The sequence below is a fragment of the Phalangium opilio genome, unplaced genomic scaffold (genome assembly GCF_054372755.1).
Source record: "Phalangium opilio isolate 3A_F unplaced genomic scaffold, DU_Popi_V2 ptg000092l_1, whole genome shotgun sequence".
Classification (NCBI taxonomy): Eukaryota; Metazoa; Arthropoda; class Arachnida; order Opiliones; family Phalangiidae; genus Phalangium; species Phalangium opilio.
This window is the reverse complement of record NW_028324197.1, coordinates 114,354-258,532: the sequence shown is the minus strand read 5'-3', so window position 1 is coordinate 258,532 and position 144,179 is coordinate 114,354. Positions and strand designations below refer to the sequence as shown.

Below are 144,179 nucleotides of genomic sequence, written 5' to 3'. Positions count from 1 at the left end.
TTTCACCTACGTATGTTTTTCCACAATTACACCCAATTTCATAGACAACACAACGGTTGTCTAGTAGGGGTTTATTTTCTTTTGGTTTATTATTTACTAGTGTGTTCTTTAGTTTATTTCTTCCCTTGTGAATTAAGGTTATTCCTAACGGTTTCAAAAGCCTGTTGGCTTTCTCACTGCTCCCTTTTAGATAGGGTAAAGCCAAGCACATACTGGGGTCGAATTTTGGTACATTGTTGCGTACATTATTATTTTTAAATATATTGTCAATGATATGTGTGGGGTAATCACAATTTTGAAGTTGTTTTTTAACCAATTCTTTATCCAGATCCGGTACGTCAGATATATTTTCTATGCGAAACTTGAGACTTTTTAATATCCCGATTTTAATTTTTTCATGGTGGTACGAGTTAAAATTTAGGTATTTATTACAATGGGTGGGTTTCTGATAGAGTGATGTCTCTAGGGTATTATTTTCCGCGGTGCGTTTAACTAATACATCTAAGAATGGTAACTTATTTTTCTGTTCTAGTTCAAAGGTGAATTTTATTGAGTTGTCCAAGGTATTAACTTGCTCTAAAAAATAGTCTTAAGTTATTTCGCTTATCGTTGTAGATTAAAAATATATCATCGACGTAACGGTTCCAAAAAGTTATATGTCGCGAGAACCTCTCATTTGTGAAGACTTTAGATTCTAAGTATTCCATATACATGTTGGCCAGTACACTTGAAAGGGGGTTTCCCATAGCTAACCCACGTTTTTGTGTGTAAAAATGGTCCAAAAATTTAAAATGTGTTTTTTATGCAAATACGGCTCAGGTCTACTATCGAGTTTATTTTTAAGTCTGTCCGTTTTTTTTAACTTTTATCGTTATATAGTCTATCCTCTAATACCTTTAAGACCCCCTCTATGGGGACATTTGTATATAAATTTGTTACATCTAAGCTTAAAATTTTATCATTTTGTTCTAAATAAATGTTTTTAATTCTTTCAACAAACTCATACGAATTTTGTACCGTATAGTCCGTTTTGTTTACTAAGGGGGCAATTACCCGCGTTAATGATTTAGCCAAATGGTATGTTGGGCTGTCGATGCATGCAACAATCAACCGCATAGGGATATTTTCTTTGTGGATCTTTGGTAGCCCATATACATGTGGGGGCTTTAGGTTGTTTGAAATGTAACGGAAGAAACCTTTTTTGGGAATTTCATTCTGTTCTATACAGAGTCTGATGTGCTGTCTTATCACGCGATCGAGCTCCGTCTTTGGTCTTTTTGTAACTGTTCATAGTCACCACTATTTTCTAGTACACATAAAACCTTTTTGTTGTAATCGTCCAGATCTAAAACTACAATTTTTCCCCCCTTATCAGCGTTTATAATTTTAATACTCGTGTTATTTTTTATGGATTTTAGTGCAAATCTTTCATTTCTCGTTAAGTTATCTTTTATATTTAAATTGTTCGGTTGACTAAAACTATTCTTAACGATATTACGGATATCTTGCTTTTGATTATCATGTAGTGTGTTATTGAATCGTAGGAATTCCTCTGTACTCGCGATGGTGTCAATGAAGGGTACCTTCTTGTCTGAAGGAGCGAATCCTAATCCCTTGCTTAGTAATTTTAATTCAGCATCGGATAATACGTGAGTGGATAAGTTTATAACATTTGAAGTGTCTAATTTAGGGGAGTGTTCTTGCATATCTTTGACCGCACATAGATTAAGCCCTTTGAATTTTTTAATGTGGATAATTTTATTTTTATTGAACTCGCGCATGTAGTCCTCGGTAATGATGTCCAAAAGGTAACATACCGTAGTAACATACTTGAAATGTTTTCCTTCCAGTTGTTTAGTTTCATCGCATACTTCTTTCTTGCGATGATGTAATTCGGTGATGGCTTGTGTGAGTATATCCCTCTCGAGGTTTATTTTGTGTCGGTTGACCTTGGGTGATGTCCGGAAGTTTGTCGAAATCTTGCATTTTAAACCAGGTGGTATCAAGGAAAAACACTTGCACTTAGCTAAGAACGTAAGCTGGCTAATTGTTTTCGCGTATTTTTGTTTTACATAGCGTAGGCGGTAAAAAACTGACACGTCTCTTTTATCGTGCAGATGATCATAAATATTAAAACTTTTTATGTCCATGGTACTTTAAACAATAAGACTAATTTTAAAAATAAAGAGAATCAACATGGATATAAATCAAAACTATTTATTTGGGTGTAAATAATCGCAGAACAAATACAGAGAGCTTTCGGCTCGTGAGCCTTTATCAATCTGAGGAGTTAACCTCAATAACGGTTTAGCCAAGCACATGCTGGAAGAGAAAACTCATAGCATTAACCTTGACAGTGTAAAAATCTTACACAAAGAAGGGGGGTATTACAAACGGAAGTTTGTCGAAGGACTGTTCATAAAAAACAGGGTGTTTTAAACCTAGACGAAGGATGTGAAGAACATTTTGCGCCTAAAAAATAACTTACTTTGGTAAAATTAAAATTTAGAAATTAACTCCTCAGATTGATAAAGGCTCACGAGCCGAAAGCTCTCTGTATTTGTTCTGGGATTATTTACACCCAAATAAATAGTTTTGATTTATATCCATGTTGATTCTCTTTATTTTTAAAATTAGTCTTATTGTAGAAATATGAAGGTGGAATTCGGTCAGGTTTCCGATAAACTTAAATCGAAATTGAGAGAAATCGGTGTAAATAAAACATAGACAAAATTGCTGCAGAAATATGCTATAATTCCATAACCTACAAAATTGGTTACATATACAACTTAGAATCATCAGACGATTTTAAGTTTTTAAAGATTTACTATCTTTTTCAGTGTGATCAAAACTGGCACGTTTGCGGCAGAGTTGTTTATTGGTCTGAGTACTTAGAACATTAAAATTCTTATATTGTTAAAGAATCAAATATTCAATATGTTATATTTTGAATCCTGAGGATGAAAACGATAATTGGGCATTAAAAATTTATAATCTGAATAATATTTTAAATGTTGTAACATTGTATCATAAATTCATAACTGAATTATGTGTTTAGAATGGCTGATTTTATCTACCATGTCGCCTGCCGAAAAATAAAAAAAAAATTTAATTGCAAGGATTCAGTTGGAGAAATTGAAAAATCTCTTTCAAACATCTTCCATCAAAACAGTCCAAATATTTGAAAGCGAAATCTTTAATGAAAGGGTTGACTGTGATTTCTATCAAGGCCTTCCGCCCAAAAAATCCAAGTTAAACAGGAATATGCCAGTTTTTTTACTCTTTTCTAGGATGAGGGAAAATGACCGGGGTGTTTTGTCTAGAGAATGGGATATTTTGTCTAGAGAATGGGATATTTTGTCTAGAGAATGGGTGATTTTTTATTGTTCTATTGAACTTATACCATACGGGTCATATTTAAATTAAAGGACCATGAGTAAACCGAGCGTCCTGATAATTCGAGGGCTAGGAAAAATATCGTGTGGCTCAGTGATTAACAGCAGCTTAAATTACGAGATTTAATCCCCGTATGGTAAACTCTACAAAACCACTGTGAAGTAGTCAAAAATATTTCCTGATGAATTTTACAAGGGTGAAGTAATGTTTTTAGTGAAAGACCAAATATATAAAATCCAGAAAAATTATGTATCCCTTTAAACTTAATGAAAAGTTAGCGGGAGTTAACTTACTCGTCATATTAACAAAAAGATAGGAAGAAACACCGTATGTTAGAGGTTTTATGTATCTGGGTAAAACTTTTCATTTTCACTTTTTAGTGGGAATTAGAAGGTTCTCAATTTTATAAATTTAAACAAATTGAAATATCTTGCGAAATATTAAAGATACAAAGAAACTAGCGACACTTTCTGATATGAATCGACCCCGCTGATAACGAAAATCGCATTAATTTTCTCTAAAAGCTAATATGTAAAAAGTTGAATATTTTCAGATTTTGGAAAAATTCGAGTTTTTTAGCGCGTGCTTGGACATACGCCTTCAAATGGTGTCGCATTTGAAGGGAAACTAAAGTATGTATCTTAGTGCCAACTATCAATTCTCTGTGATCAACGGTTTTTGAATAATTGAAAATTTTCTGGAAAAAATCAACGGACAAAGACTTGAAAAAGAGTGTACATTACCTGATTTTTTTCCTTCAAATTAAGTATTTTCCGATTACTTCACTAGTTTGGTGGGTATGCGTAAACTTTTAACGGAACATTACCTCCATGGGAATGGCTGTGAGGCCTGCAGCGCGATTGGGTGGTATTGAGTCGATGGTGTTCGTAATTTCAGCAAGGGTGAAAGAGACGTCATTTGAGGTGGATGGCGGCTGTTGGACACTGGCACGCACCTGAGAGTGGTACGGAAGGTCATGGGTATCATCATCTGGCAGGAATAAATTTTTTACTATTTCGGTTACTGTATCAGATATGTTAGTAGTGAGAATTCCTTGAACATTGCGAACTGCACAGAGCGTCAAAAGAACCTAGAGTTTGCGAGTGCATATTATTATGACCAGACACACCGAATATGCTGGAGAAAGTGGCGCGACAAAAACGACAACAGTACAATAAAGCCGCGGGAGCAAGACCGTGGGAGAGCACATGAGTGCGCCACGACTTATGGTCAATAAATTCTGTAGAACACGAAGGATACGACACGACCCCTAAGGCTAAGCACATAGTGGAGCGCTGAGCACAGCAGCGATTAGAGCGAAGAGCATAGCGGCGAATGAAAGTGGCGGTGATGAAAGAGTTCGAAACACATAGTAGAGCAGAGAGCATAGCAGAGATGATAGCGGAATAATATTTTGACGGGAAAACAAATATGCAACAATTTAAGTAAAAAACATGGATTCCTTTCTATTAGCCGAGAATTCTTCACTTAAAACTTAGTATTTTCTTCAACCATTCACACCGGCGATAAACATAGTCAAGTTTCCCTTGATATACCAAGGCTTAGCAATACACTAAGGGCACACCTATTCAGCTTCGACGCTAATTGGAAATTGTTCAAACAAAGGTTCGCCTTATATGAAGAAGCTACTTCTGTTACTTCCCGGACTGACGGTAAGAAGCTGGCCTTGTTTTCGCATGTAGCATGACAAGAGGCTATTAATGTATACAACACATTCATATTTGATACAACGACGCCGGAAAACTATGCCCAGATCGAGAAGGAGAGTTTAGGTCTCGTGTTTGGATGCACGAAGTTCCTTAACTATATATATGGCAAAGAAGAACTGCTAGAAACGGACCATAAACCTCTGTTAACAATGGCTAAGCGACCATTAGCGGAAGTTCCCCCACGATTGCAGAGGTTGTTTCTAAAATTGGCTAAATACCAATACCAGATGGAGTTTACACCGGGTAAAGAACTGATAGTTGCAGATGCACTATCCAGAGCCACTTTGCCGTGTACGTTAGCTGATCAGGAGTGGCACGAGGCAACACAGGTTCATGTAAGCTATATAGTGAAGCACTTACCAGTTACCACGACCAACAGCCAAAGACCCAATATTGACGGAGCTCAAGGTCTTAATGCGTACGGGTTGGAAGTGGGAGGCAAAACAGCGGCTACTTATGGTTCCCTCCAGGCCGAGCTCACAGAGGCCGACGGCTTAATCCTAAATGGTAATCGCATCATAGTACCCACGGTTTTGCGTCCGGCCATACTAAACTACATACACGATGGACACCTGGGGATTGAGAAATGCCGTCGACGCGCGAGGCAAGCAGTTTAATTACCAAATATGAATGCCGATATAGACATCAATTGCAAGTCATGCGCTGCTTATACAAGTTACAATACACGCCAACACACGAACCGTTGTTGATGCGAGACGTACCAAAGGCCGCCTGGGAAAGAGTTGGAAAAGATCTATTCCAGGTCAATGGCAAAGACTATCTTGTTGTCCATGATGCGTTTTCAAACTACATAGAAGTGGAAGCGCTAAGCTCAGCCACGGCTTCCGTCGTGATTAACGCGCTAAAAAAGATATTCACCCGGCATGGCATTCCTCAAGAGTTGTTGTCGGACAATATGCCGTTTGATTCTCAGGAATTCAGACGATTCGTTGTAGAGTATGGGTTTAAGTCGACAAAGTCTAGCCCTAACTACCCCAGGTCAAACGGGCTAGCGGAAAAGGGAGTGCAGATAGCAAAACGGTTGTTAAGAAAAGCGCAGGAGTCGGGATCAGATTTCGAACTCGGTCTCTTGAGTTATCGAAACACGCCTTTGGACCAAGGAAAGCCAGGTGCACAGCTACTCATGGGTCGTACTCTACGTACGCGGTTGCCGATGTTAGGCATACAGCCTACATCTACTTCGTCTACGCTTGCAAAACACCCTCAACGGTCAACCGGGAAACATCTCCGACCACTGAAACAGGGCGACATAATCAGAATCAAGAGCCAAAACACCACCACTTGGGACCGTAAAGGATGCGTCGTTAAACAAGTGGCCCCTCGATCCTAGTAACTACAACTCGACGATGGCGCGATACTACGACGCAACAGACATCAGATACAACGGACAGAAGAAGACAGCGCCTCAAGGCCTTCCGTAAAAAGTGAGGAAAGTCCTTCGGGTTTGGCGGATACACCATCCCCGCAAGTCAAAAACAACGACCAATCGGTCAACATACATATGGGACCTCTAGCTCCGCCAACGCCATCGAGGGCAAACGCTACGCAAGAAGCAGTCGCGCCGGTCACGGTGCGTCGTTCGGAAAGAGTCACGAAAGCCCCCGAAAGTCTGGATCTTTAAGACTTTACTTTTAATTATTGTTATTGTAACTCTTGTGTTGTGTGTGGTTTAAAAAAAGGAAAGATGTATCGATAAGGTTACTCAAATTTCGCGGGTTCTCCTAAAGAGCCCATAACACGTAGATGGCGTAACTGCCTACGGTAGTATTTATTATTTCGGGATTCCTAAATGTTGTGATAAACACGTGTGGGGTAGTCACGCATGTACCGGCCAGCCACCAAGAAAGTTATGATTAAAGTATACTCTCACCACAAACTGGACTAGTTATTATAGACACGGTAAAACTTATCAACCGTTAAAGACATAACGATACAATGGCTACGAGCACGTTTATTCCTTTCGACCAGTGGGGTAGTGAAGCCACTCAAGCGGCAAATTTAAATCGTTCAATGGCATTTTTCTATGTAATAGACTTGAAATGACAGCACACCTATTTTTTAATTTTCACACCATTCTCCAATTCTCGCACACCGCAACCTTAAAGTATGACAGCACACCTATTATTTAGTTTTCACACCATTCATCAATCCGAACATAAATCTATTTTATAATCTAACAGCACACCAATATTTATGTTTTTCACACTTTTTTTTCAAGCCTTCATATCTCCATCTTACACTATCCAAGCACGGTCGGTATAATTCCATGCCAATGCAGACCACCATTCACACCGGCGAATTTCACACCTTTCCCTTCAGCCGAAACCCGTTCCACGTAAGCGAAAGTGCGACACTCTTGTTATAAATCCATGCCGTAGCACACCTAGGGTTCGAAAATTACGGTAATTTTGGAAAATGGTAAATTACGGCGTAATTTACCGCGTAAATTACCGTTCATGGTAATTTACGAAAATTCAAAAATTAAATTATATTGATCGTTTTTAAGCTAAATAATCAAAAATATCACTTGAACACAGCTAGTCTTTTTATAGCATAGTGTCTTACATTATTTAAACACCGAGTTTTGATGTTTGCAGCTCAAAATACTTTTGAACAGCAACATCCACTTTCTTCTTCTTACCAATTTTGCGAATTATTGCTATTTCACGTTTTTGGAACAAAATTCAAGAAAGGGCCGATAACAGTTTAAACCGATACCGATATATCGGTTTAGTCAAATTTCGGTGCCGATATTGGTATCGGTATGGGCCCATCTCTAGAAATTTCTAACAACTACAGTTTTCCAGCTAAAGAAAACGAACTGGACAACAAGAATAGACGAGAAAATCAAATTTCATTTCCATAATCAAATTTTTCCCACGCTTGCCGTTCGACCTTTTATAACTTACTCATATCTTATGGGAAGAAATAAGTGTGCATGCACGGGTAGAGCAGAATATGGAGCTTTTAGACTTTTTTCCGATTGAAGGTAATGAAAATTCGGTGGTAAATTACCAACGTGGAAATTTACCAGCATAAATTACCACGGTAATTACGAGGGTAATTACCGTTTTCGTAATTTACCCGAGAAAATCGTAAATTACTGTTACCCTGGTAAATTACCATGGTAATTTACCGATTTAGAACCCTAAGCACACCCCTTTCTCACCGGCGATAATGACCGGCAGTTTTCCCTTGGAATACCAGTGCTTAGCAAAACAGTAAAAGGCACACCTTTTCAGCTTTGAGAATCTACCGCCAGGAGCGCTTTTAAATACCATCTACCAATGGGGTTATCAAGCTACTCGAGCGCCAAATTTAAATCGATTAAATCCTATTTTCTACGTATTTGAGTTTGAAATGAAACAATCAGCACACCTATCTTTGTGTTTTTACATCAATTTTGAATCCAAACAAACCTCGAGATTATAATTTGACATCAAACCTAAATTTTTTTATTTGTCACTCCTTTTATAAATCCTCGCACACCTCAACCTTATAGTATGAGAGCACACCTATTTTTTAATTAATCACACCATTCTTCACCTCCATATTATAGTATGACGGCACACCTATTATCACACCATTCTTCACCTACATATTATAGTTTGACAGCACCCTTATGCCCCCACCCTTTAGCCGTTGAAAAAATAAACCCACAGTTTAGGAGGGAACCACTTTTTCACAGCCTCAACCAGACCTACGCTGCCCTTTTATGTTTTATGATTAATAAAAAAGTAATTTTACTTTTTTACAAGAACTTTATTTACTTAAATAGAAAATAATGAAAATTGGTATCACAAAAATATGGTTCCGACTTTGGCACCATTATTGCCTACCCGTGTTTATTTTTTATTTTATCTTAGTTTAGATCTATCCTATATCACTTATTATCACACCTTAATTTTATTTTTTTTTTCTTCTTTTTCTTAAATTTAAATAATGAAAAGGATTTTTTATATAAATTTTTAAATATTTTTCACGGCACAGTTGTGGCCTACCCGTGTAATTTTTTTTCTACGTTTAAATTAGGAAGAGAATTTTTTTTTGATACTTTAAAATTATTTTACAAGGTACAAACGTGGCCTACTAGTGTTATTTTTATTCTTTTATTGATACTTCCTCCTCCTGGGAAGTCATGCCCCCTTTACTAGAAATTTCTTCATCACTTTTTATCTCCTCTTCACCGCTTAGTTCTTGGGTTGTTACATTTTCTACGGGCGTCTTCGGGTTAATTGCGCATTTCTAGAGTGAAATTAGAAAATTAGTATCTAATATTAATTATAATGGATATTTAATTCACTTGCATTTTAGAGACCCTTCACAATTACAATTATTACACTAGTTTTTTAAAAACGCGTCAATGACGAGTTATCATCATAAACAAAATAACAATGCTTACCGATATCATGTCACCAAGTTCTTTTAAGATATTATATGGCTTTCTTGTTTCATTTAGTTGAGGCTCATTTCCTAATTCATCATCTATTTTTTGTAAGGGAAGTTAAGAAAATCTTTCTGATAATTTCATTTCAGTTTGGTCCTGAATGAAATTTTTTAAAACAACAACGTTACAAGATGTTCTTGGAATTGCAGGCCAAAAATACGTGACCAAAATGAACATAAGGAAAACCAAGCCAAAGCAGAGATAAGACAAGAAAGATATTTACTTTCGCCCATCGCCAATTAGACTGTCTTGGACATGTGCAAAGACCTTTAAAGTAAGACTATACAAAAACTTCTTATAATTATAAAATTTTCACTCACTACAAAAGGACATTTGAAAGTTTTTTCAAACGTTGGTAGTTCTTGAAAGATTTTTCTAAAGCATTGGTAAGTTCTTCCCAACCTTCTTCGGTCACGCAATAATCCGCGGAAAACGGAAGATGGAATCTTCTATAGAAGAGAAAAATCATTGATGATTTAGAAGATCTAGATTTTCATTAAATTGAACACTCACTTCTCAAAAAGATTTTTAATTAGAATCTCATTCAATTTAAGAAATGTTACTGAACCTAATGCAAACTTTGAAGTATTCTTTTAAAGAAAAAAATTAAAAAATGAAAGGTAAAGATTCTGCATCCCACATATAACACACTGTTTCTACTGAAAAGGTCTGCGACATCGTTGTCAAGATTCATGAACTCGTTTTTTTTACTTAGGTCCTTTCATATAGTATAGTTTCATATTACCTTAAGAGTAATTCATGACTAGGTAAAATTATCGGCCCTCGAGAAAGTTTAAGGTTTACGTTGGTTCAAGGTTCATTTCGGAGTTGTCTTGGCAAATAGCTGTTAAAAGGGAGCGGAGGGAGGGTTGTAGGGCCTAGCTATTGCTAAGAGAGATAAAAAACCACGAATCTTGCTTTAATTATAGAATTTCCAAGAGGTAAAAAAAACTAAAAGTGTAACCCCTGTTAGTAAAGCGTTGCAATGAAATTTAATTTCTTAATAAGCTCGTAAAAAGGCTACTTCAAACTGAATAGACTTGTTGAACTGAAATTTGGACACTACACACTAGTATCCAAATTTTAAACCAATATCAATTCCAATTATTTTTTTAAATGGTTCACTAAATATCAGTTTCACAACTTCATTACCAACGCTCTACATTTTTTAACCTTAAGACACTCTTTAAATTTATACATTACTCATTTTAAAAAGTTAAAAAAATCTAAACTAATTTTAAGTAATTTCAACTAGAACACTCAAATAGCTTTAATTTTATATTTAAATAATATCTTTTATTATATCCTTTACTTTGTATAATTTTTGTATAATATAACAGTAATAGTATTTTGGCTAAGAAATATATGAACTAATTTAATTGTCTGATTAACTAACACTCTACACTTTGTGTAGAAATTGATTTTAAAGCGTAATGGAACTTTTTACTTATTGTCGTCACCAAAATAATTCTAGGAGAGCGATAGCTCTCTTAGATAAGACTTCATACTGCTCTAATGTATAAGGAGGGTTTTTTGTTTGGATGTAACTTTTTTTTGTATTGTTTCAACTGTTTTGAAAATATTCCACAGAACTACAATTCGGGCCCTCAACATGTGGCTCAAATTTCAAAAAGAGCCACGCATTAGTTTTTTTTATAAAAAATAAAGTTGCTAAGGGTGGTTTTCATTTTAATAAAATTTGTCAGTGTTTTTGGTGAAAACGTTCAAATTTTCCCATAGAAATAACATGGGAGTTTTTCTCCATTTTACCCATTTTGCCGCAACCGTTTTGAAATGAAATATTCGTTTGTTACGTTTGGGAACGGTTTTATATAAAAATATAAACCTTTTTCTAGTACCATTTTTAAGGTTTTTGAGAAAAATAAGGTTTAAGTGCTCAATTTCATGTTTTTACCTCTCCGAGTGACGTATGTCACGGAGAGGTTCTAATTTCGACGTGTCTGGGTGTGGGTGTGTGGGGGTGTGTCTGTCTGTTGTTACACCCACGTGACCGCGTTCGCAGTTTGCAAATCGGAGCAAACGTGTTCTCAATTTCCGGAAATTTCGAAAATTGTATTACACTTACAGGCTATTACTCCATTGCCTGTCTAACATCACCAGCCTCTGGTCTTTGTCCATCCCACATGGACACCAGTCTGTACACACTGGCTTCTAATCCCCACCCTCTTGTGGTCTTTGTCCATCCCACATGGACACCAGTCTGTACACACTGGGAGGCTATTCTCTAAAAATCGAAAATCATTCGGATCACTCCGAATCCTTATGATTCGGATCGGGCTCATTCGGAGTGGACCGAACAAACCGTATTCTCTTACCCCAATCCTTATCGTCATTCGGATACTTCGAAAATTTTCTCTCAATCCAAATGGACGTCACTTCCTCTTAAGCCACGTGGTACTTTTTGACGCCCACTTTTTCTTTATTGGACAATTTTATTTGGCGCGCTTTCAAATTGAAGGGATGGAAACTTTGGTTTTTTCCAAGGAGTGGAAATTTTGGGAAATGGTCTTTGTATTGGGAACACATTCAATACAAAGCAAATTTCGATTTCTTTTCTTAAGATAGAAACAAGTGCTTTTTTTCCTTTTTTATTTATTTATTTATTTTTGATAAAAAATTATTCCTAAATTGCTTCATAATATTCTTTTAAAATGGTATTAAAGAACACGCTAAACAACAGTTAATATACGTCGAATTTTGAATGAAACTTAGCGCAAGTTTTGGTAGGGTTAAATATGAGGCAATGAGAACCTAGAATAACAACGTTAATTAATCGCAAATTATAATCCAATTGTGTGAATCTCGTGAGATAATGATAAATTCATTAATGTAGATCATTAGCCCTCCATCAATGGTTACACACCTACCAAAATTTAATAATTTAAATAGATGCTAAACGAAATAACCAAATTTAATCTAGCAATTATTATTAATAATTGATGCAATTGGTCAAAAATAGGTGGCTCTAACTTACAAGCCCCGGTAGAAAAAATATTAAAATGAACAATTAAATCTGTGTTAAGTAATTGGATCTCGCGAAATTATCCCTTAGATGTAGGATAAATTCAACGACGTTTTTTACCTTTAATCTACCAAAAAAGCCGTCGATCTACCTAGTACGGTACCTTGTAGATTTCGCCAAGGCCCGCCAAGGCTTAAAGCCATTTCCCGCTTTAACCTAAAATTTTGCCCACGCTTGATTTTAAGTCTCGAAAAACCCTTTGAACTCGTAAATCGCGACGGGCAATGCGATTACCATATTCAAATCGCAAACGATGAAGCTTGAGTTGAAAAAACAAAGCAGCCATACTAAATAAAAATATGAACCGCAGCTAAAACTTCGGCGAAAGTTGCGCGATTGATGGAGGGAAGAGAGGCGGTAAAAACTCCGAATGCCCGATTCGGCCGTCTCTTACGGCCGCCGAATGATTCGGAGAGGTTATCACCGTATGATTAGGATAAGGTGCTTACAGAATACGTTTTATTTTCATTCGGAGAAATTGACTCCGAATGAAAAGATTCGGATCGAAATTCCTCCAAAAGGACCTTAGAGAATAGCCTCCCTGGCTTCTAATCACCACCGTCATCTGCTCTTTGTCCATCCCACATGGACACCAGTCTGTACACCTGGCTTCTAACACCACCATCTTCTGGTCTTTGTTTTTGTCCATCCCACATGGACACCAGTCTGTACACCTGGTTTCTACACACCACCATCTACTGGTCATTGTTTTTGTCCATCCCACATGGACACCAGTCTGCACACCTGGCTTCTACTCCATCATCATCGTTAAGGTTAAGACATACGCGGCGATCGGCCAGGGTTACGAGAAACGTCCGGCCTCCCTAAGGTGGGGCTTCCACCAAAGGTTCACGCAATTGCGCTGTTCTTATCCATAGCTGCGATTCGAAACCCTTATATACTACCTATTTTAGTAAGGCGAAGCAACCGGCGTATGCTTCATTTCATACGCATATATTAGTCAAGTCTCTCAAGAAGGTTTATTGTTCTTTTTTAAAACGATGTAACGTTCAATAAGGCGAATAACTAACGAAGAAAATATTAAATATTAATTATATTTATTTTAATATTTAAGATAATCTTGTTTTTATATTTAAGATAATCTCTTTTCTCAATTCAAAATTAATACAGAAAGAGTTATAAAGCAGTCTATTTTTTTGTCTGTGTGTGTCTGTCCGTTGTCACACTAGTGCGCCGAGTTAGCAGTTCGCTTTGTTTTGATGTGTTAAGAAATCCTACAGAACCTTAATATTCACTTTTTCTATAATATAAAGTGAATATGTGGAAATCCTTTTCGTAATTACGATGCATTTAGTACTTTTGTAGCTTTAAAGCTCTGTTTCATTTTGATATTCCAAGGATGTTTTTTAATATTATTATTTGAAATGGCTGTTTATATATTACTTAAGCTATACTACATCTGTATATAGAATAATCCTTGTTTAGTTATTTCAAGAAGAAAGCTAAGGCCTGGATTCTGTCGGGTAAATCAAGTTTGATCCGCAATAGGCTTAGTGAACCATAGAGTAAATAATTGAGACCTGAGGTGGAGTAAACTTTGGGTTTTTATTATCGTGTCTGTAATGAAGGGACATTAACGGTTAAGAGTGAGCCGAAAGTTAAATACACGTTTAAATAATCAGATATAGATTTTATAATAGAAGAAAGCATCATGGTAGCATTAGATCAGTGAAAGGGCTAATCGTTATCGGGTTAGTGGTATGCATCAGAGAATAAAATTTAATATAGAACTTATACAGGGTGTTTCTGAAAAGTCCATCACAAATTAAGGGGCGTGTTTATGGGACCAAACTGAGCGGAAAGTACCAAAGAACATGGGGTGTACAACATTTTGTTACGGAGATATGGCCTTCCAAACATTCGCCCCTAAAACAAGGAAATATCCAAAAATGAGGAGTAACACTTAAGACCGACTAACCAGCTTGTTTAAAATTACTAGACAATTTCAATAGCCTTTAATCGAACAATTGATTTCTACCTTTACTAATCAGAAGCGTATAAATGAGTAGAAGTATGCCTACGGTGGTAATGTAAAATTAATCCCAAGTGACATGATGTTTCAAGATCTTCCCAGCACCAAGTAAAATGGTTCTGATTGAAGGGACTTTTATTAGCACAGCGTAAACAACGTTATTTTCAGGAATTAGTCCAAATGTCCACGGGCGGCATTACAAAAACGAGGCAGTCTTTCGAATGATACTTGGACATGTTGGAAGATCCCTGGCTTGTTCCTGTTATCTCAAACCGTAAAAAGCTACGCAAATCTTCATCATCACGGACAACACTCTTGTACGTTAGGTATGACCTTGAGAAAACCTAAAAGGACATCTCGAATGTATTTGAAAAACCCATCTCCAATTAAGGGGCGTGTTGTTTGTTTCCAACAGAGTAAACTCGCCCAGAGAACAATTACAATGCAGAGCCACGTTTCGGCGTTAATGGCCCACAAAGGTGGTCCCAAACAAAAGAACAAACTTTAATTTGTTTCGTTCAGTAAGTGTTTCATGTGTCATAGATAAAACGCCATGATTAATGCACAAAGAAAATGTTATTGACAAGTTTTCGGACCGCGATGCTGAAATGTGGTGGTGCACCATCGTGCATGAACCACATTCTGTTTATTAAACCTAAGGGTACGTCTTCGAGTAGTTCTGGTAAATCGTCCCGTAAGAACTACAAGTAAGCCACACCGTTTAACCTGGGCTCTAGGAAATATGGCCCAATTAAATTGTCACCCACAATACTACACCACACGTTTAAGCTGAATTGTACTTTGTGAATTCTAACGCAAGTTGCGTGTGGTTTTTTCTTAATCAGCAAACCAATTGGCGGCTGCTTGTTTTTGGATCGTCCTCGAAAATAGTGAGAACTTCGCCTATTCTTAAAAAACAGAGCACTAAAACAGAGCACTATGTTTTTTAAGAAAGGAATAAAAGAGGTTTCACGTACATGTGTTTGTTTTATTAAACTCATAATTCAACGAAGTCTGTTACAATGCCTTTCTTCACAAATGCCGAATATGCGGATATGCACCTAATGTATGGACTAGCCGAGGGGAATGCCGCTGCAGCTGTACGCTTGTATCAGGAAAGATTTCCGCAGAGGCGACTACCAAATCGACTGACGTTCGAGGCTGTGGACAGACGTTTGAGGCAAGATGGACGAATCCAACCGGCTGGACCTCAACCTAGAGCGAGAGCCATCCCAGAGGCCGTAGAAGACGAAGTTCTCACCATTTTCGAGGACGAGCCTGAATCAAGTACCCGCCAAGTTGGTCGCCGATTAGGCGTAAACCACACGCTCGTGTGGAAAATCCTCAGAAGCCACCGGTTTCATCCTTTCCATGTTCAAAAAGTTCAAGGTTTGAATCCAGCGGACTACCCACGACGCACGGCGTTTTGTCAGTGGTTTCTGGCTAAAGTAAACGATATCGATTTCCCACGGGATTTGTTGGTTACTGACGAAGCTAACTTTTCACGGGATGGTATTATTAACTTACATAATAAACATCAATTGTCCCAGCTAAACCCCCACGCAACTTGCGTTAGAAGTCACCAAGTACAATTCAGTTTAAACGTGTGGTGTGGTATTGTGGGTGACAATTTAATTGGGCCATATTTCCTAGAGCCCAGGTTAAACGGTGTGGCTTACTTGCAGTTCTTACGGGACGATTTACCGGAACTACTCGAAGACGTACCCTTAGGTTTGGTAAACAGAATGTGGTTCATGCACGATGGTGCACCACCACATTTCAGCATCGCGGTCCGAAATTATCTTAACGCGACCTTCCCTTTGCGGTGGTTAGGTCGAGGTGGACCTGTGGAGTGGCCTGCTCGATCACCCGATCTGAACCCTTGTGATTTCTTTCTTTGGGGCCACCTGAAAGACTTAGTTTATCAGACTGAAGTGCCCGATGTTGAAGAGCTACGTCGACGAATAATTCACGGCTGTCAAACAATTCGCGAAACTCCAGGCATTTTTCAACGTGTAAGGGAATCATTTGTAAGACGTGCTAATGTGTGCCTTAACGCGGGTGGTGAACACTTTGAACAATTTTTGTAACTAGTTGCAATTAAATGTTAAAACTTGTCAATAAATTCATTTTCTTCGTGCATTAATCATGGCGTTTTATCTATGACACATGAAACACTTACTGAACGAAACAAATTAAAGTTTGTTCTTGTTTTTGGGACCACCTTTGTGGGCCATTAACGCCGAAACGTGGCTCTGCATTGTAATTGTTCTCTGGGCGAGTTTACTCTGTTGGAAACAAACAACACGCCCCTTAATTGGAGATGGGTTTTTCAAATACATTCGAGATGTCCTTTTAGGTTTTCTCAAGGTCATACCTAACGTACAAGAGTGTTGTCCGTGATGATGAAGATTTGCGTAGCTTTTTACGGTTTGAGATAACAGGAACAAGCCAGGGATCTTCCAACATGTCCAAGTATCATTCGAAAGACTGCCTCGTTTTTGTAATGCCGCCCGTGGACATTTGGACTAATTCCTGAAAATAACGTTGTTTACGCTGTGCTAATAAAAGTCCCTTCAATCAGAACCATTTTACTTGGTGCTGGGAAGATCTTGAAACATCATGTCACTTGGGATTAATTTTACATTACCACCGTAGGCATACTTCTACTCATTTATACGCTTCTGATTAGTAAAGGTAGAAATCAATTGTTCGATTAAAGGCTATTGAAATTGTCTAGTAATTTTAAACAAGCTGGTTAGTCGGTCTTAAGTGTTACTCCTCATTTTTGGATATTTCCTTGTTTTAGGGGCGAATGTTTGGAAGGCCATATCTCCGTAACAAAATGTTGTACACCCCATGTTCTTTGGTACTTTCCGCTCAGTTTGGTCCCATAAACACGCCCCTTAATTTGTGATGGACTTTTCAGAAACACCCTGTATATTCTTTGTAAATAATGATTTGAAACCTAGGATTAGCGGATGATTATATATTTTGACAATGTAGAGAAAACTATTCAATGACTTAAGCCTCGTTAGACAAAACAAAGGGAAAAAATGTTGCTCTAGTATTTCGATATTGAGTCGTATACTAGTCTTTTCCCCGACTCGGAGAGGTAATATTTTGGTTTTCCCAACTTGTTATAGTCTAATACACTCTTAAGAATGACAAAGGTTAGAAGGATATATTTACAAATGGCATCGTCAATTAAACTTAGAATAGGGTTTTTAATAACTTCCTCTTTTATCAAAATATTTTCAATGCTCATTTTTTACTGCAAAGTGTTTTTATTTTTGCACTTAAAAAATAATCATTAATTTGATAAATACCTGTTTAGTTGATATTGAGAGTAAATTATATTTTGTGTTTCATTTGACTTATTACATCTATAATACTTTTGTACCAACAATTTTTCACTTTCTTTGAAGAATTTATGATTCATCTTGAGTTTAAAGGGGAACTCTGCTCGGTTGGCGCCCCTTTAGTGAAACTTTGCTGTGTAGCTCTAAACGCCGAGAAAATGTGCTGCCGCCTAGGCGAAAAAGCTTGCAACTCAGTTTATTTCTAACGAATTTTCTCCTCCCTCCTTTCCCCCATCCGTTACCGCACCAACGACGAAGCCACGCTTCCTTTAGGTTCGCCGAACCCCCCCTCCCCCATGGATGATGCCCGCGCCACGTGACCGTTGATGGGAGGGATAGCTTAAGAATGTTAAACGGGGGGACGAAAAACGCCAGACTGGGTTTTCTTTTTGCCCCTATATAGAGTAGTGGCACTCCATGTTAATTTCTCATAGAGCGTAACGTAGCCAAAGGCAGGGAGGTGCCATTACTCTATAGTCTTACTGCCATGATTATCCTGGGGACTGCGGTACCAAGAAGGGGTTCGGAGTTTTAAGAGGGCAAAGGTTTAAACTGAAACCCCCTAACATTGCAATACTATTAAGTTTTTTCTCTGTAAGAAGGAGGTACCTCCCCCCCTTTTTCAAATAAGGGCAGGGTAGCTTCGACCACCTGAATAGTTTGACAACCAATCACCTATAGTTGATTCCTTTATTCCCTTTTCCCAATGCCATACACACGCCTTTCAATCCATTTTCTCACTCTCTATGTGCTAACGGCTAGTAGCTTTGAATAGAAAGGTCTTTTATAAAGGTATGTTATCGATTGGGCGTGTTATCAAAACAGCATTGTCCAAAACGGCTTTTTCATAAACGCGTTTGCCATTGTAGCCATTTCTCGTTTCAGCGCATTTTGATTACAGCGTTTATATCTTGAGCGTTGTTTCGTATTGTTGAAGGTTTAAGTATTAGAGCTCGGCATTATCTATCCATTATCCACGTTATTTTATCCATAATCCAGAATTATCAACAGAAGTTGTATATTGAATCGAATTATGTCCACAACATTTATCTATAAATAATCGATTATTCACTAATTTACGGATAACGGATGGATAATGCCGAGCTCTAATTAGTATTGATTTCAGCTCTAGGTTTGAATTTTAATGGTTGTCAAACAAACAGTTTCGTGGTCTAGTGTGTTAATGCGTTTTAATGTTTGGTTGGGATGGGTTTTTTGAACTCCTATAAATTACCTTCCACCTTATCCAAAATATCCTCCTATTAATTAGCTGCCACCTTTTCCAAAATATTCTGATATTGATTAGCTGCCACCTTTTCCAAAATATATTCTCCTATTAGCTGCCACCTTTTCCAAAATATTCTCCTATTAATTAGCTGCCACCTTTTCCAAAATATTCTCCAATTAATTAGCTGCCACCTTTTCCAAAATATTCTCCTATTAATTAGCTGCCACATTTTCCAAAATATTCTCCTTTTAATTACCTACCACCTTTTCCAAAATATTTTCCTATTAATTAGCTTCCACCTTTTCCAAAATATCCTCCTAATAATTAGCTGCTACCTTTTCCAAAATATTCTCCTATTAATTAGCTACCACCTTTTCCAAAATATTTTCCTATTAATTAGCTGCCACCTTTTCCAAAATATTTTCCTATTCATTAGCTGCCACCTTTCCCAAAATATTTTCCTATTAATTAGCTGCCACCTTTTCCAAAATATACTCTTATTAATTTGCTGCCACCTTAACCAAAATATATTCCGCGAACCAGTCCATAACCTGAGGATCACAAACGGTTATGTAACGCTGTAGTGCTAAACCGCTGGTTGGGAAAATAGCGCTAAATTGAGAAACGCAGAAACAGCAACCGCTGTTTTGGGAAATAGCGCTGTATTGAGAAACGCGGAAACAGCAACCGCGGTTTTGCTTCCACGCCGTTTTGCAAACCGCTGTTTTGGACACCGCTATATTCCAAAACGCTCTTTTGAAAACCGCTCAACTACCCGTGAACCTTTTATAAAGATTCACTATTTTTTTCGATTCGATATTTTTAACTTAAAATGAAACTATGGAGACAAATATCTATACTCCTGTTTATCCGCACTTGAGAAACCGTACTTGCCATTATATATTGGCTAATGCTCCTCAACTTTTACAATACTGTCAAGTGAGGTTGAACAAGAGTATATAATGAGCATTTTTATTTATTTCTTGGAAAAACTGAAAAAGTACATTGGTTTGAACGTTCTTCAAACGAAAGGGACGTGATCCTTCTTTATATCCTGTGAACACCTGACGTGAAATGATTTGGTTATCCCGATCTAATTCCTTATATCGTGTGATAATTGCGAAGTGTTTCGAACATACTTCTTTCTGAAATGAAATGACTCGTTAATCGCTTTACAATTACCTTTGCCATGTGTAATTGGCGAGTTGTTCTGGGTACAAGTGGCGATTAAATAATGTTATAATCACTGCAGTAACCATAATAGTGAGTAGCCCCTCGACGAGACTGAATTATATCTCCATTTCTTCGGTGACCACATTCCAATGCTCCTAAACATTTCTTTTATCTCCTTTTAAAATAATGAACGAATGAACTTGTATTAAAGGTAGAAATGTCAGAACCGGCCGATATTATGGGTGTGTTTGGGAAGCACTAGCCACCCGGAATTTCACTTTAACGCAGAGTTGATACTAAGAAAAGGGTAGGAAAACCTCAATTACCCTCCCGAAATTAACACCATCCGCCAAGACTGAGAAATGGTATACATTCATGGATCTGGAGGGAATTCTTAGAACCCAAACAAAAATAAAACTACATTTCTGGTTTACAGACCCCCTTTACCTACAAACTATAGAAAATTTCGGAATATAAATACTGAGTAACCAACCCACAAGGGAGAGGCGGCCATTGGGGTATTCTCCCTCGCGCCAATAAGAGACGCCAGAATGAGCCCGAGTTCACTGCTCGCGGGAGGCTAGCCAACTCGCACTGAATCTAGCGGGGTACCTTGGCGCCAAGGAGGATACCGCAATGGTACCGTATTTAATTTCCGAAATGGTCTATACGGTAGGTAGCAAGGCGGATTTATAAGGGAGGAGGTTCAGAGTCAGACAAAATGCACGTAGTCCGCAGTTCATAAAATTACACTGTGGCGTTCCCCAGTTACCATGATTACCACGACCCCCTCACGGCAAGAGAGCGTACGTTCTCGCCCATGCGTTCAAGCCCCCTTTTTCTAGCCTCATCAGCTTGTTTATAATTTTGAATATTCCTCGTTTGCAAGAACGATCACGTGACGTGCGCTTTTACCAACGGCTTTCGCGCCGATGCATGTTTTTATTTCCACATTTCCAAAACGAGTCTTCTCTCTTATTCATCCTCCTTGCTTTTAGCGAGCCGGCACAAAAATTTTCCAACACCATCACACCCTTACCCCACTCAAAGTAACGAAGCAAGTACCAGTCCATACTACCCCTTAATGCCAATAAGGATGAATACATACATCTCCTTTGCTAATTACCACCTGGTATTATCTATCATTCGATGTTGCTAACAAAGACCAAAATTATTTTGCAATGTGCTAAGGTTGTACAATACCCAACAAAAACGTTAGAGTCGTCTGCTCCAAAGCCGCGTTTAGCTCGCGCTCCTGCTTTATTTGCCTTTCTCGGGTTTAAATTTTGTGTTCCTTATGCGTGAACGTTCTTTTTCAAGAATTCTTTAACTCAGTATTCCGTATATTTGCCCTAAAGTGGTTTAGGACCAGACTTTGACTGTTTTTTTAGATCCCCTTTCGGTCAGCCTTGCTAAGCCTCGGCCGCCTTGTGGGCTTGTTAACAGCGGTATGTAGCCTAGAGTCAAGTTTAGTGCCGCTCTTCTGCGTGTTTCCCTGCCTCGAAATGTTTTCCACGTGCTACCAGTGCTTCTGAGTTTCTTATGTTCTACAACCATGCCTAATTTACCACGTACCCCCACCAAGTGTAAAACGAGTGTGCCTTCACAGCCACAATCAAAGTCCTCACCGAACTCTCTCAATGTCACTCTTACTCCCTCACGTTCCCCATCGGTCTCCGACTCACTGACCTATCAGGTCTTTGTCTGTCCTACTTGTCAGAACTGTCATCTCGCACTCTCAACTGTCACCTCGCCGCCTTGCTCTCACTGTGATCAGTCTCGCGAACTGCGCACATTGCGTTCTTTGATCTCAACTCTCCAAGCAACAGTTCAACAACTCTCGGACAATGCGGCGACATTGGGTATTGACGTAATGACCCTCACTACTGACTTTAAACGGATTGATGCCTCACTTACCACTCTCTCAAGCAATTTTACCTCTCAAACCGATACCATCACTAAATCGGTTCTTACTACCATCACGCCAGATCTCAAAACTCAACAAGATTCCCTAGCTTCTCTATCTACCCAATTTTCTGAACATGTTGCCACCTCCCCTGCCGTGCTATCCAGCCTTGTAAATCAAGTACAGGAGGAAACTGTCTCTGTGGTCAACAGCCACTGCAGTGTTCTTATATTTGGGCTACCTGAAGTCGATCCGGAAGATGACTCAAGCCAAGTTTTTTCCCTCATGGCCGATTGCAACATCAACTCCTTCGTTCGGTTCTTTCGTTTGGGCCGTACACCTCCCCCTGATGGAGCCCGCCCCAGGCCCGTCAAGGTCATCTTGTTCTCCCCAGGTCACAAGGGGCAGATTTTTCATCACTTTTGTATCCGGCGGACTGAAGACCCCACTTTTCCCCTTGAAGCCCGTCCAGACTATACCCCTTCGCAGCGTACTAAACTGGCTGCCGCCCGGACTGAACTTGCGCGCCGTACTGCGAGTGGCGAGAATGATCTCATTATCAGAAACTGCAAAGTGGTCAAAAAGCCTTTCCGTCCCTCCACCTCGTCCCCTTCGCGGCCCACACCAACGTCGCAATCGCGTCGTCCCATTACTACTGTACCGAAAGTACCGACCTTCAGCGGTCCTCCGTTATCTCACCCGAATAACATTCCTGTGACAACGCCTAGCCCCTCCATGGCACCTCTTGCCCCAACGCACTCTTCAGCCGCTTCATGGCCTCATCACATGCCACTTCAACGTCCGCATATGCCATTTCCGCGCCCGCCCATGCCATTTCCTCCTCCCCTCGGGCATACTCCGTCACTGGCATTTCCCGTCATGTCGCCCTTTACGACTCAGTAACCTCAATGCGAGTGCGTCTCCCTTTAGGCCAGCCTTACATACTTATCTCCAGTGCTATGACTCCTCGATATCACCAGGTGCCCCCTTGCCCGCTCTTTCTACCGTGCCTTTACACCTCTCAACAAGTTCAATCGCTCTGCTGGCCAACGTTCGCAGTCTCAAGGTCCGTCCACACTATGGCTTTTTTTCGCGTCGCAAGCTACGTAACGCTCGCGCGCGCGGTACGTCGCTTCGCTCGGATCGTTTACACTACTGAAATTCGCGCCAAAGCCATGCTCGCAAGGTCTTGCAAACCTCGCGAAAATCTTTGGCATGTCAAAGATTTTCGCAAGGATTGCAGCCTCGCAGCCAATCAGAGGTCTCCTGGTTGGCGCAGACGCCGTGTATTCGAGATATTTTCACGAAAACAAATATGTCTCCGGTTAATAGGCCTAGTGTTTCTCGTAAACAACTATTTTCGTTTTTATTAATAAATCACCTTAATAGAAATTGCACGAGAAGAAGGATATGGGTTCGCGAAGTTTTTGCAGAGAGAAAGAGTTGGTAATTACCATCATTTAATTCCAAAACTTCAGTTATATAAAGAGCTTTATGATGATTCCCTATATGTTCAATATTGTTGACTAACCCCCTTCTCAGTTTGATTATTTATTAAGGTCTAAAGTTAAGCCGGATATAATATTCAGCCAATGAAGCTCTCGGATATGCTGCGAAGTTTGTCAACGAGGGCGTATACCTTGGCGAATTTCTATAGTGTAAATGATCCGAGCGAAGCGACGTACCGCGCGCGCGAGCGTTACGTAGCTTGCGACGCGAAAAAAAGCCATAGTGTGGACTAACCTTCACACGATACAAACTAGCAGAACTTGTCACACTCGCCTCTACACACAAACTCTCTCTTGTCGCCATCACTGAAACCTGGTGGTCACCAGATGTCCTCGACAGTGAATACTCAATACCCGGTTTCACTATCTACCGGCAGGATCGACTAACACGTCCTTACGGCGGTGTCGCTCTGTATCTCCTCTCTACCCTTACTGTTACGGTTTTAACCCACTGTGATCTAGGCCTGGACAACTTTCCCCCGAACATTCAAGGTCTTGACATACTGTCGGTGCTCTTAACCCAACCGAATTATAAACTAGTCATCTGCCTAGTCTACCGTTCGCTTATAATAATCACGATTCCCTGGTTATGTTCCTCACAAAATTAACCGCGTTCTGTGATAACCATAAGTATTATTTACTGTTCCTCGGTGACTTTAACTACCCACGCGTTGACTGGACTACCTTTGTTACTACGCCCGGTGCGTGTCGGGCCAGCAAACTATTCTGTGATACCGCCCTGCAATCGTCTTTGACGCAAATAGTTGATTTTCCTACGCGTGATGGTGGTGCCCACTGTACTGACAATTCCCTTGATCTTATTTTTGTTACTGACCCTAATGTAGCACACACCCCCACATTACTACCCCCAATAGGTACGAGTGACCACGGTACCCTTTTGTTTAACGTTGCTCTCTCGGGCCTCCGAGGCTATACACGTCCCAAAGCCAAATTTTTTTAAAACTGATTATGCCTCGTTCAATAGCTTTCTTTCCACTGTTGATTGGTCTTTAGTGCTCTGCCAAGGTGACCCTGATACAAATTATTCGGCCTTCCTCGCTCTACTGCGCTCGGGCGTGCGCCAATTTTCCCCCCTTACCAAACCTCGTCCTACATTGCCACTTGCGGACCGGACTCAGGCAAGTCTACTTTTTAAAACTAAAGCCTGGCACCGGTACTGCAAAGCGAAATCCCGGGCCGTGTCGACAACTACCTTAGCTCGCCTTCGTCTTAACTATAATAAAGCCAGAAACGCTCACACAACTCACTACAGGAATAGTCAGCGTCGTCACGAGCGTTCACTGGTCTCTCTAATACGTACTAACCCCAGGGCCTTCTACTCCACCATAAACGGTTTTCGCAAATGCCGCTACAAAGTTATTCAACTCAAACATCCCGATGGTTCACTTACATCCACAATCGCTGAGAGCGCCTCACTGCTCAATGACTCTTTAGCGGCCACAGTTAGACTCACCTCTCCAACCCCTCCTATCTCTGCTACCACCATCCCCGCTGTTATACCGCCACTAACTATAAGCCAATTCACTTGCGACCCTGCTGATATTCAACGCCTTTTGTCCCATTTGAATGTTAATAAATCCCCAGGTTCTGATGGTCTCCACCCCTACCTCTTAAAATCCCTTGCCCCAATTCTAGCCCTGCCGATATATCTCCTCATTTCACACTCCTTTACATTGTGCACTGTCCCTTCCATGTGGAAGGAGGCTAACTTAACACGAATTCACAAAAAGGGCTCGCGCGCTGACCCGTCTAACTATCGTCCCATTAGCACCCTCAATCAGGTATCTAAACTATGCGAGAGTCTCGTCCACGAACAGCTCCGTTCCTACCTCGTAGGAAAAGATTTCTTCTCACACGCCCAGCATGGTTTCCTTCCTCATCGCTCGTGCTTAACGAACCTGCTCCACGCCACTAACGACTGGACGCAATGGCTCGATGCGGGCCACTCAGTCGACGTTCTTTACTTAGACTTCAGTAAAGCCTTTGATTCTATTCCCCATAGCGCCCTCCTATCAGCCCTCTATGATGCTGGTGTCGTGGGCGGTGCTCTCGAGTGGCTTTCCCAATACCTCACCGGCCGCAAGCAGCGCGTAGTTCTCCACGGATTCACAACTGATTGGCAGTGCATTGAAAAAGGGGTCCCACAGGGCTCCATTTTAGGACCATTACTTTTCAATGTGCTTATTAACTCAATGCCCTCAGTTGTTGCTAGCTCTTCCTTAGTCCTATTTGCTGACGATGCCAAACTCTACCATCTCATCGATAATTCAGCAGACTGCGCAGCCCTCCAAAGCGACCTCGACGCGGTTGTCCATTGGGGTAGGGTTCAAAGGCTAACATTTAACATTGCGAAATGCAAGATTCTCCACCTTGGCCGTAAAAATCCACTATTTGATTACACGATAAATAATGAGGCTCTATCTATGTCCACCTGCGAACGCGATCTGGGCGTCCTAATAGACCCCCTGCTTAAAATGTCAGCCCACTGCTCAAAGGTAGCTAAACGGGTGCGGAGCATCACGGGCATGATACGACGCAATCTTCATTTCCGCTCCTTACCCCTAATACAAACGCTTTATTCTTCCCTTGTTCTCCCTATATTTGACTTTTGCTCCCCAATTTGGTCACCCCACCTCTCTACTGACCTTCACACACTACAATTGGCTCAAAATGCGTACTCGAAGCTTCCCAATCAAATCTGCAATCGCCCAGCCCCGCTCAGGCTCTCATTACTACACCTTGACCCTGTCGCCACCCGCCTCAAAATTAATAATCTCTGCCTCGTTCACGACTTTATTCATGGTCACCTTGCCTCCGCCTTCTCCGACTATTTTACCCGTAATTCAAGCACTCGCACCCGTGGTCACTCTCACAAATTATTTAAGCCTAGGGCTCTAACTACCTATCGTCAAACTCATTTTACTACTGCCGTCATTGATGACTGGAACTCTTTACCCCCTGATCTCGTTACTATTACCAATAAGTCCCAATTTCGCCGTAAATTATCCGAGTATTTTAAGTCTTTACCTTAGCTTAGTTTCTTGATCGTTTGTTTCGCCATACTTGCCTCCCCCTATAGCAGGCCCCTCCATTCCAATAGTATCTTAACTTAATTGTTCTCTTTAAAAATGTATATATATATATTCTATTATTTCTCATAGGAAACGCATGTTATTATCGCTGCTCACGCTTAAGCCACTCAGCTGGCTCTGTGGGCAATTGTCTTGTATAAATAAATAAATAAATAAATAAATGGTCTAAGGCTGTGCAGTGCATGACGCATAAGTTTTTTCTCCTTTCCTAAATCGTAGAAAATGTCTTTAGCCTACCTATTCTCCCCCAAACCTGTCTCGATTTATAGATACAATAGTTTGAAGCGCTACACCCTTTCCCTCTTGAAGCTTCCAGTTTAACAGCTCTATGATTAGACACGGTTATACGAGAAAGAATCACAACATTGTATAGAAAACCCTAGTTGCTAAAGGCTTGTCTATATACATGTACAGGTACACAAACTGGTTCTGAACTTGTAAGACTGAAGTCAGGCCCGATATAGAGTAATGGCAGTACTACCTATGCAAACGGCATACCTCCTATCTCTTAGCTCAGTGTCATGCCCCTACTGGGCGCGTACAGTATCCTCTCTTACAAAAGCGCGCCCAGAGGGAGGGATACACGGTTTTCACCCCTCTCTACCACCATTAGTCTATACACTGTATCCTCAAAAAGTTTTTATAAATACGAAGTTTGAAAAAATATTCTAACTATTGCGACTGTCCACTTAAATATCGCGAGTGTCCACTTAAAATAACGCGAGTGTCCACTTAAAATAACGCGAGTGTCCATTTAAAATATCGCGAGTGTCCACTTAAAATATCGCGAGCGTCCATTTAAAATATCGGGAGCGTCCATTTAAAATATCGCGAGCGTCCATTTAAAATATCGCGAGCGTCCATTTAAAATATCGCGAGCGTCCATTTAAAATATCGCGAGCGTCCATTTAAAATATCGCGAGCGTCCATTTAAAATATCGCGAGCGTCCATTTAAAATATCGCGAGCGTCCATTTAAAATATCGCGAGCGTCCATTTAAAATATCGCGAGCGTCCATTTAAAATATCGCGAGCGTCCATTTAAAATATCGCGAGTGTCCATTTAAAATATCGCGAGCGTCCATTTAAATTTTGCCAAGCGTCCATTTAAATTTTGCCAAGCGTCCAGTAACCCAGTTCAATTTCATTTTGCTTCTCCCAGTGTTACTAAGCCAAGAGGCTGCAGGGAGAAAGGCTACAGTTCAGTTTGACCATCTTGGCTGATGTAGAAGGCCTCACAATCAAAACGTGGCACTGAAGATAAAGCTGAGAGAGGGAGCAACTTCTCCCACCTCAATAATTTCAAACATTATTCACACGTCCTGTTAAATTATCAGTAACGTCCTGGTGTATACGTACTATATAAAAGTCACAAAATGTTTAGTCACTAATCTTTTAGATTGGTCAAACTTAACATTCGATTTTTACCTCATTTTATTTTTGATGTTCATTACCAAACACCACTAAAATAATTATCCTGATAAAACAAAGCATGAATTAAAACCAGGCATGGATATAGTTTTGATGCTTTTATTAATAGTTACCTATCATCTTCATATAAAACAGTTCCGAACACAATTGACTTCATGCGATATGAAGAAAGCTCAATTCGTTTCTTACTAACCGTCTTTCTGAAATCCCGTCCCTAAGAAAGATACCTAACCGATCGCTAAACGCGCCCGGCCCCAAGCCCCCAACCAAACCAAGTCGAATGATTTCTCAATTCCGCGAATTTCCCCTCTCCTATGACTATAACAGCATAGTACAAAAAAAAAAAAGAAAAATTCCAAGAATAAAAGAAGTTCCCAGGTGCGAAAAAGGAAAACCGCTCCTCGCTGTCACGAAAGAATGAGGAAAAGGGGTGCAAAATGGACTGCAAGGTTTTGCGCTCTAGGCGAGCTTCATTTATATTGATACGTGGAGTCCAGGTTGAGGGGCAAATAGAGTCTTTGTAACCCACGTGACGCGATTCATCCACTCGTAGGGTATGGTCCTTTTTTCAAATTTTAGGCCACCGCCCCCAACGCGAGCGCCATCTAGCGTTCTAGATCGGTAATAAACCTCGCCGACGCTACCTTTAACTGTGAAATTTTCATACCCGAGATGGCGATTTTTCGTCTTTTTCCTTTTAATGAATATTAAAAAACTTCCTCAACCAAACGCACGAAAAATGATTACAATTTTTTTTTGTTTAAATGAAATGTTAATAAAATCCCGTATTGTGTCTAATTGTGACTATTTACACCTGTTATATGGACCCTTCTTCCAATGGGTTTTATGTTTTTGCTTTAGATAAAAACTGAATAATTTCCGAAGGTATCGTATAACACATTAAAAGTGCCTCGAATATTTGATATCTACCTGTCCTGTTTCATTGAAATGTTAATACATCTCATTTTTGTTCAATTTTGAACTCTTATATCCACTTTGGGGAGCCTTTTTCAAGCGGTATTTCATAATGTTTCTAGTTAGTAGTCTTAAACATTATATCTAAATTATGATTCTAATTTACTGCATGATTCAGAATCTTAAGAAATTATCTAGTTTCATCCAAATTCTAAAATAGATTTCATATGGAATTATTTAAAATTTCAATTTAATATGTTTATATATTAAATTCGAGGCTATTTTCAGTGCATTGTACCTTAGGAGATTTAATAATTTTCAACAAAAAAGATTTAAAAATCATGAAGAAAAGGGTCCCAAAATCGAATGTAAACCTCAACACCAAAAACATTTTCGATTGATTTTTAAGTCTAATGAATTTTGGAAGATAGAAGAAATACCTGGCTTGATTAAGTGTGATATTCATCTAAAGCAAGAGCACGAAAACATGGAGGAAAAGAGGTCCCCATATCAAATGTAAAAACTAAAATAAAACACAAAGTGTGATTTATTCTCAATTTAGAAAAACAGATGTATATCTGGATTACGATTCTTACGTAGTGCATTACTTGATAACTTAAGAAATTATCTAGATTAAAAGAAACTAAAAAAACATGAAAAATCTTTGGAACTAGGGTTGCCACTGCGGATTTAAAAAGCCAAAATTGAATTTTGTATTTATTTCAAAGAAAATTGTATATATCAAAAATGATAGGTAAATTTTAGTGCGTTGTACGACACCTTAATAAGAAATATAATGAAAAACCGTTAGAAAAGAGGTCCTAATACCGGATGAAGAAAGTCATAATGAAACAAAAAATTGTATGTATTGTAAATTTTAATTAAATAGGTAGATACCAAAAATTCAACGTACTTGCGATACCCTAAACCTTACGAAGCTCACGTGTTTTAATCGAAAAAAATTATGGAAAAACGTTAGAACGAGGGGCCACATAGCAGATGTAAAAATTGAAAATTACATACAATATGGGATGAATTATACATTTCAATTATAAAGGTATATATCGAAAACTCAAGTCTATAGATAATTCTTTTAAATCGAACTTATTGTTTAGGTTTAAGTTGAACCTGGTCCTTGGTCACCCTCAAAACATCCCTCATTTTTATAATGGGCACCCTAGTGTCAGCCTATTATCCAATTCTGAGATTGCCTATACCTTTGAAGGCTCGTTTGACGTGCGTTTGTAAGTTTCGATAGAAATGTATCCCTTAACATCTTCGGCTGGGACTACACTCTTAATTTGAAGCGGTTCCTCGGAATCCACATAAGCAATAAACTTCCTCATTGATAGTAATATTGTAAATTTTTCTTTCCCAATTTTGCATAATTTCGATCATTGACTCCAGAAAGTAATGTTTGTTGAGTAATTTCTTCAGAAAGCTCAACATCTCCATTTGGAATTTTAAGAATTTTGATCAAACGCAAAAAAACTTCCTAAGTCATTAAGAAAAAGGGTCCCAAAATCGAATTTAAAAACTCACACCAGAAACATATTGGATTGATTTTTAAGTCTAATGAATTAGGAAGATGCGAAAAAAATACGTATTTTGTATGTATATGTATTATTATGTATAATTTTCATCTAAAGCAAAGACCACAAAAAGTTGTAAAAAGTGAAATCCCCATATCGAACGTAAAAATTCAAATAAAACACAAAACGTGATATATTCTCTATTACAAATAAATGAATCTCTGATTACGATTATAATTTATAATTATTTAATACGTTAAGAAATTATCAAGACTCATCGAAACTAGAAAAACATGAAAAACCAGGTATATATCATAAGTATGAGCATGAGTTAATAATATGTTAGCTCCCTATAAGTTACTCAGGCAATTCATTTTTATACTCCAGCGTTTTCTCCCGCGCCGCCGGCTTCCCAATTATATGCGACGCTCTGCGGCCGCCACGTGAACGAAAATCTTATTTACTCTTCTTTCCGGGTTTTGCCCGGAAGCGCGTGAAGTGGAAGCTAGCCAATGATATCGGAGCTATTTAAGCAGCCGAATATTTCGCTCAGTAGCCTCGGTTAAGAAAACAATTAAGTGGATTTGATTTAGCTCAATTGTATAATTTTCTGGTTTCAAGTCACAATAAAAACTCTTATCTTTAGAATTATTTATCAATATCGGTAAAATACATTGAGTTCCTGCATTTTTTTCTCTCAGTACTGACACAAACGCCATGATTTAATGTTAAATTGTTAAAACATAAACATTCAAGACTAAAACACTCCCTTGATGAAAAAGCAGCCGATGACTCGAGGTCGAGGAGCCGTACGAGCGGGATTTGTTTTTTCGACAAGAGAGAGCGCAACATTCGGATTTTTTCCCGCGCGGGCGAAATGAGAAGAAATCGCTGGATACATTACGCCTATGGAGCCTGAGTAACTTATAGATAGGGAGCTAGCATATTATTCACTCATGGTATGAGGTTAATTTTTGTGCTTTATGTGATACCTTAGGAATATGACTAATTTGAATCAAAAACAAAGGTTATGGAAAACCGTTCCCGAACATGAATTTGGGGCTGTTAATAAGGTGTAAACTATAGCTGTTTTTAGAATAGTTGGCTGAACCTTCTCTGAAAATAGACTACATTTGACTGCAGACTCATCCCGCAAATTATTTAGCTAAAAAATCGATCTGAATTTTTCTGCTAAAGTTGATAAAGAGCTGCACTACAGCTGCTAGTTCAGCTTAACTGACTTAAATCTAGCTGCAAAAGTTTTAAGTAGCCTTATAGCTGCAGGTATTAAAATACTGTAAATTGAATGTTTCTTTGGACCATTTTCATGTTATCGCTGTTAGATGGTTGGAAAAGCTTTGCAAATAAGTCAAATTGATGATACTACAACATGACTGAAATCAAACTGTAATGGTAGCCCATGTGATATGCCTTAATATAGATGCACTCAAGCTTAGTAAGAAGGAGTTTGCAAATCTCATTGACTGGAATACAACATCAAATACATCTGTAAGCAGCCCTTAAAATAAGATGCTGTATCTTAAAAACGGACTTTATGAAGCTGTGCTAAAATTCTGCACGTAATATCTGTCAGCCAATTAAAATTATCGGTATAGGGGCAAAAATAGGTTAAATTACATAAAAGTTTTATAATTACAGCTTATCATTATAAACACACTTCTATGTGATCTTGCGTCTTTTCGTTTACATGAGGGCCCTGAAAGGGATAGAACAACTATAACGGTGCTTCCAATGGGGCTTCAGTGGTCTGTAAGTAGACTGCAGTTTGGGTGGAGATACCTGTCAGTGGTCTTTAGCCACTTTGGTTTATTGCATGTTTAAGTGCACTTGTACCAACGTGTATTACTTAATGTAATTCATTGTTACAAGGAATACTGCAGTGCCCTAAGAATCCTGCAGAACAGACAAGTTTTCATTACATTCATCCATCCCATCTTAACCGGGCACTGGGTTTATAGCAAAGGTGGGCAAATTCGAGATTTGTTTCTTCTTGTGACTTTCCATTGTAAATAGAAACACAAATAATGCAAAAAGTTAAATACAATTATTGAATCTGATCTAACGACTGGCTTAAGTAATAATCGACTTCTCAATCAGTAAGCAAGTCGAGTCTAAAACACCAGCTTGAAATCAAAAGTTCGAAGCAGAGTATTTTGAAAGTATAAATCGTTATCATGAAAGTCATCGTACTCAAGCAAACCAGTTTATGATTACGATTGGCTCTGTTTGCGCAGTGCGGTTTGTACTCGCGAGCCTCGCTTTCTCTATTCAATCAAGGCTTCAAAAGTCTTGAAAGAAAGCTCAACCTCAAGGGGTTTTTAAATCACGCTCGAGATGCAAGATAGGATTAACAAGAGTGAGGAATTCATATTCGCTACACTGATTCAATTAAGCCTGGTTTTGGTGAACCTTTAAAGAACAAAATGTTTAGATGTCAAGCGAGTGATGCAATTCATGATGGTCAGTAACTGTTACATCTCTTCTCAATTGTGATGGTTCTAGTAGTGAACTGACAATGTCCCTTTAAATAGAAAATCCCGATCTCCAATAATAGGTTATGATAGTTTTTAAATTTATTTCGAATCCACTCAAAATATACCTAAACAATTATAAACAGACCATGTTCTAATTAAGTAAAGGGCTGAAACCATTTTTTAATTTCTAACGTACAAAAATATATCATTTAGTGTAATTTAATTTGCCTTTTCTACTGGTGCTGTAGTTGCTTGTTTAAATTATGTTTGAGTCATCCTTCATTACATGGATTGCCGCCTAACAAAATATTATGCTCTATTCCTTAGATTTGACTACTATATTTAAAGTCCTTTAACCATATTCATATTGATGCACATTTATTCGTTAGTATTTATGTATACATTCTTGGTTTCACATATACAATCATTTTATAATATGTTTTGAAAGAATCTTTTAATATTCATAGAAAATAATTGTACGCAAAAACACATTTTTAAATGCTCCTTTATTTTTTCAGACAAAGATATTGTCAATATATACATTTGATTTGCATGGGCGTCCTTAGACATGCAGACTGCTCCCCGTTACACTGTAATCGATCAACACACTGTTATGAAACCATGTATTATTAATATATTTACAATATTTCTCCATACCTCTCACAAATTTGAATTTTTCTGTATTCCCTGTACAACAAAACATCGTTAAGATGTTGGAGTGAAAGTTTAGCTCTTCGAGCTCGTTTCAGACTACCAGCAATTGAAAACATGCGTTCTACATCGCAGCTAGTTGCTGGTATTCCTAAGAATCGTTTGGCTATTTTCGCCAATTTAGGAAACGATTTGTGGTGGGAACGCCAATAATCCAAAGCAGTCATCGTCGTGTCTTCTTCTTCCATTTGCGATGGAACTGCAGCTCCTAGATACGAATCTAATTCGCTTTTCAATCGGTTACTAATCAAAGGTGAGCCTGAGGTAGAGGCTTCGTTTGACAACTTCGATTTTAAATACGTAAAACGCCCTTTAGGAGTAGATTTGTCGACATTCGTCGAAGGAACATCATCAGGAAGATATGACTTTATAATTCTAAGGGCTTCTTCTTCAGTTGGCGTACGAAATTCAGGATATTTATATTTCCAACTGGGTTCAGAAAATAGTTCTGAAAGAAAGGGACTAACCATTTAAACAGATATGGAAGTAGTACAACAAGTTACTTTTAGTCGATCAAGGGTGTTAAAATATGCATACAAATATACCTCACCAAAACATTCTCCATAATTAGTAATTAAATTTCAAAGTTGTGATTTCAGCTCGCTAAGCCTAATGCCATTTTGCATACAAAGTTACATATGTATAATTTGATGAGACAAGGCATTTTCCACGACCCATAAGTGGCATAATAATTGTGCTTGCCTTTATTAAAATGTCACCGATTTCTCGTGGGAAACTCCTATGTCTCGTGAAATTAAACTTATTCAAACTTACTCGCAAAATGGACATGGGCTTAGCTAGCTAGAATAACAACTTTGAAAATAAATTATAAATTAATGAGGAAGTTTTGGTGAGTCATCCTAACATTGTTATGTATATTTTAACTGATCGATTATGTTCCTTCTTAATTTTCAAGTGTGAAACACCGCAATTAATGACAAACTTTGAAACATCAGAAGCTTCTGCGAAGGGTCCAGAAATGCGGCAACCAGAAAACTCCTATGTCTCGTGAAATTAAACTTATTCAAACTTACTCGCAAAATGGACATGGGCTTAGCTAGCTAGAATAACAACTTTGAAAATAAATTATAAATTAATGAGGAAGTTTTGGTGAGTCATCCTAACATTGTTATGTATATTTTAACTGATCGATTATGTTCCTTCTTAATTTTCAAGTGTGAAACACCGCAATTAATGACAAACTTTGAAACATCAGAAGCTTCTGCGAAGGGTCCAGAAATGCGGCAACCAGAAAACTGTCTGAATTCAACGTCCCACTGAATCTTGCAGCCATTTCGAGGAGCAGTTTCTCCTTCTCTTCTACAAACATCTCCGTTTCGCAGTCCCTTACTTCCATAAAAGCTTCCATTAACACTGAAATAGCATCACATGCAGTTGGACCATCTCCTTGAATTTTTTGTGTAGCGTCTTTCATTGGTTTAAACAGGGCTAAAAACTCTAAAGAATATGATTCTACGCTGTATGGAAGACACAAAAGGGTGGCGTCAATTCCAGCTTTATTACTTAATTTCGCTTCGATAAGAACTTTTCTTATTGCGTCAAGCATCCCCTCCTAGGAAAAACATGTAGTGTTAGAAATATGCGACAAGTCTCTCCTGCACTCACATAACCAACCTCGTTCAATCGTTCAATTGCATAATATAAACTATTCCACCGAGTTGTACCAGGCAAAAGTACATCACGACCCATTGTCAGTGTTCTAAGCTTAGCAGTCCACTTTGGTGATTTCCGGAAGAACTTTATAATCTTGTTTGCGAGCGATATGAACTTAATCATTTCACTACTGTTGCCACCAACTTTCATCGCGGCGTTAGTACATAACTGGATCGAGTGTGCTATACAACGCCCTCTTATCCAGTTCCATGGAGTACGATCTCGTAAAGAAGTGTTATCAGAATCTTCAACCAAAAACGGCCAATCAGAGCTGGGAGTTGATGACGTATTTGATTTTTGGTTCTTTGATTGCTCTGGTTGTAATGAATCTATGATCGACTTTTCAGGGTTTGACTGCTCATAAGTGGACTGTGTGTTTAACGTTGGGGTCACGTTTTGTCCTCGCTTTGGTAAATTGTGGAAGCGATCTTTTTGACTTGAAGTTAATTTCAGTCTTTTGTGTTCAATAATTGCTTCTGATTTCCCATTTCGAGAAACTTCACCTTCTGGTCCACATTTTTTCTTTCGTTCGATCGTTCTCTTAGTCTTCAAGGCATTCGATGGCTCTCTACTTTGTGATGTCTCACTCTCAGCTAATTCTGCGTGTTTGCTCTCGGAAGACGGTGTTGGAATGACACTTTCATGGGCATCGGACATATCGGGAGCTACTGGGACATGAGGCTTTTGGAAGATTAAGTCCCACGGACCCCAGGCTGTTCATTTTACATATAAATCACATACGAAATACATGTTTAAGGAAATGCACGGCTAAGTAATTATGAGGTAGACATTACCTTCATCAAGATGAACTTCTCGTAAATTAACATCTATATCACACGGTTCGATCTCATTTACTTCCGCTTCAGAGTCACTAACGTCTTCGTCATTAGCGGTTATTTCTTCATTTATCTTCTCATCTTCCGGGGTCCACAAAAGCCACTCGTCTTGAAAAATATCAGCAAGACTCAAAGCTTTCTCAATATTTGTTGCATTATCCGCGCATACTGAATACACCTGAATATACGTTGAAGTTTTAACAGTGATACTGTATTAGACCTTTGGTTAGAAATGTGGTAAAGATTTCTCCCCTATACTTGGCGCGACAGCGCTGAAGGTATCTAAAGAGTGAATCCACTTCGAAATTTCTAATTTAAAAACACGCGTCTCATGGCTATTTCAAATACGCTAGATACATCTAACTCGATTAAGTATAGTTGAAGAAACCTTAGCTAGGACTGGACTATTCTTACATCTGCTGGTTCAATTCCAACTCTGGCAAGAGTATCCAACAAACGTTGCAGAATAAATTCTCCCGTATGTGCCTCAGGAAAGTGCTCAAACGCAATAAGGACATTTCTTTTCAACCATTCCTTGTCTATAAATTGAGCTCTAATACCTATAAAGACGGAAACGTTATTAGATATCTAACTCACAATGTTCATACCTTGACTCAATAATAAACTAGCTCCTTATGAGTTACTGGGACCAGATAAAATAACGTATCCAGCGATTTCGACTTTCCACTTCCTTGAGGACTGACTTTTTTACTAGGTTTTATTAGCCGTGTCAATTGCTTTCAACCTCTGTACGCTTTTGTCTCCCCTTTCCCACACGATGTTGTAAGAAACGTAATCGCTAGCTAAGTTACTCATATTTATGTGAGTAACGCATAGGGAGCTTCTATATTATTAACAAATGCTTATACCTAAAGTAGGCTCCCTTAAGCGACTGCTCCAGATGTCTATTGTCAAATTAATGCTATTGGGATCTGCCTCGTGAAACAATTCTCGTAACTTAGGTTTAACCGCTTCTGATTTCTTCTCAAGCGCACGTGTCAATTCGCGTCTACTTATCAGATTCAGATGTGGTCCAAGATGTGAAATCATTTGTTTGAACGCCCATCCTTCCACGACAGAAAACGGCAAACCATCAATGGATATCAGATCTAGTAACAAGTCCTTAAATATATTTTGCTCCTCCGATGTATCTTCCACCTTCTTTGCTTTTTTGCTGGGAGGAATCTTAACTGCTAAGAACTTCTCTTCCGCTATCCTTTTTTTCGGCGCAGTTTCTCGAACTAATTGATTGGACGAGTGACTTGTCTGTGATGTAATATTTTTGTGTCATTAATGTGCAAGAGACTAGTGATTAGTTACGCATTCTAACGATGAACAACTTACAACTGAATTGAATTTGTTATATAGTCCGTCCAACGGAAGAAGAGACCTGAGAAATACGTTCACACGTATTACTCGTGTTTCTTCTTTCGTTGGACGGACTATAGTTACACTATATAATTATACACTAAAGAGGACACGCTAAATTTCCAAAACAAATTACCTCAACATGTCGGCGAAAATTATAAGCAACTGAAGAATGATAGGTTTTATTGCAGTGCTTGCATTGCATAAACACTTTCTTTGTTATTTGTCCATTTTCCACAATGTTTCCATTGTATATGAAATGTTCTTGAAGATTACCAGTTCCAAATTTGCCTCTCTTAAATCGTTCCAAGAAGGTTCTATCAATTCTTAGTACAACTTCAGACGACAACGCCTGAATAATGTCGCCAGACGTCTCAGAACTAGATTCAGTTCTATTTTCCATTCTTAACTACGTTCCAACGTCTGCACAGCTCAAGTAGTCATCCTGTGTTTGCGTATGTTAAATATGAAATCGCATCTCTGTTAATTGAGAGCATTTGAATTTAAGCAGCAGAGACATAGGCTAATAGAATCGCGCAGAATCTAGAATTTTCAGCCCAAATATAAAATTATGCCTAATCCTAAAAGAATCCATCTTTAGACAAGGAGGCTATTTGCGTAGTCCTTAACCCGACGCACTTTGCACACTAATAGTCTGACCTCCTTGTCAAAAACGGTACTAATACTTCAAGCATAAGTTTATACGATACTAATTTACTTCTAGCATAAGTTTATACGATACTAATATACTTCTAGCATAAGTTTATACGATACTAATATACTTCTAGCATAAGTTTATACGATACTAATATACTTCTAGCATAGGTTTATACGATACTAATATACTTCTAGCATAAGTTTATACGATACTAATATACTTCTAGCATAAGTTTATACGATACTACTATACTTCTAGCATAAGTTTATACGATACTACTATACTTCTAGCATAAGTTTATACGATACTAATATACTTCTAGCATAAGTTTATACGATACTAATATACTTCTAGCATAAGTTTATACGATACTAATATACTTCTAGCATAAGTTTATACGATATGTTCCATAAGTATTGGTAATTCTAGAGACTCACTAAGAGTTAGGTCGAGAACGACAAGCGAGAATTCACTACACTCGGTTTTGCAGTCCATCACCCTATTTAGTCTCTACAAAGCCTTTGGCAGCGTCTCACCGGGCGTCGCTTTACGAGAATCTATACGTCAATTCATGACCATCTCTCAGTAACCAGTGACTGAGTTATGGAGCATATCATATGAACTTATGCTTCTAGTCTGTAAACTTCGTATTTCAGCTTAACGATTTCCACACATGCTATTACCATGGATAAAGAATGCGCGTTAGGAAATTTGTTTTCACTCTACAGGATAGGCAACTCCCTATCTCCGACGACAGCTTATTCTGTTTATACTCTGTTACAACATCGGTTGTCAGCACGCGCAAAGCTAGGTCTCTATGTAACGTAGCTTTGTATGTGCTGACAAGAGACAAAAAACTTCAGGATCTTCAGGATTTAAAATGCCCACGAGTTTTTTAGCTCGAGTGCACGGACCTCTAGGCCTTAGTTTCAAATACGTGTGAAATTGCCTACAGCCTACTACACGTATTTGAAACTAAGGCCTAGAGGTTCGTGCACTCGAGCTAAAAAACTCGCGGATACTTTAAATCCTGAAGATCCTGAAGTTTTTTGTCTCTTGACAGCACGTACAAAGCTACGTTAAATAGAGACCTAGCTTTACGCGTGCTGACAACCGATGTTGTAACAGAGTATATACAGAATAAGCTGTCGTTCGAGATAGGGAGTTGCCGATCCTATAGCGTGAAAACAAATTTCCGCACGCGCATTCTTTATCCATGCTATTACATATTTACCGTGTAATCACGAAACACAAGTTGTAGGGTATTGATTAAATACAGTAGTACTGAAACTGTCTCTTCATTAAAGGATTAAATACCAGTAATAAACGTTTAAATTTCTGTATTAATATGTAGAAAATGTTCATTCGTTAGCCCAATTGGACAAGGTATTTCTAGAAAGCCTGGCAAAAATTAATAGGCTTGTTCTTTGGGTTAAAAGGGGTCCAAATAGTCTTGTAACCTTTAGGGCTAAAGCGGTCCGTTTCCTCTTATGGCCTCTCAAATTCATACCACCAAAAAAAAGGTTGATCATAATTGTGAAATTAGTATTGTGTCTATAACGGAATTGTTTTTGATTATTTACCATAAGTAAATATTAGACATACGTTAGACAATAGTGAATGACATAGAAGGTCCGGTAATGTTAATTACTTTCTATTAATGGTTTTTTCTAATCTCAAGTAGCTCAAACGTCAGTTACGTTTTCTTCAGATTAATTGGTAACTTCCATATTGTAATTACAAGATATCGTAAGACCATACTTATATAAACTTTAACTGTTACAAAAATGTGCCATCAACATTTAAGCAAACCTGCACGGCTTTGGAAAACACTATCGAAGATGCCTTGCCTCTCGCCTGAGCTACACACATTAACTTCTGATTAGTTTAAACTATTAACACAGAAACGGATTGAGTTTAGCGAACCTATAAAGACGTTCACGGTTTGCTACTAGATGTTAACGTTATTAGGTCATTAACCCATGCTAAACAATCGAAACCACTTTTATAAAAAATCCACGAAAATTTGTTTCACAATTCTGACAACTGTCATTGTTACGCGCCCATAACTAAGGAACAGTTTAGTCCAAAAGGTCATAGTCCTTTTTTACGCATTTTTACCCAAAGAACACGCCTGTTAGTTTGTGTCAGATTTGCCAGAAACAGTGACAGTATAGTATTAGTATAATAGGAGCAAGCACACTTAAGAAGTCAACCGTTGAACAGAAAACCGACCAATACCGACAGTTCACCGGAACTAGGTATTGTATCTTTGCACACTTTGTATGTTAGTAAGCCTTCCAGGCTGAAACTTATAGCATACATATCCTATTCTTAGTATAGTAAAAATAACGTATTATATTTGGAAATGAAATATTGCGGCTTACCAAGAAATCACTAACTTCTCGAATGTAAAGACCACATATCAAATGTCGTCTAACACGTTTAATAACAAGAGATAAGACAGCAAAGTGTATCAAATAAACTAAATCTAAAAACGCGTAGGTGCCACCTAAGATATAATAAATAAAAAACATACCTCAAGTGAGGGCAAAACTCTCCGGAGTCCGGTTAGCAATTACGCTTGTGGTAGTTCGGCAAACTCTGATTTAAATTCGCGAATCCGATTACACGCTAATCCGAAACCCGAAAATACTGCTAGAAAATCCTCCCCCCCCAAAAACACGTGAACCGTGCCCCATGACAAAAAACACCGAACTTATTAGGTGTATGCGTGGTAGGCCAACAAGTTGGCCAACCACGATCATACGCTTTAGCGGAAAGCCCAATTGTCATGTTTTGTAATAGACCCTTCCATTAATTACCAACGCACAGGGGAATGGCGGCCATATTATGAGAGTTCCCTCGCGCGAAGAGTTAACGCCAGGTGGAGGCTAGTAAACTCGCACTACCGCTTGTGGTACTTCTTGGCCCGAGGGAACTAGCCTAATATGGCGGTCAATCCCCTGTGCTGTTTGATTTTCCTGTGGAATTAAAGGAATGGTCTATTGGTTCGACTTTCGAACGAGGATTTGTACGCAAACGACTATGCTGAGCTGCACTTAAACGCATTAGTTAGTTCATTTACTACCAACAGCTAAAAAAATGAGTTTTCGTTTCAATATATATATTTGTCAATGTCAACCTAACTGTTGAGTAAAACCGATCATAACTATATAAAATCGTTCACAAATGTGTTTCATGTGTGCTACATTTAGCGACTAACTGTTAATCGTGACCATGATTCAATTAGTTGTGCTGGTAGAAACAGAATCACCAAGTAGAGTTCCCAGTCTATAAAGTAAAATCAGACATCAAGTTTGAACCCCACCGTACTATTTTATTCAGTCCGCATCGCGAGGTCGAATGTAAACCCCTGGAAGTTTAGCTACCCCGTATAGAATTCGAAACTATTCCGAATTGCATCGAGAAGTCAAAGTATGACGATTAGTTTTTTAAACGAAGGTGCCTAACTCGTCTGATTTATCTTCAAAAAAACTAATTACTCCCCCCCTAACAACGCTATACCAGATCTCTAAAGCCAACATCGCATCAACGAATTAGCGACAACGTACGCATAAGTGGGCGTTTCTAATAATCGAGCGTAATAGGGAAGGTTCTAACATCTTCAATTGCATTCTTTGAAATTAAAGGAATAAAACCAAGGGGTGCAGTTGAAGCCCAGGAGATTCGCAAATTTGCCCACCTTTGGTTTATAGTAAGGATTATTCTCCTTAAGTGAACTGGCAGTAGAAAGAGCTTCGGGGTGTGACACCTTATTAGAAAGTTATCATAGGTGGTGTTTGAACGTTTAGACTTTAATTCTGATATCAGAATAGTAAATTTTTCATTCTCATTCTAGAACATTTAAACTTTACCTCTATTATTAGAACATTAACAGAATATGGTTTAAAGACGGAAAATTAACGAGATATAGTTTAAAATCGGTACATTTCTGAATCATATTCTGAAAGCAGAACGTTAGTTAAAGGGTCTGATAGTAGAACATAACGGTTCCATGTCTAAATCCAGAACATTGTTGGTTTAATCTAGCTTTATGGACAAACCATTTATGGTTTATTTTAACTGAATCAATTTTCAAACCATAATACACCGAAATTTAAACTATTACTGGTATGATGTTTTAGTTTAAACAATGAAGAGACCATGTTTAGACCTCTAGTTTCTACAGTGTGTAGCGAACTGAAAGTGGGCTGGAGCGATCATTAAGTAGAAAAGTAAATCATATTATAAATTTATGTTTAGAAACTGTATAAATTGTACAATATACAGGGGGTTTCTGGAAAGTCTGGCACAAATTAACAGGCACGTTCCTTGGGTCAAAAGGAGTCCGAAAGGTCCTATGACGTTTTGGGGTAAAGCGCTCCGTTGCGACGTTATGGGCTCTCAAAAGTAGGCCGTAAAACAAGGAGATTTTGCAGAATTATAGCACTAGTATTGTGGTTTTGACCCAATTGTTTTCGATTATTGAGCATAAGGCAATGATCGAAATGAGTTCAAACCTAGTGGAAGACCGTGAACGTGTTAAACGGCCAAAAGCGTTAATCCCTTTGTTTTTATTAATGATTGTAATTAAAGGTAAGGAAAGTAGCTCAGATATCGGTTACTTGTTTGTTCAGATGTACTGGTAACTGACCAGTCTTTTATTCTTTATTTCAATTAGACACATTACTTTTACAATAATTCGAATGAACCCCTTAAATTTTACAATAAATCGAATCGATTCTATTAATTTTACAATAATTCGAATCGAACCCCATTACTTTTACAATAATTCGAATCGAACCCCATTTCTTGTACAATAATTCGAATGAAACCCAATTACATTGTTCTACAAAAATTGTTGAAAATGGGCATCATCAACGTTTAAGCAAAGTTGCGCGCGTCGTTTGAAAGATTTACCAACAAGTGTTACGGATGCTATCACATCCATCAATTATGCTTTGTCGCAAGTCTTCGACATCGCGAACTTCACTTCGGTATACCAAGTCCTTGAGATGGCCCCAAAGAAAAAAATCGCATGGGTTAAGATCGGGAGATCTTGCTGGCCACGCAACAGTTCCGCCTCGACCTATCCACCTCCGTTTAAAACAAATTATGCTGTGTTGGTCTAAACATTAGGGTAGTTTTCAACGTCAGCAGTTGCTGGTTTTTTACAGACGGCTTAAATGTGTGTACCTTAACATGCTTCATGGCGTACGCGCACATTTGGAAGCTTATCTGGAACTAATCATGGTCTACTTCACGAATGCAAAGTACTCAGATATCTATCTTATAAATGGACTGGCTCGGGGAAATGCGGTGGAAGCTCGGCGCTTGTGCCAGGAGCACTTTCCTCAACGACAAGTTCCCAATCGACAAACTTTTACGGCAGTCGACAGACGCTTGAGAGAAACTGGGAAACTTTAACCGTCGGAACATGAACCTCGTGCTGTGATTGTTCCCGAGGATGTAGAGGACAGCGTTTTGACAATTTTCGAAGATGATCCAACAACCAGTACCAGGAACGTCGGGCGGCAATTGTGCGTTAACCATGTACTCGTCTGGAAAATCCTTCGAGGACATCAGTTCCACCCATACCATTTGCTAAAGGTACAAGCTTTAAACGAAGCTGATTATCCGAGACGGGTCGATTTCAGTGGTTTGTGGCACGGGTAAATGACTTAGACTTTCCGCGTACTTTGCTAGTTTCCAACGAGGCCAACTTCTCGCGTGACGGGATACTAAATTTACATAACTATCACGAGTGGAAGCAACAAAACCCGCACGCGACCACTGTCATGAAACATCAAGTTCAGTTTAGTTTGAACGTCTGGTGCGGAATTGTAGGAGATCATTTAATTGGGCCTTACTTTTTGCAACCGAGGCTAAATGGGGAGGCGTACTTGACCTTTCTGCGTGACAATTTACCGGAGCCCTTAGAAGACGTACCTTTACGACTGCGACAAATAATGCGGTTCATGCAAGATGGCGCACCGCCCCATTTTAGTCTTCAAGTTAGAGCATATCTTGATGTCGCGTTGTTGCGTTTTCCCCGCAGGTGGATAAGTCGAGGCGGAACTGTTACGTGGCCAACAAGATCTCCCGATCTCAACCCATGCGATTTTTTTTTCTTTGGGGCCATCTCAAGGACTTGGTATACCGAAGTGAAGTTCGTGATGTCAAAGACTTACGACAAAGGATAATTGATGGATGTGATAGCATCCGTAACACGCCAGGAATCTTCGAACGTGTTCGTGAATCTTTCAAACGAAGCGCGCAAGTTTGCTTAAACGTTGATGGTGCCCATTTTGAACAATTTTTGTAGAACAATGTAATTGGGTTTCGTTCGAATTATTGTACAAGTAATGGGGTTCAATTCGAATTATTGTACAAGTAATGGGGTTCGATTCGAATTATTGTACAAGTAATGGGGTTCGATTCGAATTATTGTACAAGTAATGGGGTTCGATTCGAATTATTGTAAAAGTAATGTGTCTAATTGAAATAAAGACTAAAAGACTGGTCAGTTACCAGTACATCTTAACAAACAAGTAACCGATATCTACTTTCCTTACCTTTAATTACAATCATTAATAAAAACAAAGGGATTAACGCTTTTGGCCGTTTAACTCGTACACGGTCTTCCACTAGGTTTGAACTTATTTCGATCATTGCCTTATGCTCAATAATCGAAAACAATTGGGTCAAAACCACAATACTAGTGCTATAATTCTGCAAAATCTTGTTTTTCGGCCTACTTTTGAGAGCCCATAACGTCGCAACGGAGCGCTTTACCCCAAAACGTCATAGGACCTTTCGAACTCCTTTTGACCCAAGGAACGTGCCTGTTAATTTGTGCCAGACTTTCCAGAAACACCCTGTATATATATTCTATAGACTTTCCATTAAGGTATTGTAGAAAACAGTAGAATCACAATTCAAACGCCTTTACAAGATTTTCTGAAAACTTTAATAGAAAATTAGCAAAACTCGTATAGAAAGTTGTGGAAAGTTGGAAGTTAAAATAATTTATAAAATTTCTATAAAATATGCTTAGAGAATATTAACATAACACTTACAGAAAAACGCATGGTTTCTGTTTTATATAAAATCTATAAAATGAAGATATAGAAAGTTTATAGATAAGTCAATAGAAATATCAATTGGAATAGAGCCCCTTACGCACTACACTCTATTGAATTTTATATATTTTTATGGAAATTTCATAGAACATTTTCGTACGGGCAATAGTCAGTGAGAGGGCTTCAACTGGACTTCAATTAGCAGAGGCAGCGCTGACCCCGATTCTGCTATATTTTAGCCAGCTGGTTACCGAGTTGCAGTTTTTTTAGCCATATCGTAGTATACGATAGGCTCTTAGTTTGAGTAGTAGTAGTAGTGCCCGGGGTTGTCGCTTCGTTATCGTCAGATTTTAGCTTAAAAGGAACTTTATATTACCACAACCCACCCATAGGGGTTACTGGGCTCGGTTAGAGATTTAATTATAATTAAAATTTTTTCAGGTCAGACCCGGGAATCGAACCCGGGTCGATGGCGTAGTAGACAAACGTTCTAACCACTAAACCATAGAGACTTGATAGAAACTCCGAGTTTTTTATTATTTATTTTTATCTCTAAAATGTCGGGGTGATATGGGGTGGGGTACCTCTTAATCTGAGGGGTCGGAAACTTTTGAATTTTTATCTGTGGGGTCGGATACTTATGGAATTGTATGTTTGGGGTTTTTATATTTATTTTCTTTTTATGTATGTGCTAATTAAATAGATAACGATTTTTCTACCGCGCTCCTCATGTGTTTCGTTCTCGTTCGGTAGCTATCGTCATCTATGTTATATTTGACTGGAACGTTTTGGCGGTTAATTCAAATGTGGGTTTAGATAGAGCTAACATAGTGTTAAATGAGCGCTATGCGTTTGATCATTTTAGCATTGCTAAAGGTAATTCGAGGGGATAATCACTAAAATGCGTGATCACTATAACTAAACTTTCTCTTTCAAAAGTTTCTGGGCATAAGTCCTTGTTAGAAATTTATAAGATGCGATAAGTGTGCATCGGCATAAGTCTATGTTGTAAACTCATCGAGGGGATTATCACTAAAAATTATCTGTTCTTCGATTCGCCGGAATGTTAGAATTACAGCATAAGTATATTTATACGGTTATAATTTAATCACTGTTTAGAGTGGGGAATCGAGGGGCTATTCACTCTGATTTTATGCACGGTAAATCATTTAAGCATAGTAAAAGATAGCGCTATTCACTCATTAGGGTAAGGTATAGAGGGGGTTATCCACTCATTAGGGTAGGGTATAGAGGGGCTATTCACTCGAACGATATGGCTACTATTACGAGCCCTTGGGCCGTCTTGTTATATATATATTGGATTCATTGCTGCACTATTACTGCCTGATAGCCCAAGCGTAGCGAAGAAGAAAATTATTCTGGTTTTTTTGGTAAGGCTCGTATCCTTTTTGCAAGCCCACATTTGACTGGTGTAAATAGTACTTCCACTTTTGTGCATAGAAAAAAATATAAAATAATTGGAGTTTTATTTTTACTTTTACTTTTGGCCCGTTTTGGGTATAGAAAAATACGATTGAATTGAATTATCAATGCGATTGTCTGTTCACGTAAGTACTTTTAATAAGTGATATTAGGATTCAAGTGTATTTATAGTCTAAAAAGTCTATCTGTTATATTTACGACTTAATAGTGTTCTTTTCTAAGGAAAGTAATTGAATGTATAAAACTGTAGCATTGAAAATTAAGAGCTAAAATTGAAAGTCGTTAAGGCTCGCCATAGAAACTTAAGGCGCGATAAAAGCCCGAAACCAGCATTTGAACATGTAGCTCGAAAACCAAAAAATTAAGGCTCGCACTGCCCTTATATATAATGCATTATATATCAAAAATCTTAGTTACGACAACTAACCAAGTTTACTATTATTCAACCAAAAGAAAAATAATGAAAAAGCGTTAAAAAAGGTCCTCATAGCGGATGTAGTAAGTCAAATTTAAACAGAAAATTTTATTTATCACAAATATTAATTAAACGGGAAGATATCAAAAGAACGAAGCTATTTCAACTTCGTTATACGATATCTCTAAAAATCGCATTATTTTCACCTAAAGCAAAAAACATGAAAAATCGTTGGGTCAAAGGTCACCGTAAAGGATTTAGAAATCCAAAATTAGACACAAAATGGTGTAAATTATAATATTCAATTAAAAAGGTATATATCAAAACTTTTAGACACCATACCTTACGAAGTTTACTATTATTCATCCACAAGGACAATAATAAAGGGGAAAAAGGGTCCCCACAGCGGATGTAGTAAGTCAAATTTGAACTCCAATTTTATTTATCACAAATTTCAATTAAACAGGTAGACATCAAAAATACAAAGCTATTGCTACTGCGTTATACGAAACCTTAAGGAATGGTATTATTTCCAACTAAAGCAAAAAAAACATGAAAAACCGTATGTTCAAGGGTCCCCACAAAGGATGTGAAAATCCAAAATTAGACACAAAATGGTGTAAATTATAATTTTCAATTAAAAAAGTATATATTAGAAATTTTAGATACGACACCATACGAAGTTTACAATTCACCTGAAAAATAGTGTAAAATGGGTGATATTAAAATTACAATTCGACAGGGATATATCGAAAATTGATTTTATTTACTTACAATGACTACTAAAAGGGCCGGATTAAGCAATTTTGCACCCGGGGCCGAGATAGTGTGCGCCCCTTTAAGTCGGTATAAACGGAACAGCAAATGTCCCTAAGGGGGAATAGTTAAACTCAATGCGCCCCAACAAGCCTTGCGCCCGGGGGCCAGTGCTCCCTTGCCCCCCCCCCTTAATCCGGCCCTAACTACTAATATTCATCAGTAAGTAAATAATGAAAAACCATTTGAAAACGGAAATAAAAGTTTAAAGTTAAAGAAAAATGAGATGTATTATGCATTTCAATAAAAGAGATAGATAATAATAATAGTAATCTAAGCTTTGTCTACGAAAGGATTTCCACACTAAGCCTTTGGCTTATTTACAGGTGGGTCCCTTTACAACGCATAGAGGGGTGATGGCTAGCCCCTTTGCCACAGCTAACCTACAGCGCCCTATACTAACTATTACCGTTAACCTCTGCAAGTTTTGATATTCGAGGCTCTTTTAATGTGTTATACGATACCACCGGAAATTATCCAATTTTTATCTAAAGCAAAAATATAAAAATCTATTGGAAGAAGGGTCTGCAAAACGGTATCGTTCCTTTCAACAGAAATCCCAATGGACCGAAATCCCATTCGACCGAATATCCCGCAAGGATTTTAGATTTCCAGCCCAATGGCCAGGGCCGGATTAAGGGGGGGGTCAGAGGGGGCACCTGCCCCCGGGCGCCAGCAAAATAGGGGCGCCCAAGATGTCTGGTGATACCCAAATCTGAGCGATTGTTTTATTAAATTTTCGAAAAACTCAAAAACATGACGTTAGTTTTGAATGATTACGGGACTGTTTTTCGTTTTTAAATAGGTATATTAGATATCGAGACCAATTTATTACACCAAATTAGTTGGGAGGAGACGATAAATAGATTTTCCGAGTCTAAATCTAGAAAAGCCTATTCAAAGACATAGGCAGGGCTGATACTAAGTCACTTTTTTCAAATTCGGGTACTTAAAGTCACTTTTCCAAAAATTAGTTACTATTTGTCACTTTTTTTGGATTTTTGAGTCTTTCGGTGTTATTTATCTTCTCGACCACAAGGTTAAACGTAATATATTTGACTGTATGACGGTTTAAACGCAAAAACAGCGAGATTACAGTTGATCAAACCCAAATATTTAGCTTAATATTTATAATCAATCCAATTCAAATGAATGTTTTAGTTTTGATTTAAAACGACATCAATTACTTTGCATTCTGAGCTGTGCTCCAAAATGGTTTAATTCAATTTCGCCGTAGAAATTTTATGATTGGACCTTTCCTTTGACTGGAAATATCTAAGCCCATAGATTGGGCTTAATTACGGCACCGACATTTAAAATATCTTTAACTACTGAAAATAATTATGAAAATCGGTCATGTCTGAAAACATTTCATTTAAAGTGCCCTTATTTTATAGCTTAATTTGCCCTTATTTAGTCACTTTTTGCTTAATATTTTTAAATTTATTAGTCACTTATTCAACTAAAATTGATCGTATGAGTGAGTATCAACCATGCATAGGGATACTTTTCACTTAACAAAATTACAATAGGGAGCTAACAGCTGGCTAGGGGGAAGAGATAACCTGACGTCACGCAGCCGCCCTCTGGTTGGCATTTTTGCGCGTAGAATACTGTTTCCAACCGTTAGGGGGGATGAAAGTCCAGTAAGAGATAGAAGGGTGTGACGTTTCAGGGTCAGAACTGTTAGCTCCCTATATTTCTAATAAAAACAAAATTGTTAAAATTTCTAGCTGGTTTTTATAAATTATGAGGCCAAGGGAGGGGGCGCCCATCGAGCCACTGCCCCCGGGCGAAAATCTTCTTAATCCGGCCCTGAAAATGGCTATATTCCCGATGGACCGAAATCCCAATCGTCCGAATATCCCGCAATGATTTTAGATTTCCAGCCCAATGGCTATATTCCCGATGGACCGAAATCCCAATCGTCCGAATATTCCCCTAAAAAATACATGAATATAACTTGAAACACTGAAGCCGTCAGCGATTCGGTGGTGTATTGGATACGATGTTGGACTGCGAAGCGATAGGTTGTTGGTTCGAATCTCCGAAAGGTATGTTAATAATATTAAAAGTGAATGTTTCGTGATACTAATTAAATCGCTCGCTTTCTTTCCTTTCAAGGCAAGAGATATATAGAATTAGTAAACAAATTGTGCTTAAAATGAAGTACAGTCTTAATGGTAGTTCCATCAATGTCTTTAAGTTTTAAATTAAAATTTTAATATTTTGGTTTCGGGTGGGTTAGGTTAGGTTAGCTTAGGTTGGGTTGGGTTGGGTTAGGTCAGGTCAGGTCAGGTTAGGTCATGTTAGGTTAGGTCGGGTTAGGTTAGGTTAGGTTAGGTCAGGTCAGGTCAGGTCAGGTTAGGTTAGGTTAGGTCAGGTTCCAATAATTCGTTGACACCTTTTCCAAAATATGCTCCTTTTAATTAGCTACCACCTTTTCCAAAACATTCTCCTATTAATTAGCTGCCACCTTTTCCAAAAGATTTTCCTATTAATTAGCTGCCACCTTTTCCAAAATCTTCTACTATTAATTTTGCTGCAATCTTTTCCAAAACATTCTCCTCCTAATTAGCTGCCACATTTTCCAAAATATTCTCCTTTTAATTAGCTACCGCCTTTTCCAAAATATTCTCTTTTTAATTAGCTACCACCTTTTCCAAAACATTCTCCTATTAATTAGCTGCCACCTTTTCCAAAACATTCTCCTGCTAATTAGCTGCCACATTTTCCAAGATATTCTCCTTTTAATTATTTACCACCTTTTCCAAAATATTCTCTTTTTAATTAGCTACCACCTTTTTCAAAAGATTTTCCTATTAATTAAAAATATATTTAATGCAAAGCCACACAGTATGTCTTCTTCCAGTTCAATAGAATTTCGGTCCAATGGGACTATAATAAAATCGCACCTTTTGGCTAAGTTCGGTCGAATGGGACACCACAAAAAAGCCGTTCTGTCGAATGGGAATTCGGTTCAATGGGACCAAAGCTGTAAAACAGGTGTAAATATTCACAATTGGACAAAATATGGGATTTTTATTAAACAGGTATATATCAAAAATTCTAATCATTTTTTTGCGTTTAGTTGCGGAAGGTTTTTAATATTCATTAAAAGAAAAAAGACGAACAATGCCCATCTCGGGTATAAAAATTTGGATTTATTTTTAATTCTAATAAATTAAGGAGATGCAAAAAGTGTAAGTCACGATAAGTCAAAAATTGTTGGAATTAAAATATTGTAGATGTAATAAATCAAAGAAACACAAAATAGAATTTACTCTAAATATAAATTAAACAGGTATTTATCAAATTTATGATTTTTTAAGTGCAATATATAATATCTAGCTACATCCTAAATAAAAAAATATGAATAACAAACCATTGGAACACTTTGCACTTTCTTAAGGAAGTAAAAAATTAGCATTGAAATGGGCTCTTTGAATAATTTAATATAAGAGGAAGTTGTTAAAAACCCTATTTTAAGTTTAATTAACGATGCCTTTCGTAAATATATCCTTCTAACCTTTGTCATTCTTTAGAGTGTATTATATTATAAATATTGAAATATATTATACAAAAACGAGGTTTTCTTCGTAGTCCTTAAAAAAAACTGTACATATAGAAAATCCTTGGCGACACTTTTTCAAACCCACAAAGGCACAGAATATAGAAATTATTACTGTATTACAATTAGAATATAAGTTTAATCAATTCGAGAAATTTGGTTTTAATTGCGTAGTTCAAGCATTCACTATGATTCGAAATTTTACAACAAAAACGTCTAACTCGCAAAAAACTATCCACCTCGTAATGTTAAGCTTCAAAGTGATTAAAATTACGATTTCGGATTCAGCATAAATAGAAAATCCCTGTGCTCTAACCTATTTAATTGTGGAAATGCATAAAAAACCTTTCTTTTAAAAAATAGTTCTGTACAAATTTAATTCTTGATTCGAATATCAATCCGTTAAGCTATATTATATAATATAGACAAAAATTCTATTTTTGGCTATATTATATAATATAGACAAAAATTCTATTTTTGGCTATAAAAAAATTCTAAATATTAATGCGGGAGTGAAAAGGGATTCAAGCTGGATTGATATTTCTCTTTGCATGAGAAAACTCCCAATTTTTAGCTTCCACAATTCATTTTTTCTCTGGCGCGCGTTACGGTGAGCAAACGAGACGAGTTTATAGCCCTTCTGCCTCCCCCCGTCCCGACCTTCTGAGTTGAGACTGAAGCTAGTTTATTAGCGATTTCCACTGACTGCTCCAAAGAGTGCTCTCAGTGTCAGGATGACGTAACTGCCCTCAGCGAGTTTTGGAGAGAATAGTTTCGTCAGTGGAACACGATCGAGAGGTCAGAGCGCGCTCTGAATAATCAAAATTGGCGCCGGAGACGAAATTGCAATAAAGTGTGTATATCTTGACGCAAATGGGCCGAAACCAATTAATAAAATTAACATTTCAATTAATTTTCAAAAAATCTATTTTGAATAATGATCGACAACGTCTCTGATATAATTATTGATTTTAGGAAGAGGCGTAATATCTTTAAAGTAATGATAAAACCTCGTATTCTTCATCTTCAGAACTTTAAGAAGATGATTCCAGAAATAAATAAGCATAAGCGAGAGCCTGTCTTCTATGAGATACCCCATGGTCCGCCATTTTAATTTTATTACGTCATACTCGAGCACCGTCGCTCCGTCGAATTTTTCAGAGCACGAAAGAGCAATTCTCGGGCAGTTTTTGGGGTCAGTGGAAAACGCGATTCTGGGCGAGTGTTGCACTCGTGTTCCCAGTGGCGGACGAAAACGCGCCGAGAGTGCACTTAGAGTGCTCTAGTGCAGTCAGTGGAAATCGCTATATGTTTCTCTCGGCGCAAGCGCGACGTTTTAAACTTATGTTCCACAGACCGATTTAAAAAGGGGGTTTAAGCAGACAGAGTGTACCCTCTTTCTCACCGGATCTATCTCTCTATCATTCTACTGAGGACTGCGGTCCCCTTTGACGCCCCTTTTGATATCGGTCTATATTCGTTAAGTACCGTAGCATTGGCTTTATGCAATTTTCGATTGTCATTAAATTATCTGAAACTTATTATAATATACAGTACACTGATCTTCACCATAAAATAGTGGGTGTCTGCTATTTGTCCCGCATCTTTTCGTTAAGCAAAATCCAGCACTGTGAATCTGGAGCTTTATGTTTTTAGTATATCTATAATGGCAAATATTTCCCACGATGTGTAGTACGTAGTTTCCAACCAAAGAAGTTAAAAGAAAGGAATGGAGTCGGTAGGTCAGGGTTTGGTTTGGATAACAACTTCCAGTAAGAAAACGTGGCGCTAACAAGGCGGTAGGAATGTAGCAACCACAGTTTATTGGAAGGCAGTTTCCAAAAATCCTTAATTCTTGAATCCTTTTGGGTCTTCAGGTGTTTTTGTTATACTGCGGAAGGCAGGGATCAGGAAAAGTTTCCATTCCTTACTTTTATATTATTTCTTCCAACAGACCATAAGCATGAGCATAGCCCACGCGCTTGCTTTTATAGCGGCAGCAGCTTGCGTCGTGATGCGCGTGATCGACTGGGCTATGGCATGATAGAGGAAAAAAGGGAAAATGCCCATTCAATTCGTGTGTATATTAAATTGTCGTGTATATTATTATTCAAAAAAACCTTTTATTTGAAATTTAAAATTTACACCATTTTGTGTCTAATTTTGGATTTTTAAACCCTTTACGGGGACCTTTGAGCCAATGGTTTTTCATGTTTTTTGCTTTTAGTGAAAATAATGCGATTTATCTAGATATCGTATAAAGAAGTAGAAATATTTTCGTGTTCTTGATGTCTTTCTGTTAAATTGAAATCTGTAGTAAATCACATTTTGGTTTAAAGGGAGACTCTCAGCTGAAAATCTTAGTGCCATGTTTTATTTTTTCCTGGTTCGTTTCAATTAAATGTGAAGTCTCAAATTTGTTTCGGATTTTTAAAACAACATTTTCAATTATTAATTAATTAATTAATTTATCTCTGTTACCACCATCCCCGCTGTTATACCGCCACTAACTATTAGCCAATTCACTTGCGACCCTGCCGATATTCAACGCCTTTTGTCCCATTTAAATGTTAATAAATCCCCAGGTTCTGATGGCCTCCACCCCTAACTCTTAAAATCCCTTGCCCCAATTTTAGCCCTGCCGATATATCTCCTCATTTCACAATCCTTTACATTGTGCACTGTCCCTTCCATGTGGAAGGAGGCTAACTTAACACCAATTCACAAAAAGGGCTCGCGCGCTGACCCGTCTAACTATCGTCGCATTAGCACCCTCAATCAGGTATCTAAACTATGTGAGAGTCTCGTCCACGAACAGTTCCGTTCCTACCTAGTAGGAAAAGATTTCTTCTCACACGCCCAGCATGGTTTCCTACCTCATCGCTCGTGCTTAACGAACCTGCTCCATGTCACTAACGACTGGACGCAATGGCTCGATGCGGGCCGCTCAGTCGACGTTCTTTACTTAGACTTCAGTAAAGCCTTCGATTCTATTCCCTATAGCGCCCTCCTATCGGCCCTCTACGATGCTGGTGTCGTGGGCGAGCTCTCAAGTGGCTTTCCCAATACCTCACTGGCCGCAAGCAGCGCGTAGTTCTCCACGGATTCACGACTGATTGGCAGTGCATTGAAAAAGGGGTCCCACAGGGCTCCATTTTAGGACCATTACTTTTCAATGTGCTTATTAACTCAATGCCTTCAGTTGTTGCTAGCTCTTCCTTAGTCCTATTTGCTGATGATGCCAAACTCTACCATCTCATCGATAATTCAGCAGACAGCGCAGCCCTCCAACGCGACCTCGATGCGGTTGTCCATTGGGGTAGGGTTCAAGGGCTAACATTTAACACTGCGAAATGCAAGATTCTCCACCTTGGCCGTAAAAATCCACTATTTGATTACACGATAAATAATGAGGCTATATCTATGTCCACCTGCGAAAGCGATCTGGGCGTCCTTATAGACCCCCTGCTTAAAATGTCAGCCCACTGCTCAAAGGTAGCTAAACGGGTGCGGAGCATCACGGGCCTGATGCGACGCAATCTTCATTTCCGCTCCTTACCCCTAATACAAACGCTTTATTCTTCCCTTGTTCTCCCTATATTTGACTTTTGCTCCCCAATTTGGTCACCCCACCTCTCTACTGACCTTCGCACACTACAATTGGCTCAAAATGCGTACTCGAAGCTCCCCAATCAAATCTGCAATCGCCCAGCCCCGCTCAGGCTCTCATTACTACACCTTGACCCTGTCGCCACCCGCCTCAAAATTAATAATCTCTGCCTCGTTCACGACTTTATTCATGGTCACCTTGCCTCCGCCTTCTCCGACTATTTTACCCGTAATTCAAGCACTCGCACCCGTGGTCACTCTCACAAATTATTTAAGCCTAGGGCTCTAACTACCTATCGTCAAACTCATTTTACTACTGCCGTCATTGATGACTGGAACTCTTTACCCCCTGATCTCGTTACTATTACCAATAAGTCCCAATTTCGCCGTAAATTATCCGAGTATTTTAAGTCTTTACCTCAGCTTAGTTTCTTGATCGTTTGTTTCGCCATACTTGCCTCCCCCTATAGCAGGCCCTCCATTCCAATTGTATCTTAACTTAATTGTTCTCTTTAAAAATGTATATATATATTCTATTATCTCTCATTGGAAACGCATGTTATTATCACTGCTCACGCTTAAGCCACTCAGCTGGCTCTGTGGGCAATTGTCTTGTATAATAAATAAATAAATAAATAAATAAATCGTTGCCGGTTTTAAAATAATCGAAGGGATATTCACTAAATCGTTTATGGTCGAGGGACCTGCGCTTGCCAAGTCACGATAATTTTGATACGAACAAAGATGTATAATAATGATAGAGTCAAAGAATATTATAAAAAAACGTCTTGGTTTGGACCAAGGCCGAAAAAACAAACGATATGTGTGAGGTTTATCATTTGACTGAAGTTTCAGATATTGCAATTGTTTTAGTTATTTTTATCCATTTAATCCTTAATCAGTATTAAATTCAATCAACTGATTTTACTGTTAATCGATCCATTCCCTCTAAATTAATTTAAAAAATTACATATCTACGCTTTTTCAAGAACAATTACATTTTCCGAAAACATTTTATCATGAAATTAATTATTTTGAAGGGAGGACGTATTGAGGTGTCAATATAGAATATTTGAAATATTCTACTGACTTTCTTAAAAGAGCAGGTGAACTTTGACATAATTCGAAAGGAAAATGTAAATATTTAATAGTGGATTCCAAACAAGGGTGTTGCACTAATTTATACATTTAATTTCGTATAACGAAATGCTACATTTCTATTGTCGCCTCTATAAAGAAAATATTGCACTGCAATTTCCCTCTCCGTGCTTTAGAATTTCTTGGTCATAATTCAGTCTTCATTTGAAACGTCACCACCCCTTTCTACATTGTTGGCGCTACTTGTACACCGGTTACGTATTACGTTGTAACGAGCCAAATCCTACAATCCGTACTTTTAAGCTATTTCGCGAGGTAGAGCATACATCGTGCTATTAAGGCCAATAGATAATAATTAAAGAATACTTTACGTAAATTAGTATATCCTTTATTCATAACATAAAACTCCCTTATCCGTATGGGGATGTGTTGTCCTGATCCGTGACCCGGACCCCGCTAACTGCTCCTAATCCATGCCGCCGCTTAACTGCCCTTAACTAAAGGTTGACCGGGCTTTATATACTAAATACTAGTGTACGTGCGGGGTCAAAGTTCGGGTCACAACGGTACCTAGCGCCATCTGGCGGTGGCCGTTACATATTCCCCCCAACACATTCCCATAGGATAAGTATACATAAATACTTTTAAGGTTAATGATAATATATATAACAAAATATAATTGCATTAAGTAACAAAACTAGTTTAGAATTTAAAATTTAGTATAGTATTTGAGTTAAAAATTGGTTGACATCCATATTCGTATTGACTCCAACGTCTCTCCTCGAGCCTGTAACGCTTGGGATACTATGCGACTCGTCGTAATCGTATTTCGGGCTTGCGTATAACGCGTCGGTTTCTTGGTCGGCGCTAGAGAAACACACCGCCGTTGTCGACTCCGCTTACAAGGCGCTTGACTCGGTCCCCCTTCGAAGGAGGGTAACGGACCCCTGGAATACAAGTCCTTCCGTGGTTCTGCATTCCGGAGCCTGCGATGTCGGTAACTCCTCCGGCGGTTCAGGTTGTGGTAAGGTATTCGGTCTCGATGATGCTGACGAAATCCTCCAATGTCGGAAAAAGCTGACTTTCCCAGGAGTTCCGATGCATTAGACACCATTGATGAGAGGGACCGGTGATACTCCTCCAAAACGACCCGGAGTTGTTTGCGCAGGAAACTTGCTGCTTGTTTAGGTGCGGAAGGTGCATGTAAAACACTAGGTTTCGTACTCACGTCCTTTTTCGGAGACTCGATCGGCTTCCTTGAGGCTAAACTTCCATTGTCTGGCACCGTCGTTAGAAGTGGCTGGTCTGTCGGTTGAGCCGTTGGTTCACTGGCTAAGGCAGTGGGGCTCAATATTCCTGTAGACACGGCGCCCACTGTTGAAGGATTGAGGACATGGTGACAGTACGGGCATTCCCCCGGACCTGAGATCGATCCTACGGCTTCCGTTGGAATCGGGACGGGGGCATAGCTTTCCCACAGTTTCCTCAATTCTTCCAGTACGTTGAGGGATTGACACGTAAGGACCTGACGTATCGCAAGGACGAACATCATGAGAATACTTAATCCCATAACGTTATAGGATTCCTCGCCCAATAATGCAGGTTCCGTCGTCATAGTCATTCTTCGCCCAGTATGAGGAGGTGTGTACTGCGTTGCATCCCGCAAGTGAAACGTCAATAGCTAGTGGATGAACACGGGCCACGCGGGAATCGGCCCTCGAACGTAAGGGGAGTAGGCGAGTTAGACCCAAACTAGGCTTAGCTAGACGGACGGCAATTACGGTAGAGTACGGTACGGTAAAACGAAGAAAGATTAAAGCTACAATTGAGAGAGGTAATTACGTTCGCCGAGGCTTAGTGACGTTCCCCCCATGGGCCACCAAATGTAACGAGCCAAATCCTACAATCCGTACTTTTAAGCTATTTCGCGAGGTAGAGCATACATCGTGCTATTAAGGCCAATAGATAATAATTAAAGAATACTTTATGTAAATTAGTATATCCTTTATTCATAACATAAAACTCCCTTATCCGTATGGGGATGTGTTGTCCTGATCCGTGACCCGGACCCCGCTAACTGCTCCTAATCCATGCCGCCGCTTAACTGCCCTTAACTAAAGGTTGACCGGGCTTTATATACTAAATACTAGTGTACGTGCGGGGTCAAAGTTCGGGTCACAACGGTACCTAGCGCCATCTGGCGGTGGCCGTTACAACGTGTAATCCTTTTAGTACGCATAAAGACCATTTCGGAAAACACACAGGGGCGAGGCCACCATTGGGGTATTCTCCCTCACACCAAGGGTCACCGCCAGACTGTGCCAAAGTTCACTACAGGCAAGAGGCTAGTCAAATCTCACTGCCTATAGCGGTGCTTCTAGGCAAGAGAGAGAGAAGACCTCAATGGTGGTATCACCCCTGTGTTTTAATTATCTGTATGTAATTTCCAAAATGGTCCACTCACTTACAAATGTACACCGATTACACTGAGTTATCGGTCCTTCAGGCGCTAGCGAGTGTCAGGCCACAACCGTAATCATTCATGTACACGAATGTTTTATAGTTTTAGGTTATTAATGTTGGCGGGCAAGTCCGGAGAGTCATGTACCGTTCACTAATGTGAAAAGGTCTCGAACTATATGATAATATTGGCTGAGTGTGTTGCGACGGCTCAGATGACCCATACACTGGAACCACTGGTGATTGTAAAACTGTATATATTGGGAATATGAAGGAATGGGGGGGGAGAGTTACATCAAAAGCGCATACATTAAAATAAAATAATAAATTTTTTGTGTGCTACAGAGTGCCACCTACTCAAAGAAACCACACACGATAAACGTTGATGCTTTGTCTTATGAGGACGACATTAGTTTATAAATAAGTTTGAGCAAAATAAGTTATTTATCATAATTTCTTGAACATCAGTCTTCTCAGAAACTTACTACAGATTTAAACTTTTTTGCTGCAAACTTCAAAATTTGTCAAGCCAGCCTTAATTAAAACTATGACCGTCAATGTGCTTTCAAGTTAGTAATCATCGACACGAAATCCCTTCAAAATAATTAATTTCATGATAAAATGTTTTCGGAAAATGTAATTGTTCTTGAAAAAGCGTAGATATGTAATTTTTTCAATTAATTTAGAGGGAATGGATCGATTAACAGTAAAATCAGTTGATTGAATTTAATACTGATTAAGGATTAAATGGATAAAAATAACTAAAACAATTGCAATATCTGAAACTTCAGTCAAATGATAAACCTCACACATATCGTTTGTTTTTTCGGCCTTGGTCCAAACCAAGACGTTTTTTTATAATATCTGTCACTTCAGTCTTAATGTAATTAAAATTTGAATAATTTTATTTTTGCTTTACCGTCAAACATTTGGGGTTGATCTATTTCTAATTGCTTAAAGAAGTACTTAATTATCGTTAATTACATTTAACTTATATCCAATAACATTGATTTTGATATCCATATAATGTTGTACCATAAGTCTATTATGGGGACCTTACATAATAGACTTATGGTTGTACTTTATTTATGAAAGAAGTTTAAAAACGACGGTATTTGAAATATTGAAGAAAAATATTTGTTTCGTAACACTGTATACACATACAGTATTGTCGAGATCAGACCAACAGCATTGAATGTTGCCAGATTAAATTGTTGCTGGTGATTTTACGAACTATGTTAATGATATATTAAAATTTAAATGGAAAAGTTACATTTTGACACATTCCTAACCCTAAAATTTTGTATTTGGAGCCTATTAAATGCATTATAGTGATAATGTAATTAATTTTAGTGTTAAATAGGAAAACGTTTAGGCTGAAAGAACTCGCGTAGTTTAATCTTATTTTCTTATTTCAGTTAAAGCATAAGTTTATAATATATGTTATATAATATAATATAATATAATATATTATAAACTTATGGTTAAAGGTTATCTATAGTTACCCAAAAAACCTGTTGTTTTCGATTAATTTCACGTTAAATATGGTTATTAAGTTGAAATTAACGGCTTATCTTCTTTTATTAGTGTTATTGCAGTTTATTATACGAGTTTGAATAAGATATTCTCCTAAATTGCAAACTTTAGAGGAGTGCCTGTTTGACTCTTGCGGAACAATCACTATTTTGCCCCAAAACTTTTAAATATCGCGCCTTTTCAATGGCTCTCTTTTAAAAATGGGAAAAATGCTTTTAAATGACAATTTAATTAATCGTAAGAATTCAACAGGAAAATGGAGGCTGGGTGAAAGATAAGTGTAGTTTTAATTTTAATTTGTTAGTTTAATTATAAGGTATCCATGAATTTACCCAAAACATTCGTGTTTTGGGCTAATTTCACATTAATTATACTTAAGTTTAATTTAACGGCTTATCTTGTTTATCTAGCGTGGATTTCGTTTATAAAACAAGTTTCAATAAAATATTAACTTTAATTGCAATCACCCTAAAATTTTAATGTATGCGCTTCTGATGTATTTTAACGATCATTTAAATTAATTTGAAAGTGAAATAGGAAACTACTGTGGCTGTACGAAAAACTTGTGATGTTTTAATCTTAATTTGAGCGTGGTTCGTGAGAGTGGATTAAGCTTAAAATTTATTTGAATTTTTTACCCTAATTGCAATGTTTAGTGCAGTTTAATATTTTTTCCGCAAATTCATTTTTTAACCCAAAACTTTTGAATTTCGCGGCAATTATTGTACTTTAAAATAGTTTAAATTAACTTAAGTGTCAAATAGAAAATATTCGACTTTAATGGCTTGGGTAGTTTTAATCAAAATTAAAGAGTTTATTTAAAAGTTATTTGAGCCTTTATCCAAAAAATGTATATTTTGGTTTAATTTCACGTTAATTATGTTTAATTAACGTAGGACTGTGTTTTGGCACTATACATTTAGTGTTATAAAATGAGTTTAAATGTATACTTCACCTTAATTGCAATTTTTAGTGGAGTTTTAGATTCTCATTTTACGCTAAAGTTTTGAATTTCGCGCCTATTAAGGTACTTTGGAGATAATTTAAATTAGCTTATGTGTGGGGCTTTACCAACCGCTTGGGTAGATACAATCTTAATCAAGAACATCATTTAAGAGTTATCTGAGTTTTCATCCAAAAAAATGTATATTTTAGTTTAATTTTACCTTAATTACAGTTAATTACGTTGAAATTAACTTGTCGTCAGTGCTCATTAAGCTTATAAAATGTCTTTTAAAAAATAATTCACCTTAACTCTAATGTTTAGAGGAGTTTTTGATTATTTCCAACAAATTGCGTTAAATTTTTATCATATCCTGAGCTAGGTTTGTGGTAACATAAAGATTATCTATACAATATGTTAATGAATGATGTTATTCTATAGTTTAGCTTTAATACCAGTAATTAAATCAAATACCTTTACAATTCATAGCAATTTAAACCAATAAACAAACGGCAATGTGGACTGTGGAAATAGAAAACAACGTAACCCTCCGTTTCTAACGTGGTTAGGTTGAGAGAATCTGGGTTGTAAACATGAAAATTATTTGACTAATTAAATTATATAACGACACTGTCCTCCTGGATTAGCCAGCACAACTGTTTCTTATGAATTAAACAATCCACTGTTAGTAACAAGTAGTTTATAAAATGATAACGTAACATCACTGTATGACTGATTCAATAGGATCAAAATTGTTTTAACGAATAATCTGGTCCTCTACATTGGTTTAGTTTCAGGAATTATACCACACACATTGACAATTAGTAGCATTTTAGTGAGATTAACAAATAATGAAACCGTTTATACCAGTCCTCAAATGAGAATGTTGACTTAACAGCGCTAACATTAACACCACTCTTTTAACTGCCGAAGGGAAAACAAATTGGAAATTTTGTCATCTTTCCTGTAATATTTTGAAGTCGAATTCTTCACAGGGTGAAAACACTACCGTTGATTTCTAAACCATAATAATTTGGATATATATGCCATTTTTTACTGTCATAGATACAGTATTAAGTTACAAGAAGCGTAAAACCTTGGCCCTAGGGTTGGGATTTGTAGCATGAATCGAAGCAGACTACGTATTTTGTAATTCCAAACAGAGCTGGAAATTAGCTTTCTTATAATCTTTAAAAGGAAAGACACTATAAACACTATAAACACTATATAACATAGAGTAACTAAAATACAACTTAAGCCTTGGCCGTAAAGAACGTCGAAAAGCTTACTTTAAATGATATAAAAACCTCTATTAACTGTAATTATTTACCTGAATTACTTTTCTAGACGAAAATTCGACCTGATAACGACGTATTTCTTATTAAGGGTGCTACAGTTAATTAGAAAATACATATAAAGGTGCTCAAGCTCGGACGAAATACAAAAGTAATTTGCTGGAGTCTACTGCTAAGAAATTTGGAAAATCAGCAAGAAAGCCAACATTTACAATTAGTCAACGTAACTTGTTAGCACCCACAAACCTAGGACCTTCTAGTTGTCAACGAGAACGAAATGAAGAAAATAGGTTTAAGCGCGCTATAAGGTTAGGCTGACATCTGACCCAAAAGTAATTTTTTGACTTACTATCTTAATTAGTTAAATTACAAAAATTAGAATTCATTAATTAAAAATCGAAACCCGTAAGTTTCCCGTTTAATAAATGCTTGTTAATTTAGAAGTATTCCGAAAACTAACTTCGCTATACTTTTTCCGTATGGCCTATGACCATTTCGTTAAAAAAACGAAAATTTTTTAATGCTTTTTCTATGGGACGCTAACCCTAAAAACTGTGAATTTTCCTTTAACATTACGGAAGGGTGTCATGTCATATCTACAAGGGCCTACCGGCCCTGTAGAATTGGTTATTAATTAGGAAAAAGTCTTAATTTATAACATAATTGTTCAATTGGCGATTGAATGAGAACAAAAGGCAGCCTTGGCTCTTCATGGGACCTCAGAACGTTTTACGGCGGAAAGGGCACGAGGCGAGGCTTGGCCCATTTTTGTACATGTTAATGTTTTTCATAGGATCTCACTTCTTTTTGTAGACCCTCTCGTTATACTTCGGTAGTTATATTAAAAAAAGACCCTCTCGCGGTACTTCGTTTGCCAATATAATCGCTAACGTTTGTCCATATTTACGCTGACATACCTCTTTCGACCCGCAGAGAATATGCAATAACGACTGTACGCGATATCCTAATATAAGAATGTAGCATCAGTTACGACACATTTATTTTAAACTACTACTCCTATTAGCTTTAATATATATTTAACTTTCGGTTAACTTTGGACCATTACGTCCTTTCATCAAGAACACACACTATTTTTGTTGAAAAGACGGCAGCGCCATCTAGTTTTAAAATAAAGAACTAAAGAACAATTTTATAAAAATTTCGGGATGTTTTAATTTTTCTGTGCTTTATAAAATAAATGAAAACTAAATCATGAATTTTAAGTTTCTATCTCCCCTAGAAGTACCTTAGAATTTTGATGATCGGTGAGTGAGTGAGAGAGTGACAAAATAAGGTAAATTTCACCTGCGATATTTCGAAAAGTAAATAGGGTAGGAACTTGAAATTTGGAAACCATAGCTAGGATTGACAGTCCTCGCGGCAAACAAAATTTCAGACTTTTACCTGTACCCATCACGAAGTTACAGTGGGCTTAAAAGTGCCACGAGTTGCTTCTAGAAAAGGATGAAGTGCTCGACTTGGCTGGGAGCACTGCCCCCAGAAACCGTTGCCACTGGAGATACCAAAATTATCTTCAAAACACACGAATCATTAGCTGCGATTTTGGGTTACAGAAACCCTCTCAATATACAAGGGTTGAGCAATAATTAAGCGGGAGAGAGAGAGAGAGAGAAAACATACCTGCACGAAGCTTTTTTCGCCTCCCATTTTTCTAACGAGACGGTCCAGATTTGGGTGATACGACACGGAGACATCTATGGACGATATCTCCGGTCTGAGATCAAACCGGATGACGAATCCAATGTGTATGGATCGCACCAAAACCTTAAACAAATGAATAAAAACGTTGTCGTGATATTTAATTTTTAATATAAAAATGAATCAATTTGTTAAATTCTTACCTCCAAATCTCTGAATGTGAATTCTGGGAGCTCATCTCGTCCAGGTATTGGCCCTAGGACGGCCGTGTATCGCAAGATCGCATTAAGTTCTTCACCAACAGCAAGAAGACCCACAGACATTTTCTATTCTCAAATGTGGTTGATTCGCCGAAATTTTCTGTTTCCTAAATGTGGCTTTATCTCTGAAAATAGTATTCGAGAATGATGGTTCTAGAAGGAAGGACCGATACTTTTATACACTATCGCTGGAACGAATAAATTAGTATAGTATAATACATATACAATCTGAAAGAATTCAAACTCACCTATGACAATACCTATAATCCTTATTGATGTATTTTAGTTACGATGGAAGGCGGTAACTTTTTTATCACTAGATAATCCCACCTCGAACTAGTTTCGTATGTGGGTCAAATATGATATTTAAAAATACCATAAACTCATAATCGGTGTTTTCTACGATAAATCACGTAGGACTTATTTTCGTAAAATATCCGATATACATTAAAAACTGAAGAAATGACTATCCACTATTAATTCACCCGCAACGATTAATCCGATACCTATAATCCTTATTGAAGTATTTTAGTTACGATGGAAAGCGGTAACTTTTTATCACTAGCTAATCCCACCTCGAACTAGTTTCGTATGTGGGTCAAATAGGATATTTAGTTTCTATGGTGGATATTTAGTTTCTATGGTAGATCATGTAGGACTTGTCTTCATAAAATATCCGATATACATTAAAAACCGAAGAAATGACTATCCATTATTAATTCACCCGCAACGATTAATCCGAAAACACGTCCTCGCATGTAGTTTTGACGTTTATTAAAATGAAAAAAGTTCGTTTCGACAATATATCCGTAATATATTATATTGAACAGGAAAATAGAATAAACTATTTCTTATACAATATCGTAAGATTTAAGCGTCTTATTTCCGTCATGAATTCGAAATTGGGTCCGATTTAAAAAAAAAGTTTGAGAGTCCAGGAAATCGGAACTAAAATCACATAAGAGGAAAGGTTGTGGTTAGAAGCTTTCATTCTTCTTCAATTAGTCAACGCGTGAACAACGCTAAAAATGGCTCAAGACTCTCTAATTTGGTAATTGGATGTTTTTTTTATTTTACCTAATAATCTGTTATATTTATTTAGCTTTTTATAGTGTTAATGATTTAACGTCCAATTACAGCCCCGATTTTTACAACATGGACGTAGCCGATCCCGTGTTTCATGACAATAAAAGTGGCTTTGACATATTGTTTAAAGCGCCATTAGGATCAACATATAGAAAGAAAGATGGAACTTTGGTCAAATACGCTACTATTTCCAGACAAAACAGCAATGGAAATATGTTCTTAAACATACGCTCTTTCCGTTATTCGTCCGAAATCGGAAGATGGTTACCAACACATGATGGTGTAGTTTTGACCGACGCACACATCGCGAAATTTAATGAAGCGAAAGAAAATATCAGACTTTCTAAATCATTTAGAGGTCATAACAATTTACTTTTGACACCCGCTCAATTAATATACCCACTGTCGGACCATAATAACGATGGAGCGTGGTTAACTGTTTTAAATGCGGGTGTTGAACATAATGTCGCTATAACGCGTCAGAAAAAAAAATCGTGTTATATAACCGGGATAATGATGACCCCTGACGAATGGAATTATTTAAAATATTTAATTCCAACTATACAATTCATATTTTTCCCACCTAAATTGACGGAGGACTTTGAAGCCCAACAAACGTTGGCGTATCTCCTCTTAAGGGAAAGAAATAAAATAGCGGAGACGTCATGTGTTGGTTGTCAAAACTCTTACGAAAACCAACTGGGCCATCTGTGTGTGACCCTAGATTGGAGTGATAGGGTTTCTTCGTTCTATGATCAGGCCGTTCAAAATTTACAGATGAGCGAAGTATTAAATTATATCAACTTTTACCAAAGAGTTTTAAGACGCGCTCCCGGAAACGCTCAAGAAACTATCGACATTATTAATAGTTTGTTAAAGTTAGAAGACTTTAAAACCGACCTCCTGAATCAAAAAAATAAACAAGTTAAAATTTCTTCTCGCTTCTTCACTAGTTATGAAACTGAAATTAAGTATTAATTACCATTTTAAATTTTTAATTGTTTTGTAAGTTTGTTGGTTTTACAACAACGTAATTATATTTTTGATATTACATTTGCAATTCGGGGAAAAATATCCGTTTTTATTTAGGTTTTTTAATCATGATTCCCCTTGTGGAAAAATATTGGTGTGTCTGTTTTATATCAATAAACATATTGAAATATATATATGACGACTCTTTTTATTTATCCTGATCATAAGATGATACGACTCTCATCATAATGGACGCGTTTTATATTCATTGTGTATCAACCGCGTCTTTGGATGTTTTCAATGACAATTCTAGTAGTAAGTTTAAGATTTTATTACCAAAAGAAATACATTTACACGGGAACTATGAATGTGGGTTGAAAGAGTTGATAATGCCTTTGCAATATGAAAATGTCCCGGATGACTGTACCCATTTTCACTTAGTTTCATCTGAAAAAGTTATTGAAAATTCCTCAACACACGTCATGGACTGGGAAAAATTTGGGAAAGGTAAACGGTCCGCGGGGGGTTTGAATTATACAGACTTTTAGAGGAATGGCTTCACAATCTCGGCTACAGTAATTCCGATGGACGATTAAATTTTAGACTTTTTGAAAGTAAAAGATTTACTACAGATTCGAATTCTAAAGAGATTAAAACTATAATGAAAATGTACGCTGAAATTTCAGTTTCAAATGGGGTATAATAGAAATTATTTTTTCGTTATAAACAGAGTGTAAACCATGTTTAGCCAACATGTTTGTAGAAACGCAATAAAACATTAACAAGGACTGTTTGTAACATAACAAACACCAGGGAGTACATAAATGTACAACTGTATGATATAAGGGACTTTCCGACGTAATGGTTTTACCATTTTTCTACTGTGCATTTTGTATCAATATCTAATTACGTACGTTTCAGGCAATGGCTGGTATTGAGGAGCCGAGGATGGTCCAGGCGCGGACTCTTCAAAGTGGTAATCGTCCAACTCAAAACCGCCTGCAATTCCTTTCATTGAAGACGTCGGAATTAATGCAGCTAGCCGGGACTCAGTAGGTGTGAGTTCCCCTGTTTTGCTACTTCCTCCACCAGTTTTGCTTTGCTCCTTGTGTATAGTTGCAACTTTGTTGCGAACAGTACTTTTTAAGGCCTGCCACTTTCTTTTTACTTCTTCGCCCGTTCTATCATGCCCACTAACTTCATTGACCCTGTCCGCTATAGTTTGCCACATCTTACGCCTTTCCTCTTGGGACTTGCCATACTGATATATTAAAAGTAAGGGCACAGCCTCCAGTTGGGTTATTAGGCATTCCATCTCGTCATTAGAATAAGCAACCTTTCTTAATTTAGGTGCCATTGCTCGTACATATAAATAATAACGCTAGAATATATCAGAAATGTATTGGCTAACGAATAAACAGATTATCAATTTATGTATATTTTATTTATTCATTTCACAATTTGGTCGGTAAGCCTACGACATGAACATCCATAAAGAAGATGAAATTAAGATTAGCATTTTAAATATTAGTATAGTACATGGTTACATTGATTTAACCATTTGGTCGGAAGACTACGACGTGAACATAAAGAAGATGATATTAAGATTAACATTTTCATTATTTTTGTAGTACATGGTTACATTTATTTAACAATTTGGTCGGTAAGCCTACGATGTGAACATAAAGAAGATGATATTAAGATTAACATTTTCATTATTACATTAGTACATGGTTACAATAAACATTACCTTGGTTGTCAAACGTTGTCTGCAGTCACGTGCAATGATCAAAAACAAATTCCAAGTCCGAGATTATCGGGGGTTCAGGCACTAGATGGCGCAGAATACCTTAAAAGCTAGGTCAAAGGTTATTGCACTGACCTTTCACAGTAAATTACACTTTTGACTGACCTTGCACGGAAATATAGTTCCGATTGCGTGGGAAACTGAACTGAACCAGAATCAGGTTTTTCTTCCTCTTCTCAAAATCCAACCACAACCGTTATGTGAAAACGGGTCATAACCGCCATCGCCAATTAAAAGGCTCAAGTTTGATTTGGATTGACCAATGAGCGAGCTTAGGAGAGGTAGGAGGAGATTTCTTTGGCAGCTGAATTCAGCTGCTGGTTCGGTGGCTTTTGGTCCTTCAATTTCTTTTACAGTGTTATGAAAATCGCTCCAACCTTCGGGTATTTCTTTAAGGGGGGCAATGTAATGGTATAATAACTGCGCTATATCAGAATTTTTGATCTCTCGTCCGTTTACAAAAACTCTTCCTTCTTTCGACCACCTTAGAGTTTCGCCAACTGAGTAAAAACCTTCTTTGCTCTCCCCTTATATTTAAGGGGGAACATGTCAATCCATTTATCGGTCGGATCCGGCACGATTTCTCGAGAAACTTTATTGTACCTTTGGACTAGCTGTTGGTACATAATCCATTTGAAGCGATCGTCTAACGAATTGTTGTTTAAAACCGATTGATCTCCCTATTCAATTCTTGTATAACGTCTGTCTTTAGAGTATCAACGTGTTGAATATCGGGTTGAAACGGTATTTTCCGTTCATTCAAGGGTACCAACGTCATTTTATGGTACATTACGAACTAAAGGCTCCGATAACCGATGAAAGAAGGAGTACGAGCAAAGAAAGAAGACCTTCCCCTTTTTGGTTCGATAAAATAGCCCTTTTCTTTTTCCAAGCTATTCTTTTACTAGCTATTTTGCGTAAGTTATTCTTATACCTGTACAGCCCACCTTTTTGACTCAAATTCAATTTCACGTTTCCGTGTAGCGTATTTAAAACCAATTCTGATATAGCGTCTATTAAACCTTTAGACGGCCGTCCCCATCCCCTACAGGCACGTCAAACGGTGTCTGCATGACAGGTTGACTGTCATACAAAACCAGCTCTGGCACAGCATGGAGGGCCAGAGACAGACAAAGCTGTTTGTCGATGATCCCTGCAGGTCTCGTGCTAGGGACCTAATTTCGCTCGGCAGATGGGATATTAGGCTGGCCACCGGTCTTTTGACCGGGCATTGTCGGCTTAATAGGCACCTCCATCTGATGGGTTTTGCCGACGACCCTCTCTGTAGGTCGTGTCAGGAGAAGGAAGAAACATCCGCTCACGTACTTTGCGAGTGCGACTACTTCGCCTCGCTTAGATTAGAATATTTTGATTCACACACCCTGGAACCCTCGAGGGTCTCCTCTCTCACGGTGGAGCGAATTCTTCGCTACGCTGCAGCTACAGGCCTATTCAAGGCCTGATTACGAGGATGCACAATATGCCTTTGGCATCGGTGCTAGGGGCGTACCCTCCTCAACAACAATAATAATAATAAACCTTTATCCACGGATCTTATAAAAGCGTGTCTAGGTCCTTTTTTAAGTTTACTCAAGAGTGCGAGAACGTCTCGCTGTGATGTAATCGCACGGCGTTTCATAATTCAAATGAATGCTCTTGTATGATACGAGTCTTATTTATCTCTTCTTGGGCACGTAAACTTCCATGGTCTCATCGGGTAATATTTTTGTTCTAACCCAATAATCTTCGGGGTAGTTTTGTTTAAAGTCCAATAGCAAATACGAATGAGGTTGTTCAGTAGCGTCCAAGTAACTTTCCATTAAAAATTTCGGGTTACGCGGGTACATTTGTCTAGCTAGATAATTTATTTGTAATTTATCTCTAACCTGTTAGAACATTTGTGTTTAAACTTATGTCCCTAGCGTCGCTGGATTTATGATAAAGATTTTGAGTTAAATATAGCACGCTCAAATTACGATGATGACTAAACTTGGTAGAAATTGAACCTATCAAACCTGATTTGTTCTGATCCATTAAATCGTCTATTACTAGAAGACAATTTCGAGAACCGTCGTACTCGTTCATATCCGGCAAAACTTCCTTAAAAACAACCAAACCTTTCAACCTGTCGTAAAATGGTTGATATTCTGAATAATAGAAAATAATTTCAGCGATATTGGGTTCAAACATTTCCCGATGATTTGTAATGATTCTTTCGCAAAGAAACGTTTTTCCAGCCCTGCTAGGCCCATTTACCGTTATGGTACACGGATGATAAAAGGGAATCATTGTTCTTCGAGTTCTCGAGCTAAAATAAATTAAACTTTAAGCGGCCAAGCGTTAATATAGGGGGGCGCGCGCGCATCTTCTTCTCACGTGTCGCGGAAAATAACGCGTCGTGCATAGCAGGAAAACGCGCCGCGTATAAACGCGTATGACAGGAAGCGCGCGAAAAAAGAACAAAATCAGTTTAAAATTTTTTTTATTTTTAAAACTTTTAAATATACAATATACACTTTTAAATAAATTAATAAATTAGTTTTAAATTAGTCAATAAAATTTTAAAATGGTAAATAAATTTTTAAAATGGTAAATAAATTTTTAAAATGGTAAATAAATTTTTAAAATGGTAAATAAATTTTTAAATAAATTTGTTTTAATTAAGTCAATAATTTAGTCAATAAATTAATAAATTAGTCAATAAGCTTTAAATAAATAAATAAATAAATTAATTAGTTAATAAATTAAGTTGGGCGTTGGTAACCATAGGGGATTGTTTTGAAATTGTCTAGTATACGGATTTTATCGACCGTGTCTCTATAAACTTTGTGAGTATCTATAGAGACAAGCGTGTGGTTGGGAAGCCTCGTAACGTGTCTCTGAATTGGAACCGTTATGGGGAAAAGGGGTTTATCTAAATCAACGCCTAGTAGTCCTTTTAAAGTTTCGTGATAGACTAGTTTCTCGTTAGAGACATTAAGACGAAACCCTTTGACTTTGGTTATATTGAACCTTTTGCCAGAGTCGGGATCTGTTACCCAATAACTGTAGTTTTTGCATCCTCCACTGACAAAGGTATCAATGTAGGCGTTTTTACCATAACCTTCCAATTCGTTGGTCATTTCACCCAGAAAGTTACCAGTTTCTATTAGTGGTATTCCAAGGGGGGACATGTACACCAACGAGTCTGTATCGTGGTAATAGCATTTATCCCCGACAATTTCCAGATATTCTAATAAACATAGTCTGGCCATACCCGTTGTATAGCAAGCTATGGAGACGTTGGTATGCTTCAAAGCAACGTCGGCCTCAGTTGTAGGAACCCATTTGACTAGCAGCGTTTCTTGATTGATGGTTTAAACGCTTTTTACTTCAACATCCGGGTTACTTAAGAGTTCGTAAAGTCTACGGGGTTCTTTGATAATTTCCGTTTTGGTTGGTTTGACTCTTTCCCCGAATTTACCCCAAAGACTATTCAAGGCAAGTTTTGCTACGCTACGCAACCCTTCGTTTCTTTTAATCTTGGCTGGGTCTAAAAGTACACCCTCTCTAATTTTAAATTTTTTATATAATTGTCACGTTCCTCGGGGGTAACGCAATTGGAGGGGTAACCACCAGCCGTCTGTTTATGAAGAAGGAACGAATCAACGCATTTTTGAAACAAGCCTGCCTCGCCAGTTTCGGGGTTATATTGTCGCACCTTGTATTTCCAGGCCTCTATCTTTTTTAGGATAACATAACCCCGATTTACAGCGGCACGAAGTTCATCAATCACCCAGGTGCCGACTAGTTTTCGCTCTTCGTCGGAATGGTGGCAGTCTCCTTGGAAACGTTTCAAGGCGCACTCCCGGCAAAGAGTGAAAACTAATTTTATGTTTAACCTCGTTGGTAAAACTGAATGAAAGAGTCTAATTGGTGGTAGAACTTCGCATTTCAGGAAACCGTCGAATGCGAAAACGTCAGGAATATTATCCAGTAAAATTTCTGGGTGCCCGACTGGCAGCTTCTTTCTCTTGTTGACGAAAGGATAGAGACTAGTTACGTCAACGTAATGCATCTTGTCGCTGCCTGAAACTTTATGGTATAGTTTAAGTACCGACGTTCTTCCACCAAAAAAGGCATCGCGAGGATTTAAAGGCTCGCGTACTTTTTCTTTAATGTTTTCTCTTTCCAGAAAAACGCCAATAGCCGGATTATCGGTTTTATCTTTACCCCAATCGCATTCCCACTTCATTATTACTTTAAAGCCCGCTTTCTCGATTCGTTCCTTCTTTTTTAAAGTTCTGACGTACAAGGTGTTCAAGGTGTGACCAGGATCATCTTGTAAAGATTGGCTGCGGTTGACTTTATAGCATTTAGGGCAACCATGGAAATAACACCCGTTAAACTCTAGAACATCTTTATCACAAAGACCGTCCACTTTCATTTTCAAAACTTTGGCTTCCGATCCATTAAATGCCGACTGCACGTTTACGGCGTTCTCGTGAGCATACCAGGATAACCATTCTATAGCCACCAGTGACTGATTATCAATCATTCTATAGAGGTTATGAGGAATAATGCCTATAGAATCTTTATTCATAAAGTGTCTCCTGTATACCCAGCTAGACAAACCGGCTATAGTACACGAGACCTGGAAAGGTTCCACCTGGGCAATATCCAAGAAAATTTTTCTAAAAGCTAGGCAACCTAACTTTAATATCACAACATCCTTGACGCAATAAAACTTTAATTCCTCCAGAAAATTAAAGCCTTTTTCTCCTCAATTTGTTTATCGTACCACTCCATAAACTCTTTGAGATTTTTGGAGGTTAAATTTTCCGACCCGTAAGCTTCTGGAGGAGGCATTTGGTCTTCTAAGACATAATTTGTTGCTAATTGATTATTAAGGTCGAAGACGTGATTCTTAACAACGTTACATAAAAAATGAGGAAAATAACCCTTTGTAGCATCTTCTAAGCCGAAAGGGGCGGCGAATTTAGAGAGTGGCACGGAGATAAAATTGAAAGAGTCAAGGAAATTTAAATTAAAGACAGTTAAATTTATAATTTTAGTGCCGTTAATTATACAGTTAGGTTTAAATTCTTCGCCTAGAGCCATAATCTCTCGCAATAGAAACTAATTATCGTATCCGCTAGCATTATAGGCCAATAAAGTTACCTTTTTGACAGCGGCCAACGTTCTTAGAAAGGCTAAAAAATTTGAAACAGGGTTTGCCCCTTCAAAAACTCTCTGCCTCGGACCTAGTGACCCACATTTCCCGCAGACGAAAGCTGCCTCGGGTACATCAATACAATCTTCACAAACCATCTCTGATACGCAAAGGAGAGGCTGGTGGACTAACGCCCCCTTTTTTTCCTCGGATTCTAATATCTGAATCGCTTCGAAATCGCAAAAGATATATAGCATGTTAGGGGCAACTTTCTGTTTCTTCGCTTGACGAACTTTAGGAGGTTCTTCTTTAATTACCTAAACGTAACAATAGTGTGGACTGGGAGTGTATCTTCTGCAGACAGAACAATAGGTCTCGCCACACGTATGAGGTTGATTTTTACGCTTAAATAAATTTATTTGCCTGAAACATTGTTTGCAGTGAAATAGTTGTTCGCAAATACTCTTCCCGTCTAAACCATTTTGTTTATGATAATTAAAGCATTCATCTCCTTTGAAAACCTTGAGACTTTTGTCACACGCTCGGTCAGGGCCGTACAAGTTTGATCTCGTAAACAATTGTAACAATAAAGATTGCAACTATGATCTCGCTTGTTTCTAAATCCTACCAGACAATTTTCACAGTAATGGTCCATCCCGAACAAAGGTCTTAAAGACGTGACGACGTTGTAATGTCTGTTTTGATTAATTAATATCAAACGAGGTCTATTGTCGTCAATGTCGATTTACCCCATAATCAATTCGGGCAAATTATTTTTAAAAATATATATTAATATATTATATTGCGCTAATTCGGCTTTAAATTGTTGTATAGATTCTACTTTGCCACAGTCTTTTGGATTAACTTTAGCTTTACGGCAAAGCTCTATAGCGGCATCTCGTTGAGAGGCCGTATCACCTCAATCCGCTCGCATGTACGAAATCGACTTAAATTTGTTTTTAATCGCGATATTAGTCGGATTTCTCTTATGTTCCGAATGCGAAATAGAAACCACCAGATCTCTCGCTAAACACAAATTATCATTGTTCACGATCCTGATAATTCCTCGGGAGTCGCGAGAAAAGATATCAAAGGACCGCACTCCTTTGGGAGCAGCACGACCAAACCCCTCCACCGGGACTCTTACCACGTGAAATTTTAAGACTATTGGTCCCAAAAAGAATCTTTCAAACTCATCGTCGTATAAAACTGATTCTATCTCATCTAAAACAGATTTAGAGTCCATTTGATCGGCTCTACGAAACGAAAGTGATATCTCGCCCCGGTTTGGCAAGGTTAAACTTTCGGCCGTTATCTGTATCATATTATACCTATTAAGAACGGCTTGGACAATATTGGCTAAGCCTTCAACCAAATTATTAGTTATTCTTACAGTGATTTCTAGACCAGAAAGGTTGAACCTAGGGTACATTTGCACTCTTTGGCTCGTAATTTCACAGTGGGATTGAGAATCTATTGGCGTCATAACTGCTCCCATCGCCCCGCCTCCTGATTGATCAGGGAAATTACTAAGACCAGAAAAATCTATAGATGCGAAATCGTTTTGAGAGGCGAAACCCAGCTCTGGATTATTGTTTAAAAAGTCGCAAACTATACGGTCATTCTGGGTAGATTCAAATTCCCGCACAATTGATTCTTCCGTTTCAAAAATGTTTAAAGCTTTAATCATGTTTTCATCTTGCTCATCAATGAGTAGATTTTCAGCTTGCCTATCGTCTATATCGCGTTGACCTATGTCAAACGCCCTTTTTTCGAAACGAGCCATATATTGCTCACTACAACCTAAAGGCAGATTATTATAGAATGTTTCCAACTCTTTAATGTCGCGGCATTGTTCGGGCTCACGTGGTACGCTTAACATATATTTAAATATGTCGGTAAATGTTTCGAGAATAGCGTATCCTCTATTAGACAAAAAAGTCGGTAATATTTCCCCGGCTGTAGCTGGGTTAAGTTTGAGTACTGTACATTAAAGATAAAAGCGTAAATTTTCTCAATGGGCCAAGGTCGTGAAACAACGAACGACTCGATCTCTAATAAAATAGATTCTTGAGCGTCTATATCGCGTTGATTTATTTCTAACGCTCTTTGTTCGAAACGGGCCCTATACAGATCACGACACGCTAAAGGCACATTATTATAGAATGTTTCCAGCTCTTCCGCGTTGGGGCATTGTTCGGGTTCACGCGGTACGCTTAACATATATTTAAATATATTCTAGGAGAGCGATAGCTCTCTTAGATAAGACTTCGTACTGACTTTAATGTATAAGGATGGTTTTTTGATTGGTTATAACATTTTTTGTATCGTATTAACTGTTTTGAAAAAATTCCACAGAACTACAATTCGGACCCTGAATATGTGGGTGAAATTTCAAAGAGATACATTTAATAGTTTATTTTATAAAAAATAAAGTTGCTAAGGGTGGTTTTCATTTCCATAAAAATAATCAGACATTTTGACGAAAACCTCGAAATTTTCCCATAGAAATAACATGGGAAAATATTTTACAGATGACCATTTTGTGGTAGCCGTAATGCAATAACTATTCGTTTGATTGACTTGAAAACGGTTTTAAACGAAAGCCTGGTATTTAGATTTTCCGCTTTCCAATTTTCATTAATTAGATTTAAGTTGAAGTATGTTTAATTTCATATTTTCAAAACCATTCCAATCTGCGATATTGTAGCATGAATAATAATCAGTTTATGATGTTAGCACGGTTAAGGCTATTTGGTCCAATTTTCGTAGTGGTAAAAAAACAAGAGAACCTAAGCTTGTGTTAGCTAACAAGTTAAGTTGGAAAAGTACCCCACACATATATATTAAGTTAACAAGATTACCTACGACTGGTAGTTAAGCAAGAAAAACATGGCGTTTGAGCTCTTGTAGGTGCTTTGTCCGGGTGCTGTTAGGTGCTTGTGGGTGCTTGTGGATACTTGTAGGTGCTTGTGGATACTTGTAGGTGCTTGTGGATACTTGTAGGTGCTTGTGGGTACTTGTGGGTTCTTGTAGGTGCTTGTGGATACTTTTGGGTACTTGTAGGTGCTTGTGGGTGCTTGTAGGTACTTGTGGGTACTAGTGGGTGCTTGTAGGTACTTGTGGGTGCTTGTAGGTACTTGAGGGTGCTTGTAGGTACTTGTGGGTGCTTGTAGGTACTTGTGGGTGCTTGTAGGTACTTGTGGGTACTTGTAGGTACTTGTGGGTACTTGTTGGTACTTGTGGGTACTTGTTGGTACTTGTGGGTGTTTGTGGGTGTTTGTAGGTACTTGTGGGTGTTTGTAGGTACTTGTGGGTGTTTGTAGGTACTTGTGGGTGCTTGTAGGTACTTGTGGGTACTTGTATGTACTTGTGGGTACTTGTAGGTACTTGTGGGTACTTGTATATACTTGTGGTTACTTGTATATACTTGTGGTTACTTGTGGGTACTTGTAGGTACTTGTGGGTGCTTGTGGGTACTTTAAGGTACTTGCGGTTACTTGTAGGTACTTGTGGGTACTTGTGGGTGCTTGTAGGTACTTGTGTTTTCTTGTGGGTGCTTGTAGGTACTTGTGGTTACTTGTAGGTACTTGTGGGTGCTAGTAGGTACTTGTGGGTGCTAGTAGGTACTTGTGGGTGCTTGTAGGTACTTGTGGGTGCTTGTAGGTACTTGTGGGTGCTTGTAGGTACTTGTGGGTGCTTGTAGGTACTTGTGGGTGCTTGTAGGTACTTGTAGGCACTTGTGGGTACTTGTAGGTGCTTGTGGTTACTTGTGGGTACTTGTAGGTACTTGTGGGTACTTGTAGGTACTTGTAGGTACTTGTGGGTACTTGTAGGTACTTGTGGGTACTTGTGGGTACTTGTAGGTACTTGTGGGTACTTGTAGGTACTTGTGGGTGCTAGTAGGTACTTGTGGGTGCTTGTGGGTGCTTGTAGGTACTTGTGGGTGCTTGTAGGTGCTAGTAGGTACTTGTGGGTGCTAGTAGGTACTTGTGAGTGCTTGTAGGTACTTGTGAGTGCTTGTAGGTACTTGTGGGTGCTTGTGGTTACTTGTGGGTGCTTGTAGGTACTTGTAGGTACTTGTGGGTACTTGTGGGTGCTTGCGGGTACTTTAAGGTACTTGCGGTTACTTGTAGGTACTTGTGGGTACTTGTGGGTGCTTGTAGGTACTTGCGTTTTCTTGTGGGTGCTTGTAGGTACTTGTGGTTACTTGTAGGTACTTGTGGGTGCTAGTAGGTACTTGTGGGTGCTAGTAGGTACTTGTGGGTGCTAGTAGGTACTTGTGGGTGCTTGTAGGTACTTGTGGGTGCTTGTAGGTACTTGTAGGCACTTGTGGGTACTTGTAGGTGCTTGTGGTTACTTGTGGGTACTTGTAGGTACTTGTGGGTACTTAGAGGTACTTGTAGGTAATTGTGGGTACTTGTAGGTACTTGTGGGTACTTGTGGGTACTTGTAGGTACTTGTGGGTGCTAGTAGGTACTTGTGGGTACTTGTAGGTGCTAGTAGGTACTTGTGGGTGCTAGTAGGTACTTGTGAGTGCTTGTAGGTACTTGTGAGTGCTTGTAGGTACTTGTGGGTGCTTGTGGTTACTTGTGGGTGCTTGTAGGTACTTGTAGGTACTTGTGGGTACTTGTGGGTGCTTGTAGGTACTTGTGTTTTCTTGTGGGTGCTTGTAGGTACTTGTGGTTACTTGTAGGTACTTGTGGGTGCTAGTAGGTACTTGTGGGTGCTAGTAGGTACTTGTGGGTGCTTGTAGGTACTTGTGGGTGCTTGTAGGTACTTGTGGGTGCTTGTAGGTACTTGTGGGTGCTTGTAGGTACTTGTGGGTGCTTGTAGGTACTTGTAGGCACTTGTGGGTACTTGTAGGTGCTTGTGGTTACTTGTGGGTACTTGTAGGTACTTGTGGGTACTTGTAGGTACTTGTGGGTACTTGTAGGTACCTGTAGGTACTTGTGGGTACTTGTAGGTACTTGTGGGTACTTGTGGGTACTTGTAGGTACTTGTGGGTACTTGTAGGTACTTGTGGGTGCTAGTAGGTACTTGTGGGTGCTTGTGGGTGCTTGTAGGTACTTGTGGGTGCTTGTAGGTGCTAGTAGGTACTTGTGGGTGCTAGTAGGTACTTGTGAGTGCTTGTAGGTACTTGTGAGTGCTTGTAGGTACTTGTGGGTGCTTGTGGTTACTTGTGGGTGCTTGTAGGTACTTGTAGGTACTTGTGGGTACTTGTGGGTGCTTGCGGGTACTTTAAGGTACTTGCGGTTACTTGTAGGTACTTGTGGGTACTTGTGGGTGCTTGTAGGTACTTGTGTTTTCTTGTGGGTGCTTGTAGGTACTTGTGGTTACTTGTAGGTACTTGTGGGTGCTAGTAGGTACTTGTGGGTGCTAGTAGGTACTTGTGGGTGCTTGTAGGTACTTGTGGGTGCTTGTAGGTACTTGTAGGCACTTGTGGGTACTTGTAGGTGCTTGTGGTTACTTGTGGGTACTTGTAGGTGCTTGTGGTTACTTGTGGGTACTTGTAGGTACTTGTGGGTACTTGTAGGTACTTGTAGGTACTTGTAGGTACTTGTGGGTACTTGTAGGTACTTGTGGGTACTTGTGGGTACTTGTAGGTACTTGTGGGTGCTAGTAGGTACTTGTGGGTACTTGTAGGTGCTAGTAGGTACTTGTGGGTGCTAGTAGGTACTTGTGAGTGCTTGTAGGTACTTGTGAGTGCTTGTAGGTACTTGTGGGTGCTTGTGGTTACTTGTGGGTGCTTGTAGGTACTTGTAGGTACTTGTGGGTACTTGTGGGTGCTTGTAGGTACTTGAGGGTACTTCTGGGTGCTTGTAGGTACTTGTAGGTACTTGTGGTTACTTGTAGGTACTTGTAGGTACTTGTGGGTGCTTGTAGGTACTTGTGGGTACTTGTAGGTACTTGTGGGTGCTTGTAGGTACTTTTAGGTGCTTGTAGGTACTTTGCCTCCTCCATAGGATTAACATTACACTAAGTTTTGGAAGCTCGTAACTCTGGTTATATTCTAGGAGAGCGGTACTTCTCTTAGATAAGACTTCATACTGCTCTTAATGTATAAGGAGGGTTTTTGTTTGGATGTAGTCTTTTTGTATTGTATTAATTGATTCGAAAAACTTCCACAGAACTATAAATCGGGCCCTCAAAATGTGGTTAAAATTTCAAAAAGATCCACCCATTAGTTTATTTTATAAAAAATAAAGTTGCTAAGGGTGGTTTTCATTTGCATAAAATTAGTCAGTGTTTTTGGTGAAAAAGTTAAATTTTCTCATAGAAATAACATGGAGTTTTTCTCAAATTTTGAAATGAAATATTCGTTTTTTACATTTGGGAACGGTTTTATATCAAAATATAAACCTTTTTCTAGGACCATTTTTAAGCTTTTTGAGAAAAATTAAGTTTAAGTGCTAAATTTCATGTTTTTTAGTCTGGCTTTGACTTAAGTTGTTGCAGCCTATATGTACTGTTGGACTTACGTCGTTTTACCGGGGATAAAGCCGAGAAGAAAGCCACTCTTGCACTTACGCTGTTTTACCAAGGACTTTTATCTGATTTTATTCTCTTTCGTTGCAAAAACTGAATGATTTTTTCGTAACTAAACTAGATTAACGATTACAGGTAATTAAGCTAGATTAATGATTACAGATAATTAAGCTAGATTAACGATTACAGGTAATTAAGCTAGATTAACGAATACAGGTAATTAAGCTAGATTGACGATTACAGGTAATTAAGCTAGATTGACGATTACAGCTAATTAAGCTAGATTGACGATTACAGCTAATTAAGCTAGATTGACGATTACAGCTAATTAAGCTAGATTAGCGATTACAGCTCAAGCAGTGAGGATTGAAGTTATGTAATAGATGCTTGGTCAGTTCAAAAGCTTTAACTAATGAAAGTACAACGCGCTAAAACGTTTTCTCTCCTAAGGTTTTTAAACAATTTTAATTAATATTAAGACTGAAGTAACAGATATTAATCAAAACGCGTCTTGGATTTAATCAAGACCTAAAAAGTATCGATAAGAACAAGGTTAATCACTTGACTGAATGCGCAGATATTGAAACTTTTTTTTAATAAAACTTACATGTTTAAGAAAGTAATGTTCCATCACCCTATTCCATTGAATAAACTTACTTTACTGGTAGTAAATTTTTTCCCTCTCAATAATTTGAAAAATTTACTTATCTCGGGTTTTCGAGCACAATTCCATTCCCCGAAAACATTTTATAACTACATTTATTATCACTTTTAAGAGTTTTCGTGTGGAAAATACATACACGAGTACACGTAACAATGACAAAACCATTTAGGGTAGTCTGCTTTAGCCTCTGCTGCGCCAAATACGAAGAAGGAGGATGTATAGTTGAATACCCCCTTGATAGAAGTACGCCTTGTCGCCTTGTGCTATTCTCATGCCTTGTCTCTCGCTGGCCTCGTCACCAAGGCAAGAGCCCACTCAATTACGCGTTAAGCTGCTCGAGAATTCTGTGTGAATTACTTTTTAAGGTATTCGTCAGCAAATAGTAATTGTTTTTGTGAGCATTCCTCGCCTTGAAAACTTTTCTACCAAATGCTACCAGAGGTCTCTGGGGATACTAAAAATACTACATTTACTATAGGAAGATTCGCAGCGACAAGTTTAAAATCCCATATTCCTTTAAAAACCGTTACAGATATAGATACAGATATACAGACTAAGTAGCAGAGTCGAGCCACAGCGTCGTGGATCACGCGACTCGGTGAACGTAGGCTATTTTGCAAAATAACCAAGTCAGAATTTTCAGGCTACGACCGCGCTTAAGTTAATAATTACAACAAAGAAAATCAAAAAATTACGAATATCATGCACGCCCCTACTGCTTGCGCACCATAGAAACTTCATGGCATAGAACCGTGTAAATAGAATGTTTCTTAGTGATTGTTCCAGTAAATAAAGCCTTAATTATTATTATTATTATTACCATTGTCCGTCGTACAACTGCTATAGACCCTTTCTACGTAAAAAAAAAGAGATGTCAATCCTCAGTATCGGGACATACAGGGGTTGACCCCTCGCCGTCTCTGCTCCATTTATGATCTTTCCATCGAGCGAGATGGAAGGCAAAGTTTTACCCCCGTGTCTTTCCCTCTAAGATATGTCGAAGTGATCTATTACACAATTCAGTTTAACCAAGTGTAAAAATCATAACGTCCCTATTGAATGTGCTGCCATTGTTGAAATTTGCACTAAAATTAACAAAAGGTTTCACTATGGAGCGTACAGGGCATGAACGGGAGGATATGTTAGCAACTTATTAACGACACAATGTCATACACGTACTCTCTTAAAAGTGATAATAAATGTAGTTATAAAATGTTTTCGGGGAATGGAATTGTGCTCGAAAACCCGAGATAAGTAAATTTTTCAAATTATTGAGAGGGAAAAAATTTACTACCAGTAAAGTAAGTTTATTCAATGGAATAGGGTGATGGAACATTACTTTCTTAAACATGTAAGTTTTATTAAAAAAAAGTTTCAATATCTGCGCATTCAGTCAAGTGATTAACCTTGTTCTTATCGATACTTTTTAGGTCTTGATTAAATCCAAGACGCGTTTTGATTAATCGGTAAATGTTTCGACAATAGGGTATCCTCTATTAGACAAAAAAGTCGGTAAAATTTCCCCGACTGTAGCTGCGTTAAGTTTGAGTAATGCGCATAAATTAAAGAAAAAAGCGTAAATTTTCTTAATTGGCCATGGTCGTAAAGCAGCCAATTCCTCGATCTCGAATAAAATAGATTCTTGATCCATCTTGACGCGTTTTTACAGTAAAAAAAACTTACGTTAAATGCTGTCCCCATGAAAAACAAAAAAGAACATAAAAATACGTTACCTTTCAAATCAAGACGTGTCCGGACAGGTTTTGTAAAACTTTTCTAAAAGCGAGACTATGCTATTCGTCTTTACTTAATAACTCTGAAGTAGAGAATGAGTTTTGCATGCTCGACATATTGCCTTATATAGGCCATAACACTCACCTTACCCCCATCTCCCCCCACATGTTGTACGTAACGGATTTTTACGAAGCAAAAATATAATCTTTTTTAGATGCATCCTCCCTCTAAAGAGACCATAGAACCGACCAACTCAGTTTCGTCCAGACCTGTGGTGAACAGGTCTGGACGAAACTATATGAAAGAAGCCAGCCCATAACTAGAACTGCCACCCCCCCCTTCCTCTCCCCCCAAACTAAACTATAACTAGAACTGAACAAAACACATCTTCGCCCAGTCTTTGCCCAGACATGTTTACCCTATATGAAAGAAACCAGATGCTAGCTTTAAATAGAACTGACCCCCCTTCTCCCCCCACACCCCTCTAAAGAATGAAGGCATAAGCCATGGGTGGTTGTTAGGGCTCACTTTGAGTTTGACATTCGAATAAGAAGGTCGCTTGAATTGTAAGTAGAATTTTTACGTAACAGTTTTGGGCGCTCGCTTGGTATAGTATAATAACGGCGGATGTTTTTTTAGATAAGAATGGAAGTTGATAATTTTCGTAAACGGAAACTTCCGTCCAAACCTCGTAAAATCAATTCGAGATTCCATTTGGGAGAAGTATTTCTATCTTTCGGATTCACGTCTGATCTCAACATCGAGATTAGAATATGCCAGAAAGAACCAGATTTGTCTACGTTTCGTTTTGATGTTGACACTTGGCAAGCTTATGCATCCAAAATTGGTCCGCTTAGTGGTTGGACCAGTTGCGATGAACCCACATCATACGATGCTATTTTAGCCGATACTCCATTATCTTCGACATAAGCACACGCAACCTTTAACAATCTAAAGCTGGAAACGAATATCAGGGGTGGAGAGAGTATCGACTTCACATTGAACGCTTCAGAAGCAAGCGAGTTAAATCGATTAATGCCATATATCAATGAACATGTGAAAAAGCTTGTATCGAACGAACAGGTTTATTTATTGCTGGGTGATTTGATTTGCGCTGAACTTATTACCATATATAAAATATTGCACATAGATTACGGTGAATTCTTTTCTTTCGAAGAAATTGAAGATCATATTAATTTTGACCGTGTACTATCATATTTTAGCTCGTACGTTTCACCGTATAAAATATTAATGGCTTTTGAGAGTAGATTAATGGAACGCGGAATAAGTTTTGATTTTCAAACGAACAGGTTTATTTATTGCTGGGTGATTTGATTTGCGCTGAACTTATTACCATATATAAAATATTGCACATAGATTACGGTGAATTCTTTTCTTTCGAAGAAATTGAAGATCATATTAATTTTGACCGTGTACTATCATATTTTAGCTCGTACGTTTCACCGTATAAAATATTAATGGCTTTAGAGAGTAGATTAATGGAACGCGGAATAAGTTTTGATTTTCAATCGTATAATATATTTAATATATTAATGTCTCAAACTTCTTATTTAAAGAAACGTATTAGCGTTGTCAATCTTTTTGGCTTGGTGTAAATTTGTATTGAAATAAATTTTTTAAAACGTATTTATTTTGTCATTTGATCTGGATAGGCAAATATTTATAGGACCATAACAAGACGCTTCTAAAGCATTGGGGACAACAATAACTAGGCTACAAAGAAATCGGCTAGGAATGTGTTATTGTCGTTAGGACTCATTTGCAGTCGGGGTCAAATTCTGTTTTTTTAAGGAATGTGACAGGGTCTAGACTTGAATTATTTATTAATGTATCGCAAACCATGCGGACAACAATAACTAGGGTACATAGAAATCGGCTAGGAATGTGTTATTGTCGTTAGGACTCATTTGCAGTCGGGGTAAAATTCGGTTTTTTTAGGAATGTGACAGGGTCTAGACTTGAATTATTTATTAATGTTTTGAAAGACATGCGGACAACAATAACCAGGGTACATAGAAATCGGCAAGGAGTGTGTTATTGTCGTTAGGAATCATTTGAAGTCGGGGTTAAATTCTGTTTTTTTAGGAATGTGACAGGGTCTAGACTTGAATTATTTATTAATGTATTGAAAGACATGCGGACAACAATAACCAGGGTACATAGAAATCGGCAAGGAGTGTGTTATTGTCGTTAGGAATCATTTGAAGTCGGGGTTAAATTCTGTTTTTTAGGAATGTGACAGGGTCTAGACTTTTATTATTTTGGGGTCTCGTTTGCTTCAATAACAACTTTTGAATATTGGAAAGATCATAAGGTTTTGTATTGGGGTATATAGAAAGAACGTCGGAGACTTAAAGACCCCCCCCCAGTTTCTCCATGGGTACTATAAATACGGCAATTTACCCAATACAAAAATCACTCTCAGCCTAAACACTGACGAACTACTACTACTAAGACTAAATCCTGACTACACCATACTTTCAACATGTGAGTATGTTTTTTCTCCTGAAATCATAGAATAAGTTTTTGGTATTTAGGACGCCCAATCCTTTACCGTTTGGTAATGAGGTCTTTGAATTTCTCAACCAACCTGCTCCCGATGAACCTTTAGAAGAAGAGCCTTTTCCCTTAGCGGAACTAGAGGAGGTGGTGGAGGGGAGGGGAGGAGGAATCCAATTCTGATGTGGAGGATGAAGATCCTACACCATTGGATTGTAACATCCAGCGGTAAACATTCCATGTTTTCTCCAATTTTTTAGTAGCTATATTTCCTCCGTAAAATTTGAACAGGATCTTAGCCCAGATCCACCTGGCGGCCGAGGGAGATCAACCTGCCGTCAACGAAGAACGCACGGCCATCGAACAACTGTTCGCGGTCGAAACAAATTATGTTATCGAAGCCCTAGGTCAGACACTGTTGGGTTTGGTGGTATTTCCCGTAGAGCCTATTGGAGAGGAACAGCCCTTAAATACAGCTAACTGTTATTCGGGCTCGTAAGTTATATAGTTTTTTCATTTTTAAGACCATTTCTAATTTCATTTTTCTTTACAGTCTCAATACAGCCATCGTAAACATTTTTAAAAGGAGAGCCCGGATATACAGGGAAGCCGAAGGGGACGTCGATGTCGTGGTCGATGCCGCGTCCATTCGGACGGCAACCTTGCACGACATACGGCGGGCGAAACTGTTCCTAGACAAACTCGCCGGGGGGGGGGTGCTGGCCCAGCAGATGGTAGACCTTGGGCTTTTTCGCTAACATAAATATCCGCGCCTCGGGGGACTATTCAATTTTCACGCCCCTAACTGCCAAATGTAAGAAACCGTTTTTGTATATTGTAAGAGGGGGGAGGGTAATTAGTGTCTGGGTTTCAACGGACCCCCTCCATACTATATATACGGAAAGTTTTCCAATGCTAAAATCATTCTCGCTTTAGCCTCGGAAAGAACAACGCGCACAATCATCATGTGAGCATACTGTTTTTTTCTGAAATCGTGGAAAGACTACTGTCGAAATAAAGAGTTAATTTTTTTAAAAAATTAAGTCGCATGATAACTTGACCGTCAGATCCCTTGTGTCGAGGAGATTAGTAAAAAAATTGAACTCTTTATTTTGGCGCTATATTGTTCGCCAGTGACAATTGAACTTCCGATTTGGTTCCAAATTCATGAAAGCGATCGCAAGTTGCGTTAAATTGCGGAAATTTTGCGTCTGAAAAAAAATTTGCGTTTGGTTCGTATTTACGAAGAGAAACTAGAGTTTCGCAACTATTTATGTAACGCAAACTGCGCAACTTCATTTCGACCTATTGAAAGCAAGCGCGCCTTTTTTAAGTTAAGCCTACTTTTCCAAAACGAGAATGGCGTCGGTCGAAGTTTCTTTAATCCAGGGGCACGAAAGATCAAGTTATCTTATTTTTAAAGATCTTTCCGAGAGTCAAGGAAGTCAAATGTAATCGTGAAAAAAAACGTAAAAAGTGAGAACCTATGCTAGGTTTCAAAATAAATAAACTTTTTCTTTATTAAACAAGCAATGAAAGTGTCTATTTCTTTTTTACAATATTTTATTTTTAAAAATCTTCATCGTCCCAATCAATTATAATCGGAGGTGAAGATATTACAACTTTTTTTTCCGGTTTTCTTATTAACCAAAGTCGAGGGTTTCTTCTATTTTTCCAATAACTCAGTCTGGCTTCTAGTTTTAATTGGTTCTTGACGGGTATTTAGTTATGTTTGCAAGGCAAAACGGGGAGAAGAAACTATTTGTCGTTTTGGGATTATCTGGTCTCCAACGCCGAGAACATATGTTCACGATCCTGTTTTAAGAAATTGGACAAAGGAGTACGGTGAACATATCGCATTGGAATATAAGAAAGTGGAAAAAGCCATAGCGGCTCTGACATCTGAAAATTCTCCTAAAACATTGGAAGAGTTTTTGCGGCCACTTCAAATGACCGAACGGGTCTATATTGATTGCGTTACAATAAATCTTAAGTGAAAAACCATTCTCTTGAAGAGATCTTCTCTGGAAGTAAGCGCGAATGCCTACAACCAAGACATTCTTAGATTATGGAGAGCCAATATGGACATTCAATTTGTTCTGGATGCTTACGCGAGCATTATGTACGGCATCGCTTACATTGGAAAATCACAGCGTGGTATATCCCAATTACTTATGGAAGCTATGAGAGCCGCTAGTCAGGCGGGTTCTACTGTTAAAGAGAGGCTAAAAGTTATCGACAACAAGTTTCTCAGTGGTCATAAAATTTCCGCCCAAGAAGCGGCATATCTATGCCTGCAGATAACCGTGGCTAAGTCTAGTAGAGCTACCATCTATATCAACACAAATATGCCAGAGTAAAGAGTTCATATTCTCAAGCCAAAGAGTCAGCTTGATTATTAACCAGAAGATAGTACAGATATTTTTTTTGGAAGGCCTAATCGGTTGTTACCGTTTAAGGCCAGATGATAAGGAATCAGCCTGTTTGGCTGAAGTTTCAGCTTGGAATGAATTCAATAAGGAAAAAGGCCGAGGTCGGCAAGTTTCAAGTCTAAACGAAGATGGACGACTTAATAGCGAACCCGAATCTAATGTAGCTTCGGTTTGGATCGCTTTGAACCATGGCCATGGGTTTGTACGCAAACGTACACAAGCTAAAGTCCTCCGATACAGGAATTACAGTATCGAGAAATCGAGAAAGATACCTTCTTTCTACAGAGAGCAAATTCTCTTGTTCTATCCTTGGCGGGACGAGATCACAGATGTTTTGGAAAAAGATTTCAAAGTAGTCTACGAAGCGAATCTGGAACTGATTTCGCAGAAAAGAAAATAATTTGTAAATGAAACTTGCGAAGCAAGGGTAGAATTCCTCGAAAGTGAACCCCTAGTAGAAGTGGCTAATGTGCAACCAATACTGGAACACCAAGATGAAAGAGATCGCCAATACACGATGGATGAGCCAGAATTCGCCGTTCTGGCTTGCGTACGAGATCCTACGGCAGACATCGGACGAGAAAACCCCGATTTCCGTGTACCAGATTACACAGTCGTGCAAACTGTTCGTATAGTAGAGGACAGAGAGTATGTCAAAATGGTACAGGGTCTAAACGGATAGCAGGGAGAAGAATTTGGTTACATTTTTTGGCATTTCAAAATTAACCCCGACCAGTTTCTCCGCCTATTTGTCACTGGGGTAAAAGCGTCCTCATTAACGCCGTTTGCGAGAGCGTCACTAGGTACTTTCACAATCAACCTGGGGCTGACAACTCCAACATTATTGTCTTGAAACTAATTTGTAATTGTCATTCATAATTAAACATATTCAATTAATACGCGAACGCATGCGCGCCCAGGGTCGTCAATCCAAAAACTTGGGGGAGTCACCAAACGGCACGCGGGTGTGGAGGGGAAGTGCGGTAGGCCACCATGAACGCGTTGAAATCATTTTGAAAACTAAGGACATCATCCTGCCTTTCACTGTAGTAGCATCTTTAAGCTTTTAACAAGGACTGTCACTATTCGAGATGGTAAGATTTCTACTGTTAAACCAAAGACTCGTGTACGGACAACCAAAGAAATGTTGGGGGGGGGTTTCTAAATGTCTCCAAAAAGAAAGACACCTGAAAATCTTTAAACCAATGACAAGGTTTCTGATAATTTTGTCCGCAAAAAGTTTTACCCTTGTACGTGCTAAATACATAGAAGTCACGTGATTGATCTTGAACACGCCTTGACTCTAGTAAAAAGTATAAAATGATGGGGTTGAGACCACAAAAGGTACCATTTTCTCTCGAATTGCACCAAAGGACCACCCCCACCAACAAGAAGAAGATCAAGCCATGGATCTCTCTTCAACAAGGTTAGAAATCCTTTTTCTAAAAAAAAACTTTTTACAGAAGACTTCGAAAATCTTTCTCTCTAGGACGCGCTTCATTTGGAAAGCACCCAATAAATCTTTCGGTGGCTGGACGTTCACCGGATGAGTAGAGTAATTATCGTTCAGATCATTGGCTTCGCCTTCTTAAAGTTTTTGCAACAAAGCCTCGGGCTGTGTTAAAATTGCGTAATTGTCATCTGCAAGGTTTGACTGATCCTCACTTGGCACGCCAATATTCGACGTGTTTTGGTCACCTTGCATGTCTTGACTGCTATCCACCACATTGTTTGTAAGCGCATACGAAGCATGTGGCACCGCATCACAACTATCGATGATCAGCGCTACTGGATCTATTACGCTCAGTAATTCATCGGGAATCAATGAATTTTCCCCTCCATCAATATTTTGCGTCCCACAAATATAATCCTGATTTATTGCCGAAATATGCAGCCATCGCCTAAGAATTTCCGTAAAACAATGCACACATGTTTTTTCGTGGCCTTGGCAGATAGTGGGTCTCATGCAACTAAAACAAAAGTCATTACATTTATACGGTTGTATTCGCCCATAAGGGATGAGGCACTTTTCGCAGAATCGGTCCCGGCCAAAAAGTGGCCTTAATTTTGTAATGACGTTATAATGGTTATTTTCATCGGGGTTGTTTTCACCTAAAATCAAGATAGTGTAACATGGCTGCCAGATTCCTTGGAGTTTCTACTCCTTGGATCTGGCAGGGTATATATGCCACCATGTTACATGCTCCTCCTCCTATCAAAATTTTCTGTGATTCTTTTTTTTCTCTTTAGTTAGTTAGTCAGTATTCAGCTCTCGGAGAGAGCAAGTTGTTTTGTTGTGAAACAGTCAAAGTGTCTGACTAGTTCGGGTTTATCCCTTTTTATTTTGATTTTCAAGTACAAATAAAAGTTAGAAGATTTATTTCTACTATTTTTGGATCTAAAACTGTAAGTTGTCTCCAATTCCTTTTTATGGCCCTCGGGATAATCTCCCTGTTTAGTTAATAGCTATAGAGGGTTACATAAATGGCGCCCGAAACAGGGACTCGATATGACTAGGCCTTAAGCCTTCGTCAGTCCCGTAGAAAAACTGTTTATCATTGTCGGTATATCCGCCCCCCACGTAGTAAATGATTAAAGATAATTAAATGAATTCTAGATTAATCATGATTAATCATGATTAATTTACATAATAAATTAAAAATTAAAGTATCTTTGTAATTAATATACTAAATTTAGATAACTTACATGATTATTTGTATAAACTTAAGTCTATTATTTCTAGGTGGGGAGCTCCTAAAGCTATCCTTAGTGATAGAGGGGTACAATTTACCTCGAAACTTTGGCTGCAAACTTGCAGAGCTTTTAGAATTAACCCAAAGTTTACTACCCGTTATACGCCTAAGAGAAATCCCACCGAACGAGTCAATAGAGTAATAGGCGAGCTTATATCATTTTATGTAGGGAATCATGATGATAGATGGGGTGAATGCCTTGACTTTCTTCAATTTGCAATTAATTCTGCACCTCACGAAACTACGGGAAGATCCCCTTTCTTTTTGAATTTAGGGCGGGAGCCACGTCTCCCTTGGGATTTAGAAATTGAAGAACCCATTCTGGACCCTGATGACCCCAGTCGTACAAAAGCTTTAAAAGTTCTTAAGGAACAATTAGAATTCAGTAATGAATTATCTAAGTTAGCCAAAGCTCACCAGAAGAAATACTATGACCTCCGTCATGACCCTCTAGAATTTGAGGTAGAAACTCTAGTATGGATGGAAACACCCCTTTATCAAGTACGACAGGTCAGATTATGAGGAAACTCAGTCCTAAATGGGCAGGTCCCTTTAAAATAGTTAAAAAACATTCTCCCGTAGTCTATGAGTTAGAGGACGCTAACTCAGGGCAGAATATAGGGAAAGTTAACCTAGAGCATCTGAAACTCTAATGGACAAACGTAGCTGTCTTCGATAATGCCGGAAATGCCCCTACTTCCCAGTCCGAAGTTGCAGATGATCCTGGGTCTAGTCCCGCAACGAACAGTGGTACCATGGACCACCCTCCTACGGCAACTTCCTCAACTACTTCATCTGAATCATCATCATCATCATCTTCTACTTCACCGTCACCGCCTCAGGACGTTCAGGAAGTCGATCAACTGATCATTCCTGCTATTTCAGATGTCCCTCCTACGTCGACATCAATTACTTTAGATGATCAAGCAGCGGATCAACAGATCCCTCCTGCAATTCCAGATGATACACATCAACCAACGGACTCTGATAGTGAACCGGGCATGGCCCTTTTTGAAGACCCTCCTCTCTCCATACCTATCATCATATGCGAGCTTTCCAGCTCAATCATCCATCTACTGATAGTCCGCCTTCTGCGGCAGGGGAGGCTTCCCCGTCTGATCATGAAAAATCAGTCGAGGAACCAGAGCTACACAAGTCAACTTCCAGTTTTACAGAAGAAATTCTAACGCCGGAACACAAATCAACGTCTTCTGAACAGTCAATATCGGAACCGGCGTTACACTATTCTCCTTCTTCTGGCTTTTCGGAGGAGATTTTTGCTCCTGAACAGAATTCTCAATCGCAATCCCAATCGCTGCGTGCGTCTGACAGTTCATCGACCACGTTATCAGAGTCTATGAGAACTCCTAGTTTAAACAGGGCTACCTTACCCGATAGTTATTTAGAACCTTTTCGATTGGGATGGCGACGAGAGGTGTGTAAACGGGCGAAGGTTCAGCCAGGAGGTAATGAAGTTGACATCTATTACCGACCTCCTGATAATAAACGGTCACGGTCGAAATATGAGGTCCAAGTTTACCTCCAAAATAATAAGGTCCCGAACCTAACCAGGGAACATTTTTGTTTCACCCGAGAGCCAATCTCTATTTTCCCATGGGAGTTTATCTCCCAAGCTAATAAGAGACCTTATTAATAAAATATCTTTACAGATGGCGAAAAAATATGAAGAGGCTCCGTGGTATTTCGAATTACCTAAGGTTATTCGACAAAAAGAATGTAGGACATTGAAGCCCCCAAGCTTAACTGGCAAATCTATCGAGATACCTGAAAAGTATTGCCCAGCTGATCAACAAGATCAAGAACGGTGTCGAAACTGTGGTGATTTCGGACACAAAGCATGCGATTGCTACATGCCAAATCGCTTTAGAAATTCAAAAAGTTCGTGCCCTTTATGCTATACCCAGGGGCATTCTGCAATCAATTGTCCTTTCGCGGAGGAAGAACCGCTAATTATAGAAGTTCCTCGGGAAGAGATAAAGGAATTGCTAGATCTTAGTGGAACTGTCCCGTTAATTGCGTCTTCTTCTTCCTCCTCCTGTCAAGAAGAAACTTCCGGGTTTAACCCTATATCAGAAGTGATTTCCCCAAGCGGCTTTCGACACTTTTTCGCTGACTCCATACTTGCCTCCCGCTACTCCACAACCTGGAGTCCTTGAACCCGTCACGGCATACCATAAACCTAGGGCGCTAGCTCTTACTCACCCTGACCCTATTCGAGTAAACGCATCTCCTAATCCACTCCCATTTCCTTCTTCCCATAAATGGCAACCTTTACCGGAATTCCTTGATGTGGATGAAAATAATTGGGAACGTTTTGGTTTGATGGATTGGGTTCCCAAAAGTCTTCCCGAAAATGTTAGTCCCTTCTACTATCTCTGACGCAAGGCATCCATTAACTTGGAATACGGTTATTTGTTGGCGATGCCATAAAAGCGGCGATCATGTAGTATCGCACTGTCCCAAAAAAGGAGTAAGGCAGTGGAGAAACGTAGGGAAGCCCGAAGACTAGCCCGTTTGGAAGACAAACACAAGAAAGAAGAAAGCAAGAAATAGAAAAAAAAATTGTGATAATTAAAAAATTACCTCACTCCTGCTAAAAACATTTAAGGTTCCTCGGGGTAACCTTCCTTTTCATTTTGTTATAATTCATTGCTATGTAAAAAGAGTTCCTAAAGAGGGGGGATGTAGCATGGCTGCCAGATTCCTTGGAGTTTCTACTCCTTGGATCTGACAGGGTATATATGCCTCCATGTTACATGCTCCTCCTCCGATCAAAATCTCTGTGATTTTTTTGTTAGTCAGTCAGTACTCAGCTGGCAGAGAGAGCAAGCTGTTATTTAGTTAAACAGTCGAAGTGTATGACTAGTGCGGGTTTATCCCTTTGTTTTGGAGGTATTAATAAAAGTCTAGAAGATAAATTCTTCTGTTTTTTGGATAATTAAAGTAAGTTGTCTTTGATTCATTTTTATGACCCTCGGGAGAATCTCCCTATTTAGTTAATTTCTATTGAGGGTTACAAGGTGTAACATTATTTGGGATGATAAACAACACATTTTCGAAAGAGGGTCACTTATTTAGAAAATTATATAAAATTTGCTTAAAATGTGTGGAGGTGGCCACACGTCGTTTCTCATACGGAGTTTTGTTTAGGCAGGTCCCCTTGCGTACTGCCGTATATATTCACTGAAATTCCACCAAATCTCGTAAAAATCGGTGATAGTAAATTATAAATTAATTAAGATGACTCTATCTATGATTTTCCGGTTTTTTCATGTAAATGAAAAGATCTGAAACCTTACGTTCGTCCTGCCTTGAACAATCTTTCCAACGAATGATTCGCCAAAAATTGTATTCCGATATTGAATTCAATATGCAGAATGCTACAACTAGCATTCTTTTTAAACATGTGCATTCGTCAAAAAATGCACACACAATATTTTCAGAAACGCTGCTAAAATCAGATACATCCTTTCCATTTAGCAACCTTCGCATCGCTGCAACGCGATTACTTTTGAAAGCCATAATTAACAACTTTATTTCAATAATTTTTATTTTTACAAACTGTTAATCCTTTTCAATAAATGGTTTGAAAAAAAAAGATCTAGATCTATCTCTTATTGTGGGCAGAAGCAGGTTCGGTTAGGTTTTTGGTTTGGATAGCTTAGGATGTCACTTCACGTGGAGAAAATGAATTTTTGTTCTAGATTTAAAACATCCAAACCCACCGCCAGGACAATGGTAACGTGGCAACCTTCTTCTTTGCCATGGCAACGGTTCGCGCATGCGCGAACCGTTTTTAAGTAACAGGTGGCCTTTTAAGACAATTCTTTATTACTCATCAAACGCGTTTGAGCGAGCTAAGGGAGAGGTTTAATAAAACTCAATTTTGTGGCATTATTTTGTTGGGAAGAGACATTTTTGCTGGGAAGAGACATTTTTGCTGGGAAGAGATATTTCTGGTGGGAAGAAACACATTTTTGGTGGGAAGAAACACATTTTTGGTGGGAAGAAACACATTTTTGGTGGGAAGCACTTTGTATTGGTTTCTGGCCTATTTTCAAAAATGGAAAATCCAACTTTTGAAAACCCTAATTTTGAAATTGCTAAACAGTTTTTCCACAGTATTTCGTTAAAAAATTGGGGTGGATTTTTTCCATGTATGAACGAAGAGTTAAGGGCCAAATCTGAAAGGGACGCTAAAACACTGGTGATTTCATTGGACTTTGTTCTAAGCGTTACTTTTTTCAATGAAAGAAAGATCGCTAGTACTTGTGGAAATAAATCCGACGATGGAATTATCGATGGATTTCTTGTTGGGGTGTTTAACGCCCAAAGTCGGTTTGGATACGTAATCCGATGTTCCACTGGGAAATCTCGAGGCAACAAGCGAAAGGCTTTAAGGGCATCGAAGAAAAAGGTTTCCGATCATTTGGTTTCCGAGTGTGTGAAGGCTTTCGTCCCCTCCAAAAACACATGGTTCCATAATCAAAATTTGTCGGTTACCGACAATCTTTTTCTCGTTTTCCTTTGGGTTTGTAAAATGAGCGTCACTGACTCTACAACCCATAGTGAATGCTCCTCACGAACAGTTGTGGATTATTTTTCCATGTGTCGTGCGGTAACGGAGATTGTCATTTCTAATAGGGCCGACAAAGTCAAGATTGGAGGACCAGGACTGTTTGTGGAGGTGGACGAACCTACCTTCATACTCGCAAATACAACCGAGGGGCGGAGTTAGCCGGGGAAACCATTTGTATCTTTGGAATTTATTGCCGGGATACAAAAGATGGTCTATTTTTGAAAGTCAAATTAAGTCCCGTGCTGTTCTGTGGACGCAAATGGCAAAATATATAGCCCCTGGGTCCATCATCGTGTCTGACGGAGCCCTCGTGTACATGAATTGTACGTTAATGGGCTTTCGGGAGCACCTTACCGTGCTTCTCAACTCGGAAGATTCTCGCGCCCATACGAACAACATCGAGAACTGAAATAGACACGTGAAGGATGCCATTAAGTCCTACAGAACAGACAGGTTATTAAGTAGCTATATGGCTTCTTATTGGTACCGATGCCTATTGTTCAAGGGCCAGGATGGAAACTGGCTTCCTCCAGGAACCAATTTTGCTCGGTTCTTGGAAGACGTAAAGTCTTGCTACCCCGGACCGGGCAAAAAGCCCTTGAATTAATTGAAATCGGGGTCTCGGAGGAAGAGCTGGCTACTCTCGATCCCGAGATAGAACCAGCATTAATAATTGCTGGCCAAAACGAAGAAAACACTGCACACATTAGGATTCCATTGCTTTGGACAGTCTGGAAATAGCGGCCTTAAATCGAGTTTCGAGTGCTGTTAAGGAACATCTTATCAAGATCAGTAACCGCCCAATTGTATTTACACACATGGCCGGCATTATTTTAGAGTTTCATAACAACATTTATGATAATTTATACGATACCCACGATCGAATACCCTGTTTAGATGGACAGCACGAAACATTTGACGTCGTGTTGGGCTACTTCACAAATTTTGTAAGTTCGTACCAGGTGTTGAAATTTAACAACGTATTACAGGAAGAAAATCTCGAAAACGATTTTCATAATTACAATTTGTTCTCAGTGATTTCGGGTCAAATAACGTTGTTGAAAAAAAAATGCATATGTTAACTCAGTTTTAAATTTATAACTACTTGCTAATTTGTTTTTGTTGTCACATTATAAATTGAATTTAAAAAAGAAAAACTGGTCCATTTTATATAACTAATACTACACAGAAAAGATAGAAATTTCTATCTTTTCTAGTTTTTAAAATTTAAGCCTAAGAAATATAAAAGTAGATATAACTAAAGTGTAGGAAAAACTATTAAACTTGTCGATCTTTCATTGATAGGAGCTTATTTTAAATAAAAAGAAGTAAATAGGGTAAAAAAAACAATTTGTTTCATACATTTAATATTTTCATTTTTTTAAGGCAGCGACATCGTCTGCACGAGTGTACGAAAGTATTCGAACATTATGTCGTCCCTGCCCTCGTACTCTCGTGATAGCTGCCCGGGGACTGCTTGAAGTGTACCCGGCGGAATGTATACAGCTGCGAGAGTTCCTGGATGACCTTGTGGGCAAGAGAAAAAAGAGGGTCAATAAAGTATTGAACGACTGATAAAAAATTAACTCACTGGAACCCTCGACAGTTGAATGCCAGGAGGCTAAAAAAAGAAAAATTAAAATTTAGATAAACGAAACATAAAATAATGCATGAAAACTTACTCGTGGGGTATGCAAACGCAGTTGTTATACACGACCTGCCGAACATGACTTAGCAGGTCGTGTATAAACGCGTCGTCCTCCACGAACTCAGCTAGTGCCGCCAGGTATTGTGATACTTGGTGTATCAAGCTGTAAATAAAACTATAATATCATATTGCAACGTAAAAAAAGGGTCACGTTCAAATCGTCCTCTCCCGTCGTGGGCATAGCTTGCCTTGGGTAGTATATGGCCGGGAGAGGTTGATATTCTGGTTGAGGCTCTGGGGAAGGGGTGCAACGTGGAGAGCTCGGTGGCGGTGACGGGGTCCTGGGCCTTGGCCCTATCATGCCTAGTGGTCTCCGAGGTGGGGGCGAGGGGCCTAGATCCCCCGAGTCTCTGGACATCGTACATGATCACCATAATGTAAATAATAAAAGCCCGCTCGAGCTAAAGTTCCTTTATAAATTTCGGGGAAAGGAAAATGACAAAAACTATGATATCTTTGATTTTCGTAGTTCATATTGGGGATTCTAAATTGTAAATGAGAAATTTGTCGACGATGTAGAGATATTTATAGGAAGTTAAAAAAAATGTGTATGACGTAAAAATAAATAAGATCGATATATACATTTAAAAATATTTAATTACGAAAAATAAAAATACAAAATAATTAAGAAGAAAACAAAATGTACAATTAAAAGTTAATACTTTCTTTATTTTTATACAAATATAAAGCGTAAATCACGCTTCTCTCAAAAGCGCACGGTTTTACGCGATGGGGATATAAACATTTAAGGGGGAGTTCATCCTCAATTTCCGTTGCCTTAGGTCAACCAATTTCGTTTAAATCAATAACGTCTTTAATATTAAAAGTTTCTTCTAAAAACGCGCATCTTTCTTTTCCTTTAGAAAAATAGGTGGCAACGTCTCGCGTTGCGTAATTAAAGCATGCCGATAGTCTATGAGAAGGTACGTCACCATCTCGGAAAGAAATGCCATGGATGTATTTTGTAGTATTAAAATTGGTTCTTCGGTTATCGGGGTCGACGTGGTATTCGTCGTACGGCGATTTGAATGTCCAAGAAATGACGGAGGGTGTTGAATCAACGGTAGCAATGGATAATTCTTTCGGTATAAATGTTGGACGCTTATTTTCTTTAGTTTTTCCCAAAAGATAGTCGAATTCTACTTCGACTCCAGCTTCCCTTCTCCACCATCACCAAGAAGTACAACGATAACTGAGTGAGTAATCCGAAATCGTAGTCATTTGTTTGCTGACTGTTATCATACGGAATAATAAATTGCCAATCTATTAGACAAATTTTTGGATCTTCACTAGCTCCCAGACTTTACGGTGCAATCAACATTTGGATTTGGAAAGGTTTTTGTAGTTCCTTGCTTGATGTGTTTAACGAATCCAAAATATGTATTTCTTTCGCTTTTAAGAAAATAAACCCGAGCATCCAATCGTCATCTACACCAGGGTTTCGTGGAATCAAAACAGCTAAAACCTCTTTCTTTGCAGCTTCACTACCAATCAGAAATTGAAGCAGATATTGCAAATTATAACAATCATTTCTGTAGAAAGGTCGAATATAATGATCGCTGCTAATACCTAGTACCAAAAATATATAATATTTCATACAGAAAGTCTGGGAGAACGCTTGCGAGCTTGTACGCGATATTTACGGTGAGTGGGTAATAATGCGTTCCCTCTTCGAGTAGTTACAAATCAAGCACTACTGCATAGGAGGAAAATACTATATATACATGTATGTCGAGTTATATTTCACTCCTATTGGATTTAAGCTGAATATATGGTAGTAATAGGTGGAACCATGGGATGAGAAAACACATGTTTGGTTGTTTACATTTTTATCTCTTCTTTTGACGTTACTGCAGCTCAGCTAAGTAAGGTTTTATTTTCAAAAATTCAAAGAAAGTATGGAGGAATCTGAGGAAGAACTTGGCCTTAACCTTTTGACTATTGGAGATGGACCTCCTATGTCAATTGATGAAGTTTTAAACGACTTTAAGTGCGAATCATTCTCTTTAAAAGTGGACCAGAATGGAGAGAGAAGAAAGATTTTAGAAGAACTAAAGCGTGATGGAAGACTTGAAAATATTGTGAGACACATGCATGCCCAATACTTAGTTTTGATTGAAAAGTATAAATCAGTTCAAGGCGGATATTCAGCCTTTCAATATGCATACAGTGAATTTTTGTATGAGTACAAATTTAAAGGGTATGGCCATAATATTACGTGTGAATTCGGCAATCAAAATGCGGGTAATGTTCTTCACTGGGTTGGAACGAGAGTCAGAGAACTATGCTCGGAAATAAAAATAACAATGGAAATAGCTGTCACTCACAAGGACACTATTTCAATTAACAAGCCCAATGAAGAAGTTAAACAAACTAAAAAATCAGGTGGCATTTGTAATGTCAAAACTGACAGGATATATACCCTCACAAGGCTAGCAGGAGGGTGTTTAGGAGAAATATGGAAGGTTTCAAAAAAGAAGATGCAAGTTCATGCAAAAATTATTAAAGGAAAAAACCCCTGACTCAAAAAGAGAGGGATAAAGCACATCAGATGTATAAAATGAGTCTCTCACTTCGAAACATTGATCAGCTTCCTGGGGACTTACCCGCTGTTATTGCAATGTTAAACAATGGAGGCATGCTATTACCCCACCTTAAATTAATGCCATATATTGAGAGGGTTAATGATCTTGTCGTTGGCATTTTCACGAAAGAGTTCGCAATTTCAGATTCAAAGCTAGCATTAAGTAAGTCATGAGTTTTTTTTTAATTTATACATCTGAACTAAATGTTATATGTTTTAAGAAAAGACAATGAGTGGCCTCTTGCATGATGAGCAGTGTAAATTTATGTATCATGAAGCTGTTTCAAACATTGATGAAATTAAAAAGCGTGGGTTTAGGAGTAGCGACCTGGAGATTATGAGGCAAGAATTTCAACGTAAAATGGGGCATGCAAAGCTAGGAGATTTGATGAGAAGAATAGTACGAAAAAGAAATGAAATGAAAGGGAGAAGAGGTAAAGGTGGTCAAAACCTACGATGCCAACTGTATAACATGACATCAAAAAAAGCAAAGTCAAAAAACCCTAAGTCCACAATCCCCGAGTCAACAATCCCCGAGTCAACAATCCCCGAGTCAACAATCCCCGAGTCAACAAACTCTAAGTCAACAACCTCTAAGTCAACAAACCCTAAATCAAAAAACCCAAAGTCAACAAATCCGAAGTCGACAATTTCTAAGTCTGAAATAAACTCTCAAGCTGAATCAAAATTAAACATTGCAAGTGCAACATTGACTAGAAATAAAACAGAGCCCGAAGTTTTAAAAGGCACTAGTGAAGTTAAACAAGTGAAAGTGAAGCTAAGTCAACCACTTTCACATAGTGAGAGTCCGAAACGATCTCGATCGGGAAGGGAAATTAAAAGAAGAGTGATAAAAAAAGCTTTTATTATTATAGTTAGAACTTGTTAAAAGTCAAATATAAAATTAACTTCAAATGTTATTAGGAATTAGTTCAAAGAAATCTGTTTATTTGTCTACAATATCAAGTCCTACTTTACGGTAACTAGCTTCCGCATTCTGTGAGGTTCGGGTACAGTTGTGTATCAAAAGCGACCTTCTAGTGGGGCAATAGTTCATACTTGTCAGTTTACCACCGGAAGTGTACTTCATTTGACTGAATATAGTCTCAACGGCTGAGCCACTAATTCTTACGGGGTAGATGTATTTGGTTGGATGTCTTTCGGTAAAATCTTTTGCAAAACCGATGAAACCATGGATTGAAATTCTTAATAGCTCCCACGTTTGCCATGCCAAAAAATGCTTCGCAGATTTACTAGTTAGGGATTCTCCCTTTTCAATTCTTTCAGATGCCCATTCTTCGAAATATTTAAGGCCTTTGAGCATGCACTGAATTGGTTCAGACTCAACCGAGTTAACTTTATTATGACTAAGCAATCCTAATTCAAATATTTCATGACAAGCTTTCAGGTACTCATACATGGCCATCACTTTGTCCCTGTCTGCTGGTGGATCATCTTTGAGGGGGTTAGAGTAATTATATAACTCACCAAGCACCGGGAGCTGTTGCATTATGCGTGCCGGTGTGACATTCAATTTGGTCCACGAGTCTCTGTCTATGAAAGCTTGACACAAGCCTTTAACTTGGGCTGAATCATTACAATCCCTTCGATCGTCTTCCCTTTTCTTCATATCTTTGAGTTGGTCCCATGCAAAATGTACACCTTTAAACAAGAAATCTTTCGTTCCTTCATCTTGGGAATGATGGGCCGCATTAATCATATTTTTCATCTGGTGGCTAGGGCAGATTATCCAGTGAATCCAACGGTCTTCTAGGTGTGGGTTTCGGAAGCGCGGAATAATGGTGAAATCTATAGTACCATCCTCTTTGATTGTGTGCATTTGGGCTTTTGTTTACACCCATGCTGTGCCTCAGAGATGAAACATTAGAGCTGCCTCCGTCACACACAAACGCCAATGTTTCAAATCTTACTAGATGGAACACTTAGATACATTTCAAAACCGAGTTTGTAATGAATGAATGTGGAGCGGGATTTGCCAACATAAAAAAGAGACCTATCACATCAAACTTGGCAGACGCACACCTCCACAAGAACTGTAAAACGTACTCTGCCTCGACAGTATTTTTGATGATATTTTCCTTATAGAGGTCTTCCATCGAAGCACACTCATTTGGGTCTAACGCACAACCAACGAATTCATTATTTCTGGAATTCCATACTACTTTCCCAATAACTTTAACCTCATCAAAGATTAACAGTCCTTCTTTTGGCGGTTTTATGGCTCCTTTATAATTTTCCGCAAATTGGTCAAATCTCTCAGATTCACTCTGTAGGAACTTGTAATCAACCCCTTGTTTACTAGGTATCTGCCGAATTTTTGACTGCACAGAATGAACACTGGGAAGTTTCAAAATATCAAATGAAGCTAAGGCATCATACGCGGCTGGAGACCTAGAATAAACAGCAAGAGCTATTCGGTAGGTTAGTGGGCCAAATCGGTTTCCTTTCGACCCTCATTCGTTTTTATCCTGCTCTTTTTGAAAATCAGTTTTTTCCGAGTCTCTTTTCCAAGCTCTCTCAAGGGCTATCCCTAATACCTTATTTCTTGCTTTAGCTTCTCGAAAAATCTTATTCAAGTCTTCTTGGCCTTTTGAATTAATTTCATTCATAATGACATTCAATTGCTTTGTTTGCTCTGAACTTAATTCAACTGCGGAATTTTCTAGCTTCATTTCCAATTCCATAGCTTTTTTGTTCAGTTTGTGACGATACTTTCGATTTTCAAGAATTCGTTTTGATCTGGATCTTGGAGTTAAGATACCAATCCTACAAGAAGAAAGCGCAGACTGTCTTTTTCGTTTTGTTCTTGGGGCAATTTATTCAATCTTCTTATTCTGATATGAGATGTATCTGAATCAGAAACAAATATTTAATAGCCCCAAATTTAATTCATTCATATTTGATACTTAAGAATAGTAATGGGCACAAAGAGATATATCACTATCGTGAAAAATATGGCACTTTAACCGATATATCGATTTTAGTTAAATTAACTGATTAATCGGTTCAAGGTTAATTTACTGACTAATCTGTTGATAATCGGTCGATATAATATTTCCATTAATTTAAATAGTTGGTTAAAATCGGAGTCGGTTCCAGTAAAACTTCAATATCGGTTAATTTATGGTACCCGCAATCACTACTAAAAAAATCATTACCTTTGAAGGTATCGGCACTTCCCACACTGGTAAATTTCATCTTTTAGTTGGTCTCGGGCGACATTTTTTGGTGGAACATGCCAAACAGGACAGCTAATGTTATGAAACCGCTCAAAGGGATTTATAATCTTCACGATATTTTTGGTCTGGAAGCTTTTGCAATCCTTCTAAAAATTCTTTCTGTTAGCATTTGTAAAAAAATTAAATCATAAGCAGACATACGTCTAATATTCCGCAACAGAAAACATGATCATCGCTAAGTTTGGATAAAGCGTCGTTGACCACTGCATAATTTATGATTGATGCATTGGATTCAACATCAACAAAGCTGATTTCAGAAAGTGGTTTGAACATAATTATTGTAATGAGAATTCCTCTTGAATGAAACAATAGTCTAATTGGCGAACCAAAGTAGTTTGGGTTCATTTGAATCCCTTCCGCCCGAGTAATTTCTAGTTGTTCGTCTCCACTTTTGAATTTTTTATAAGATAGGCAAATGCCACCTAAAATTAAAGCAATTAATTACAATTTTAATGTCAGTGTTAACAGGTGTTAATTTAGTTATACCATACTTCTATTTAGATTCTTGATATAAACATTTAAAGCTTGAATTAGAGATTCAGATGTTTTACATTCGGCAAATTTAGGTCTTTTAACTTGTAGTTCTCCATCAGTTGACGTTTCTTTGTCTAGTTTTCTTTTGCAGGGGTTTTTTTCCGTTAACGCACAAATATTTGTTTGTGTTTCAGCCGTCCGAAGAAATTTAATATAGAAATCGCACTGCGTTGACCTTTCATTTGTCAACTTGGGTTCGTTTTTACAATCACACTCAGGAGAAACATTACTTTTCTTAAATTGTTGGTCAAAGGTCTGAATCGTACCCTCTGTTTGAACAAATTTCTGCTTTTTTTCCGGTTTTACTAGCACAGATTTGACAACAGTTTGTTTCAGGTAAAAATTACACTGAGTAGCTTTTGATGAATCCATAGTTTCCAATTTCCAATACCAGCCGAAATTAGCCAAGGCTTACCGTAAATACGTATACTGATTATTCTCTCATAATTCGCGTTAATTTTACTATGAAACTTTTACGGAAATAAGTTCAGTGATTAAGATTTTACCGCTTTGTACCTTTCAGTCAAATTATTCGGAGAATAATATTAAAAAAGTTGTGAAACGTCCTCAATGAGTTTGTACGACGAGTCGACGACCAAAGAAGATTACAGTTACACAGGATATTTGGAAACTACTATCAATAAATTTATTCAACCACGTGATTGAAAGGCGTCAGATTTTAACCAATGAGATTGTACACGCGCTTCTCTCTGGTCGTCTGCTCGATAAATTTCGTGCTATGCACGTAGAAGCCTACCATAAGATCGCTCTCCCAGACTTTTTGTATGAAATATTATATATTTTTGCTAGTACGAGATCTTTCATATCCAACTTTTAATGTAAGCATAGAATCGTTAAATCTAGAGTTTGAGATATATTCCTCAGGCAATAAAGTGGAATATTTCTTCCTATTTCTATTAAATTTATTTCTCTGGAGACAACTTTGTCTATGTTATAAAAATCCTTTTTTTCAAGTGTAACCGACTTATGTTTTCTATCAATTTCCTACACACATTTTAGCACTTCTGATTTAAGGGGAGTGGAAGTCAAAATTTTTCCATTATTTAAATGTGTTAAGACTAGAGAGTCTGAAGCCAAGTGAATTGGATCGCCATTTGTTTCTTGGAAAGATATGTTTTTGTTTCGAAACCTGATATATTACATGCAGAAGTAAATGTATCTTCATTAATGTCTTCCTCCCTGTTTATAGGTTTTCATATTTCTCATAAACGTTTCTTTAAAATATTACATTTTTTTAGTTAATTTAGAAATTATTAATTTTAATACGTTTTCATTTTGATAGGGCTAAGATTTTTTTCCTTTATCATGTTATTAAAAAAATTGGTTTCAAGGTTTTCATATTTCTCGAAAACGTTTCTTTTAAATATTCCTTTGCAAATGCTTATATTTTTAGTTAATTTGGAAATTATTAATTATGGTTTTGACATTTAAATCATTACACATTTACTTAAAGTTTACTTTAATGGAAGTAATAATGTAATAAGATGGTTAGTTTAAAAAACCAATATTATATTATGATAAGTTACATTTTTCGTGAAATTTAAAACGGTATTATTCCAAGGAAGCGTGTATATTTTGGCCTTACAAAGCAAGTTTACGACACTTGCCGCGAGAAGGCAATATACTCCGCACATGTTCACGACATTAGCATATATATGAGATTCAATCGGAACTTTAAGTGTCACTTGCCAACAATATAGCGCCAAAATAAAGAGTTCATTATTTTACTAGTCTCCTCGTCACAAGGGATCCGACGGTCAAGTCATCATGCGTGACGACTGAATTTTTTAAAAAATTTAACTCTTTATTTTGACAGTATAATATTGACGAGTAGCCCTTAAAAGGGCTGTTTTTTTCTTCGCCAATGCTCAGACTCTGTCCCTTAAGGCCTGCGCAATTATTTCGAAGGCATTAGCCTGCCTAACTGAGGCATTGGCCAACGTCGTTACCGCCTCAGCCAGTTTTGCTTGGGACGCGGCTATCGACTCTAGAGCTTTCCGCATGCCTCCATATTCTATATTTTCGGCAGTTTTGGTCTCCCCCAAATGCTCCGCGGCCCGTTCATAGGGCGTTTTGCAGCTTTCGACCCTTCTCTTTTTTTCGTGCCTCATTGAATTCTATAAATTTGTTTTACTTGTTAGTAAATGTTAGGATTAGCCTAAATTATTTGCTATATAAAAATACTTTTTGTAGAATCTGCAACGGAGTTTGGCACAAAACCCATTTCTTCGTTTCCGCTCGATTCTCCACCGGAAATCTCGCGGCTGGTTGGAGTAGCAATGGTCGGTTCTCCAACCTCCATTGTGAAAATCAGTGCCACATAAAAGCGGAAAAGTACCACATGCAGTCTCACGTGATGGGAAAAAACAACACGTGGCTTAAGAGGAAGTGACGTCAATTTAGAATGAGAGAAATTTCTAAGTATCCGAATGACGATAAGGATTGGGGTTAGAGAATACGTTTTTTCGGTCCACTCCGAATGAGGCCGATCTGAATCATCATAAGGATTCCGAATTATTTTAGATTTTTTGAGAATAGGGTGTAATATTTCGAGAAAAGCACACAACGAATTTAAAATCAACAACGATAGTTTATTTCATTTAAATTTAGAAGAGCTAAAATTACAACGCGTCAATTCAAAAACCCAAATTAATACTACCATTCTTATCTTTTCAGTCACTAGATTACAATTCGTTTTAAAAAATCATAGATAAGGTTTTTTTTACAGCTTGACCTATTTTTTGCCTACATATTATAAATTTTGAACATTCATTTTTACATAGGTCCCAGGCCACTGAACCCGCGCTTTGCTTTAAGAGCTGCTTTTCAAGCCTTTTTTCTTTTCCTGGTTAGGTTCTGGGATACTCTTCTCTGGCATATCTTCCTCAACTTCGTCCCTATAAAATGAAATTTTGTCATCCTCAATGATTTATCCTTAGAGAAATTTCATCATCGGTCTTCACTAAGACATCCTCTTCATCAACATTCTGAACATATTCTTCAGATTTTTTGAAGCCTTTATGCTTTTCAGCGATATATCGTTTGGAAGATAGGAGGAGGCATGATATGATAGTTTCTGATTGCTTTAGTGCCTTGAGGAGGCATTTTGAGCGTTAATTGAAGCTTTCGCAATGCTCTCACTTTCAGCCACTTAATTTTTCGAATACTGATTGTTCTTAGCATCACTATTTTCAAACTCTGACTGGACAATGTCATTGCTATCCCCATTAACGCTTTAGCATTCAATTCAACTACAGTTTGTAATATACTGAAATAGTCCTCAAAAACCTCTTTGCCATTTTTATCAACTCTAGTAACTTTACTCTGTTTTACATCGTCCCTTTAGATTTTCGCTTGGCGTTCTGCCTTGGTCTTCTTGGTTTAACAATTTGGTCTGAACTGGAAGAGTTTCTTTTGTTCAGGTCTAATTCTAAGGACAAGTTAGTAATAAGCCACTGTTCCGTAGAATCCACACCGGCTGCGTGGCCAGTATTTTTATAGCATATGTAGTAACGGCTGAAGGACCAAGGTCCGAAAGCTCCCGAAATTTTAAAATTTAAATTTACATTACAATAAAGTAAAATAAGAAATCCATGAAGTAGCAGTTCTTTTATATACAAGTTTTTAATTATATATAGTATAGCATGGCTGCCAGAATCCTCGGAGCTTCCACTCCTTGTATCTGGCAGGGCTTTGCCTCCATTCTACATGCCCCGCCCCTTTCAAAATGCTTTACTGTGCAAAAAGTTGTATTTTTGATACACAGTCAACGGTTGTCTTTCAAGGAGAACGGTTCTCTATTGTTTTGTTTTCTCCCAAGACGGAGTTAGTAATAGTTATTTAGGTTGCGGGATTTATCCCTTTTTTCTTCATTTATTCAACAAAAATAAAGTATTATTATTTAAACCGTAAGTTGTCTTTATCAATCAATATTTTTATAGCCCTCGGGAGAAGCTCCCTTTTTAGTTAAAATTTACCGTTGAGGGTTACATAAATGGCGCCCGAACAGGGACTCGAAGCGAATAGGCCTTAAGCCTCGGTGAGTCCCTTAATAAAATACTGTTTGTCATGGTTGGTATACGCCCCCACGTGACGTTAAGCCTTGGCTTCCACGTTGGTAACAAATTTAAGTTAATTAAATCTTAAACACGAAATAAAATTATCCTTAACGTTAATGAATTGAATTAAGACAAATTACTTTATTATTTTTGTTCAAAATTAACTTAATTAAACCCTAATTGTATCTTGTAAAACTTAATTAAATCAAATAATGGCCTATTCGGATAAACAACAATGGAGATCTCTTCATGATACGGAGGATGAGGAGGAAGAAAATTTACATCAAGATGAAGATAATTGAAGGGAAGATTTTTTGCCTCTACGAAGGATGACAGCGATACGCTAGCACCGCCTGAAATCGATGATCCTTTGGAGAACTTTAACCGTATTCTTCGCTTTGAAGAAGATAAGGACGAAGAAGAGGGCTGTTCCCTTTTAATAACGCTAAACGTATATTTTTTTCCAAAGGTCAAAACAATCGTCGCGTTCTTCGGACGAAGAAACGGGCGACCGTAAAGCCTACGCCGAAGAAAAGTAAGTGTAAATGGTATTTTTAAGAGCTCGATCACTTTTATAAGTTTTTATTCCGTTAAAATTTAAATCTCATCTCCGTAGTTGACGTAAGTATACTAGTGAACCCTATAAAATAGTTTTCCTTAATTGGCTTAATTTCGTGACGCGGTATTCCTCGGTACCCACTTTCGTATTTACATTATTTTTTCTCAATTTTTTTTTGGATCTTAAGAAAATCTCGGGAGAAATATTCGAGGGACGATGACGAGTTAATTTGCGACTTTATCGTTAAACAATTTCGAGAAAAAGGGACGAACCCTTTCGGTACGCGTACAGTCTTCAATTATTTATCTTCCGTTATTCGTTTCAGGACCGAAAATTTTTCAAGCAGTGGCGAAGGTCAGTTCGCTTTCAACGCGGACTATTAAATTTTTGAAACCAAAAATTACGAAGCTAGTGGGTAAGAAATCGAAATGGAAAACCTATACGCGAGATTTTTAGCTTCATCCTCGACGATACTTTTACAAAGTAGTTTTTCAACGCTCTCTTTGTTTCTCTTCAGAAAAAGTCAAAAACGAAAGAAACGTTCCCTTCGCGTCACACGCCGCTTCGTCGTCAACGACGGGACCATCGGTAAAAAAATTAAATATTGAAACTGACGAAAATGCGTTCGAAATTTTTGCGGCATCCTCGGAACGAAGGTTTTTTAGAAACTTTGCGTCTTTTATTTTTCCTTTATCTATTAACGCTAAATTTCAATTATATATAGAAAACTTCTAAACGATGAAGTTGATAGACTAAGCCACGTTAAAGAACAGGAAGAACCACACGTAGTACTAAATCTTCAAAAAGACACCTCTAGGGAAAAAATGCTAGAAGAAGTTTGTCGTCTCTTAAAGCTAGTACATTCTGACAAAACGGGTGAATCCGACCGAAGTTGCGGACATGCCGTGAAAAGTAATATAACAGTCTAATGTAATTTTTAATTTTGCACCAATTTTTAAATCGTAAAAAATAGTTTTTCGGGATAGCGCTCGCCAATTGAAGAGCGTTAGGAAAATTCCCACGCCCGATATACTCGAAAAAGTCAAGGGTGCCTTCTATATCAAAATTTATCTTCAACCATTCGTGGAAGAAGAAGTCTTTCGCCATAAAGTTTTTGACGAAAGCGTGCTCTTACAATGGGATACCATCAGGACTCTACACTCTCAGAAAAAAGTGTGCAAAGCTAGTCCAAACTTGCACAAATGGATCCAATTTTAGGCGTATTTTGAAAAATTGTTCAAATTTGGTACATACATTCCAAAGTCAAACCTTTGGTCGATTTTCCGTTCAATATGGGTAAAAAGTGTGCAAAGCTAGTCCAAACTTGCACAAATGGATCCAATTTTAGGCGTATTTTGAAAAATTGTTCAAATTTGGTACATACATTCCAAAGTCAAAACTTTGGTTGATTTTCCGTTCAATATGGGTAAAAAATGTGCAAATGCACAAGCCTTTTCTTTTTTCTGATTAAATTTATAAAGCTTTAAGGTAAGATATGGGCAAGCATGCAGGTGGCCTTTATCTTCCACGTTTTTTTTAAATTTGAGTACTTTGACCTAAGTGATTTTATTCGTATTTGTGATTTGGCTTAGCGGTTGGTTTGAATAATTTGGTTGGTTTGGCCAATTTTACATAGTGATTTGACCGATTTAATAATAATCTGCCAAACACCCAACTTACACGTATAATTCTACACCTACTATTTCAGTCTGGTAGATTGAACTTAAGCTAATTTCGCTCTCCCACTGTTGAAAACAACTAAGGTTTAGAAATTGAAATACAAAAGTAACACAATTAAAACTAATAACACAACAAATTAATTCCAACAAAAATCGTCGAGAACATTATTATTAAAAAGCCATTATTGGTCTTTAAAATTGGTTTAAATTTTTATCTAACTAAAACGTTAGAATTTAAATTAAACGTTAAAACATATTTGTGAGAAAGCCTTTTTTTTGGAAAATACGGTATTATAAGTGCTTTTGGTTAGTATTGACGAAGGCGTTACCACCTGTCAGTCAAACTTCTTTCAACAAGTAAAAATTCCATTGAAACGTGTCACTGTGCCGAGGGTCGAGGAAAGGTTCAGGTTAAGTCTTAGGTTTAACGACAAAGAAAAACCCATATCCAGAGGTACCTCTCGGCGCCTCAGTAGCTGTCACGTGACCAAATAACTACAAAGACTTCTTTTCAAAGAGTTTTCGGAAATTCTTTTGACCATTTACTTAGCCAGTAGAACTTGTACTCAACAGTAGTGAACAAGAAAACCGTTCTTTAGCTTGATGAAATTTCTCTGCATATAGTGATCACAACGTTTGCTATTCTCGCGCCATTTTGAGAGTTGTTCGTAGAAGAAAAGAATATCTGCATTTCATTAAAGGTATGGCTTCAAAATTTTAAATTAAATTATGCTTCGTCCAACGAAAGAAGAGATAATAATTACGATAGAATATTCATACATCTTTCTTTGGTCGAAGTGTAGTATAGCAAAAACTAGCTATCGATGTTTTCCAGATTTCTTTTCCTTAATTTTACATTCATCATTTTTACTTACCAACAAAGTAAATTTTCGATAATAATAAGAATTCCCTACATAAGTTAAGGTAAGCTTTTTATCCATGTATTCTATATATATTCTATTTCCGGCTGGAAATATAATTTGGTTTAGAAATAGAGTAGTGTAATGTGAATTTTATGTTCTTTATTCATTGTGTCAATGACTTTTAGAGTGCTCTAAGAGCAGTCGGAGCAGCTAAGTTGAATAATAATTTAATAAATTAAATCACTAGTTAATATAGACTAGCTTTAATTCTTGGATTTGTAATCTGTAACTGACCCCTTGAAACGGATCGATGGTACGCGCTCATACTGAAATTTTAATCTAAGGGTTTTAGATATTACGAAAATAATTAATTTCGTAAGACTATATTTGAGTGGAATTTTTCGCGCCAGATCTTTGTTCCTGCCCATTTCGGTTAGAATTGCTTGAAAAGAAAAAAGGGGTAGCGGGCCCGCGGGGGGTACATTCCCCAACCCTCTCTTGGCTTTGTTCACCACACTCTCCTCGCACGGGACGAAAGGTTGGTTTTCAAAGGCGCTTGTTGAGGGTAAAAATCGAAGCGATACTTTTTCTCGTTCCCGCTCGTTTTATACCGTGAACAAGGGCTTTTGAAAACCCAACTTTACCCTGGTAAGCCTATTTTTAGTTAGCTCGGGAGTGGAATGCGGCCACTCCTGCGTTTGCCTTTCTGGGCAACGACTTTTCACCGCCGATCGTCGCCACAGATTTCAAAGGAGAGGTGACACGACGAAATAATATTTTTAAAGGAGGAGTGACGAGTGAGAGAGTTTTGGGAGAAAAATAATTAATAAAAAAACTATTTTAACTAAAAAGTCCATCTGCAAAAACCATCAGCTGTTTAGATTTCGATTAGAATGTTTACTTTTTGATTAGAATGTTCAGATTTTGATTAGAATGTTTAGATTTTGATTAGAATGTTTAGATTTTGATTATAATTTTTAGATTTTGATTAGAATGTTTTGATTTTGATTATAATTTTTAGATTTTGATTGGAATGTTTTAATTTTAATTAGAGTGTTCAGATTTCGATATCAATTTTTAAGCCATCAGTATTAACCACACATAGCCCAAGTTGTAGCATTTACAAATAAATGGCAAATAAATGGGTTTAAACATGTAACAGGTATTTAGAATATAATATAGGCCGGCTAAAGTTAGCAATAGCTCTGTTGTAATTTTTTCAAATCAAATTTAATTTTAAGTTAAGATCTTTCCACCAATGAAGTGTCTTTACTGTAATGTCTTATGTTTTTGAAAGGTTGCAATTCATGACCTCAAAATGGTTTTTGCGTGCTCTATTTGTGTTCACCCCAGGGTGAAAAAACAGTCTTATAAGTCATGGCTAAAACATTTGTTTGTGCTTCACTCGCACGAACCTAATCGAAGTTTTAAATGTGCCTTCTAACCTTGCACACGCATATTTCAAAAATATGTGTCGCTAAAAAGTCATGTTTACCGAAACCACGTAGGAAAAAGTATCGTAACTGTTCCTGGATGTTTAGCAAACGACTCCAATTCAGAATTAGAAGATAGTGAACAATTTGCGGATGAGGAAATAGTGAATAATGATTTACAAATTAGTGACCTTGAGAGAAGTGCTGCTTTAATGATTCTAGGAATACGCGAGAAACATAAAATACCAAATTCAGCTGCCATAAGTATGTCAAATAGCTTCACCGATCTATTGGAACAATCAATTGAGGTGTCATTTAACTTACTACGAAAGCCAGGTGACGACGAATCTGGTAGAAATTTCCATGTTAAAAAAATTACCTCTGGGGTTACATCTATTATTAAGTCAGAATACAGGTTACATACATATTGCAAAGAACAATTAAATCTTGTAGAGCATATTGAATACACCCTCGGAACTAGAAAAGTCAATAAGTCTATTTTCAAAGATACCCTAAGCTATGTGCCTGTTATTGAAGTCCTTAAGCATCTTTTAGCGCATGATGACGTGTGGAGTGACTTTTTAAAAGTGGACAAAAGAAATGTGAACTATATGGTAGATTATCAAGATGGTGCCATTTGCCAAGCGCATCCATTATTTCGTGTAGACTCCAAAATATTAAGACTTCATTTCTATTTGGATGAGGTGGAAGTTGTTAATCCACTAGGGGCCAAAAGGGGGAAGCACAAAATTTGTTTGATCTATTATGCAATTGGAAATTTTATTCCTGCCTACAGAAGCAAATTTAGTAGCATTAATTTAGCTATGGTTATTAAATATCCCGTCCTAAAAAAATACGGCTATAATAAATGTTTAAAGCCATTATTGGAAGATTTGGAGCTTTTACAAACTCAAGGGTGTGAAATAAGAAGTAAAAAAATAATTGGGGCTTTAGCAACCATTTCTGGGGACAATTTATCGAGTCACGGTGTAGGTGGGTTCCTTCAATCATTTTCCTCTGGAAGAGTGTGTAGGTTTTGTATGACCAAGAAGGAACATTTATCTCAGAAATTAGACGAAAACGATATGATTATTAGAAGTGAGGATATTCATAAATACCATCTAGAGGCAATTCGTGAAAATCCAGATAACATTCCAATATATGGAGTAAAAAGCTCTTCCCCATTTTGCGTGTTACCGCATTTCAAAGTAACCCAGTCACTGCCCCCAGATATAATGCATGATTTCTACGAGGGGTGCTAAAACTGTGTATAAACCATATGATTAGTGAAAATTATATTTCTCTGGATGATATAAATGCGAAATTAGAAAGTTTTCCCTTAGGAGAACTTAATGTAAAAAATCGAAGCGTACCGATAACCAAGAGTGTACTTTCTGGCAATGGTACACTCGTTGGCACAGCGTCCCAAAAGAAATGTATGTTAACGTTTTTCCCTCTCATGTTCGGTTCGTTTTTCCCTGTTGATGACCAATATTGGATTTTACTGTTAACCTTAGTTGAAATTGGAGAAATAATCATAGCCCCCGCAATAAAAAAGAATGGCTTCCTTGTTTATATGATTTGATATACGATTTCAATTGTATGTTTAATGAAATCCCAAATTCCCGATTCACTCCAAAGGGACACTATTTGATTCATTACCCTCGCTTAATTTACGAATTTGGGCCTTTAGTTCGTCTCTGGTGTATGCGCTTCGAAGCGAAACATCAATATTTTAAACAACTTGCTGCTATATCTAGAAATTTCAGGAACATTGGTTACACAGTCTCTAAACGGCATCAGTTACTTCAATGCTGGGAAAGAAGTGGGGAATCGGGATTTGAAGATGATTCATTTGTAACCCCAATGAAGATTAATTTTTCCAATCTTCCGTTTGGTTTAAAAGAACATTTAAGAATGTACATGGAATATTTAGTAGACGCGAAAGTTACTCAAATTGCCTCCACCATTCGCGTTAATTCAATAACATACAAAGCAGGATATGTATATTGCCTCAATGTGAATAGTGACGACCTCCCAGTATGTGTGAAAATCTAATATATTGTACAAATAACTGAAAAATGGTATATATGTTGTCGGCCATTACTAATAACAAACTTTATGAAACATTACAATGCTTACTGCGTGGATGAAAGTAATGGCTGGTGTATTTTTCCCCCGGTGAGGAAATTGATAACTACGCCTTAGAATTATATAAAATTGACGCAAACGCAGTTTTAGTCTTTAATCACAAACTATGTAGCAGAGATTAATTTCCATCTTTTAAAGAAAATGATGTCTAAACAAAAATTTGTTTAGAGTTTTAAGGATGGCAACAAACCATTTGAAATATCACGTTACGTGCAAGGAAAAAAAATTAGTGTTTCAATGCGGTGATGTCAGCAAGGAAACATTTATTCAAGAACTTGAGACTCTTCTTGAAATCAATCAAAAGATTAAATATGTCCAGGTTGAGGACAAGGATTTCAATGATTTCGTAAACCACAACTTTGATAGTGGGTTACCCGAAAATAGGTCGAAATTAAATTTGGTTTCAAAACCAAATGATGTTGTTTTGGAAGAAACAAGCACTATCATCCGTATGGAAAGATCTAGGTATTAAAAATTCATATTCATCTAAAATATATAAACACGTTGAAATTATTCTTCCAAATTTTTAGTTCTTCGAGCATAACAAACCCGGGTCAATCATTTGGATTAAATAATGATTCTCTGAAGTCGATGACAGATGAAGCCTTTTGCAGAGAAGCCTCTTCTACAACAGACCTAGAAGAATTATCCATTCCTAGCCCTTATGTAGTTCCTAGACTCCCGGAAACTATTAGAAAAATGATTGAGAGCAAGAATCCCCATGTATTTAAGAGGGAATACAAGGCCCAAATTGTACGAATCTTGTTTGAAGACATGAGTAGATACAAAGAGTAAGAGTAGTGTGCATTCGCTCGTTTTTGTACCTTTTGATAATATAGCTTAATTGTAATATTCTAAGGTATCCGACAAAGCAAGAACGGAATAGAGTTTGTAGTGCTTTGGTTGAGAAATACCCTTTTCTAGAAGACAGTTTAAAGCACCCAAACAACAATGGATATGTAAAGAGATAAGTTAGATGTGATGTTCATTTTGTTTAATATTAAATACTTTTAGAACACGTGGCTCGAAAGTTTGAAAACTAAATACCGTCACGAACGGGCTAAAAACAGTAGTTCAAAGATGGTCGAAGAAATGAAGAAAAATATGCAAAAAAACGTAAGCTTCCAGCAGAGGAAAATCCCACAGGAGATGAAGAATCTCAGGAAAGTCAACCCAAGCCAAAAGAGCCCAAAATAAAAAGGTCAACTCAATTGGTGAGTCCTGTGTTTAACTAAAATAGAAATATAATCATTAATCCTAACAAGCCTTTTTTTCTTTCATCAGAACCTTTCCAGTATAGCCGAAGATGAGGAAACTATACAAGCTCATTTATGGGCTATGAATAAAGAATTGGAGAAATCCAAGCCCAACGAGAATTTAATTGAAGAAAAAATGAAACGTACAGCTGCTTATAGACAGAAATATGCTTTCCAGCATTCTGTGCCCGACGTAATTAGGATGTTTCCCGTTTTGTCGAAGAAAAACAAAGTAATAATTATTTTAAGGGATGATGGAAGTTATATTAGATAGTGTTAAAGGGAGGTTGAAATGGAAAATCAAGCGATTTATAACGATTCTAATATTAATTATAAGATCTATCTGCATAGTAAAACATTTAGAAAAAATTACAGAACAATTTTAAAAATCGAAATACATTGAGAATTCACGGACAATTTAATGTTTGAACCTACGACCAATCGTGTAACAACGTGCCTTTATTCCTTTACACGCACGAGATGTGATAAACAATGCCCAGGATGTGACAAAAGTGAAAACTTTGTTAGCTGAAGGGCAGGGCGTTACACGATTGATCGTTCAAGCTTTAATTTGTCGGGGAAATCTAAATCTTTCTTGATTTTAAAAATTATTCTAGGATATTTTCTGAATAAATGTTTTACTTTGCAGATAGGTCTTATAATTAGTAGAAGAATAGTTTAAAAATCACATGAATTTCCTTTTCACCCTCCCTTTAACTAACAAACTAAAAGCATACAAAAGTAGTGTTTATCAGGCCTTCTCTAAATATATTCCACTATAAGTAATTTGATTAGCATGAATCAAATATAAAACTTTCCGGACACCGTTTTTTATGGTATCAATTCTAATCTATTGTAGTTGAAACATTTTTAAATCCATTATGAAATGTGTTCGTTGATTGCCTAGAACTCTATCTGGCCGTGGCTTTTAGCTTCTCGTTGTATTTTAATAGTATAATTTTGCTAATGAACTACCCCTCTTTCTGCACAGCTCATTAAAGAACTGAATATGCTGTGTAACATTCACCCATCTGCTGAAAAGGTTCTCTACCTACATTTCCAGCCCATCGCGACAAGAATTTTGCAATTGGTGCAGAAAAAGAAAAATGCTAAAGCTATTTTGTCCATTTTAAAAGAAAAATGTCAAGTTATGTCAGATGATGCTTTTAAAGGTAAATACAAACATAGCTGCGATTAACTTTTATCAGTAATATATTTTTATTTATGTTTTGCAGAATTGCAAATACGGGCTTCAATTTTATTATTACCGTGCTTATTTGGAGAATCAACAAAATTGTTTTTTACTGCTGATGTGAGATTTGCATTTTGAAACCTTTTTCTCAAAATTCTAAATCCTGCTTGATCATAAATTTTAATTTGTGCTCCTTTTTATAGACGCCTGAGGAAGCTACCCCTATAATCTTGTTTTCGGACATAAATTATCTTGATGCTGCAGCCGAAGTCCAAGTTGAGTCTGAAATCTTTGAAATTGGCTCTACCGAAGAAGGTGCAGTTTCTGTTTTTGCCGCATATTACGTGTTTCATATGCAATATCCGAAACCACTTGTGAAAACAAGGAAGTATCTACAAAAAATTGTCTTCAAAATTGATTCCGGAAAAACTTCCAACGCTATGCTAAATGCAATTAACATGCTTTCTCTGTAATAAATGTATGTATGTTGAAATAAATATTTCAGAAAGACATCTTAAACGTGACCTTTTCATATTACCTATCAAATAGCTTTACAATATTACTGGTTAAATGTCCCAAAATGGGTAGATTAAAGCCCCAAAGTTATGCGTTAAATCCCCGAAACTGGACGATAATAGGGCTTAAACTGATCGATAAAACCCACGAAATAAAACGACAATAGCCTCGAAACTGAACGATATGTCTCGAAATTGAACGATAATAGCCCTGAAATTGAATGATAAAACCCCCTAAATTGAACTTTAATAGCCCCAAAACTGAACGATAATACCCCTTAAATTGAACGAAAAAATCCGAAATTGAACGATGAATAGCCCTAAAACTGAACGATAATACACCTTAAATTGAATGCTAATAGCCGTGATATTGAACGAAAAAAAAAACCTAAATTGAACGATAATAGCCCTGAAATTGAAAGATAAAACCCCCTAAATTGAACGTTAATAGCCCTGAAATTGAACGTTAATAGCCCTGAAATTGAACGGAAAAAACCCCGAAATTGAACGATAATAGCCCCAAACCTGATCGATAATACTCCTTAAATTGAACGAAAAAAAAACCGAAATAGAACGATAATACCGCTTAAATTGAATGTTAATAGCCCTGATATTGAACGAAAAAAAACCTAAATTGAACGATAATTGCTCTGAAATTGAACGATAATAGCGATTAAAATGAACCCTAATAACCCTGAAATTGAACGAAAAGACCCCCGAAATTGAACGTTGAGAGTCCCAAAATTGAACGTTGAGAGTCCCAAAATTGAACGATCAAAGCCCCGTAATTCAACAATAATTCTACCAAAATTGAACGCTTCTGGTAGAAATGTGCAAGTTTAGATTATAAAAATGTTCAAATTTGTGTCTTTTTTATCCATAGTTGAACGACTTAACATCTAATTTTGGCCGATATAAAGGGTCCAATATTGGACGATATATTTTTGTTCAATTTCGGCCAAAAAAGTGTGCTGTCTCAGTGGCAGCCTATTGCACACTTTCTCGTCCAAGTTTGAACACATATTTCTAAGAGTGTAGCTCCCCTAAAAACTGTTTGATCGACGTCATAAATAGCGTTAGGGCCATTGAAAATCGTATTCAGCTCCTAAGTCGATATACGCTTTTATTTTTACTTTATTTCAACATTTTTTACCGTTACCCCTCCCCCCGGGTTTAGAATAAAGAAGTCTCGTCTATACCGTTTCCCCTCGACGAAGAAAGGGTTAAACTTTTGTGCCCGAATGGCGTCAAAACTTTCGTGGAAAACTTGTGCCACCAAAAACTAGTATACGCCAACATAGTTCCCGACAATTTGGCCGGTGCCACGTTGATGGCTACAAATAGACAACTTTTCAGCCCTTTAACGATGGAATTCGCGAAAATCGTTAGTGACGGTACGGCCAACTCACGTAACTTTGAAAATCTAATTCAATTACTATTTCAGATAGTTTCTATGAAAGAAACATTCGTCAAGATAGAGAAATCTCTACAAAGATTTTTAGTCGCCGAAGAAATTGAAAAATGTCAGGTAAAGTTGGTTTTCGAAGACAAAGGAGCGAAATTATCCGGAAGCGCCGCGATGGTCGAGTCCGCGACGAAATGTCTCGAAGGTCAACCAGAATTTTTAATCAAATTTACCACGGAGTTTATTGGAAATACGGATCGTTCCAACGGCGGTACGTTTCGCTTTTTATTTCTTTATAAATATATATTTTTAGTCGATTCTTTCAATAACGAGTCATTTTTCTCACCTAAAGAACTAAACAATCTCCTCGAAAAAGCGAACAAAAGGGCTCTCCGATTAAAATTTCCGGATCGTGTCTTTTTCTCAGCCGATATCGTGTCTTTTTCCCAGCCGATATCGTGTCCATTCGCCAGCCGTCATGGTGTCCATCAGCAAGCCGTTTTGCGTCTATTCACCTTGCGATTTCATAACCGTTTACCAGTTGATTTCGCGTCCATCCACTTGCCGATTTTCTGACCGTTTCATTGCAAATTTCGTGTCCTCTAGACTACCAATTTCGTGTTCATTCTCCTGCTGATTATATGACCGTTTGATTGCAAATTTCTTGTCCATTCGCTTACCGATTTCGTATCCATTAAGTGTATTTTGCAATCAACCGTAGTAAACGTGCGTAGATACTGGGATAGCAAGACACTTATCTGGGCGGACATTTCGCACTGTAGGGTACAGTCTAAAGTCACAAATCAGGTTATCCAAAAAACCGTCCAGCTATTTAAAATTCAGTACTGTCACCGCAGTTGATTTTTGTTGCAGGGGTTACGATTTAAAATAAATAGACAAAAGATTTCTGATCGATATGGCCAGGGACGATAAAAACGATTTTTACAAGAACAAAAGGACAACGAGATAAAAATTAAAAAAATTGCAGAGAAAAAGGAAATGATCTATGAAAAAAAAATTGGGAATAAAAAGAAAACGGAAGTGGCGAAAAATAACGCAAAATATGTAAAGAATTACCCTATTTTTTACAGATAATTTAACGTTTTGAATATTCTTTAAATAATTAATTAAACTATCATTTTTAGCGTCTCTCTTTAACAAAATAATGGCTAGTTACCTTCCGTCCACGTCACCAGCCTCATCATCCATAACAACCGCGCCATCCGAACGATTAAAACGGTTGTAAGAAATTTTTTAAACTATATACTCACGTAGGAATTTCAGTTATTAATTATAACACCGTAGTACTGATTTTCCGGCCACGGACTCGGTGTCCGCGACACAAAGGCCACCCAGAAATCCTTTCAAGTTTAAAAAAATATTTCGGTGACGGCATCGTCAGCCCAAGCCACACCATCCGAAGAATTAAAACAGAAGTAGGAAATTTTAAAAATAAATGTTTACGTTATTAATCAAAATTACTCGAAACACTTTAGTACGGATGTTCCAAGCGCCGATCACTTGACTTGACGACGACACCACCACCACCACCATCGCCACGAAACCCCTCCAAAGTAAATTAAAAATTATCACCCTTGCTATTAATAGGCTAGTAAGGCGCCACCAACCCCGCGCGCAAATCGAATGACATCGAATCATAGCGTAAGAAAAAAAATATGATAGTAAAAATGATCGAATTTAATAATTTCAAAATTATCGGGAATAAATGTTTGGAGGTGCGCGGTTAACCGTTTCAATCAAATAAATACCGAACTGACTATTCGGTTAAATTTCGACTACCATAAAATTAGGTCCTTGGCACTAGAGACCCACCTAATTTAAAATAATAATATTAAAAATAGATAAAAAAATATAATCCCAATTAGTTTTTTTCTCCCATCAAAAAAACTACCGGCAAGTGACTTGGGAAAATTATAAGAAATACTATGCCACCAATAAGGAGAGTAATTTTGAAATTTAGAAGCTTCTAAACGATTTTCTCTTCGCTTTTTATTAACTATTCGTTAATATTAGGGTTACTACCCGATTAATGGCTTCCCACCTGCTTGCCTACGGCGCCTTGTTGTTGCTGCGGCAGGTGTTGGGCCTGGCCAACCTCCCTGATGCCTGGATCGGTTTCTGTTGCCGTTGCAACTGCATTTGGTAAAACTATTTAATCGCGCGTATGCGCAAGATCAATTAGTCTTTCGGTAATCGTAAGGTTTCTTACAATTTCCAAAGGTTAAATGAAAAGAGTGTCTTGGTTCCCTTCACCCAAAAACATTACAGAGGGTCTCCTTTGGTGGATCGTAAATTGTAGGTATGGCGAGGAGCACTCTTTTCGTTCTCTCCTCCTACGTTTAGGCTTAGCTATATTGACAGGTGAAGTTTTCCATTCAGGTGTACTTACTAGGCAGTAGGCAACCGTGTTAGGGAATAAATTCGATAACAAGCTAACGCCATTAGGGAAGGGTATCTAAACATTTTAAAAGTGTACGATACATACGGAATCAGTTAAAGGCACACCCCGTACTGGTATCTTACTACAAACGCTAGAGTACCATCCAAATCTCGAAGAAACTAATAGGCCGGAAATGAATGTTTTTTCAACGCAAGGTTCCAATCTTAAATTAGGGATATCTTTGATGTTTGGTCGATAGTGAGCTTCGACAGCTCTTGCAATCCCCTCCCCCTTCTTTTTCAATTGGAAACTTAAAGAAGATATTGCCTAGTTCTGTACACCAGCTGCATATTTTTAAAAACATTTTTTTGAATCATTTACTTTACCAAAGACCAGAGCGAAAATAATAATTTACATCTTCTGTAATTCCATAGATATACAGGGAAAATTTAAAATGTACCGACAAAATTCAGTTAAACATAATGCAAACTAATGTGATTTATGGCTTTTGGGAGGCGTGGCTGAATTTGGTCCCTAAAAAAAGATGGCTAGCAGTTTTATAGATGCATTGGAATTTTTTGTCTCTTGCTTAATTGGGACATTACAGGTGTCTTATGACATTAAGGGGGTCGAACCTTAACAACAGAATTTAACCCCTTTCATCTGTTTCTTATTTCCCCGTAAACACGTTGAGTTTTGTCTAAATTTTAAGGCATTTTTTGGGAGGGGGGAGACGAAGCATTTTTTATTGAATCATTGCACAACATTGTTATCAGTTTAAAGCCTATGATATCTATATTTATAAATTTGTCAGTTTCTGTGGAAATATAAATAGAACCTCACTGCTATTGCTCTAGCGGGACTCTCTAACTTGACTTTTTAAAAAAAAAAATTGCTATGAACCTTATTTTATCCTTTTAACGCCATACACATCACATCGTAACATTTATTAAATTATTTGATCTTCGGGAGTTTCACAACTAACCTTTAATTTAAATGCTATTGGGTGGGCACAGCAGAAATTACACTACTTCAGAAAAAGTTTAACTATTATATAAAAATTTAAACTCTTAAGGCATGACTCAACCAAAATATATTAGCACGGTAAAATTCCATTAAGATACTACACTATTATACGTACTATTTTAGCCACAATTTATATACCATGTAAGAAAACATCCTCTAAAGTTACTTTATAATATACGTCAGACCCTTCCATCTCTTAGCTCAGTGTAATCCCCCTACCGAGCGCGTACATTATCCCCTCTTACAAAAGCGCACCCAGAGGAATGGATACACAGTTTACACCCCCTCTCTACCGCCACTAGTCTAAATAGGCAAAAATGTTATTTATATAAGTGCATTGCAACAAATTTAAGAGACGTGAGTGCATTGCAACAAATTTACAAGACGTGTATGAATTCAAACAAAGGTTTTCTAAGAAATCATTAAAATTACAAACATATTTACAAATAAAACCAAAATTATAAACATATTTACAAATAAAACATTAAAATTTTACCAATTATTACAAATATGAAGACCATAAAACTATGTACACATTTACAAAAATCTATTTATATTTACAAGCACCTGATATTCCCTCCCCTCCACCTCAGGCAACTCTTTCAATTACCCCGGAAATCTTCCCGGTTGGAACCCTCGGTATTTCCCATCAGGGCTAGGAAATGATTAACGAATACATACTGCACACAACAGGCTTGCAAAACCATCCTGTTGCCAAGGCCGGGGAACCCAAAGAGGGATAGACATAGATACGAGTAAGCTTGAAATCTCAAGTTTGCGTTATCTATGTCTAAATTCCTCTCTAGAATTAACTCGCCCCTGAGGCCCATCGTCAATATAATTTAATAACAAAATAATTTAAATTGTGGCCTAAGGGTTTCACATTGAATGGTGCCCTGGATGGTACGAAAGCACTCATTCTCAGGCGCTGTTGGCATAGGCATACAGTTTCCTCAAAGACAGTACAGTTGCCCCTGCGTGGCGGGTGAGGAAGGAGGGGGACATTCCCTCATTCGTTCGGTTGTTGTCTGTGCGTCTCCGAGGCCAGGGTGGTTGTTTTCACGTAAAATGATTTCATTAAAACATTGAATATTATCAACCATTCATATTTTAGGCTAAAATTGTATGAAAGAAACATGGAAGTTTGAAACTGATTTTAGTAGAAGTGTGTGCGTGTTACTTAGGGTTGGTCAATGAGCGTTTACCCTTGGTTTGGGAAGCTTATTCAAAACGAGGTATAATGAAGAGGGGTAGAAGGCTGAGAGTTCTCGCTTTGTACATTTTGTAGCATGCGCGCGTATCTTTCACTGCCCTCACATTGGCTGAAATATGGTGAACCGGAGATATGGAGGAAAATTTAACAAATAACCAGATGGCTCAAGAAGATGGAGTTATCTTCATTGGGATCCTCATCTTGGGAATGTGAATCCTCGCTACCTCTTTCTATTTCTTCAATCAGATCCCGAGTTGGCTCTCCTGCTCTTCCCACAATATTTAAGGGTCTAAGGCGCGTGAGGTTCTAGGAATTTGCTGCTTTTTGCGAACTAGCACCTTTTTGCACACAAGCCCGCAGTTACATGGATCGGTGCACTCGACACCAATTGCCTTGCATAGACACCTTAGGCGCCCATGGGCCCGAGTGCACACAGACCTACACGAACAACAATTAGAAAACGGGTCGGATGAACCTAATTTCATTGGAATTGGGAAGTCTTCCATTATTTTAAACTTTCCACTCCCAAGAACACAAGTTTTAAAATGAAATGATATGGTAGAGGTACGGCCTATTGGACCCACTTCCAAAAGGTTGCCTCCGGACGTTTCACGTCTTTCACCATACCAGCTCTGCAAACTGAGGCAGACGCAGGTGAGCTTGCTAACCGCCTCGCCGTAGTTTTACTTGATAATTGCGAGGCCTCTTTGGTCAAGAGAGCCCGTAAATGGAATATCTCACAAACGGGTACGTGCTCATCGTCGGTTGTATCAATCTGCTCCCACTGTTTCCGATCGTGACCTTCTCGGAATCCAGTCCGCAGCCTAGCCCACCACCCTCACCAGCACCATATCAGTCTCTCCCGGCTATTTATTACCCATGGCTAGTAATGCCCCGGCCGGGAGAGGATGATCTGAATATCAACGGGGACTTGTAAATGATTCATTTATTTTTTTTTTCATTAAAGCATAAAACTACAATTGCTATTTATTTACAGCGTGATTTACCAAATCACAGTGTACCTGGCGGTAATCGCCGAGGTCGTGGCGGACGACGCATTTATGCACGACCTGCTGAATCATGTTCGGCAGGTCGTGTATAATAAGTGCGTCTTTATTCCCCACGCGTGAATTTTCAAGCATTATTTTATGATTTTATCTAATTTTAATTTTATAATTTTTATTACAGCCTCTTCGCTTTGAACTGTCGATGGTTCCGGTAAGTTAATTCTTTATATCAGTCGTTCAATACTTTATTAACCCTCTTTTTTCTCTTGCCCACAGGGTCATCCAGGGACTCTCGCAGCTCTATACGTACCGCCGGGTACGCTTCATAGCAGTCCCCCTGTAGCTAGCACGAGTGGATGGAATCCTCATTTACAAAGCTTTAATGTGACACGTATTGTGATACGCCACAACGGTTGTTTTTTTGTTGCGTTATCGTTTAAAACGATTTCAAAGTTGTTGGTTTCATGGCCCAGCGTCCAGCCTGCTAGTACGGGTAAACGAGGCATTAACTTCTCCCATGTACTTGTAGAAATAGTGAAACTTTTTACCGATTGCTTCCTACATACCCGAATCTAAGGATCAAGGGTACCGTTCACGAACCCCGTTGATAGGAACAACTCTTTCAAAATGTGGAATCTACCGTTGATTTTTCGTTCATTAGTTACGCCAATTTTCCTTTTGCCAGCTTCTTGATTTTAAGATCTTCTCTTGAGTCAAGGGGTTTTTATACTAAATTTTTTACGTAGCTATTGCGAAAAATCTATTGTCCTTGGCTCTCCCTTTGTTAGACTGTAAGCGTATTTTTATGTCAAAGATCTGAAACCAGAGATTAAGGAATTCCAGCATTCCCAAAATCAATAAAATAAATAGTAAAATAACTAGTTTTTAGGGGTTAATCTCCAAGATCTGACGTATTCTCGACAGCCTTTCTGTACTTAACTCCTTAACACCTTCCGAGTTAATAAATTATACAATAGTAAACTTAACCTATTTATCTATTACTCCTAACATTCCTTAAATACACCTGTCAATATTTGATTGACGAAATATTTTCCTATCATCTTCAAAGACCCAAGGTCATTGTTGAAAATCACCTGATGAAATGACGCACCAACTCTTTTGTTAGGATTAATCCTTTTGTTGAATTATAAAATCTAATGCAAATCTATTCTTTTGTTATACAACTATTTGACACCTTTTCCGTCAACTGTATCAATAAATCGGTTGTCAGGTTTTTTTGTGAAACAGATTAGTTTTGATAAATTTCGCTAATTTCGTTTTTAATCTTTTGAAATGTTTTTCAAATCACTCGTTTAGTGCCAGTAAAATGTCACGTAAACGACGGATTTCGTGTCCGTGATTTATTCATGTTCTTGAATAAACTGTTCAATTATAGCTTTCTCGAGATTCACGTGTTTAATTCTCAACACTAAATCGTCATTCGGAGTAAGTGTTGTTGGTATGGGTTGAGTTGGCGGAAGAACTTTTTCTTTCACCCACTCCTCTTTAGTGACATCTCTGTACTTTCTGGTTAGTGGTATGTCTTTAAACGCGCAAACGCGGATCTAAAAATCTTGCAAGAAAAAATGAGAAGCCCAGAAGCAATGGAGTATTATGGAAGTTTAAAAATAAAATGGAGATACATAGCTGATAGGGCCCCTGGTGGGGGGATTTTGGGAAAGGATGGTGCGTTCCGTTGAGGAACCCCTCCGCAAGATACTTGGAAGAGCCCACCTAACATACGAAGAAATAGAGTCTCTTCTCATAGAAATTGAAGCGACAATAAACTCCCGTCCTATAACACACATTTATGAAGACCCGGGAGAGCCAAATTAGGCCATTAACGCCCGCTAATTTTCTATCGGGGAGAAGACTGATAACTGTACCAACACAAAAGTTTACAAATGTAAAAAAATAGAGACACTTTCGAAAACGAGGCTCGGAGAATTATGGCTCGAGAATCAACATGGCCCTCTACTACCTCCAACTCAACGGGCCGGAAAGAACACTTACAACCGAATATATCCCGAAATGCCGGTCGCAATCAACGGAACCGCCCCGGCGGTAATGGACGTGGTCGTAATCAGGAGACCCCCACTTCGCCAACTAGGGTACAACCTTTGAATCCTCGGTTCCAACGCACACCCCCACGACCGACGTCTCCTGGTCGGGAAGCGGCTCGTTCATCTCCGACCCCTCCGGAAAACTAAGGGAAGTTGCCGCTGCCGCAGGATCTAGGCAACTACGGTATTCCTATCCTGTTTTGTTAACTACCGGTAAAGGATATGGCATAAAATTAACTATTAGCAACTACTAACCTCGCTTTTGTTGACTCTGGATCTAACTGTTGTTTCATAAACTTATCAATGTTACGTTTATTGGGATTATTACCCCATATGGTTCGAAGAAAGGATATCACTGCTACAGGCTTTTTGACCGATCTTCCTCTGGTCGGCACGATAACAATCAACGGACAGCTGGAGAATGGGACGTATCTGAATGAGATGACATTTGATGTAGCCGAGTATCTTACTTATCCTATCGTGTTAGGCAGCAATTTCCTTGTCAATAATCATGTGATCGCAGACTGGGGGAACCGGGTGCTTCATATGCATGGAACCACCGTTCCCCTATATGAAATGGGGTCCCCACACCAACCTTCTAACGACATGCCATCCCATATTACGGAGCAGATATCCGCCATTATGGGACCGTCGTTGACAGCTGGACAACGTCAGGAATTAACGACCCTTCTGGGACAATTTCCAGACGTCGTAACCGACAGGATCGGAAGCACTACCTGGGTTAAACACAAGATCCGACTACTCCCTGGATCCACACCCATCTCTAAACGTCCTTATCACGCGGGCCTCAAGACCCGGAAGATCATTGAGGACCAAATAGAAGAGATGTTACGCCTGGATGTCATTGCCCCTTCTAATAGCCCTTTTGCTAGTCCCGCCATCGTTGTGCCAAAGAAAGATTGTTCGGAGGGACGTTTTTGTGTAGTTAGCCGTGCCTTAAACCATATCACTGTTACCGATCCTTTGCCTCGAATTGACGATATACTTGACATTTTTCAGAAAAAACTGTTTATCTCCAAGTTCGATTTGCGGTCCGGATTCTGGGAAATCCCGATGGATCCGAAAAGTTCCCAATATACTGCCTTCGTCACACATAAAGGGAAATTCCAATTTAAGGTCATGCCCTTTGGTCTCAAGAACGCCTCATGGATAAGGTCCTAAAGCATGGACGTCACTTGGGGATCGTGGCCTATTTGGATGACATAATAATCGTCTCACGCACTTGGGACGAACATGTCCAGGCTATCCGGTATCTGTTGTCCCGTCTCCGGAAGGCTGGCCTCACCCTAAAAATCTCCAAATGCCAAATCGGCTGCCACGAAGTAAAGGTATTGGGCTATACGGTATCCCAGGAAGGTATCGCCATAGATGATGATAAGGTCAAGGACATTTGGAAGGTAAAGCCACCCCGAAATGTAAAGGAACTGTCCACCTTACTGGGAATGGTGACCTGGCACGCCAAATTTATACCTCATATCACTGACGTCTTAGTGCGTTTACAGCAGTTACGCCGAAAGAATGTTCCTTGATCGTGGGGGAAGGAGCAACAATTGGCTTTTGACACCATCAAACAGAAGATCGTCAACGCCGCTTTACTACGCGTTCCCGATCCGGAATGTGATTACATTCTTACCACTGATGCGAGTGACCACGCGTTAGGTGCTATGTTATCTCAGATACAGGATGGCAAGGAAGTCCCATTAGCCTATTATAGCCGTGCGTTCCAAGGGGCCTAGAAGAACTATGGCATTCCTGAGAAGGAATGTTTGGCAGTCGTTGAGTCGATTCGGAAATTTCGTCCATACCTGGAAGGCCGACATTTTACCGTTATTACGGATTATAAGGCATTAACTTGGTTGTTCACCCTTAAGGACCCGAAGAGCAAACTACTTCGTTGGGCCATCGAGCTTCAAGAATACGATTTTAACATCGTACATTGTTCGGGGAAATCAAACAGGGTGGCCGATGCATTATCTAGACCCGTTGAGGACTTGACGGAAAGCGTTAAAACTCCCATTAAAACATTTTTGGGTATTTTCATAGCATCGGACAACAATGAAGTCGAACCTCTATCCAAGGACGAAATTAGGGCCGCTCAAGGAAAAGAACCTTGCTGGGCTCGTCTTCTAACAGACTTACGTCAAGGGAAACCCGACCCGTTATAACAACTCGAGGATGGACTTATCTGGCGAAAACACTGAACGTTTCGACCTTCCAAGATCTTGATCCCAGAATCTTTGCATCATCGGGTATTGGATTTGTACCACAACCATCCCGTCTCTGGCCATCGAGGCCGGTTGGCCACAGAACGAAAGATCCAGGCCCGTTACTATTTCCCTAAATTTCGCCCTATCATTCGACGCTACGTTCAACAATGTGTGACGTGTCAACAATATAAGGCACGGAATTGTAAGACTCCTGGTAAGATGCTGTCCAACACAACTACGTTTGGTCCTAACCAGTTCATAGGGATCGACATGATGGGCCCGTTGCCCATCACGCAGCGACAGAACCGATTTCTGGTTGTTATTGTGGATTATTTTACTAAGTATGTCGAAATTACAGCTGTCCGTAATATAACTGCCCTCACCATTGGAAATGTCTTTATAAAATACATCTCCCGCCATGGATCACCGGAAGCCGTTTGCTCGGATAATGGCACGCAGTTCACGTCAGCTTTATGGTCCCACGTGTGCCGGATAATGAAGGTCAAGGCCAAATTCACTACCCCCTACCACCCTCAAACTTATCTAACCGAGCGAGTCAACCGAGTCTTGGGTGAAATGATAAGTATGTATGTAGGTAAAAGCCACAATCGATGGGACTTGGGCCTGGAAATGCATCAGCTAGCCATCAATTCTTCTCATCCATGTTACAACGGGTCACTCTCCATTTTCCTTGGTCTACGGTCGAGAACCCCGCTTACCATGGGATCATGACGAGGATACCCGTGACTTTTCTGACCGCCAGGTTGGACCAGAGGTATTAACTGCCTACGAACGAGGACCACTGCGAGACCTTCAGGAAATCCGAGAAGAAGCCGAGTCGTTCTCCTGTATAGCTCAAATAAAGCAGAAACATTATTATGATATACATTATGGAGGTTCCGAGATGGAGTGTGGTCAGTTGGTTTGGAAACGAACCCATAAACTTTCCCAAGCATCCACCGGATTTTCCGCCAAGTTCGCTCCCGCATGGGAGGGCCCGTATAGGATTATAGCCAAACAAGGACCGCTAACATATGTCTTACGTCACGAGATCACGGGAGCACCTGCCGGGACATGGCGCATCAGCCAGCTCAAATACTTCATATCCCAGGACGACCAGAATCCAGTAGGGGATGTGATTAATGAGTCCGTCGATGAGGACGATCATCAAGAAGCCCAAATAGCAGAATCTGACATCGGACCCGAACCTTTTAACGCTAATTTAATACAATCTTTTAACTCTTTAAGTGACTCTATCACTACTGGTCCGGCAGATAACTCTGATACCTTGTTGGGCGATTCCATATCTCTCGATGATCCTCCAGATACGACCATAGCACTCTCCTGGTGCCCTTTAAATTTGGCTGGACCCGAGAGGTGGTAAAACGTAAAAAACCCTCACCCACGGGACAAACACACGATGTGTATTATTATACCACCGGACCACCACGGTATCGCATACGGTCATGGCCCGATTACAAAGAGTTACCACACGTGGGGCCGGTTTTAACACGGGAGAACTTCCGTTTTGGACCTGAACCCATACCTGGAGCTTCACCGAATCAGGAAATTTTCAGGGACGCTCGGTAGTTCCGTTACCTTAATCACTAATTGGATATCTATTCCTTCCCTAGTATGCGCACTTCATCAGAGGAAAACGCTAGGATCATTGTAACTGTCGAGCCAGGGTATCGCTCGGTGGGAGTACGTACGTCACTTAGACGAGATATTCCCCTGGAAGCCGAATCCCCATCACCCCGTCTACACACTCGGGGTCGATCTTGGGCCCGTTCCCGTCATCAACGTTATAGAAGTCCCTCAGTTGAGCGTAGGGGAAGCTCTAGCCGACCTCTACCCAGATCATCTCCTCCACGTAGGCAGCGATCCAGAACACCTCCTCGACGCAGGTAGCGATCCAAAACACCTCCTCGACGCAGGCAGCGATCCAGATCCACCCCATCACCTCTTTCACGTCGACAACAATCTCCTCCACGCCATCATCAAACCAGCAGTACCAGACCAGCTCAGCCGTACGTTCATGAGTGCTCGTATTGTGGACTGCGTGGGCATGATCGGGAGGCTTGTCCATATCGCAGGCGGTGTTATCGTTGCCGGCGAACGGGACACTTGGCTAGTACTTGCCCTCACCCACGAAGGGTCCTGCGGAATAATATCCAACGTAATAGTCACGGACTACCGCCGTTATCCCCACGTCGATTGCCCGAACCATTTACGAGACACTAGACGTGACTTTTTATGATGTTGAACATTATTATTAGGTTAAATTTTGTTTCCGTCCACTTTATTTATTTTCATTATAAGTTTGTACAAAAAAAATATTTTTGTATATGTATAGCTACTATCGACTTAACAAGATATGTTTCCTACTCAGTGAGCCATAATTAGGGGGAAAATGTGACGGTAGAAGGCGCCCTGAACGTCCCATACCAATAGAAGGCGCTTGCATATAACCTTTGACCTCACTGTGCTTCTCATGAGTATAAGAGATGAGGAGAGAGAGAGGGGGCAGTTGAAGACGGAAGCCGGTGAACGACGTATAATTATTCCTCACTGAGTAGGCTTAGGGAGTCGGGAGTATTATCTTGGAACCATTATAACTATATTAATATTGAATAACCAATTAATCTGAGAAGAACAAGAATAAAAGCATTGAGGAATAACGTAAAGTATTGTATTTATTTGGTATTTTCTTAGCACGATGTATGCTCTGCATAGCGGGATTTAGTAACTCCCGTTACAAATCCACGGAAGAATGGTAGAGTTTCTGCCTCAGTGGCAGTATTAGCCAACTCCCGAGTGTACCGCGCTTGTACCTCCAAGTACCATTTAATTCCCTTTTTCACGCTTAGTTTGTTTCTGAGGTAAGTTTCTAGTTTTTCCCGGTGTTTGTTTATGAACAAAACGGGGTCCGTCACACCTTCTGGGGCGGTATCTCTGGCCGAGAAAATCGCGTTATCGAGCGCGTTCACCTCCTCAATGTCTGGATCGTTTTGTTCGGACTACCTGGTTGTTAGCTACACCCTATGCATCAATGTGCGGCGGGTAAGACACTTTACAGGGGGGAAATCAATAAACTAAATATTTACCATTTTCTACTTTTCTTTTCTTTCCTCCGTTTGTCAGAATCGGTGCCGCTTTTCTCTTTACGGGAGAATTGGGAGGGGTGACGCGGTGTGATGGTCCGGGTTGCGGGGACGTTGGACGCGTATTATTTTCTACGACTTTATTTACGGCGGCTCCAACGTGGTTCATTTGCCGACTAAATATTTACCATTTTCTACTTTTCTTTTCTTTCCTCCGTTTGTCAGAATCGGTGCCGCTTTTCTCTTTACGGGAGAATTGGGAGGGGTGACGCGGTGTGATGGTCCGGGTTGCGGGGACGTTGGACGCGTATTATTTTCTACGACTTTATTTACGGCGGCTCCAACGTGGTTCATTTGCCGTTGATGGCGGTTTAAATTATCTTTCCGCGCATAACTCTTATTACAAACTGGACACGCAAAAGAAATATTACCGTGTTTTGTCCGCATATGACGACTAAGGTTCGGCTGGTTGGTGAAGACATCGGCGCATGTGGAACAGGAGTACATCTTGAAATCGAATGTGACCATAGCACCCATTTCCCTTCCCTTTTATACAATTTCTAGGTACACGTATATATTGTTTCACCCTTTCCCGTGATTTCCATTGAATAAAAATATTGTCAGCCTTAAACAGTGTCTTTTTACTTGGATTTTCCGGGGTTTCAAATTTTCCCCATCAACGTACAGAAATCCAATTGCACCTGGTTTAAGATGGTGTAATAAGGAAAACCAAAAAAGAACCTTCTAGAAACAATGGAATGTTCTGGAATCGGAAAGAATATTCTAGATGGTCCGAGGTGATCGACACTTCATTGTACATCCGAATTCGGCTTATATTGTAGGTAGTGTAAAGTCAACATGATGCTTTGATGTGAAGACTCCCTCAAGTCTAAGAAATTTACTCCTCTGATAAAAACCCAAACTAAATCTTAAACTATAGTAGCAGGTACAATCGTACACGAGGGGTTTGTCACCCAATTTCCGAATGTATATATATGTTATAGTGTTTGACCACCCAGAATAGAGACTGGATATCACCTCGGTTGAGACGTCAAGTTGACATGTTGGGTTAAGACGCACGTGTTTTCGCCTTCTAGATGGTTCGAAACGAGGGGTCGGATACATCTTATTCTATGTACCATGTCCTTTAAGTTATCAGTATATTATGAACTGGTAACCGACCACCCAGTAATCGGGCTTGATTTCTTCGCGCTTTTTGGGTTTTTTGGGGGAATCCCGATTGAAACCAGTGATTCATAGGTGTAAGGTTTTTAATCCTACAATTCATACTAACTGTTTGAAGTCCTATTGTGATTTGGTGAAAATCCGTGGAAGGGATAGAGGTTTTCATACTACATGTTGGACCCAGGGACATGGGCCATTTTCAATATTCTACTTACAACTATTTTTTCTGTGCTAGTGGCAAGTTGAGTACCATTATTTTTTATTTTATGCGAAAATTCCTCTAATGGTTGCGGGTCGCGTCCCAATGGGTGACATGTCGTGGGTGCACGCACCAGAAACTTCTCCGCTTATAATAGCTGAAATAGTGGATGATTTTATGTTGGATGAGGGAGCTGCTGTGTAATGAACTTCATCGTCGAAAACGATGATGATGCTTATGTTGACTCCGTAAGCACTTTCCCAATTATCCATCCCGGGGATATCTAAGTGCATTTTTTTTCTATTATTGTTGTTTAGTATCAATAATTAAGATTGTTTTAATATGATTAGTGCCGACCTGGGTGATTTTGACGACTTTAATGAGGAAATTATCATAAACATAAACTGTAACGGATACCGGTAAATACATCCATATTTATACACCCCACCATTTCTAGCGCTAATTGACTTCGTTTAGCATCATGGATACCGTACGGGTTTTGTTACTCCCGAGTATGGCCACCCCCTCTATCCGGACCCTTTTGGTCACCCTAGAGGATCTAATTGCGGGATATATACGCCCAAGGTGTGTGTTGAAAATAAAGCTAGGTTTTAGATTATTTATTAATATATTTTGGGATTCTTCCCCCCTTAGCCCGACGAGGGATATCAATGGGGCTTACGCCACCCCGGATGGTGAACACCCATCCCCGAACTGCGATGGATATGGGTATGACACATTATCAAATATTTAATTCTATTTACATTAATTACAATACGTATATTTTCACTAAAACAATTTTTTCCTCTTATTTACTATTATCAGCGTTCAAACCGCCATATTAAAATTAATGATGAGGAGGCGGGATGCCCACAACAGTTTAAATGGGGGTGAGGAGCACGTGCTCGCCACCCAGCTCGACAGGACTTTAATTGAACATGTCGGCATTGTGGTAAACCAAAGTTTGTGCGCTAATTACGCAGTGTCGTACCAAATTTGGAAAAAAAACGATGAAAAAATAAAAGTAAATTAATTAAAAGTTAAAATTTGAATTTCATTTTTATTCGTCTCCTAAATTTTTATTTACAATTTCATTGTGGTTATAAATCCACTCGGAAAATAATATACATTTAGATAGTGCACATAAATACTTCTTATTATTACGGACAGTTTTATGATTTAGCGTGCATGTAATCATCGGACCATCATCATCGATTTCGTTAGCTTTTGGGCATCCAACTCCATTCAAGTCTATAACTTCTCGATTAATAATGTTCAACAAAAATTAACACTTTTCCACCCCTTTACAGAATACGCGGTCGTAGCCTTGAACTGCAGATCGGAGGCACTCCCCGAGTTTTTCGTAGGGGGTTACTCCATAATCCCATTCCAGGCCGTGCAGGTTGTTTAGAAGCCACCTGTTTTGCCGTAAGGCGTCGTAGGTCAATTCTTTTTCGGCGTATGGGGGCGCGAAATACCATGAACCAACCCTCGGTGTTTTCTCTACGGTTGTAACGGCCACCTCCTTCGCGATTTGTTCCCGTTCAACTCCAACAATGCGCCCGTCAAGGAAATCGAAATCGACCACGATGGATTTCTTAAGCCTTCGTGGAGAGAAAAAATAAATCTCCCATTAACACTGATATTTTTCAGTGATTGAGATAGAGTATAAAAACTATTCTTACATTGTACTTGGTGGCTGTTCCTTCCTTCCTCGTCGAGCTTGAGTGAGATTGTGATGGTTGTTTAACTTGGGGTCTCGGCTTTTTATACTATTTAATAAGATCATCATCCTAGCTTTGACTGTACATTAATATTGTTTACGCCGTGGGTTTTTTCGGGAAGATTATTCTCGAACAATCTACAACTTTGACTGTACATTTTACGTCATGGCCTTAAACAACGTTATCTTGGGTTTTACGGGGAATTTTAATATTTCTAGAATAATCTAGTGGCCTGGGTTTTATGGGGAAATATAATTTTTCCCAGTAGGGATTTTTGGGGATTCTTTATTTTCCCCCAACGTCATCTGCACTTTCATCACCCCTTAACCATTTGATTAATACGGGAGAAATTAATGGTTCAAATTTTAATCTAATTAACATATTAAAATACTGTTTATTTCTTAAATCATAATTCACCCAATTTTCATACTCCAATGTATGTACTTTTACATCCGAGAATCGAACACGCTTCATTGACCTGTCAATCAAAAACACCCCTTGCAGGTGCGAGAGCGGGGTGCGTCAATCAAAAACGCCCTCTTGCAGGTCTGAGAGAGGGGTGCGTCAATCAAATGGTGTACGTACATAGTCTCATCCGGCATCTTGCAATCCTCAATCCTCCCCAGCCTTCCACTGTACTGTTTTGGGGCCGTCATTTATGTACTACTTTTATTATTTTTCAAGATATGTACTTCGACGTTGTGGACGGCTGATGTACAGACTTCTACTTCGTGGGTAAAGAACAGAAAATCTGCGATCGATGATGAAGACTCTGTTGGGTGGGTATTGTACTAGGCAATGCACTGTCAATGTGTTGTTTCTGCGAATCTCTCGCGTCCTTTTTGCCATAGGTGCGCTATTATGTTACATACTATGTACTGACATTCCGAACTTAATATGTTTTTCAATTGTTATGTATACTTGTGAACCGGCTTCATTAAATCTTAAATAAAACAAAGAAGGTATTGCCTCGTCCTTTAGTAATTTCAGAGTTTTGTGGTTTCTGTCTTCGCGTATACGAAAATTACTTTCCTGAAAGTGATTACCGCAAACAAAATGGTTTTTGCCCGGCACTAAGTCCAACCGTTTTATAGCCGCGAGCCATTTATGACATAACCGTTTGTTTAATTGTGGAAATCTTAATTACATGAAAGCAACGAGTATAAATTATTTCATATTTAGAAAAATTGAAACCAACATGCCTGTGAAATGGTATTTTTTTGTTGTTCAAAGGCTTGCAGTCAGGAACGGCACAAACTTTAACCATTTCTAAGCCTACTCATTAAATGAGATATTTAATCAATTTCAGGTTTTTATTGCATTAAAAATGTTCAAAAAGACATTCTAAACGGTTTTACTAATTAGTAAAACTCACTTTCCACTTACCGATTATCATTTTTAACAACGCCAAAAGCTTTTAAGTTTTAAAAATATGAAAGTTGCAACTTGAATTTCCCGCCTTTTTTAAATAATTTGTATAGGAAAAAAATAAAAAACAGAACATTTTTATTTTTAGTTTCCCCGTCTGCCGTTAGGTGGCTAGTGTCGCTTTATTCCCCACCCTACCGATCATACATGCCGAGGGGCAAAATTCGATTTTTGGCTTCATTGAGTCTCGAGCGTTAAATCAAAGGTAGTGTATCTAGGCTATAATAATGTATTTCTATATCTATGCTTAACTGCGTTGTTGATAACAAAGAGGACTCTTAGCAGACGACAGCTAAAAGAAATGAAAAAAATCTTCGTAGTTCAGGATTTCAAGTAGAATCGAGAATGATATGAACCGAAGTGAACTGACTTCCATTTCAAAATCCAGTACTGCTGAGGGAAAAACAACTTACAGGCGAATTTTTTTATCGGTCTATTAATATTTTTTTGCTCAAACCCTGAAATTAACATTGAAAAGGTTAACGGACTCTATTTATTGGAGGAGGAAATTCCCAACATGTGCAAGGACAAAACCCAAAAATTTATTCGTGGTTCAAAATTGTGTACGAATGTTACCCCAAAGAAACGTAAGAAAGAAAAACCATTTATAGCATCTAAATCGTACATGGATAACTGATGAGCGGGAGGAATTTTTTTATGGGAGAGTTACCTATGTAACAAGCGAAAATCAAATTTCATGAACCTCGTACTTTAAATTAATAAGTTAGCGCGGTATAAATTTAATCTACGGTGGACTTATTATTATTTTGCTCGTCCAGTTCTTCGAAGATTTTATATTGAACACGCGCAGTTGAAAACGTATTAAATTCATATAATTAGCATAATTTTCATTAAATTTTAGGAATGATTTGAAAAACACTCAAAATCATAAGTCCATAACGGTGACCCGAACGTAAAAATGTAATTGAAAAATTTCCGCTTAAAATCGCTAAACTTTAAACCTCAATTTATCGATACAAGTGCACCATTTGATAGAACAGGTTATGATAAATTAAATTTATTCGTTATTAACATTTAGGCGAACAAAGCTTAGTTCAAGCATAAATAAATCTTCAAAAAGATTAAACAAGAAAGGAGAGAGCCCATTCGCTGATTTAGTGACTTTACTAATAGTAAAACTTGTGTGTAAGTGCCACTTTGAAATATTTACGACGAAGCTGATTTCCTTTGACTAATTCGCATGGTTTCATTTAATCATTTTTATTTTGGATGTCAAGTCGCAAAATATCGCTATACGACATCGCTAGAGGAACAGCTTAAACCAGAAATCGTAGAAGCCTACAAATATATAGTGTAACTATTTCCAATTTGGAAAAAAAATTGCATGCCTCAAGAGCTAATAGAGAGCTACCCATACGCTGGAAACGAAGACAATCCTTTGGAATGTTTGAATGACGGTTAGATAAATTTTGTGTAATGTAAAACGATTTTCATACAAACGTCAATGAAATCGGAGGGAGTTGATCAATCAATTCATGATGGTAACTTACGAAAAATTACGTATTCAACAAAATTTTTGTAAAATAATGCCTGGAACAATAAATCTCAGACGTAAAGGATTCGTACAATTTACGCGAGGAGGCCGGGCTACTATTTGGCGTTCAAAAGCGCCTAGATTACTAAGCTTCAAGTAACCTGGCCTCTATGTCTGAAAACTGTACATAAGCCCACATGACCTATTTAGTTTTTTACGATAACACAGGCATTAACTATCGGCAAGTTGCTTTTAATTAGTTTTACGCTTCAATACAGTGGCGCAGCAACAAAGGGCAGGTACAGGGGTACAATGTACCCCCGTAAATTTTAGGTGGGGGGTACCGTACCCCCTAGATTAACAAACTATTTTATTTAATAATTTAATAAAAATTGTTAAATCTGTGTAAATTAAATATTTGTACTTCCTAAAAAGAATTTAAGACTAAAATGTAATGTATTATTGTCATATTAATTATAGGGAAAAATAGAACACCACGATGGCGCTAAAAGCCACTTCATCTGACTCATGGCGCATGCGCTACGGCTCGGGCGCTCGGCTATCCTCCTTGCATGAGCAGCTTTGTCTCAGTTAACGTTGTTGTTTTTCCCGCGTTGCCAAGGCTTGATTTGGAAAGTGAATCACATTAATGGTTTATTATAATTTTAGTCTCGAAACTATCAGTCAAAGATTAGATTATTATTGGTAACAGACTAAAATTGCAAGATGAAAAAGAGCGGCGAAAAGAAAATAACGAACTTATTCAAAAAACGCTTAAGCCCTGGCCATATAAGTAAGTGTCCATGTACTGTGTAAAGAATACCTATTCTAATTTTTTGGGGAAAAAGTAACAACCATTTTTTATCAACTCTATAAATTGACGATTTTAGGTTCCACATGCTCAACCACCAATGAACTTGAATTTTTCGACAGTTCAACATTGCAAGCGAGAAAACCGGACACTGCTGCAATGTTATCTTCGGGTGGGGAGGCAGAAAATGTTAACGAAACAGTTGAAACTGCTTTAAAATCTAAAGTTTATTCATTGATCGAAAAGCCTCTCCAGCCAGAATCCGCACTCATTCCACGCCAGGTTATTCAAGGTCTCAATTTAAACTTTCAGAAAAGATTCTATAAAGAGTACCCTTGGCTTCACTTTCATAAAACCACACATGGATTTTCATGTTTTCATTGCGTAAGAGCTCAACATAAAAAACTCCTTAATAGTGCATTTTTGAAAACATTTGAAGAGTCTGATCTGCTTAATGGAAAAGGATTCCGAAAGTGGAACATAGCTACTGAAAAGTTTTTTCTCATAACAATAGTAATATTCACAAACAAGCTTTGTTTAAGCTAAACGCTTCTACTAGCGTTACACCAGTTATCTCGCAGCTTTCTGATGCTAAAATGGAAGAGCAGCGTAAGGCTAGAGTCGCGCTTAAAGCACTTTTTGAAAATGTCAAGTACTTAGCTCGCCAGGGTCTAGCACTAAGAGGACACGTTGCAGAGAGTGGAAATTTCAGTCAGCTAAATGAACTAAGAAAATCTGATATACCAGAGCTTAAATATTTTCTTGAGAGATAAAAATCGTACACATCTTATGAAATTCAAAACGAAATTCTCCAGCTATTGGCTCACCGATTACTTAGAGAAATAATTTCGGAAATAGAACCTGATCAGATATTCAGCCTAATTGTCAACGTGTCTCGGGATATAAGTAATCACGAACAAGTTTCTGTTTGTATTCGAATTGTTAAGGACCTTGAAAGCAGAGTTGTTTCTTGGATTGTACGAAACCAGTAGTACAACTGGTGAAAGCTCGTTTCAGATAATTATGGATGTTTTGCAACGCTTCGGGTTGAGCATTCAAAATTTAAGAGGACAATGTTATGACAGCGCATCAAACATGTCAGACGCTTTTAAGGGTGTTCAATCTTTAATGAAATTCAAACAACCGATTGCATTCTACGTACATTGCTGTAATCATAGCCTGAACCTTGCGTTGCAGGACGCGGTTAATGCTATTCCTTTGTTGAGAGACGTCCTAGGTTGGTGCAATGAAGTAGGAGTGATTATTAAGAATTCACCTAAACGGATGGCATTTTTCAAAGATATTAAAGCTTCTCATGAAAATCAAGAAAAATGTTTACCAAGTCCTCTTTGTCCCACGAGATGGAATGTTCGGGTACCAGCCTTGTTATCGCTCTTAAAAAATTACGAAGAAGTTTTGGAGTTCTTAGATGAATTAGCCCATTCGAAAGTTGATGTCGCTTGTAAGGCAAGAGGATAACATGACCAATTTCTAAAAGGCTCCGTTTACTTCGGTCTTCAAGTATGTTTGGCCGTATTTGAACCGACATAGAGTCTAAGCGTCGCGCTACAGAAAGCTGCCGAAAATGTAGTAGGTGCAAAAAAAGCAGTTGACACTGTTTCAAATTATTTTAAGTCAATCTGCAACGAGAAAGAGTTTGAGAATTTGTGGATCAGTACAGAAAAGAAGATTGAAGAGTACGGTCTTGCCCCACCAGCTTCAAGTTGGTCACAGAAAGTACCCAGGCGTTTGGAGAACCGTCAACTGTCTGCGAGAGCCGATGCAGCGCCTCGAGAAGATAGAGATATCAAGGTTCATAGATCCATTCATTTCGAAGCTTTAGACACAATGTGTACACAACTTCAACCTAGATTTGACCAGCCAGATTTTTATGAATACATGGCGATGGATAGCGCTCTGAGAATGCCTGATTACTGGGGTGATTGCACAAAAAATGTCATCGAGAAGTGTAGGATTGACATCCAGTCAATTAAATTAGAGCTAAAGATGCTTTCAAGATTGCTTGAAAATAACGAAAATATGACCGTCGATGGCTATTGCCAAAAGCTAAAATCTTTTTACAATGAGACTAAAAGCTTGTTTCCCAACGTTGAGGGACTTCTAGAAAACCTGATAGTAATCCCAGCTACATCAGCTAGTGCTGAACGATCATTTTCATGATTTTCTATGTTAAGACGTTTGAAGACATACCTGCGAAGCACCATGACACAAACAAGATTAAACCATCACTGCGTTTTAAATGTATATCCAAAGCGTTCGCAAAATATAGATCTAAATGTTGTGATGGAAGAATTTGTAAATAATGACTATCGAAAATATATCATTCGAAATAAATAAATAAAATAGTGTAGCATGGCTGCCAGATTCCAGGAGTTCTACTCCTTGGATCTGGCAGGGTGTTTTACCTCCATGCTACATGCTCCTCCTCCTAACAATATCACTGTGATTTTTCTCTCAGTTAAGGCTCGTTTACATTTGAGCGAGAATTAAGCTTAAAGCGGAGAGTAGAAGTTGAAAGTCGAATCTTTTTCTCGCACCTAAAAAAATCGCGTCTGCCAAAAGCGTTTGTTCCTGCTGCTCCACCCGCTCCTTCGTTTACATACTAGCAGGGCGGTAGCATCATAGCATGAGCCATACTAGCAGGGCGGTAGCATCATAGCATGAGCCTAGATTGCAGAGTTGCCTTTCAATCGGAAGTAAACTAAAATGGCGTCGACTGTCGTTAGTTTGCTTCTGCTGAAAAAGAAACTATTGCTTTTGAAAAACATTCGACATTTATAACAAAAAAAACCGGAAAATTAGAATGGAACGTCAATGGTGGGTACATCCTATAAGGAGGAATAGAAACAAAGAAGGCTATTTTCGCCTTTTGGAACGTAACTTGATATAATTTGTCAAGATGTGTATATTTTCTCTACTTTAGCTTGAGAATAATTTTGATTTAATTGTCTAGCTTGAAAGGATGAGGCACTGTGATTACACGTATTTCAAAAATTTTATCTTGTTCTTTTCTTTCTTTTAAAGACATTCTCGATGGTGGTGCCTAGGCCTATTTCGCGAGATAAATCAAACGCAAAAATATCAAACGATATTCGGTCCTGGGCTATTATTGGCTTGGAAAATCACTTGACTCTTTGCGACAAGCAAACATGAGATGAAAAATCTACCACGGCAGATCTGAACTTTTTCGGAAAACCCGCTTCATCTTTGAGCAACAAGCGCGACTTAAAAATTTCTTGCTTGTTTGTAAACGGTACGTCTAGGGAACACAAACCCCAATACGCCTCATCTCTCAGCTTTACGCTTCGACTTTTTCCATTTCTCGCGCACATGTAAACGAGCCTTTAGAGAGTCGGTTGTCAGCTCTCGAGCAGAGTGGTTGTTTTTGTTTTCCATTACGTTTTAACTGTAAAGTGTACGGTTGAGTCGGGTTAATCCCTTTTTCTTTCACTAAATAAAGATATAGAAGATTTAACCTCTTCTAATTTTGAATTATTAAAATAAGTTGTCTTTAATTCTTTTTATGGCCCTCGGGAGCTTTCTCCCTTAGTTAAATTATTCTACGGAGGGTTACATAAATTGGCGCCCGAACAGGGACTCGACTAAGCCTCGGTCAGTCCCGTATACAAACTGTTTATCATTGTCGGTTAGGATATCCGCCCCCCATGTGGCTTTAAGCCTTGGCTTCCACATTGATAGATAGTTTTAAATTTTAGTAAAATAATCGTACTAAATTAAATATACTTTAATCATAAATGAATTAAATAATAAATTAAAAATAAAATTATTTGAATTTAGATGACTTACTATTTATATTGTATAAATTTAACTTAATTTGGCTACTGTAATTTATTTTGAGTATTGTAAATTAAATTAAATCATTAAATAAATAAAAATGGCTTACTATTCGGACAACAATAAACAATGGAGATCGCCTCGACCATCTGAGGATGAGGAGGATGATGCAATACTAAAGCAAAGGGAAGAGCAATCAAAAGAAGATCTGTTTACTTCTACGGAAGACGATGGCGACAGGTTAGCACCGCCAGAAACAGATGATCCATTGGAGGATTTTAACCGGAAACTTCGTATTGAGGAAGAGAAAGACGAAGAAGATTCAAGGAAGAGGACTGCAGCCTCTTCAGAACCGGATTTCTCTCCCTACCTACTATTCCCTCATAAGAGTATCCCTGCCCCTAAGGGAAGTTTAACTCCCTCTAATTTCCCTCCTCAAACTGGGATTGATTCCCTTGATTCTCCTAATCCAACGTCCAAAAAAGATAAGTCTAAAGTTAGTTTTTCAAACACTTTACCAAATCCTAGAGCAAGAACTATCGGAACCCAAACATCTCCGTCTCGACAGATCCCTCAATTGGGACCAGACACTCCCGAAGAGGAATTAAAAGCCTTTATATTACCCTTACTCCAAACACTGGCAGATAATTCTGACCAAAATGTAGCAATACAAAAAGCTCTAGCTACTAGTTTGGATAGGTTAGTTAGGGATCTACCCACGTTATTAAATAGAGGTTCAACTCCTCAGACGGGAAAAATCCCTATTAAACCGCCAGAAAGGTTAGCTTTTATGGGATCGTCTAACGATAACGCCACCGAGTTTTTAGCAGCTTTTGAAGAGTATGCAAAATTTTATAAGCTATCAAATGAAGAAAGGTTAGCTGCATTGCCTCTCCTATTACGAGGGCATGCCTTGTATTGGTATAGGGATTTAGTCCGTCAATATGACGATATGTGTAGTGTAAACCCTTCCCATCCTCATTTAGCTTGGAGAATATTTAAGAGACACTTTAAGGTTCAGTTTAGAGATTCCGAAGCTGACTCTAAGCTTAAGATAGAGATAAACCATAGAAGTCAGAAAGATAAGGAGTCGGTGGAGGATTTCTTCGGGGAAGTTATGAAGTTGAATCTAGGGATGACCCCATCCCCTTTCCGAAAAGGAGTTAGTTCCTATTATTAAAAGTAATTTGAAAGATGAACTTAGAACTCCCCTCCTTTTCTTACAATTTACCACTATGGAACAGTTAAGGAATTCCTGTAAAACCATAGAAAAGGATATTGAAGTTAGGAAAAAGAACGCTGAGAAAAGGGAAAAGAGGAAATCACCCCCTAAGCCTAAAGTTAAAGCTGAGTCTTCTTGCCCAGCTAATAAGGGCTCAGCCCATAGTCAGTGTTCCCCCGGGCATTGTCAAAGCCCTTGTCCTACTTCTCCAGCACATCCTAAATGGGAATATCATTTGAAACCCTTAGACTCTAGATCGCAAGCTAGAGCTCAAAACGCTTCAAATAGAGGTCAACGATCTTATAATAGATATAATAACCAGAGATCGAAGTCCCCTGGTCGTCAATTGGCCTACTCGTTCTATCACTTGTTTTAGTTGTCAGGAACCTGGTCATCTTGCACCCGACTGTCCAAACAAAAATATGATCCAGTCGGGGGAAGCCCAGACGGGAGAGGTCCCTCGTGGTCCCTCTCCCGGTGCCCAATAAATTCCCCTAACAAGAAGCGTGTCGCGTTTCCCTTGAGGATTGAATCAGTCCGAAAGGGTTCAGTTTATAAAAGGGTTACTATTCCCGTTACTTTTGAACACGCGACAGTTCACGCTAAATTAGATAGCAGGCCCGATGCCTCTTTTGTTAGTCTTGACCAGTGGCAGAAAATCTGTAAATTTAGAAATTCTTCAGAATTACCAGAAGATGAAGAACTAGATTGTGTAGTTTGGGGCGACGGCCGTTATACGTTTACAAAAGGTTCTCACGAGTTAGAATTTACTCTTAAGTCAATTGACAGTGAGAAACTATTCAAATTTAAATTCTACATAGCTCCTTCCTTAAATAGTGACATTATATTGGGTCAAGATTTTCTTGAAGAAAATAGGGTCAAATTAGACTTTGAATCGTCACAATGTTCAGTGGGTAACTTAAGGATCCCTTTAGCAATACCATCAGAAAAGGAACCAATAGATAAGGAGATTGTAGAGAATATTAGGGACGCAGTTTCCGCAGCCCCTATTACTGTTGAACAACGTCATCAACTAGAAACCCTTTTATTGAAATTCCCTGAGTTGTTTTCTGATAAAGTAGGAAGAACAGGACTAGTCTT

General features: G+C 38.3%; 7 protein-coding genes and 4 long non-coding RNA genes across 18 annotated transcripts in view; 6 read left to right on the top strand and 5 right to left on the bottom strand.

The window, feature by feature from the left end:
• Window positions 1-713, bottom strand: part of LOC149640883 (uncharacterized) — a 991-nt gene extending 278 nt beyond the window's left edge. The window contains exons 1-2 of the mRNA XM_089850529.1: window positions 641-713; window positions 1-576 (exon numbers count right to left, since the gene is read on the bottom strand). The exon at window positions 1-576 is cut by the window's left edge and continues 278 nt beyond it. Of these exons, the coding sequence (XP_089706655.1) occupies window positions 1-576; window positions 641-713 (649 nt within the window). The remainder of the gene's footprint in view (window positions 577-640) is intronic.
• Window positions 714-20,178: 19,465 nt separating this feature from the next.
• Window positions 20,179-20,915, bottom strand: LOC149640882 (uncharacterized). Its single transcript, XR_016372093.1, has 2 exons — window positions 20,477-20,915; window positions 20,179-20,365 (listed from the first exon to the last, which is right to left on the bottom strand). It is a non-coding gene; the product is annotated as an uncharacterized LOC149640882 (long non-coding RNA).
• A 7,238-nt stretch (window positions 20,916-28,153) lies between these two features.
• Window positions 28,154-28,995, bottom strand: LOC149640881 (uncharacterized). Its single transcript, XR_016372089.1, has 3 exons — window positions 28,464-28,995; window positions 28,348-28,396; window positions 28,154-28,277 (listed from the first exon to the last, which is right to left on the bottom strand). It is a non-coding gene; the product is annotated as an uncharacterized LOC149640881 (long non-coding RNA).
• Window positions 28,996-55,061: 26,066 nt separating this feature from the next.
• LOC149640880 (uncharacterized) lies at window positions 55,062-55,976 on the top strand. Its single transcript, XM_089850528.1, has one exon. It carries the CDS (start codon window positions 55,062-55,064, stop codon window positions 55,974-55,976), a length of 915 nt encoding a protein of 304 aa, XP_089706654.1.
• Window positions 55,977-60,841: 4,865 nt separating this feature from the next.
• Window positions 60,842-63,136, bottom strand: LOC149640879 (uncharacterized). 2 transcript variants are annotated; one of them, XR_016372088.1, is made up of 4 exons: window positions 63,039-63,136; window positions 62,846-62,979; window positions 61,990-62,703; window positions 60,842-61,920 (listed from the first exon to the last, which is right to left on the bottom strand). It is a non-coding gene; the product is annotated as an uncharacterized LOC149640879 (long non-coding RNA). The 2 variants fall into 2 exon arrangements; XR_016372087.1 differs by lacking the exon at window positions 63,039-63,136 and having other exon boundaries at window positions 61,990-62,680; window positions 62,846-62,975.
• LOC149640878 (uncharacterized) lies at window positions 62,692-105,758 on the top strand. The gene is made up of 3 exons (XR_016372092.1): window positions 62,692-62,833; window positions 62,902-63,436; window positions 105,636-105,758. It is a non-coding gene; the product is annotated as an uncharacterized LOC149640878 (long non-coding RNA).
• A 353-nt stretch (window positions 105,759-106,111) lies between these two features.
• Window positions 106,112-109,307, top strand: LOC149640877 (uncharacterized). Its single transcript, XM_089850527.1, has 7 exons — window positions 106,112-106,157; window positions 106,392-106,485; window positions 107,573-107,638; window positions 107,850-108,016; window positions 108,180-108,318; window positions 108,387-108,574; window positions 108,636-109,307. Exons 1-7 carry the CDS (start codon window positions 106,112-106,114, stop codon window positions 108,878-108,880), a joined length of 945 nt encoding a protein of 314 aa, XP_089706653.1. The 3' UTR covers window positions 108,881-109,307.
• Window positions 109,308-114,033: 4,726 nt separating this feature from the next.
• LOC149640876 (sterile alpha motif domain-containing protein 3-like) lies at window positions 114,034-116,744 on the top strand. The gene is made up of 9 exons (XM_089850526.1): window positions 114,034-114,107; window positions 114,155-114,253; window positions 114,319-114,579; window positions 114,648-114,747; window positions 114,862-115,002; window positions 115,073-115,276; window positions 116,036-116,216; window positions 116,280-116,356; window positions 116,440-116,744. Exons 1-9 carry the CDS (start codon window positions 114,034-114,036, stop codon window positions 116,707-116,709), a joined length of 1,407 nt encoding a protein of 468 aa, XP_089706652.1. The 3' UTR covers window positions 116,710-116,744.
• Window positions 116,745-118,201: 1,457 nt separating this feature from the next.
• Window positions 118,202-126,768, top strand: LOC149640875 (uncharacterized). Of its 7 annotated transcripts, none has more exons than XM_089850566.1 (8): window positions 118,202-119,221; window positions 119,302-119,398; window positions 119,462-119,592; window positions 119,653-119,730; window positions 120,191-120,319; window positions 120,398-120,472; window positions 123,985-124,014; window positions 124,080-126,768. In XM_089850566.1, exons 5-8 carry the CDS (start codon window positions 120,207-120,209, stop codon window positions 124,144-124,146), a joined length of 285 nt encoding a protein of 94 aa, XP_089706692.1. In that variant the 5' UTR covers window positions 118,202-119,221; window positions 119,302-119,398; window positions 119,462-119,592; window positions 119,653-119,730; window positions 120,191-120,206; the 3' UTR covers window positions 124,147-126,768. The 7 variants fall into 7 exon arrangements, 4 of the variants coding, with proteins under 4 accessions (XP_089706692.1, XP_089706691.1, XP_089706690.1 ...); XM_089850565.1 differs by having other exon boundaries at window positions 119,653-119,818; XR_016372085.1 differs by lacking the exons at window positions 120,191-120,319; window positions 120,398-120,472; window positions 123,985-124,014; window positions 124,080-126,768 and having other exon boundaries at window positions 118,202-118,427; window positions 118,509-119,221; window positions 119,653-120,150.
• Window positions 126,769-133,631: 6,863 nt separating this feature from the next.
• On the bottom strand, window positions 133,632-134,893 carry LOC149640874 (uncharacterized). The gene is made up of 2 exons (XM_089850568.1): window positions 134,268-134,893; window positions 133,632-134,186 (listed from the first exon to the last, which is right to left on the bottom strand). Exons 1-2 carry the CDS (start codon window positions 134,372-134,374, stop codon window positions 133,868-133,870), a joined length of 426 nt encoding a protein of 141 aa, XP_089706694.1. The 5' UTR covers window positions 134,375-134,893; the 3' UTR covers window positions 133,632-133,867.
• Window positions 134,894-137,955: 3,062 nt separating this feature from the next.
• On the top strand, window positions 137,956-140,221 carry LOC149640873 (zinc finger MYM-type protein 1-like). Its single transcript, XM_089850525.1, has 5 exons — window positions 137,956-138,022; window positions 138,120-138,322; window positions 138,856-138,946; window positions 139,002-139,507; window positions 139,613-140,221. Exons 1-5 carry the CDS (start codon window positions 137,956-137,958, stop codon window positions 140,219-140,221), a joined length of 1,476 nt encoding a protein of 491 aa, XP_089706651.1.
• The last annotated feature ends 3,958 nt before the right edge of the window (window positions 140,222-144,179 follow it).

What these genes read in the sequence shown, in the direction of transcription:
- LOC149640880 (XM_089850528.1), top strand. Translation starts at nt 55,062, where the DNA reads ATGCCTTCAGTTGTTGCTAGCTCTTCCTTAGTCCTATTTGCTGATGAT.
- LOC149640877 (XM_089850527.1), top strand. Translation starts at nt 106,112, where the DNA reads ATGATAGTTTCTGATTGCTTTAGTGCCTTGAGGAGGCATTTTGAGC. An exon ending in AGGTCTAATTCTAAGGACAA is followed by an intron (nt 106,486 to 107,572) that starts GTTAGTAATAAG and finishes TTTTTTCCAAAG; the next exon opens with GTCAAAACAATCGTCGCGTT. An exon ending in AAAGCCTACGCCGAAGAAAA is followed by an intron (nt 107,639 to 107,849) that starts GTAAGTGTAAAT and finishes TTGGATCTTAAG; the next exon opens with AAAATCTCGGGAGAAATATT.
- LOC149640876 (XM_089850526.1), top strand. Translation starts at nt 114,034, where the DNA reads ATGTCAGCAAGGAAACATTTATTCAAGAACTTGAGACTCTTCTTGAAA. An exon ending in TAAAAAGGTCAACTCAATTG is followed by an intron (nt 115,003 to 115,072) that starts GTGAGTCCTGTG and finishes TTCTTTCATCAG; the next exon opens with AACCTTTCCAGTATAGCCGA. An exon ending in AATTGTTTTTTACTGCTGAT is followed by an intron (nt 116,357 to 116,439) that starts GTGAGATTTGCA and finishes TCCTTTTTATAG; the next exon opens with ACGCCTGAGGAAGCTACCCC.
- LOC149640875 (XM_089850564.1), top strand. An exon ending in CGTCCAGCCTGCTAGTACGG is followed by an intron (nt 124,297 to 124,380) that starts GTAAACGAGGCA and finishes CCCGAATCTAAG; the next exon opens with GATCAAGGGTACCGTTCACG.
- LOC149640874 (XM_089850568.1), bottom strand. Translation starts at nt 134,374, where the DNA reads ATGATGATCTTATTAAATAGTATAAAAAGCCGAGACCCCAAGTTAAAC. An exon ending in GAACAGCCACCAAGTACAAT is followed by an intron (nt 134,187 to 134,267) that starts GTAAGAATAGTT and finishes CTCTCCACGAAG; the next exon opens with GCTTAAGAAATCCATCGTGG.
- LOC149640873 (XM_089850525.1), top strand. Translation starts at nt 137,956, where the DNA reads ATGAAAAAGAGCGGCGAAAAGAAAATAACGAACTTATTCAAAAAACGC. An exon ending in CTTAAGCCCTGGCCATATAA is followed by an intron (nt 138,023 to 138,119) that starts GTAAGTGTCCAT and finishes TGACGATTTTAG; the next exon opens with GTTCCACATGCTCAACCACC. An exon ending in CCGCACTCATTCCACGCCAG is followed by an intron (nt 138,323 to 138,855) that starts GTTATTCAAGGT and finishes GAAATTCTCCAG; the next exon opens with CTATTGGCTCACCGATTACT.